The 121896-nt window shown below is 36.0% G+C and overlaps 1 protein-coding gene across 9 annotated transcripts; it reads left to right on the top strand.

Moving 5' to 3' along the window:
* Positions 1 to 324: 324 nt before the first annotated feature.
* RALB (RAS like proto-oncogene B) lies at positions 325 to 103546 on the top strand. Of its 9 annotated transcripts, XM_012544674.3 has the most exons (8): positions 325 to 476; positions 15419 to 15553; positions 32203 to 32345; positions 75632 to 75730; positions 85443 to 85610; positions 89342 to 89550; positions 96224 to 96401; positions 101871 to 103546. In XM_012544674.3, exons 5-8 carry the CDS (start codon positions 85497 to 85499, stop codon positions 101988 to 101990), a joined length of 621 nt encoding a protein of 206 aa, XP_012400128.1. In that variant the 5' UTR covers positions 325 to 476; positions 15419 to 15553; positions 32203 to 32345; positions 75632 to 75730; positions 85443 to 85496; the 3' UTR covers positions 101991 to 103546. The 9 variants fall into 9 exon arrangements, with proteins under 9 accessions (XP_012400128.1, XP_012400129.1, XP_023354932.1 ...); XM_012544675.3 differs by lacking the exon at positions 32203 to 32345 and having other exon boundaries at positions 85446 to 85610; XM_023499164.2 differs by lacking the exon at positions 32203 to 32345.
* The last annotated feature ends 18350 nt before the right edge of the window (positions 103547 to 121896 follow it).

The following is a 121896-nucleotide window of genomic DNA, read 5'->3' as shown; positions in this document are numbered from 1 at the left end:
AGGGCAGGACTTTCGCAAATCCTGTTGGGCACATGGGAGCTTCCTCAAGAAATACTCATCCATTCATTGTGACAGAGGCTCTATCTGAGATTCCTGCGTTTTCCAAAGGGAAAGAGAAAAAGACCCAAACAGGAACTGGGGACTTTGAAACTTGCGCAGGAGGAACAATGCGCTGGAAGAAAACTGCCCGCCCGACAGATAAAACTTTCTGGCCTCAGCGCTTTGGGCAGCGCGTTATCTCTGACTGTTTCCTAGTGTGAGCTCACATCCTGAGCCCTTCCCTTTTCTCCTGGCCCTTGGGAGCCAGAAGAGGGGGGAGGTGGGAGAAGGGAGGAAGGGAGCGTGGGCGGAGTTGCCGGAGAAGGAGGGAGAGTGGCTCTGGAGAGGCGGCCGCTGCCCCCGCCCCTGCCCCCCGGCTTTCTGCTGCTGCTGCTGTCGAAGAAGCGGACTGTGCACGTCCCGGCTCGGTGGATGCTGTAAGTAGCCAAGCTTTTAGGAGACGGCTTCTTGGGTCTGTGGCCCGCTGCGGGGTGGCGCGCCGCGGACCGCCCTGCCAGATGTGGTGACAGCTGGTTTTTCCGGGCTAGCTTTGGGGAAAAGGAGAATGAGTGGCCGCTGCAAAGGGAAATCATGGGACTCTATTTGGAGCGTAGATTTCCAGCGGGGAGGGAGGAATCCTAGAAGTCCTCGAGCCTCAACTGTAGTGGATGAGGGAACTAAATTTGGAGTCTGGAAGACCAGGGTTCGAATCCTGCCCGACACTGGCAGTGCACCTCTGGGCCTTATTTTCCTCATCTATAAAATGATGAGATTAGACTTGATAGAGTTAGGTCTCTTACAGCTCTAAATCTTTAATCCTTCGCATTTTATAGTTGAGGAACGTAAGTCACTTGCCAAGGCCACCCAGGTAGTCGCCAGTAGAGCTAGGATTCAAATCCAAGCCCTCTGACGGCAAATGGAGTTTCCTTTCCTTTTTCCTTTTCCATTTTTTGCTTCTTCACGAGGGTTCTCTAGCCCTGGCAGGGGAGTGGGACCAGAAAGGGAAGAACGAGTCTCAGAAATTGTCCTATTTAGCTTAAAAGGAAGACCTTGCTGGGATGGGAGAAGACTGGTGGGTGTCTCACGAATGGACCGTCGGACTTGGCCTATTGAGAGATTTTACTTTTTCATATTGGGAATTCAGAGAAGCCATTGATAATAGCACACGATGGCGCTTGGGATGATGGTGGAAGTTGGTAAAGTTTGGCTTGGCCAATTTCAAAATTAAAAAAAAAAACACCTCTTTTAAGCATTCTCTTCTCTCTGGTGCCTTTCTGTCTCTTTCTCTGTTTCTATTATATGTGTCTGTCCATCCGTTTCTTTTTTTGTGTATATGTCTGTCAGTCTCTGTATCTCTGTCTTTCTCTCCCCTTTTTCTGAGAGAATTTCCCAGGACCTGAAGGGTCACTTGCCTGAGAGGAAAATAATCTGATGAATCCACTTACACCAAGTAGAAATGGGATAGTATATTACACCAGTTCTGGCCCAGGCTCTGTAATCCCCTTGAGTCATTTTCCCTCTCTGAGCCTCATTTTATCTTTAGTTGTAAGATGAAAGGGTTTGACTAGATCATTCCTAAAGTCCTTTCAAATTCCAACATTCTGTGATCTAAGAGATAACATAAGGGGTTCAGATGGGAAAGGGAAGAGAAATAAGGTTATGGTTTCCCTATTATTAGAAGTCCCAGCTGCTGAACAAGGGCCCACAGCCTTGGCGTGGGCTAGGGGCTGTGATGGTGGAAATGCATAATTGACCTTGGGGGGATTTGATCATGTTTGTTTCCTAGTATTACTTTCTCCACCCCTTCCATCCCCAAATTGGAAGAACTTTCTGGACGACTGTGGTAGGCCCAGACACAGCTGTGAAGTAGATGGAGCTTGTTTTGGGCCCTTACCAGCTTTCCTCGTAATCCTTTGGATTCCCTCAAGTTCCACCCTTGTAGAATTCCATGGCTTTGGCCTTTTCTTCCTTGATTCCCAGACCCTCATTCTCCTCTCCACCCTAGGACAACCTGGGGGTAGCCAATGTCCCTGCTCCAGCCCCTGCCCCTACTTTATAATATTCAATTCTTTTGGGATTTTTTAGAGCCCAAAGGGTATGTATGAGAATACCACAGGCACACCCGGCATGCAGATGTTTCAAACATCAGTGCTTCAGAGATCCCTGATTTCATTCTCCAGTTTAGATGCTCATAGGACTTCGAGCTGGGACTTTATGTCATCTGGTCCAACTTTCTCATTTTCCAGATGAGGAAATAGGCCCAGAATGTTAAATGATTTGCCCAAAGTCACTGAGGAAGCAAGTGGCAGAATAGAGATTTGAGCTCAGGTCTTCTGCTTCCAGATTCATGTCCTTTTCCAAGAGTCTTTTTACTAATACAGATAACAACCTCTACGTACTTTTAGTAGATATTTCTTCATGGGTTTCTATGGCTGGAAAAAATTCAGGTCCTGGGACCAGCTCTCTTATAACGGACTTTTTAGCTAGATTGTTTGTCAGGTGACAGATATGTTTTCTATTGTTGGACCCCAATTGTAGGCTTTTCCTTGAACTTGTACTCTATTTTCCCAGCTTTTTAATTTTTAAAAAATTAAAAATTTTTTTTTGCTGAAGCAATTGGGGTTAAATGACTTGCCTAGGGTCATACAGCTAGGAAGTATTAAGTGTCTGAGGTCAGATTTGAACTCAGGTCCTTCTGACTTGAGGGTATTTTCCTAGCTTTTAATGACCTAGGTCATGGATGGAGGATTTAAGATGAGGGCATGTATGGATCAGTGAAATCATAAACCCCCCTCTCCCTCTATCCCATGTATTCATGTCTCTCAAATTGAGAATTAGCATGCTGTAATAGAAAGAGAGTTGACTTCTATTAGCAAAACCTGCATTCAAAACTCACCTCTGACACAGAAATAGGTTGTGTGACTCTGGATAAGTCATTTACTTTTCTCTGCACTTTAATGAATCCTCTCTAAAATGAGGATATCAAACTCCTAGACTTCTAATGGTTCCTTCCAGCTCTGAATCTAGGGTCTATGTCAACTAGCAAAAATAAGAGCTTGCAACATTTTCCAGATACCAACTGCCCTAACTAATCACTGTCGTGTCAGGTACTTATTTAGCTGTCAGGCCCGATGGGGTCTCTGACATCTTTAGTAGCTACTTTCCCTCAATGGCAGATTTAAAGGTAGAGAGTTTCCATCTGGAGATAAGAGGGTCCCCTTGGGAACTAACTCTAGGTACAGTTCAGCTTATGTCACAAAAAATCTGTCTGTTCCTTCTTGAAATGGAAATCAGTGTCATTTTGCTTGGTTACCTTTTAAATTCTAAAGCTTTCCCTCTGTTGATCACCTCCAGTTTATCTGCTAGATAGCTCCTTTGTACATGTTGTCCCCTGGGAGCTTCTGAGTAGGGACCATCTTTTGCTTCTGTATCCCCAGGATTTAATGCAGTGTCTTGCACATAGTAGGCACTTAATAAATTTTTGTTGGTCAATTAACTGACATGGGTACTGTCAAGAAGAAATCAACTCACTGATTTAGAGATGGAAAAGATCCTTGTGCTCATTGCACTCAGTCCTTCAGTTTTAAAATCACTTACAAAAAATCTGATTTTTTACTGTTATCTTTCGTTTTCATTCCATCTTCATCTCTGAATACGTCACTTCTCATCCCCTTTCAAGCCCAGCGAGCCGTTCTCTGTAAAGAGGACAAAAAATAGTTCAACAAAACTAACCATCACATCAACTAGGTTTTAGAGTGCTGATGTGCAGTGTATCACTGTCCTTGTCTACCCTGCCACTCCTACGAAGAACTATATTTTCTCAACTCTCCCCCAGCATTCATTTTATAGATAAAGAAACTGAAGCCCAAAGAGATGCAGTGTTGGGCTGACCTCATCCCAGTATGTCCCTGTCCTATCTTATCCTCTCAAGGCTCTGCTTTCCATGAAAGTGATCAGCTGATAGTAAATGAATGAATGTAAAGTATTTGTGATGTGCTTACAAGGGCTGTGATAAGCCTTAAAATGTGCTCATAAATTAGTTGGAGAGCTTTCCCTTGCCATAAGTGTGCATTTTAGTCATAATCTTTTGAAAATTGGTTCCTCTTTCCTTGGCAATAGGAGGATGGGATTTTAGGGCAGAAAGGAAGGGAAGGAAACATGGCAGGCTGATGGGACAGGGTAATTCAATATGATGCTTTTATCACACAGGTAGGCTGGGGACTACTTCATCTTCTCAGAGGGCCAGTCTAGGCTTGTGTATGTATGATTCCTGAATGATATTTAACCTTTTTTCAGCAATGCAATGGTTTAATTCCCTTTAATATCTAACATGTTTAATTGATAGGGGTTCATGACCTTTGAGAAGTAGGTTGTTAGAGTGTTGGATGTGGAGTCAGGAAGAGAGGCTGGGATCCTGCTTCTAACCCTGCCAATAAGCTGTGTAATTGGGGGAAAATGATTTAACCTTTCTTAGCTTCAAGTTCCTCATCTGTAAAATGGGGGTAAGAATAATCAAGTATATAACTCACAGAGTTGTTATGATATTCAAATTAGATAACATATATAAAGTAGTTTTCAGATTTTCAATTGATATTTAAATGTCAGCTTGGGAAAAGGAGAGATGGGCTGATATTTCTTTGAGTCTTCTGCTTACTCTTCCCCTCCCCTCAAACACTTTCCCCACCTGACATCTGAAATAATTTTTTTTTAACCAGGAAACATGAGTTTTCATTACATAATCAGAGATAAGATACTTCAAGTAACATTTCTAAATCAGTAGACACTGTGCTTTCCATTCATACTCAATTGTAAATGACTATCATGGTACCTCTTCCTGAGAGCAGGACCAGGGGAGAGAGAACATAAGGACACTGAGAGGATGATGACGGGGGAGACCTCATTGAAGGGGAAGAGGATGGGCAGAGATTGAAAGAATCCCTTAAGAAGGAAGGACCAATTTCAGGAATCATGTAACAGCTGCACTTGTCTAAGCTACACAAAGAGATTATAGACTTGTTAGGTGCCCCCATAATTGCTGGCTGCTAAATTATCAGCAACTTTGCCCGAAGATGTGTCCAGCTGAATATGGGATAAGTCAAGTCACATGATAGTGGAGGGATGACTTCAGAAGTACATTGCAACCAACTCGGATGGGCTTTCTTTCTTTCTTTCTTTCTTTTTTTTTTAATTTAATAGCCTATTATTTACAGGTTATAGTATGGGTAACTTTACAGCATTAACAATTGCCAAACCTCTTGTTCCAATTTTTCACCTCTTACCCCCCCACCCCCTCCCCCAGATGGCAGGATGACCAGTAGATGTTAAATACATTAAAATATAAATTAGATACACAATAAGTATACATGACCAAACCGTTATTTTGCTGAACAAAAAGAATCAGACTCTGAAATATTGTACAATTAGCTTGTGAAGGAAATAAAAAATGCAGGTGGGCATAAATATAGGGATTGGGAATTCAATGTAATGGTTTTTAGTCATCTCCCAGAGTTCTTTCTCTGGGCGTAGCTGGTTCAGTTCATTACTGCTCCATTGGAACTGATTTGGTTCATCTCATTGGTGAAGATGGCCAGGTCCATCAGAATTGATCATCATATAGTATTGTTGTTGAAGTATATAATGATCTCCTGGTCCTGCTCGTTTCGCTCAGCATCAGTTCGTGTAAGTCTCTCCAGGCCTTTCTGAAATCATCGGATGGGCTTTCTACAGCAGATGGTTAAATTTTCAGAATCACATCTACAACATGAAAATCGGACAATTCTACAAATCAGGACTTTCTTGATTTAAGAAAGTAATAGAGAAAATGTTAATGGTACAGATTAAACTTAAAAATATTCCAAGGGTGCTGGATTTTCTGCTTTCTGAAGAGCTGGCTGTTAAACATTTATTAATCCTGCTCTTCTCAGCCTCAGTCCTGCTCCTTTCTTTCTACCTACCTTATACTGGCTGCTGTATCCTAGAGATTTCAGAAGCTCTTAGAATGCTTAAGTCTTACAGATGAAAGGGATGTTAGAGATGAAGTCCAATACTCTGCCCAAATGAAGCAGAAAACAAGGCTAATAGTGGTCTCAGTCTGACCTGGCCTGGAGAGGACTGTAGGGCTCAGGGCAGCCGTACTGCCCAGCTATCGTACTAGAAGCTGTCTTGGTATGGAGGGAACAGCCCTGCAGCCCCAGAGGAAGACGAGAGGATCGATCCTTGGCCCTAGAATGGAAAGTGAAGTGTGTGGGAACGTGAAAGAGATCTTTTAAACTGAGGAAGGAAAAGGTAGAGACTTTCTCTCACTTTCCATGTCTGGTCCCATTTCTTTTTTACATATTTCTGTAGAACCTGTTGTGGAAGTTCCACTTCCATGGTTTCTTTGAAAGACAGCTTCCCTAAAAAGCCCCTTGACCTTTCTGTTGGCAGCTCTGGGCCTATTTGTTCCCTTTGGACAGATGGACTGGTGAGGCTGAAATCTCCCTGTTTCCTGCCCCTTCCCAGGAAGCTTCTTCCATGAGCACTGGGCCAATCCTCTCCCCTTTATTTCACTGAATTCCTGTGAACTTTTTTTTATCAACCCCCTCTGACTCAACTTGTCTGGCCCCCATAAGAGAATGCAGAATCATCAAGGCATCCCAAGGCTACGGGAAATGAGGAATAGTGGAATATAGGAAATGCCCATCAGTGCATATTGCATCCTTGATCTTTATCCCAGTCCAGATTTCCAAAGGTCCTGAGAAGGAGGAGACAGGGAGAAAGGGTAGGAAAACAAGCAGGGCTTTGGAGAGAGCAGGGATGATAGATTCTAGAATTGTGAACATTCCACACTTCTTGGACCTTGCTAACAATCATCAAGGGAGAGTCCAGAACATTTCAGAATCACCGATCGTTGGGGCAAGAATTCTGGAGTGAGAGCTACTGGCAGTGCTCCCCCAACTTACACTGGGGGAGCCCGCACAGCCAGAATCTGTCCCTGCTCCCTCCGGTGAAACTTTCATGCTCTTGAGCTGGGCTGTTTGTGTCTTCCTAGGTGACTACTGTCATCTCCTGTCTGGAGAAAGCTAAAAGATCGATCGTTCTCCAGTCTGTACTTACATGTTTCCAGCATCGTATCTGCTACATAGCAAGCATTTAGTCAATGCTTGGATTTTGTAGTGATATTTTGATCCATTGGGAAGAAAAGCTCAAAGCAAAACCTTTGTAACAAAGATGTGTAGACAAATTCCTGTACCAGCCATGTGAAAAAAAAATCAGTTTATATCCTGAGTCCATTACTTCTATCAGGAAATCGGGAACATGTTTCCTTAAACACATATCTTTTAAAAAATTAATCATAATTTTTTTCTTTAAGAAAAAATAATTAATCTATTTCTAATCCACATTGCTTTATGAATCATGTTGGAAAAGAAAAATCAGAACAAAAGGGAAAAACCATGGGAGAGGAAAAAAACAAACAAAAATAAGACAATTTTTTTCAATTGACAAATATTCTCTCCCTTTTCTCTTCCCACTATTTCCACAGCTGAGTAATAATAATAATAATAAAGGCCAAAACATTTGTAACAAATACATAGTTAAGCAGAACCAAGTTCCACATTGACCATGTCTGAAAATTTATGTCTCCATTCTTCATTCTGAGTCTGTCACCTGTCTGTCAGGATATGGGTAACACACTTCATCATAGATATTCTGAAATTATAGTTGATTATTGAATTGATCAGAGCTCCAAGTCTTGCAAAGTTGGGTTTTTTCCCATCAAGTCTTTTACATGAGCTCATTTTCTGGTGATTTGCTTCTTCCACTTTCCACCAAAAACTATTTAATTAATGGAGACCCCAGGACAGGTCAGCCCAAGGCTTGGGAAATAAGAGATAATTATTGATGCCCTCGGCTTCCCATTCTTGCCTTATTCTGCTATCTTTTGTTCAAGTCATCCAGGTTCCTCATATTCTGTCCTTTGCCATCTCTCAAAGCTGGCTCTCAGGGATGAGTTTAGAACTTGTTCATACTAAGTTGCAAAATAATTGATTAAAGTATTCTCTCTGAGAAAGTTTTGAGAGATCTACATTGTGTAAATCTATCTGGGGAAAGGGACTTTGTATCATAATCTCTGAAATAGGGTACTATGTTGGTGGCTGGCAAATCACTTAATATGTCTGAACCTTAGTTTTCTTCTCCATAAAAGGGGACAATAATGGTCTGTACTACTTACATCAAGGTTTGTGGTGAGGTACAAATGAAAATACACCTGGAAACCCGTTGTAAGAAATGAAGGTGATTTAGTACTTCCCTTAGGCTCTCTTGCTTTAGGTTATTTTGCACAACCAGCTTGTTGGGTCCAAGAGGATGCTGACTGACAATAAAGTGTTATGGACCAGTGATAATAGAATGTCTAAAGCTAACGGAGGTGCCGTATAAAATTGTATGACTGTTATTTGGGCTACAGCTGCAGTAGAACTAAAAACACACTCCCTGAGGTTTCCTCTCCTCCCACCATGGGTTTCTTTCACCTAATGAATTATGGGGAGGGCACTTGTGTACAAAGTTCTAGAACTTCAGGTCCCTTTAAGAATATTAGCATACCAGACACACATTTGGTTTTCCCTGTTAAAAAAAAAATCTGTTTGCTCACTGCTGAGGTGTTAGTGGTCCCCTAAGGAGCTGAGTACACTTGGTAGCATTATAATAAACTTTGTCCCTTAACTTGGAGATGATCTGAGCCTGTGAACTCTTTTGAGACACCTTGTGTCTCATTTTGGTGACTTGTATGGGGAGAGTCTGACAGCTCTCCAGCTCCTTGTGAAGGTAAGCCCCATCTGTCCTACACCTGAGACACCCCCAAGTCCCTAGGTAGGCTTGCTGGGGCTTTGTTCTGTGGCTTCCCACAGCTTTGCACACTTCCTTTTGGACTAGGGATGCCTGTTCTTGGGAACACTTGCATTCTCACTTTCTCCCTCCCTAGGACATCAGAAGTGAGTGACTTTGGGAATAGGAACCTTTCATGGCTTGTTGCAAAAATAGAATAGCCCCCTTCCATCCCCTGGGACTCTTCCTTAGGTTGCTTCATGAATAATAGATACATTTGGCTAATGATCTCAAAAGGAGGGGGTTTGTCTTGTTCTAGAACATCCTGGAGGTTCAGAAGAAATGGCCCTCCGTTGGGTTTCTCAATTATAATACCATTCTTCAGCTTGATCTACTCTGCTACCAGTACCATGGACTGAAGTCCCTTACATCCAGTGCTTCATGGCCTCTGTCTCCAGACCCTAACTTAAGACAACAAAGTAGGATGTTACTGGCTAAATTTAGTGAGGGAAATTGAAGAAGGTGACCTCCTGGATGACCCCCTCCTTTCCACTCCCTCAGGGCCAAATGTCTCCCCTTCCTTTAAGTCCAGAAGTCCAGAACCCCTGCCAGGACTATTCCCCTATCAGGATATGGACTCTACTTCACAACACTCTCCTAACTCCACAGCTCCCCGTTCTAAGCCTGTCTAACACAAGGAGCAGAATCTTCTATTTTCCCCCATTTTGACCCGCCTGAACATGCTGAGACCCTCTCTAAACTCTGTCCCTTGAAGGAGATTGCTGATGGGCAAGGAGGGACTAGTAGAGTCCATGTTCCATTCACTATGACCATCTTATAGGTCAAAGAGGAACTGGGCTACTACTCTGAAAATCCCACCAAGTTTAAGGAGATAGCGCTCCAATTTGATCTCACTTGGGGGGACATTTATATTATCATTTCCTCTTGCTGTACCACTGAGGAGCAAAAAAGAGAATCTGTGATGTCCCTCAAAAATTTGGGGACAATGTAGTGGAGTCTTCCTTAGGGAATAGATACCCTCCTGGGGCAAATGGCATTCTTTCTGCCAATCTCATTGGGACTATCAAGATGACAGAGATAGGGCCAGGAGGAGCCATATGCTCACTTGCCTGATGGAAGGCTTGAAAAAGAGGTCAAAAATCAGGTTAATTATGAGAAAGTCAAGGAAATCACTCAAGACTCTGAAGAGCATCCGGCCCTATATCAGAGCCCATTGAGAGAGGCTTTAAAGAAATACATCAATCTTGACTCCTCTTCCCTGGGGGGTGCAGTGATCCTTCGCATGCCTTCTTTGAGTCAATCTGCTCCTCACATCTGGAGGAAGCTTCAGAAATTAGCCTCGAGTCCCCAGACACCTCAGGCAAACCTTTGGAGGAGCCTTTGTTGAAAACAACAGAAACTGCACTACGGCTGAGGAACAGGACCACAGGATTAGGGAAACAGGTTCAGCATTTGGTCACTGTCGCAACTGGGACCCCAGGGAATCCCTACAGCAAACCTTGCAACCAGAGTACCTGCTTCCAGTGCCACAGAAGGGACCACTGGTCCTGTGAATGTCCTTTAGGGACATCCGGAGGAGGAAGCCTCTGGGACTGAGCCTTAACTACAAGCAGACTGACCATTGGAAGAGAGCTTTCTCCTCTCTATATCCTATACCCTAGAAACCTCAGGAAGTGCAGTGATGGGTCTTGGGATCTGGCCAGGCTTCCTCTTTCTCCGTCATCATATCCTAACTTAGGGTAACCATAAACATTGTTAAACTCTTGAAAGAAGCTGTCCAGACTCTTTTTTTGATCATGGCTTTTAGGTAGTCCAATAATTCTTAAATCATTTCTCCTGGATCTATTTTCCAGGTCACTTATTTTTTACAATGAGGTATTTATATTTTTAAATTTTGTTTGACTGATTCTTGATGTCTCATAGAGTCATTAGGTTCCATTTGCCCAGTTCTAATTTTTAAGGTGTGATTTTCTTCAGTTAGCTTTTGTACCTCCTTTTGACCAACTCTTCTTTTAAAGGAGTTATTTTCTTCAGGAGATTTTTATTTTTGCATTTAACCAATTACATTTTTTTAAAAAAGAATTGGTTTTTTTTCAGTCAGTTTTTATCTTTCCTTTTCCAAGATATTGACTCTTTCTTTTCCTAATTTTTTTTCTATCTTTCTTATTTGACTATAAAAGTCTTTTTATGAGGGGCAGCTAGATGGTGCAGGGGATGAGAATCTGAGTTCAAATTTGGTCTCCGACATTTAACACTCATTACTAGCTGTGTGACCCTGGGCGAGTCACTTAGTCTCAATTGCCTCTCAGAAAAAATCTTTTTTGAACTCTTTTAAGAAGGCCTTAAGGATTTGAGATCAGTTTATATCCCCCTTTGAGGCTTTGCATGTAGATATTTTTCCTCTTCTCAGTTAAAGTTTGATCTTTCACATTACCTTCTATGGTCAAGGTTCTTTTTAGTTTCTTTCTCATTTTTTGGTCTATTTTGTGGTTTTTAAAGTTAGCTCTGCTCCTGGGATAAAGAGGGTGCTGTTCCAAGCTTCTTGTGCTGGAAGCTGCAAGTGGGGTCACTGGCTTTGAGAGCTAGGGGCTCAGGTGTTTGGTGACTTGCTCACTGCACTGAGATCCTGACCTAGTAGTAGAGGACATTGTCTGTGTTCTCCTTTCATCCAAGTGAGACAAATGTTTCTTGAAGCTTTTCCAAGATATCTTAAGCTGGAAAATTGTTTCACTCACCTCTTTATAGGCTCAATCAGTCCAGAATCTGAGGGAGACCTCATACAATTTCCTGGTTTTTCTCCCCCCCTTCTCTCTGTCTCTGTGTCTGTCTGTCTGTCTGTCTCTCTCTCTTTTTCTCTTTGTCTCTGTCTCTCTCACCCCATTCATCCACTTATCATCTATCATTCTGTCCATTCATCTATCCAATCTATTTACCATTCTTTTAAAATTTTCTTTCTCTCTCCCTTTTTCTCCCTTTCATCTTCCTCTTCTAAGACTGGAAGTCATTAAGCAAGTGATGCTCTACATTGGGAGAGGGAATTCTTCAGCAAAAGCTCCCTCCACTGATGGAATCACGTTTCCAGTAATACATACATACATACATACACACATACATACATATTTGTCATAAATTTGACATACATAAAATGAATATTTCCTTATAAAAGAATAGAAAATTGCATATAACATAATCAATTTCTTATAAAATAAAGTGTATATTAAAATATAAATAAATAAAATAAAGTATATATTAAATTTAACAGAGTTCTTTGATCAGTTTCTTGCTAATCCCTTTTGAAACTCCTTCTTTCAACTAGTTGGTACAATGGATAGAGTACCAGGCTCATCTCCCTGAGTTCACATCTGGTCTCAGATACTTACTAGCTGGGCAAGTTCTTAACTCTGTTTGCTTCACTTTTCTCATCTGTAAAAAAAGGAAATGGCAAATTGCTTCAGTACCTTTGCCAAGAAAACTCCAAATAGGATCACAAAGAGTTGGACAGGACTGAAAAACAAGTTAACAACAGCAACATTATTCCTCCTTATATACACAACTCCATTTCCCCCATTTCAAATTAAAATCCTCTCTTATAACAAGTAGATTCAGGCAAATCAAATCCACATTTTAGCTATGTCTGATAAGTAGCATCCTATCCCGCCCCTCTAGTTTGTTCTTTACCAAGAGCTGTGTTGTTAAATGAGGTGATTTCAGGCAATTCTAATAGACTTGTGATGGAGAGAGCCCTCTGCATCCAGAAAGAGGACTATGGGGAGTGAACATGCATCACAGCATAGTATTTTTTACTTTTTTTCTTCTTCTTGTTTGCTTACCTTTTTTTCCTCATTTTTTTTTCCTTTTTGATCTGATTTTTCTTGTGCCACATGATAAATATGGAAAAACATTTAGAAGAATTGCACATATTTAACCTATATTTGATTACGTGCTATGTCTAGGAGAGAAGGTGGAAGGAGGGGGAAAAATTTGGAACAGGATTTTGCAAGAGTGAATGTTGAAAACTATATTTGCATGTATTTTGAAAAATAAAAAGCTATTATTAAAAAAAAAAGAGTGTCTTGTTGTCTAGTCATTTTAGTCATGTCTGTCTCTTTGTGGCCAAGAGTAGGGAGATACAAATCACTGTCAGTTTTCTGGAGTCATGACTAGCTATTGAACAATTATTTAATCTATCATAGTTTTACCATATTGTAGTTCTTATTAATATTCTCTTTCTGTTTACTTAACTGAGTAGTTAATATAAGTCTTCCCAGAGTTCACTGTTAGTAAGTAACTCCATGTGGGAAGGGATGGTCTTACTTTTTTTGGAGGGAGGGGGTAAGATAATGGTTAAGTGACTTTCTCAGGGTCACTCAACTAGGCTAGATTTGAACTCAGGTCCTCCTGTCTCTGGTGCCAGGCTTTATCCACTGCATCATCATGTAGTCCTCTCACTTGCTTTTAATTGTACTCTCAGTCTACAGTATTATTATTCAATATTATTAAATAGTGTCCAACACAGTGTTTAATAAATGTTCTCTCTCTCTCTCTGTCTCTGTCTGTCTGTCATTCTCTCTGTCTCTCTTTCTTCTCCTTTCTCTCTTTTTCTCACACTCTCTTTCTCTCTGTCTCTCTTCTCTCTCTCTCTCTCTCTCTCTCTCTCTCTCTCTCTCTCTCTCTTTCTCTCTCTCTCTCTCCCCTTCCTCTCTCTCTCCTCTCTCTTTCTCCCCTTCTCTCTCTCTCTCTCTGTTTCTGTCTCTGTCTCTCTCTTTTTCTCCTTCTGTCTTCATTTCTCCATCTCTCTCTCTCCCATCAATCACCTATTTATTACATATATATTACCCATATATATCCTTTATATATTATTATCTACCTCCATCTACCTATCACATTATCTATGTGTCTGCCTATCTACCTATCTAGCTATCATCTATCTTCCTCCCATTTTTCTATGAACTTTAATAGTCTTTGTTATTTCTTCCTTTGTATTGCAGTTACTGTTATGTGTCTTACCTGCCCTACTTGATTATAAGCTCCTCAAGACCATGTCTGATAGTACTTTACATTCCCCCTGGTGTCCTATATAAACTCCATGGTTATGCACTTCCTCTAGTCCTATATCATAGTTCTTCTCTAGACTAATAGATGGTCTTCTTGAGTTTCTAAGGCTGAGAATTCATCACATTGCAGCCAGTCTAATGATGAACCCCCTCAGACTTCATGAAGATAATTCTTGGCCAACAGACATACATAGTTTATCACCAGGATTTATAGATAGTAAGGGCTTAATAAATATCTATTGAATTGAATTGACTGACAGACAATAGGTGGAAATAGTATTTCACAATTAAATTCCTGCAGAGATATGACCCTATGTGTTTTGTAGATAGCCACGTAGAAAGAATATAGATGTCAGCATTTTTATGAATTCCCAAAATAGAGTTGGGGAAATTATCATTAACATTCATTTTTTCACTTTGGGTGGGACAAAAAGATGGAGTGTAGGTGAAGTTTTCTCCATTCCTGAAAGAATTAAGAGAAACTCCTATTTTCAAAATGACTTGCTTTTTGACTGGTATGACATCACTTCCTTCTAATACAATGTAGCAAAAAAAAATTCTTCAGTGACTCATGGTGGCCTCTTGATTCATGTTTGCATTTCTTCCTGTGCAGAAAAGGAAATATATCTGGGACAGGGAGAAGGAGGAGGGGAGGAGAGAAAGAGGAGAAAAGGAAGAGGCAGAGAGAAAGGGAAAGGAAGGAGAGAAAAAAAGATGAAATGAAGGAAGAGAGGGAAGGAAAAGTGGGAGGAAAGAAGTAAAGGAAAGGAAGGAGAGTCACAAATGAAAAAGGGAAAAGGGAAGGAAGGAAAGATGAAAGGAAGTATAAAGTGAAGAGAAGGAAGGGAGGAAAAGAGAATGAAGAAAGAAAGGGACAAAAGTATTAAGGGAGAAAAAGGAGAGGAGAAAGAAGTGGAGCTATAAGGAAGGCAGAGAAAAAAGGAAAGAAGATTGATGAAAAGAAAAAGGAAGGGATGAAGGGATCTGATTTAGCATTTTTTCTCCATGGCGAGGAGACATCAGTTTTTTGGTGTAGTAATTCCCAATCAAAACAAAACCAAATACATAATCTATGAGTTTCCCTTGAGACTGTCCTGGAATTTGCCTTAAGAATTATTCTAGAAAAGATAATTTCACTTCAGTTTTTGGAGATTAAGAGATTTCAAAGCACTTTCTTTTGATCCTCATTAGAGTCCTGTAAGATAGCGAGGTTACTTGACAGATAAGGAAAGCAGAACCCAGAGAGTGGGTTTGTGTGCTCCTTACAGAACAGTGCAACTGGTACAACTGATATTTCTGGCTCTGTTGATTGTATTGTCTTGGGAACAATCTGTGAGTGACGGTTCCACCCAAAGTTATGCTGTAGTTGAAAAAGTTTAATTACTGAATATACAAACCTAGCCTCCATGTCAAACCCAAGCCAGGACTGCCTGAGATAAGCAGTTTTAAAAGTTGGGCACAGAGTAATCATTTTCCTTTGGTATTGAATGTCATTGTAGAGCTGGAAAAGGAGCCAAGGCAAGACTGAGTGTGAGCGCCTGACTCACTGACAGCTGATCGGAAAGCTTGGGTCTGCAAAACTCTTTACAAGAATTGGGGAAAAGTCAACTTGGCTGACTGGTCCAAAGCAAGAGGTGAGTGTCCGGTTTATTGATTAGAGAGGTCTGTGGCTGAGCAAACCAATTACTGGTGTGATGTGGTACTGGTGTGTGGGGGGTGGAGAAGAGAGAGAGAGATAGAGAGAGAGAGACAGAGACAAAAAGAGAAATCAGAGAAAGAGAGAGGGGGAGGGATAGAAGGAAGGAAAGTGGGAGGGAGAGAGAGAAGGAAGAAGAAGAGGTGAGACAGAGACAAAAAGGGAAGAAGAAGAAAAAGAGATGAGACAGAGAGACAAAGAGATAGAGACAGAGACAAAGAGAAATCAGAGAGAGAGAGAGGGAGGGGGAAAGGAGAAAAGGAGGGAAAGGGGAGGAGGAAAGGAAGTAAGAAGAGATGAGACAGAAAGAGACAGAGACAGAAAGAAAAAATCAGAAAGAGAGAGGGAGGAGGGAGAGAAGGAGGGAAAGAGGGAGGGAGAGAGGGAAGGAAGAAGAAGAAGAGATGAGATAGGGACACAGAGAGACACACATAGAGACAGACAAAAAAGAAAAATCAGAGAAAGAAAGAGGAAGGAGGGAGAGAAGGAGGAAAAAGGGAGGAAGGGAGAGAAGTAAGGAGAAGAAGAGATGAGACAAAGATAGAGACAAAGACAAAAAGAGAAATGAGAGAGAGGGGGAGGGAGGGAAGAAGAATAGGAAGAAGAACAAGAGATAAGACAGAGAGACAGAGATTAGAACAGAGAGACAGAAATTCAGAAAGAAACAGAGACAGAAGCAAATGTGACATGGTATTAGATTCTTGTGAAATGGCAGGATGAATGCCAAAAGATAATTTGGTTCAAGGTATTCAACTACATGCAGTCAAACCACATGAATTCTAGTGATCAGAAGATTGTCTAAATTATAGAGTGATAAGTTTTATAGCCTTGAGGGGGACCTAAAGATCCTCTCTTCTAACCTCTCACCTGAAGCAGGAATGTCTTCTACAATAGCTCTGTTAGGTACTCATCCAGCCTTTGCCCAAAGGCTTCCAGTGATGGCAAAGCCACTACTTCATAAGCATTCCTTTATTTCCACAGCTTTAATAGTTAGAAATCATGCTGAGTCATTTACTCTTCATTAACTCTTCATTTTATTGCATCATTTAATTCCTCCTTAGAACTTCTCTCCACTGGTTCTAGATTTGTCCTTTGTAGCTATACAAAATAACTCTAATCCTTTTTCTATGTGACAGCCCTTTAAATATTTGAAGACATTTATCATGTCTCCTTGAAGTGCTCTCTTCCCCTGGACAAATGTTTTTAATTTGCTCTTGAAATGACTTTTCTGGATCCCTTGACATCCTGGTGACCCTCCTCTGAATAGGCTTCAGATTTTAAGTGTTTCTCTTCACATGTGGTTTCCAGAATTGAGCACAATGCTCTGGCCTGACTAGGGTAAGGCACCATAGAACCATTGCTCCCTTCATTTTGGACATTCTGCTTCTATACGCAACTAAAGTTGTATTTTTTTTTTTAATTTTAAAAGGTTGTATTGATGTGTTTTGTTTTCAAATTATATATATTTACAGATTACTCCTACTTCATGTGAGGTCTTTTGTAGGAAAATAAAAGTTAAGTAAAAATAAAAATGCAGTGACCTCATCTGAAAGTGCATGCAACATTCCATATTTGTAGTACTCCTCAACTCTCTCTAAAAAAATTAATAAATCTATTTTCTTTCCCACCAATAGCCACTCCATTAAGAAAAGAAAAGAAACATTCCTTGTAACAAATATGTATAGTTAAGCAATACAAATTTCTTCAGTGGGTTTATAAAAAAAGTTTTGTTCTACACCCTAAATTAATCATATCTCTGTAAGACAATATCTCTCATCATCATTACTTTGAAATCATGAATGGATACTGTGTTAATTATAGATTTTATAGGTTTTAAAGTTGTTTTAACAGGGCTGTTGTTGTTGTATAAATTGTTCTCTACATTCCACGAATTTCATTCATCATTAGTCTGTATACGTTCTTAAAACTGTTCATTTTTATGACATTGGTGTGACATTAGAAAAATTTCTTTTGTTTCTGCTTATGTCCCTTTGCATTAATTCATATAAGTCTTTCCATGTCTTTTTGAAATCACCAGTATTTTCTCATTTCTTGTGGCATGATAATTCAGCACATTTCATGTACCAAAACTTAAGCAATTATTGCTCAATTGTTATCTATTGTCTTAGTTTCCAGTTTTTTGGGTATCTCTTTTGGGTTTAGGCCCAATAATGGTATAGCTGGGGTAAAAGGGTACATATACATTATTTCCTGTCATTTTGTGTAATTTCAAATTGTTTTCTAGAATGTTATACCCATCCACAGATTCACCAACAGTACATCAGTGTGCCTGTTTCCCCACAGTCCCTCCAACATGGAGCATTTTCCCATTTCTGTCCTCTTTTCCATTCTGATGGCTATGAAGTAGAATATCAGAATTGCTTTAATTTGCATTTTTCTAATTACTGATTTTGAGAAGTTTTTCATGTGGCCATAGATCTTTTGGGTTTCTTTCCTTAAGAACTGCCTGTTTATAACCTTGGGTCATTTATTAATTAGGGAATAGCATTTTTCTTATAAATTTGAATCAGTTTTTAAAGTTTCAATTAGCTTTTTTGGAGGGGAGGTGACTAACGCTATTAGCCTCTATTTCAGTCCAGTTCTTGTCTATATTTGTTATTACTCTGAATTTAAATTAAACAGTTATTAAATGCAAAAGGACTGTGGAGTCTGAATTTGTGAAACTTAATTTTTTTTTCACAGAGACATTTGATAAAAACTCAATTTTCATTTCCATGTGTTTTTCCTTCAAATTGCTGGTGTTAAATACTGACACGTGCATCATGTTTGTCATAGCTTCTCCCTGAGGAAATTGAACTTTGGCTGAAGGGGGCTGGACTTTATCTCTGGCAGTAGGTGCTATTTACTTATTAGTCCTAGGTCAGGGGCATAATTTAAATCAGGGCTTCTTAAGCTTTTTCTACTTGTGACCTTTTATTGCCTGAGAAATTTTTACATGACCCTGGGTATATAGGTATATAAATTAGGTATACAAATCAAACACTTGCGGATAATAAATAATAATTTTGTGACTCCCACATTCACTTACAAGACTCCATGTAGAGTCATGAGCCAGTTTAAGAAGCTGGGGTTTAGATAAGCATCTCTCTACCCTTTGAAAGGCAAAAAAGACCAAGATTTGGAGGTATTCTCTCTATTGAACTGAAATTGCTGTGTTTGTACAGGACAAACTGTGTTACAACAAATTCCATTGCAACTTGGACAGAACAGAAGAGGAACATTTTAAAACTTTACTCAGTGTGTCTACTTATTTTATGCAATTTATTTATTTGTTTGTCATGCACCACTAATTCCATATGTGACCTTAGAACCTTCATATTTCTGAGTTTTAATTCTCCCATAATCAGAAGTGTCAAAGAAGATAACCTTTAAGACTCTCACTGGGGGATATTTAATATATTCATGGAGTAACCAAAGGCAGCCTTGGAATAGATTTGAAGTCAGGAAGATCTGGGTTCAAATTCCACTTCTGATATTTGCAAACTCTGCAGCTCAGGTGCTTTGAGACCCCGAAAACTCCCTCACATTTTTGGAGTCATCTATGAGTTTTTATTTGTGTTGGTGGTGGTCCTCCTGCCAACAAAATCACAGATCCATCATATATTCTCATACTGAGGGACTACTGTGGCACTCAGTTCTGTGGGGATAAGCAAGATTTATGATCTAGCTCTTGCCCTGAAGGTGCTTACAATCTAGGTGAATCTATGAAAAGTTAAGCAATAATTACAAGGGTTAAGTAAGAGAGGAATAGGCCAAGAGATGGCTCGAGGCAATATGTGATGAATTGCCAAATGAGCACTACATGGACCATAAATTTCAGTAGTCATTTCTGTCTTTACAACATCATTTGCATTTGACCCTTTCCTTTTACTTACCTAGTTACCCCCACAATTCAGACGCTTTATCACCTCTCACCTAAATTACTGCAATAATCTCCTACCTGTTTTCTGTGTCTTAAGTCTCCTACCAAACATTGAGTACATATTGCTGCCAAAGAAATTTTCCTTAAGTACTGATCTGACCGTGCGACTCCCCTCCTTTACCACCTCAAGAGATTCCCTTCTGCTGCTAGGATAAATATAAACTTCTATTTTAGTTTTAAAAGACCTTTATAAGGCAGCTAGGTAATACAATGCATCAAGCACCAGACCTGAAGTTGGGAGGCTCTGAATTCAAATTCCACAATCACTTCTTGCTGTATGACACTTTGGATTGCTTCCCCCAAAAAAGAAGAAAAAAACTTCTTCCAGACTTTCTGTTCTGTACCAGGATAGTGTCTTGGGTTTTATTTTATTTTATTGCTGAGACAATTGGGATTAAGTGACTTGCCCAGGATCACATAGCTAGGAAGTGTTAAGTGTCTGAGGCTAGATTTGAACTCACATCCTCCTGACTCTATCCACTGCTCCATCTAGCTGCCTCCTCCCCCCCCCGCCCCGTTTTATTTTAATTAAATTTCAGTAACTCTATTGTATGTTCATCTCTGTGATGAACTGAATTCTGTGTATGTATATGTGTGTGTGTGTGTGTGTGTGTGTGTGTGTATTTTTGAGGGCCTCTTCATATGAATAGAGCTTATTTTATAAATAATATAAACTTTAACAAAAGAATAAAAAGGATAAGATATATACTTAGAGTCTTCTCCTTGTGTAACTGTCAATCTATATGATGGTATGGCAAAGACCACATGGCATAATAGGGAGAACATTGGGCTGGATCCAAGAGGTCAAATGAATTGTGTAACCTTCCAAAGAAATTTCTCCCCTCTGAGCCTCAGTTTCCCTCTCTGTAAAGTGAGAACTAGACAAGTGTTCTTAATCTGGGGTCTGATGACTTCTTTTAAAAATGTTTGGATAATCCTATTTCAATATATTATTGCTTCTGTAAACCTATTCTATTTTACATATTTAAAGAAAAGGTCCCTACATTTCATCAAAGTGAAAAAGAGGTCCAGGATCCCTGAACTAAGATCATCTCTAAGGTCCTGTTAAACCTCAAAAGTATAGAATGATAACAACAACAATAATAGTAGCTAGCATCTATTTAGTACCTATACGTACCAAGAGCTAGGCTAAGCACTTTACAAATAGTATCTTATTTGATCTTAAAAACAGCCTCTAGAGGTAAGTGCTATTTTACTCCCATTTTATAGTTGAGGAAATGGAGATTAGATTTGAATTCAAGTCTTCCTGATTCCATACTGATCCACCTACTCTATCCACTCTATCTACTTTCATGTTAAATAACTTCTGTCATCTATAACAAGATACATTTTTTTTTGGTGATTCTTACATATTCACTATAAGTTCTTAGCTCATCATTTTTCATTAGGATAAGGATGTTTCTTTGGTATTGACTGGTACATGATCAAATGAAGTGCTGAGTTTAATAAACATGCACATAAATCATGAACGCTGCTGTCAGACACCCTGGTTCCTGGGCCATGCAATGGAGAGGAAAAATCTAATCTCTAAAAACAGGATTTGTTCTCTACAAGTATCAGTTAAAGCTAAACGGGTCCTTTCTCTGGCAATAAATCTTGGAGACTGTTTTAAAACCTTGACCCAGCAATTCCTGTCTTTTAATGGGATTCCTTCTAATGTATCAGCAAGTGGAAAAAATGAAATTTTAGAGTTTCATTTGGTCTCTTTTTCCCTTTACAAGTACATAAAAATTATTTACAGTTATAGAGGCACTTTCTAAATTGGTTAAAATGGCAATAAACTTCTCAGCTTTGTCTAGGGAGGTATTTGGATGGTTGAACAGCTCTTGACAATGAATTAGTATCATGAATCCAATATTACTAGCCTTCCCTGTTGAATTCAGTCAAACAGCTGGTAAGTAACTTGTTTCCAAATGTTTTTTTTTTCCTTTTCTCAATATAAACAGGGATTTATTTTGGCCATTGAGAAGAAAGCAACTTTCATTTATAGATTTAGTTTAAGTAGATGAGAATTATACAAAACATCCTTTCAATTTTAATAAGCTGGGGGGGGGGAGTCCTCTTGGTAATGAGAAGGATTTAAATACATTATTTATTATAGGGGCAATTAGGTATATAGTAGATAGAGCAGCTGGCCCAGGAGGAGGAGGACCTGAATTCAACTTTGACCTCAGACACTTACCAGCCATGTGATCCTGGGCAAGTCACTTAACCCCCACCAAAATTATTTATTATGTATATAGGTTTTTCTGTAGGAAAATCATTTTGTCAGTTAATTGGTACATCTGGGAGCATTGTGTAATGGGGGGAAATAAAGGGAAAACCCATTGAATTTGATTTGAATCTTAGCTCTGCTATAATTGCTTTCCCTCTCTGGGCTTTCATCTCCCCATATGTCAAATGAGGTAGGACCCTGAAGAGTCTTTCTCACTTTAAAATTTAACCACTTCTTCCATCTCACAGGAGGGGTTGTTAACTGTCTGCATCTTTGCCAGAGAGAAGACATTAGCTTGCCCTCCTTAATTTAATTCACTGAATGACTCACTCAATTAATTCTCTGAGCTTCCTTCTATCTCACTCAACAGTCCTTCTTGGCCTTGTTTCACCAATGAAGAAAATTTTCTGCATCATATGGCCTGAAGGGAGAAAGAAAGGATGTCAATACTGGCTCTTTAACTAGATTTTAAACTCTCTGAGGGCAATGGGAATGTGAGACAAATGAAAATAGGGAATATTTCTTCCTCACCAGCAGTGACCAGCATGTTCCTACTGTGGCCACAAAGATACTCAGGAACATAATCTGAAAAACCTCATTTTTATTTGAGTAATAATAGTTTATATTTGTATAGATCTACAATTTTTAAAACTCTGTCTTCCCAATAATTCTGCACAGTAGGGTGTATCTTAGGATTCACATTTTTAAAGAAGAGAAAATTGCTAAAAGCTCCAAAAAGTGAAGGGTCATGACCAGTGTTACTCTTCCCAGGAGGAAGAGCTGGGGTAAGAATCTATGTTTCCCAGCTCCCCCTTGAATGCTCTTTCCACTAAAGCAAGATGTTTCTCCTATCAGATCATTTCTCACAGTCAGGCTTCAATCTCCCCGTGTGTAAAATGAAAGATTTGGGCAGGATGATGTTTTGCTGTTCTTTTCAGCTTTGATGTTCTAGGATTCTCACAGCCTAAGGTGTGTTTGAATGAGTTATTGCAGCTAAATGATACTATATCAGGCCTTGGGGTGTTCCTGTGAATGTGGATATATCTGTATTGTGCTCGTAGAGGAACAAGACAACCAGTCTGACTAGACTCTAAAATCAGTCTTGAACTTCTCTTCCCCCCAGCCCCACCTCTCACCTCTCCTGTACAGATTTTGTATGGCTCTTGGGAGAATTTGCCATCTATTGAAGAAACAGAGAACAAAATTTTATATGTCCAGTCATCACACAATCAGAGAATTCAAAGTTGAATGGGACATTAGCAGCCCCTCTAGTCTAATCCTTTTCCCTAAAGAATTCTCACTATGACATATGTTCATCCAGCTTGTCCCAGGGGTCACCCTCCCCTTCTAGAGGTAGCCCATTCCTTATCTGGACAGGTCTAATTGTAAGGAAGATTTCCTCCAGATCAAGGTAAAGCGGCCTCTTTGTACCTCCCACTTACTGCTCCTGGTTCCCACCTTTGGGGTCAAACAGAACACATCTCATTCCTCCTCCTCCACATGACAGTCCTTACCTGGAGACGGCTATCAGGTCTGTGATAACCTTCCCTTTTCCAGGCTGAAAATCCCAAGTTCCTGCAACATGAACTCAAGGCCCTTCATCATTCTGCTGTATGACTCTGATTTATCCGTACCCTTCCTAAATGATGGCCCCATAACTGGACACGATACTCCAGAGGTGGTCTGAGGAGAGTCAGAGGAACAACTCCTTACTCCTAAAAGCTGGGCCTCTTCTAATGCAGATCATACCCCTGTGTTTTCCAAAGCACTTTGCACGTGTGGCCTGATTGTCTTTTCACTGTAGCCTTGTGCAAGGTCTCATAGGTAGAATGTGACAGAACCTGGACGTGATCAGATCTCTCTGACCCTTGATCTTAATGATTTTGTCCAGTTTATTCCCAATATCAAGTTAAGAGATTTCCCTCCTGCCTTTTCTACCTCCCTTTCATGCCATCTCTAAATTTATATATGACAAAATAGAAAAAATATGGAGATGATCATTTGAGCTTACCATTGATTTTCATTTGTATTAAGTTTAAAAAATTTTTATTCTGTATACATCAACACCATTCATCTCCCTATTAAAACTCCATTTCCTTTGGTCTGAGCTTTTAATCCAATGTTATGCAATTGCTCTTTGTTAGTGAGTCATTTTGTCTAATAGATTCTCATTCACCTAATTATCCCTTACATGTAGCTGCTCCTCATCCTTTTTGTTAAGACAAATTAAATAGGGGTTTGTGCTCTCTTTCTGTCTGTCTCTAGTTTCTCTCTCTGTCTCTCTGTGTTTTGTCTCTTTCTCTTTGTCTCTGTCTCTCCCTCCCTTTCTCTATCTCTCTCTTGTCTCTGTCTCTTTCTCCCTCCCTCCCTGTCTCTCTCTGTCTCATCTGTCTCTGTCTCTCTCTCTCTCGTCTCTGTCTCTATTTCTATCTCTCTTGTCTCTGTCTCTATTTCTATCTCTCTCTTGTCTCTGTTTTTGTTTCTCTCTCTTTCTCCCTCTCTGTCTCTATCTTGTCTTTGTCTCTCTGTCTCTCTCTGTCTCTCTCTACTTCTCTCTCTCACTCTATCTCTGTCTCTGTCTCTGTCTCTCTCTCCTTCCCTCCTTCTCTTTGTCTCTCTCTTGTCTCTGTCTCTCTCTCTGTCTTTCTCTCTCTCAACTCCCCCTCTCCAAGAAAATTCCCCTTGTTTAGAAGACTGTCAAATGCCTTCTACCAGGGTCCTGATGTGTAGCCCTGCCCTACGTGTTGTTGTGGCTAGCAGAGGGAGGCCAGGGACTTTACCCCCTGGTGCTGACATGAAGAGGGGTGCTGCTTCCTCATGGCCTCTGCCAGCCTCTCCTGCCAGTCCGCAGTGCCAGGTGATACCACTGTTCCCACCTTGCCTACAGCACAGATCCTGTCATCATGTCGCTGATGTCTCAGGGCTCACTTCTCCATGGTATGGGAGGACCCAACTGACCACTTCTCTCCTTTGGCTTAGGTCTACCAATGCCTGCCCTTTCTCAGCCACTGAACATATTCCTAGTTGACTTTACATGGTTCCTATTGGGGTGTGTGTGTGTGTGTGTGTGTGTGTGTGTGTGTTAACAATTTCCTTGGAGGAAAAGTACTTAAGAAGACTTTTTTTTTTTTTTTTTTTTTTTTGCTGAGGCAGTTGGGATTAAGGGACCTGCCCAGGGTCACACAGCTAGGAAGTGTTAAGTGTCTGAGATCAAATTTGAACTCGGTCCTCCTGACTTCAGGGCTGGTGCTTTATCCACTGCCCACCTAGCTGCCCCTTAGGAAGACTTTTAAAGCAATAAATTGACATAATGTAAAATTTGTATTGCAAAGACCTAAGTGATGGGATGGGACACAGAATCAGGATTAGATGGGGTTAATCAGGAAAGTTTCTGAAAGTCTAATTTTGAGTATGACTACAATGGAAATCCAGGTAAGTTTTCATTCATGCTACATTCAGGCAATCAACAAGAACCTTTCCCTTAGGCATTGTTCTCACAGCCATTCCCTTCCCCTTGGATTCTACCCTTACTCTGGCTCTTTTCATCTCATTTTAGAACTATTGTATCATCTCTTTGCCTTCAGTGTTTTACCTCTTGAATCAATTTTACTCATCACTGCCAGGTTAATTTTCCTTAAGTATCTCTTGATTACTTCGTTGCAATTAAAAAACTTCCAATCATTCCCTATTTCAGAATCATTTAATCAACAAGATTTTACTAAGCACCGACTATCTGCTAGGCCACTGTTCTCAAGCAGACACAAGTGAAACTGTATTGGGACTTAAATTCTATTGAAGGAAGGCAACGTGTAAATATATAAGCAAAAAAAAAAAATACATATAAGATAAATACTGTGACTTATTTTGGAAGGAAGGTATTGGCAGCTCTGGGGAGGAGGAATCAGGAAAGATTCGTGTATATGAATTTTTGCATATGAATTTTTGTCAAATGCTTTTTCTGCATCTATTGAGGTAATCATATTACTTTGTCCTTGATATGATCAATTATGCAGATAGTTTTCCTGATATCGAACCAGCTATACTTTCCTGGTATAAATACCACTTGGTCATAGTGTATTATCCTGGTGATAAATAGTTGTAATCTCTTTGCTAATATTTTAAGATTTTTGCATCAATATTCACTAGGGAAATTGGTTTTTAATTTTCTTTCTCTGTTTTGGCTCTTCTTGGTTTAGATATCAGCACCATGTCTGTCATAAAAAGAATTTGGTAGAACCCAGAAGGTAGCATTTGAACTGAGCTTTGAAGGAAATTAGAATTCTATGAGGCACAAGTACAAAGGGACTCCTTCTAGGTATGAAGAATAGTCACTATGCAGTGGAATGGAGGTTGGGAAAATAGGGCTGGAAGATAACCAGTCTGACTACAAGTTAATCAATCAATTAACAAGCATTTACTAAGGAGGCAGGGGAGTCATGTATTATATAGCTAGCAAAGTAGATTGGAGCCAGATTGTAAAAAGTGTTAAGATTGGGACTTAGAGCTGATCCTCTTGGAATAAGAAGCCACTGGAGAGTATTGAGCATACAAATGACATGGTCACACCCGTACAGTAAAATCTAAACTCTGCAGTCTGGCACTTATTTACTTTTTTCTGTCTTGCCTTCCTTTACTCTTTTCTTGGTCAATTAAGTCATCTCATTTTCTTTCAAACATACCCTACAATTGCCATTATGTAAGAAGTAGTTAACTGGGGAAATTTTTTGCAGCTAGTTTCTCCAATAAAAGTCTGAGATCAATAAGAAACATTCACCAACAGAAAAATAGTCAATGGTCATGAGCAGACAGTTTAAAAATACAAGGTATCAATAATCATATAAAAGAATACTCCAAATCATCTGTAACAAGACTAATGCCAATTAAAACAACTCGGAAGTTCTAGCTTACACCATCAGATTGGCAAAAATGACATAAGAGAAGAGTAATTCTCGGAGGGGGTGTGGGAAGGCAGGTACAATAATTCATTAATGGTGAAGCTATGAATTAATTCAGTCATTCTGAATATCAAGTTGCAATTATAGCCCCAAAGACACTAAACTGTACACTGTCTCACCTAAATTTAAATTGATTCCCATTTTCCTCTCCACCAATATATATCTTGTTTATCCATCACAGTCCAATTCCAGCTGTACCTCTTCTATGAGTCGTTTGTCACAATTGCAGTTCACATGGACCTCTTCCTCCTCTAACTCCTGTGTTTTTGGGCTTTGCAATTCATTAAGATGTTTAGTTTAGAGCTATTTCCATTAAACCACATATCTCTAGCACAGCCTAGTATAAGATTGCATTAATTTATGTACAATCCCTTGAATTTGTAATTTAAACATAATCTCTTGGAGCCAAATTGAACCTTTTTTTTTCTTTTAGCATAAGAACTGCTCATTTTCCTGATAAGGTTATTTTTTAAAAGTTGTTTTAATTACAAATTTAGTAACACCTACATTATTAGAAAGATATCAATTTACCTCCCCATAGATAGCATCCATTTATCAAATGGCCTTGAGTGTTACCTTAGATGAAAAATGCCTCATTGTGTGGCTAACCTAGTGCAAAGCTTCTCCAAGGTTAGTCAGGATGGTCTTTGCAGTCTGACTTTCTCCACACCTGCCCTTTCCAATTTTGAAGAACTTGCTAGTGCTCATGCTCTGCTGGCACAGCTTTTGAGCACTCAGGGTCACCTCTGAGCTCCTGATGAGACAACTTTTAGGTCTTAACCATTTCAACCAAAACAGACACGGGAACACACTTAATTTAATAACAAACTCCAAGTAAAATCACATGAATAGAGCTTATTTTTATAAAGAACATAAACTTTAACAAAAGAATAAAAAGAATAAGATATATACTTAAATTATCCTCTATCTGTGTGTACTGTATAGTAACTGTCAGTCTATATGAGTTTGCCCCTATATGAGAGGCAGGTTGACAAAATGAAGTAATAGAGAGCTGTGGAGTCAGGAAAACTTGGAATGAAGTCTACCCCTGAATGAGAGCCCTGGGCAAGTGACTTAAACTATCCTGGACAACTTGATAAAGCTAGGATGGTACAACTGAAAATATAGTAGCTTTAGAGTAAATGACCTGAATTCAGATTCTACCACTTGTACAACAGAGACAAATTTCTTAAGCTTTCTAGCCTTTAGTTTCCTCAACTTCAAAATGAAGGACTTGGCTTAGAAAATCTTGAAGGTCTCCTCCAGTTCTAAATCTATGATGCACTGTCAGAATAGATGTACTAGTGGAGGGCAGCTAGTGGATGCAGTAGATAGGATACTGGGCCTGGAATCAGGAGGATCTAAGTTCAAGTCCAGCCTCAGACATTTATTAGCTGTGTGACCCTGGGCAAGTCAGTTAACCCTGTTTGCCTCAGTTTCCTCATCTATAAGAAGGAGATGGCAAACTGTTTCAGTATTCTTGTTAAGAAAACCCCAAATGGGTTGGACACAACTGAAATGACGAAGCAACAATTAGTGGAGAGAATTTTCTAACTGGGAATTCCTTATCAGTGATGTCAAAATCAAATAGGAATCTATGTTGTGTTGTATTTTTATTTATTTTTGTTAAACTTTTCCCAGTTAATATTTATTACCATTTGCACCTGAGCACAGGAGTCATACTCCAGCTATGTATCAATGATAATAGTTCAGCCAAAACAAAACAAAAAAATCAACATAGGAGCATAGATTTTGAGTTGAAAAAACCCTAAGATTACTAAATCTAAATCCCTCATTTTATAGGTTAGAAAAGGAAGGCTAACCAAGGTTATAGAAGTTAGTGACTTATCCAAGATTACATGGGTTATAAATGATTTGAGTCAGGATTTGAATTCAGGAATTCTGACTGATACTAGATTGCTTTTCTCTATGCAATACTTTCTTATTTCACAGGTTTTTTTCATGTTTCTTAGTGTTTCTTATACTTGGAATTTGAATGATATAATAATAATTTATTATATTGTTAGGCTGAAATTTGTTAATTCATTTTATAGTATTCTCAGGCTTGCAAACCACTTTTTCTCACAACCCCATGAGTCTGGAAATGAAAGTGGTTTTATCTTCATTTAATAGATGAAGAAGTAGAGGTTGATTGATTTGCCTAATATTCCACTGCTAGGAAGGTTATAAAATATATGGGAATCCAGTTCTTTTGATTCCATGAGTACTACTTTAACTCTGTCAAACTGGCTTTCATAACACTTGTTTCTATTTTGTTTTATTTTCCTATTACAGTAAATCAGCTTCAGAATTAACCTAAGTACAGAGACTTCTTACCAGGGGCCTAGCCACTGGGTAATTTTTTATTTATTTTTTTTGGCCATGATGACCCATGAAACAAACAAACAAAGTACAAAATGGCCCTCCAGTCTGTGCCATATCCTTCTCCTTCATTAATAATGGTGTTAAGAATATGAAGGAAGGTAGTAAAGGCTACTAAGAATTCAACACTTTTTTAAACTGTCTAGAAACTCTGCTTACCTTTTATGATCAGTGAATGGGAAAACATGGACAAAGACTTCCCAGGATGGGAAGACATGATTTGGTTTCAACCTGCATTGGAAGGATGAGATCACAGATTCACTTGAATAAATATAATAGGTATGTAACTCCTGTGATCAATACAGTGATCCATAACAATTCCAAAGAACTCATGGTGAAAAATGCTTTTCTCCTCCACAGAGAGAATTAATGAATTCTTGAGTGCATATTGAAACCTATTTTTTTCACTTTATTTTTCTTGCTTTTTTCCTCCCCAGAATGGCTAATGTAGCAATATGTTTTGCCTGATGTCATATGTGTCATGGGAATCATATGTCTTTCCTTCTCAGTGGATGAGGGGGAAGGTAGAGGAAAGATGAGAATTTTTTACTGTATATTGCCAAGTTATTTTCAGAAATGTTACAAAATTTTACGATTACATTGTGTAGAGTAGTATGAAAAATATGGGATTTGTCACTTGAATGTCATTGGATTTTGATTGTCTGAAGAAGGCAAACTACATTCTCCCTTTAGTAATATCAAGGCTCATTTCCCCTTTTAAGGTTTCATTTCCTTGAATCTAGGCTTTTAAACCACTGTTGTTCAGGAGTACCTTATTAGTCATTTGTCTGATGGTTTAAAGGTTGCTTAATTACTTCTTGCATGGAGCTCCCCATTCTTTTTACTACTAAAGTGTATTCAACCAGAATGCTTTTACATTTTGCTGATCATAGTTCAGCAATCAGGTTAATGGGGGTGATGAGGATGACTGGTGACAGTCCCTATATCACCAAGAAAAAGGTATTCTCATGATTGTAATTCATGAGATTTGAATTCTCACAAAATAATTCTCTATGAGCAGAAAAACAGAATTCTGTGGCATCCAGAACTAAGTGTTGTGCCTGCTTTGCCAAAATCACACATCAGGCAGTTGTCTCCTGCTGTTCCAGGATTTGAATCATATTGGTCACCAACAACAGGAGAGGCTCTAGATAAGAAGGCAGTTGCTATGATTCTGGAAGCCATAGTGGAAACTATTTGGGGATGCAGATGGAGATGAGGGTGAGATAAAAGAGAGGGAATTGAAAGTAATTCTAAGGTAGCTAGTTTGAGTTGACAGAGTAATGTAACAATGATGGTTAGAAGAGAGACTGGGAAGGCAATATTCTGCCTGGGAGCTTGGGGAAGAGGGAATCCATAGATTCTGTTTTGGGAAAGTTACTTTTCATGAAGCACTACTGACTTTTTCTATGTGTAGTATATAAAGTGTTTTACAAACTTTAAACTTTTATATTATCACTCATCCCGGCTGGATCACCCCTCCCCCAGACAGATTTATTGTGATTTGAGGGAATTCTAGGATAAGATCCCAGATTCTCTGCCTGCTGAAATTCCACCATTGGAAAAATTTGTGTCGAGGCATCCAAGGCCCCAGTTATAATATATGTACATGTTGATAAGCTTTGTTTGCCATTCCCCTCATAGTATGTGTTAATCTATCAGTTTAGCATCAGTGCCCTGAAAGGCTGCATGGGGCCCAATAGGTGAGATTCTGGTGGAATGCTTCATTGTAGGGATCTAGCCTGGGAAGTGGGGTACAGCATGAAAAGGGCACTTAGTTAAGGAAAGGGAGGTGGCTATTGGAAGTGCAAATACTTTGCCTTCTTCTCAAGGGCACCCTGGCTGGGGATCAGTGTTTGAGAGGAGAGGGCTAGGCCTTAAAGGGCAGTCAAACTCTTGGCTGGGAGATAAACAATGTGTTACAGAATGATTCTGAGAGTTTACTTGATAGTTTACTTGCTTCTTCTCTGGAAGCAACTAACTTTTCTTTTAAATGAGCTTTCCAGTTGCTGGGGAATTTTTTTGGGGGGGGAATCCTAGAAGGAAATCACTACTGTGACTCATTATTTTGAGGAGGTTGTTTAAAAGAACCAAAATGAACAGAAAGGGCAGAGTAAAGATTACTATTCACCACTGGCTTATTTCTTATAAGAAAATAACAATAATGGAAAAAATTGGTTATTTTCCTTTTCTCATGATTTCTTGTAAGGAGGGTCTGGGACTTTATGTGGATGTTAGGGGGAAAAGAAGATTTCATTAGAAGAAAGAGAAAAAGAAGGAGGGGAGCTTCCAAATTATAATGACCATTGATCCTCCCCGCTTATAAGAAAACAACAATAATGAAAAAAATCCCTTCCATACTTGCCCTTCCAAATGGAGAATTCCTCCCTTTAATTCCTCTCTTCCTCTCTCTTTCCATTTTTTTCCTTTCCTCTTTCCTCCCCCATTTCTTGCTCACTCTGTCACCTACCTTTCTCTTCCTTCTCTCTTCTTCCCTTCTTCTCCCTTTTGCTTCTCCTTTCTGTCATTCCCCAAACTAATTTTTTTTTCATAAAATGAAAAAGTGGAACTAAAGGATCTCCAGAGCTCTTCTTGGTGTTAGATATCTGATGCTATGATCCCTCTCTCCCAACTCTGTATACTGATGCTTTTCTCTTTTCTCTCAAAAGACGTAGTCCCTACAGATAGGATTGTACAGACTAGTTAGAGAGTAAAGACAAATGGAGTAAAATAGCAGTGACCAAGATATACACAGATTATTAAATACTGACACAGACTAAGGGCTGTGGGAATTCAGAAAGAAGAGACACCTGTAGTGTGGAATATGAGAGAAGGCTTTATGGAATGGGGACATGAGTTAGACCCCTGAAAGATTAGCTGAATCTGCCTAGGACTAATGAGAAAATATGCTTCAGAAGAAGGCAGGAACTGGTGAGATGAGCAGGTTGCTCAGGAAGCCAAGCTCCTTTGATGATGAGGGAAGCCAGTTACAAGTACTCAATTAGAGGGCTCCAGCTGATGTGGAATGCTCCGTAATGTCCAGTCATGCAAACTTGTGCTTTTGCTTATAGAGGGAACTAGCTGAAGGAGGGTCAGTCTGGAGCAGGACAACTCACTGCCTGATTTTGGAGAAATAACCCAAAGCTCATGATTTCCTGATGGCAGGTGGGACTCTTATTAGAAGAGCAACACGATTACCTTCTTATAATGCGCTGTGAGTAAACAGATCTTTGTGATGGCTAAAAATGTTGACAGCTTACATAACGCCTTTCTTTAATATCTCAGTACAAGAGTGTAACTCATTTTCATTCCACCTTACGTGAAGGAATAATGAAAAGAGCTCATATTTCCATAGTTCTTTATGGTTTAACACAGCCCTGTCTATTTGACGCGTTGACATTTTTAAATGGAACCATAATTAAGGCGGGGCTGCAAGGGCTTTGCCTCATGGCACCGACCAGGAGGAAGGTAAGCTTTCTCCCTTGTAGCAAAAACCATCCTTATCCAGTCTCAGCCACAATGATGCGACCATCTCAGCCTTCTGTTTCATTCTTGAACCTCTTTCTAGACTTGCCCTTTTAACCCTACCAGAGGATGGGGCCAAATTATAGGCTACCTTTTCATCTAGTGCAATGTTGTTGGTCAGACTCTCCTCACTGTGACTCATACCCCAAGTAAATTTGCCACAGGTGTAATAGTTCCTACGTAGAGTCTGTTAAAAACCATTCATTTCATTGGCAGAGGGATTTTTATTTTTATTTTTGAGGGATTTCTTTTTAAAGAATTGAGAAGAGGTATAGAGATAAGGTGGCTGATCTCTCTGCCAGCCAATGAATAACAGTGCTCTAATTTCTTTGAGGAGTTCTACCTCTTATTACCTCATTTCCCATAATTGATCTCTTCTGTAATTTTTTTTAAACTGGATTGGAAATCAATTGATTAGAAGTGTCTTGATAACTGTCTATAAAATACATATATACTACAGAAATAATTTCCTGGAAGAGGTATTAGCAGCTGGGAGGATGTGGAAAGACCTCATGTGGGAGGGAGCCTGATATAGGATATGGTCCTAGAGGTTTCCTACCTCGTACCTAGCACAAGCTGGCACATAGAAGGCATTTGATAAATATAAGATAGGAGCTAGGGCAGCTAAGTGTCATAGTGGAGAGAGTGTCAGGCCTGGAGTCAGGAAGGCTCATCTTTCTGAGTTCAAATCCAACCTCAGACACTTATTAGCCGTGTGATTCTGGGTAAGTCCCTGTTTGCCTCAGTTTCCTCATCTGTTAAAAGGTGCTGGAAAAGGAAATGGCTGACCCCTGCAATATCTTTGCCAAGAAAACACCACATGGGGTCATGAAGACCCCATAGCAATGATCTATTAAGAACAAGAAAATAAAAGATAACAGGACTAGTAACAGAGGAACTTGTTACAAAAAATCACAACAAGACAACAAAACAAAAACAAAACAGCCCTGTTGACTACTTAATTACAAAGTTAGATCTGGGGAGGAATTTAGCAGTCATTTAGTTCAACTCCTTTTACTTCACAGATGGGAAAACTGAGGCCCAGAATAGAGAAGGGATACAGAGTGACAACTAGCAGCACTGGAACTCAGGCCAGGCCTTCTGATGCTAAGTTCTGTGCTCTTTCCCCCCCATCACATTTCAGATCGCTGTGAAGGCCCCTTTTTGGGTTTTTGCTTCTCTGGTCCCCCAGAAGGTACTGCTGATTGCCTGAACCTCTGGCACACTTCTGGATTTGAGTTAGGGAGCAGTGCCCCAGGGAGTCAGCCCTCCCCTGCCCCAGCTCCTCAGGCTATTTTGAGGAAGCCATCCACCCCGATCTCAGAACTGCCTGGCTGAATGATTCCCACATCCTTAGCACGGCCTTGAGCTCACCTTTCCCCCTTGCCCATGTGTCCTGCGTAGGCAAGCAGGGACTGCTTCTCCTTCCTGTGGGAATCTTTAGCCTTCAGTCTCCCAGGATCTCCTTAAAGCCATCCCTTGGCCCATTGGGCCCCTCCTTGTGCTCTCTTCTGTTCTACTGACTCCCCCTCACCTAACCCTGCTTATGCTCCAGACTTGTCCACAAGTCCACAGCCTCGTGCTTTGGCTGCGGGTTCCCAAACCAGGGAACGGTGCCAGGCATGTGACCCAGGTTACTCACTACCTGGTAATTATGGGCCCTTGTTTCTGTCTGCTAAGTGTACACCGCGATTAACATGTCCTGTCAGCTCATAAAACCTCAAGTGTAAAAACAAGCCCCAGTGATAGATGGGCTTTCTGCGCTTAATTGCAAGCAGGTCCAATCTGCGGTACCACTGCAGGCACCGGGTTTCTCTGCTGCTCCCTGTTCCCAGAGAGCGAGCCCGTGTCTCACTAGCTTGTGCCAGCTTTTTGTAGGTCACAGCCAGCTTCATGCAAAGGCAGGGTAGACACTGCCCTATGTGGTGGGATGTGAGGTACGCCAACAAATTCCCCAATCGCTTTTCCTATCACGAAATCTCCTCAATAACTGAAATTTCACAATTAGATTTTCATTTCTTTTTTTATAAAGCATTGACTATTTGCCCGTTCCTTTGTATAAAGCTTTGACTATTTGCCCTTCCTTCAAACTTGAACTGGAGTGCTCACTTCTACCCTTTGTCCCTAACCACCAGCCCCACTTTCGTTCAGGGAAGAGAAGATCAGGGGTTTCAAGTTTATGGAGAGTGATTTTATGAAGGCCCTTTCAAGCTCCAAATCTATGATTCTGTGACTAGTTGTATTTTATCCCATTCAATAGCTAGTAATTGAAAGAGTCTTTCTATACTTTTCTTTGTATCCAGTGTCTGCTACAAGATAAGTCTCCCACTGCATCTGGAGCCATCTCCAGTCATCCTGATCTCTATCTGGCCACTGGACCCAGATGGCTCTGGAGGAAAAAATGAGGCTGGTGGCTTTGCACAGCCCTCCCTCACTTCAATCCGATTTACCTGTTTATCATGACATCACCTCTCTCATGTGATGATCCTCTTCCAGAACAACAACAGCAATGACCATAATAGGTCAATTCCCTTTTCTTCCATCCTTCTCTCTCTCCCTTCTGCTTCCCTACCTCCCACCCACTTTCTTTCTTTTACTTCTTCCCAAACATAATAACCCTCTCCTTTCCTCCATTCTTCCTCCTTTTCCCTCCTCCTTCTCTTTTTCTCTTCCTCTCTCATATCTCCTTCTCTCCTGGCATCATTTCCCTAATAATGCCATGGTCCTCTTTGAGAAGGCAGAACAAGCAATAACAACAGTAGGTGCTTGATAAGTGCTCATGTATTAAAGAGATTCTGGATTCAAATTCCATCTCTACTTGTATGAACTTGGATTTACAACTTCCCTGGGTTTCAATTTCCTTATTTAAAAAAAATCAGTCAATCAACATTTATTAAAATCCTATTATATGTCTTTTAAGTCCCTTTCCAACTCTAGATCTATCATTCTATGATTGATATTCCCTAAAGATAGGGGAGGGGATAGAGAAAGTGCATATATTATAGCTTGGGGCTCTTGGGTTAGGCAACAAATTTCTTAGCAATGAATTCATTTTATAGACCAGGAAAATCAATTCTGAATCTGGTACATGGTCACTCAGTTATTATTGTCATTATTTCTATTCAACAGTATTTTATTTTTCCAATTACATATAAATATAACTTTAAACATTCATCTTTGTAAGATTTTGAGTCCCAAATTTTCTTTTCTCCCTTTTCCCTTATCTCCTCTCTCCCCAATTCAGCAAGCAATCTGATACGGGTTATCCATGTACAGTCATTTAAAACATATTCTCATATTAGTCCCATTATGAAAGAAATATTCAGAGTAAAAGGGAAAAACCATAAAAATGAAAAGGCAAACAATTTTTTTAAAGGTGAAAATAGTATGCTTTAATTTACATATAGTGTCGTTTGTTTTCTCGCTGGATACAAATATCATTTTCCATCCCAAGTCTATTGGAATTGTTTTGGATCAACATATTGCTGAGAAGAACCAAGCTATCATAGTTAATCATCACATAATCTTGCTGTTATTGTATACAATGTTTTCCTGGTTCTGCTCATTTCACTCAGCATCAGTTCATGTAAGGCTTTCCAGCCTTTTTGAGATCAGTCTGCTCATCATTTCTAATATAACAATAACATTCCATTATATTCATATATGGTCACCTAGTCATTAAATGACAAAAGCTTTATCTGAACCCATGCCTTCTGAAACTCTCAATGTGCATTAAGTATTGAAGGAATGTGTAGCACACATTTGTTTTAGTTGACTCCTGTGATATTCTAGTTAGGGATAGAGGGAGAAATCCAATTATTCCCGTAGATTTGGGGCAGTTAGGTAGAATTCTGGAAGAAAGATGAGTCTTTCTAAATTTAAATTTGGTCTCAAGCACTTATTAGCTATGTGACCTTAGGCAAGTAACTTAATCCTGTTTGCCTCAGTTTCTTCATCTGTAAAATAAATTGGAGGAGGAAATGACAAACCATTCCATTATTTTTGCCAAGAAAACCCTAAATGGAGTCATGCAGTCAGACACGATTGAACAAAATTCTACCTACTATTGCAGATTTAGAGGAGAGGAACAGAAAGGAGGTCAGCCTGAATGAGTGAAAAGTATGAAATAAAAGCTCTTTTAAAGAAGTAGAACTTTCTTGATCTCAAGCATACAGAAACTCAAATGAACAGGTGTAAAGCAGGGGCTCTCAGGAGGAAAAAGTGCAGGCATCTGAGGCCCTAACTCTGTTCTGTACAAGCTGTGTGATCTTGGACAAGCCACTTAACCTCTGGTAGCCTCTGTTCCCTATTTTAAATTGAAGAGATTGGGATCCTAAGGTCCCTTTATAGGTCTATCTCTGTGATAGTTCTTGAAACCATTTTTTTTCTTTAGGAAGTTAAATATTCTCTCTGTCCCCTCCCACATTTTGTTTCTTTTCCCATAATACAGGTGTGAACTAGTGTCCTTCCTACTGATCACAAATCCTCATTTCTTAGATTTTGAATTGATAATTCCTTATTCTTGTAAGATCATTTAAGTAGCCCAAGTATTAATCCTCAGTTTGACAAATAAGGAAACCAAGGCATAGAAACTTTAAGGGACTTAAGGTCAGAATTGAGTGGAGTTTGTCTCTGGTTTAGTGTGCTTTTCATTATAATACTATGTCATGGAAATTTCTACTTCTGAAAATATCCCTGTCAATTCACCTCGATTCTGATGTCATGTTTCTAGGTTGTTTTACCTTAGTCCCCTTTGGGACAGATTGTGTCCTAACTTGTGATAGGCAGCATGGCTTAGGGGAAAGAGAGCTGGATTAAGTGTCTGATTTTTTTTTCTGCTTCAATTCTGACACTTATTGGTTGTGCAACATTGGGCAGATTGCGTTACCCATTTAATCTTCACTTTTCTCATTTATAAGATGTGAATAAAGATACGTGGATTATCCATCTTAAAGAATTATTGTGAAGTCCTCTATAAATTGTAAAGTGCTGGTAAAACATTACTAAATGTTTAACAAACATAAGATACACAGCAATGCAGTCTTTTAAATTAAATTCACCAGGGAGGACCAGGGGATATGCGTTTCTTAGTTGCTATGGGACCATAAACAAATAAGGCATCTGGATGTATTCATTTATGTGGAAATGCTCAGGATCTAGCTGAAAATTCCCTCCCCCCATTCTTGAAATCCTGAGACTTAACATTTTTACATGCTTTATTATTCTTTCTGGGTCACTCAATATAAAATGTAATTGGTCTTGAGTAAAATGGTAAATCTCTAAAGTTTCTCTTGTGAACTTTCTCCACTCCATTTCCCCCATTCTCTCCCAATTTTTCTTGCTTCTGCTCCTTAGTCTCTAGTGTTCTTGCTGTCAGGTTGTAGTTCAATGTAATTGAATTCAACAGTACATATCAAGGACCTACTGTGTATACACTATACAAAGTACCAGGAACACAAAGACAGGTGAAACAGTTCCTGCTCCCACTGGGGGAATAACATACCCACAAGTTAGTAAAAAGAAAGTAAACATATATGAAAGTAGACATAAAAGTTATTTTAGGAGCAAGAATATGCTAATAGATAGGGACATAATGAAAGGCCTTTGTAGCTTTACTTTGAAGGAAGCTAGAGATTCCATAGATACAGGTGAAGGAGGAATTCAGTTCAGACTCAGAGGACCATGAGTAAAGGCATCCAAAGATGGAGTGCTGTGTATGAAGAACAGTCAGTAGACCAGTTGAATTTGAACAAAGAGGATGTCAAGGGGATTAATCTGAATAGGCTTGGAAAGGGAGTCAGCCACCAGACTGTAGAGGGATTTAAATGACAGTCTAAGGATTTTATATTTTATTTGAGTTAATAGGGAGCCATCGAGGATTTCTGAGTGTAGTGTGTCAGCATCTATGGGTGTCAGAGGAAATATAGATCTATGTTTTAGGAATATCATTTTGGAGGATGGATCAGAAAGAGAGAAAACTAGAATTGGGCAGACTGACTGGAAGGATGTCACAACAATCTAAGTGAAAATAAGGGCTTGAAATAGTGAGAAAGGGAACAGAAGTAAGAGATGTGAAGAGAGACTGATGAGATTTGACAACTGATTCCATGTGGATGGTGAGGGAGAGTGAACTCATGACTTCAATGTGGTGAACCTGGGTGACTTGAAAAATGGTATTAAGCTCAGGAGAAATTGGATATTTATATTAGAAATGTTGAATCTGGAATCACCTGGAGATAGCATTTGGTGAAATGAGACTAGAGTACAGAAATAAGAACTTGACATATAAATTTAGGCACTATAGATTAGAGAAATGCAAACTTAAAAAACTCAGAGGTATCATGTGATACCTTTAAGATTGGTTAATAAGGCAGAAAAGGACAATGATAAATATTGGAGAAGATGTGGGAAAATTGGAACAATAATGCATTGTTGGTAGAATTGTGATCTGACCTAGCCATTCTGGAGAATAATTTGGAATTATGCTAAAAACTGTACATATTCTTTGATCTAGCAATACCACTACTAGGTTTGTATTCCAAAGAGTTCATGGAAAAGAGAAAAGGCCCCATATATACAAAAATATTTATAGCTGCCTTCCTTCTGATGGCAAAGAATTGGAAATGGAAGGAATGTTCATCAACTGGGAAATGGTTGAACAAGTTGTGGTACAAAAATGTAATGAAATACTACTGTGCTATAAAGAAATGATGAGCAGGCTGATTATAGAAAAATTTGGTAAGACTTACATGAACTGCTTCTGAGTAAAGTGAGAAGAATCAGGAGAATTGTACACAGTATTAGCAACATTGTTCAATGATCAAATGATTTAGCTTTTCTCAGCAATACAATGATCCAAGATAATTACAAAAGACTCATGATTAAAAATACTATCCACATTTAGAGAAAGAACTATGGAGTCAGATCCAAGCATACTATTTTCACTTTTGTTTTTTGTTTTTATGATTTTTCCCCTTTGTTCTGATTCCTTTTTCACAAAACGACTAATGTAGAACTATGATTAATATGTTTGTACATGTATAACCCATATCAGATTGTGTTATCTTGGAGAGATGAGAGGGGATAGAGGGAGGGAAAAATGTGAAATTCAGAATCTTATAAAAGTGAATGTTGAAAACTATATTTACATTTAAAAGTGGAAAGAAAATACATATAGATTTAGGAGTCATTTGCAGAGAGATGACAAAGACATGGAAGCTAATAAGGTCATCAGGACAGAATATAGAGAAAAGAGAATGAGGTTTTTAGGGATAACCCATAGTTAGTGCGTAGGATGATGATGATGGTGATTTAGCAAAGGAAACTGAAAAGGAATAGTCAGTGATAGGAAGATAACCAAGAGAGTTATATAAGCTAAGGAAACAGAATATGTACAAGGAAGGGATAGTCAATACTTTTAAAAATTATAGAGACATTATATATAATGAAGTCTGGGAAAAGAGGGCTGGAATTAGTGGTTTAAAAAAAATCACTGGTGACTTTGGAGAAAGCAATTTCAGGCAAACGATAGAAGCCAAATTTCAGGGGCTTGAGAATTAGAAGATGAAGAATCGAAAACAATGATCTTAGATCTATTTTTCCAATGAATCATTTGGAATTTGTTCTTCTCAAGTCTAGCTATTAGATTATTCATGGATTTCCTCTTCTCTATCAGTGATCCTAAAATGGAATGATCACTACCCCACTATGAGTCCCTATCATTTTCACTACAGCAACCCAATATTTCCTGTGGGTGAGAATCAGCTCCAGAATAGAATGTCTATCTTTTAAAAGAGGAAGGTCAAAGAGATTTGGTATAGGTTCCATGGTTTTGAAAAGGAGAAGACGTGAGGTGTTTCCTTGGAGAGGAATGGAAGGCATAATTTTTTTTAATTTATAAATTTATGAATAAATTTCTATTTATATAAATCAATTTTGTAAAAAAAATTATTATGTAAATGTACAAATCACATAAATATAAATTTTATAAATAAATGTATAAGGGCAGTGGTGAAGATAACCATTAAGTGAAAAGTTCTGGAATAACCAAAGCCTGATTTCACTTCATTCAGTCTGTCCACTCCCAATTGCTGAGTACCTACTAGGTACCCTGCTAGCTCTGAGCCAGAGATTGACAGGAATATAAAGACCCTGTAGTTTTCCTTAGTGAGTTTATGTTCTAAGTGAGGTGTTACGATTTAACCCCAGTATAAGAGAACAAACTAAAACATTGAACTAATTACTAAATGGGGTGGTGCTGGTTGTAAGTGCTTAAAGAGAGATCATCAGCTTGGGCTTCATGGAGCGATAGGTACTTGAAATGGGTCAGGAAAGATAGAAAAGGAACATAAAATTGGTTGGGGGTTGTCGGTCTGGGAGCAGGAATTCTGATTGGCAATCCTGCTTGGGAAGTGGAGGCAAGAAATTGCAGGTCAGCCTGCCCTGGGAATATACTGAATACCTAAAGAGTTTTGAGCGATTTATTGTCATAAATGTCCAAATCAGATTTATGTCTCACTGAGGTTGTGTAACTCTGCCTCGTAAACCTTGTAAATTCAATTGCCCAAGTTTATGACTGTGCTTGGAGATAGAGAAGGAAATTCAAAGTTCTCTAGGCACCCGACACCCATAGATCTTTTGCATTATCCTGGCAGATTCCATAAAGAATAATCCAAAACTTGTGGAGGGGCTGGGTTCTTTGGTAGCCCCTCAGAGTTCACATGTCAAAGGAAACCTCTCTCTAGAGAAGGGAAAATGTGAAGGTCTCTAGAACCCTGAGATTTCTAGTGGAGTCAAGAAGAGACTTCAGAAACATCCTTTGCTCTGCTGCTTTCTTCCCATGTGACCTGGCAACTAAATGTTCTGGATGTTAGTATCCACACCTCTAATTCGAGAGGAAGGATGCAAAGAAACATTTACATAACACCTACTACTATGTGCCAGGTATTGAGCTAAACACTATATAAATATTATCTCATTTGATCCTTACAACAAGATCTGGGAGAGAGGGAGAATGCTATTATCCCCATTTTATAGTTGTGGAAACTGAGGCAGACAGAAAGAGATTAAGTGACTTGTACAGGTTCACCTGGCTAATAAGTATCTGAACTGAAATTTGATCTCAGGTCTTCCTAACTCCACATCTAACAATTTTTTGTCATTTGTTCAATTGTGTAGTTGTGTTTGATTCTTTCTACCCCATGGACCATAATGTCCACAGGCAAAAATACAGGAGGAATTTGTCCTTTCCTTCCTTGCCTTGAATAGAAAACCTTTAAGTTTCCTTGACTCCCATAAATCTATGTCTGTCCAGACACTATCCAGAGGACTAGAAATAAATAAATGAAATATGTATTAGTCTGATAGTTTTGTTTTTTCAAAAATTCTGAATCTACACACCCAAATAAAGTGAACATTTCTTATATGCAGTAATAGAACAGAAGAAAAGGATCGTAAGTAAAACTGCAAATCTAGCATAGAGTATATTTTTGAACAAATAAAGGTGATTGGTGGGAGTGGAGAGGAATAGGGACAATTTTTGATTAAAAATGTCAACTTCTTTTCAATGCAGGAGCCTCCCTGTTCTGTTTCTTAGTTGCTGACACAGTGTTATTTAGACATCTTTGAGTCATACTTTTGGCCGTGTTTTATTTCCTCCGAGTCCATGTAAAGACGAGGTTATTCTGTGATTTGGCTCTCAAAGAGATTACTGATATAAATCCCACAGAAGGGACTGCTGACATATTCAAGTGGGAGGGGCAGATGATAATAGAATTGGTAGATGGTTCAGCTCCAGCATATAACTCTGTGGACAGAGCCTCTGAGAACTGACTCAGCTTATTCCCTCACACCCAGGGGAATCTTGTCCCTGCTTTAGGAAATCTCACTGTGTGCTTGTGGGCTTTTTCAGCTGTTTGCAAATGTGTCTGAAACCAACTGGAGTGAAGTGGAGACACAAGGCCTTTTTGTCTCTACCCAGACCACACTCTACCTGATGAGGAATGATGATGTGGACATGATGGAGCAATGTACTTTTTCTCTAAAGTGTCTGGAACCCAATGTGTCTTATGATGGTGTGGGAAGGCTGGAACCATCTTTAAGTTCTTAGTGCCCAGCACAGTCCTTGCACATTTTGTTCTTAAATTGTCTCAGTGATGTCTAACTCTTCATGACCCCATTTTGGGGTTTTCTTGGCAGAGATACTGGAAAAATTTGCCTTTTTTTTCTCCGACTCCTTTTTACAGATGAGGAAATTGAAGCAAACAGGGTTAAGTGACTTGTCCAAGTCCCCACAGCTAGTAAATGTTTGAGGTACGATTTAAATTCTCTGGGGCTAGATTTGAATTCATGAAAATGAGTCTTTCTGATTCCAAGCACAATACTCTATCCACTGTGTCACCTAGCTGCTACTAGCAGAACTTTAATAAATGTTTGTTAAACTGATTAGAATTACTGGTGTGAAAGAGCCATGAATATTGAATTATGGTACCTTTTTAACAAGATGAGGCTTCCTTTCTTATCTCTTCTAATTAGATCTATTTTTGTTTTTGTTTCCCTGCTTTTTTTGCTTAAACTGAAATATAATATATGCTGCTCCAGGCTTTGACCCTTACTCTATCTGTATTTCTCTGTTTCAGATGTGTTTCTTGTAAACAACATATTAAAAGGTTCTGGTTTTTAATCCAATCTACTATCCACTTCCATTTTATGGGAGAGTTTATCAGATTCACAGTCACAGTTAATGATTACCAACTCTGTATTTCCCTTCATCCTATTTTCTCCCCCGTTTATACTTTTTTTCTCTCTTTTTACTCTATCCCTCCCTCAACCTGCCCTTCCTTCTCTTATTCCTTTCACTTTTTGTTTCTGCCCTCCTTTTTCCTTCACCTTTCTTCTCCTAGCGTCCTGAATATTGACTTAGAGGAACTGGGTTTAGATTAGCTACTTACTACCTGAATGATACTGGACAAATCACTTGTACACTCTGGGCCTCAGTTTCTCATTCGTAAAATAAAAGGATTGGAATAGAGACTAAAGTCCCTTCCAGCTCTCGATATAGGAACTATATTATTAAGAAACACTAGGAAGGCCACCTAATAATCCTGATACTTGAACTCTCTTTAATAGGGAACACAATCTGTTAGTCCACATGTGGAATTTATTTGTGGATGATTCATATTTGATTTTAGGCTTCTGTGCAGATATCTCTGGGAGAGAGGTCCCAGGTACTTAAATTCATACTAGGGTTTAAATGACTGATACAGGATCTTTTAGGAAGGACAAGTTTAATTCTTTTTCTGCTCTCTGAAACAAGCTCTCTACTTCCCACTTATCTTTTAGGATCTGGCTTCATTCCTACATCTTCCACCTTCACTACAGTGAATCTTGACCTTGGCCAAATAACTTTCTTGGACCATAGTTTCATCAACTGTAAAATGGGAAGAGGGGTTGAACAAGATGACCTGGAAGGTCTTTTAAAACCCAAAGCCCTATTCTTCTCTCATCTATGAATTAGAAGTTGATACTTGAGGTTGCATAACTCTTTGTAAACTCACTTTCTAGTCATCTGTTTATCCAGTGTCCATCAATAGGAAACTCAATAGTAGCCACAGTGATTTGACTATCATATTACAGGACAGAAAACCTAACATAAGTTTAAAAGGAGATGTACTTAACTTGAATATTCCATTGCTGTCAGACTAACTCTGAATCAAAGTGATTTGGGAATAATAAACAGTAGCTGAGGAAAAAAAAATACACATATTTAAGAGAGAAATTACCCATGGGGGAAAAATGTTGCACCACATTCCATTCTTCATTTATGTAAATCGAATGCAGATCTTTCCAGTTGCCATTTTGCATGGGTTTTAGATAGTTAAGAAAGCAATTCCATTTCTGCAATTTGAGTAATGTCTATGTGAACCCAGAACTAAGGACCAAATCATGTGAGAAATTAGCATTGCAGTGATCTTATTAATCGTTATGTATGTAAGCAACTATTTTATTTTGGGGAGCTAATTTTCCTTAGCTTCTGCCTGTGAGTCAATAATTCCAATTACTTCTAAATATTAGGATGGGTTTTCTTTTGGCAGGGGAGTGCCATGGGTTAAGTTTTGTGTTCTCCAGCTGAATGAAATTCATCGCAAAGCTAATTTTATGGGCTGGCTCAATTGGGCCTCATTTTTTTTTTTTTAATCAACTTTTGGTTAATTTGTGTCAATGTTCCCTTCCCCCTCCCTTTTTTTCCCTCCCCCCCACCTCCCCCCCACCCCACCCCACCCCCGTTCCCCTGAGGGACTTTAATAAATACATAATCTCTTCTGTGATAGATTATTTTGGAAACACCTTTAACAAAGATACTTTGTAAACCATTGATTTTAAAAAAATACCTGGTTATTTTGTTAAATAATTATTAAGTTGGAATACTGAAATGAGTTTGAGAGGGAGGGAAGGCTACAATAAACTTCTACCAGAAAATGGAGAGTTTCATTTTCATGGATTTATAAACATTCTAGGGCATTTGGGAACATTGTACTATTTGGAATTTCAACACAGCATATCCTCTCTCCTAATTTCAGTGCTTCACTAATAAAATATGTTTTCATATGGTACTGAGCTGCTAGGTAAACTTGAGTAAAAACTTGGGTTTATTATTGTGATTTTACACTGGACTATGGCATAATCAGTTAAAGTTGGTGATTTTAAGAGCATTAGAGATGCTTGCCTATTTCTTGGGTAATGTTAGGAAATCATCTCTTTGTTTTAAGGCTCTAAGCTAAAATCCAAATAGCCCTGGATGGAATTATACTTTAAACTGTTCAGCTTCAACTTTGACTAACACATCTTCTGCAGAGATCTGTGACGGGTACCAAAGAAGAAACAAGATTAAATAGAGGGCTTATGGAGTTCACTGTCTAGTAAGAGCATATGAAACATTATCAACTATCATATAAAATAGAACTTAAAATCTGTAAAGCATTTATTTATTTTTATGTACATTAATATTATGTTTTTCTCTCTGCCTCATCTCTCCCCATTATTTAACAATAAGAAAAAGAAAATGTTCATAATCAAATACTGTATGGTTCAACAGCATAGATCCCTATATCCACATATGAATGTCTCATTTTGCATATGAAGTCTCTCATGTCTCTGGCTTTCTGGCAGGAGATAAGTGGCTTGTTTAATCTCCAGTCCTCTTCACTCACAGTTTATCATTGCATTGACTAGAGTTCTAGAGTCTTTCACAGTTGTTTTTCTTTATATTGTCATTATTTTTGTATAAATTGTTCTAATTCTGCTCTTTTTGTTTTCCCTTATTTTATAGAGATCTCAGTTTTCTCTGAAACTATCCATTCATCATTTCTTTCTTTCTTTTTTTTTTCTCTGAAGCAATTGGGGTTAAGTGATTTGCCCAGGGTCACACAACTAGGAAGTGTTAAGTGTCTGAGGCCAGATTTGGATTCAGGTCTTCTTGACTTCAGGGCTGGTGCTCTATCTATTACTGCACCATCTAGCTGCCCTATTTCATCATTTCTTAAAGCACAAAAATATTCCATTACATTCCTATACCATGATTTATTTATTCATTTCTCAATAAGTAGCATCCTCTTAGTTGTCAATTTCTAGCTAGTATGAAAATTAATGGTATAAATTTTTTATATATGGGTCCTTTTTCTCTTTTTTCTTTAAAATCTTTAGGAAGAATGGGTCTGGTAATGGCATAATTGAGTCAAAAATCTTTGTAATTTATTAACCTTAAGGGCATAGTTCCAAATTTGCTTTGCCAATTTATAGTTCCACCAACAGTACAGAATAGAATTTTTTTTAATGTAAGAGAATGGGAAGCCAGGCAGCACGAGTCTGAAATCAGGAAGACCTGAGTTCAATTCCAGTCTCAGACACTTACTAGCTGTGTGACTCTGAGCAAGTTACTTAACTATTTGCCTCAGTTTCCTCATCTGTAAGAAATGAGAAACCATTCTAGTATCTTTGCCAAGAAAATTCCAAATGGGGTCATGAAGAATCAGATGTGATTGAAAAACAATGATGTAAGAGAGGTATAGATTAAATTCTATTCCAGGTCAAGACAGAAGAATCAATATGAACTGGGAAGATCTGAGAATACTTATTATAGGAGATAACATTTCAGCTAGATCTTTTAAAGGAGGTAGTATTTCAATGGGATTTATGGGAATTTTATGGGAAAATCAATCACTGGACTAAATAATTTCCATATTTAGATTGATACATAAACTTCCAGTTTTAACTTAGAAATTATATAGTATCCAGGGACAATATAATATCTATAGTATCTTCTTGTTCTTTAATTGTTATCAGTGGTATAGGGCTGATCTCAAGATTGTAAATCCAAAAGATTAGGGCTATGTCTTATCTAAACTCCAAATCTCCTTCACCCCCTAGCGTGGTAAAGTGCTAGTAGTGGTTAATGTTTGTTGAAGGAACTACTGAATGTGTGAATGTGAAGGTGTTTACAAAACCATTCCTGAGAATGCTTTTTGGTACAGAGGAGAGGGAGTCTAAAAACCCTGGGCCTCACTAACAAAAATGAAAAATAGGAAGATTAATGCTTCCTATTTGCTATTTGCTTCATAGTTCTCATGCTCCCAAAATGATTAGAATAAACAGTATTCTTTGACCATTCAGATAATTTGGGCCCAGCTTCCTCTTTAACCATCCCTTTGGGCTCTGGATAAGTGTCATGAAATGAAGAATAAGAGTGGAGACCTATAGGTAGAGTACAGGAATCGATCAGTCATAGAATCAAAATATTTCAGAGGCCTAGAGGGAGCTTGGTGATAATAAAATTAAGATTTATTGACTGATTAAATATCTGTTAAGTGCCTATTATAGGTAAAAAAAAGCTAAATGCACACTTTGTGAATGATACAAATATAAGATAGAAATTCTGGAGGTTAGAGAGCTAAGAATTGCTCCTAAAACATCTCTTTAATGACAGTGGGTCAATGCAAGTTGGCAGGTGCAAATCATTTAATTTCTCAACTGGTTGTACCACTTTGAACATTCTCCACACCTCCTACTCAAACCCCCAAACCCTCCTTCCACTGAGTATCTCTTTACTCAGTTACTTTTTTGCTTCCTTTTGAGTGTTGTCTTCTTACATTAGATTATAAACACTTACCTTTTTTGATCATTTTTTTGTCTTTTGTTATTTTTTGTATCTCACTTCTGGTTCGTTGTACATAGTGGCATTTATAAATGTTTATTGACTGATTTAACCCAACACCTTCATTTTATAATGGAGAAAATTGAGATTCCAAAGAAATTAAGTGACTTACTCAAGTTGATTCAGTGATAGAGTTGGGCAACAGGTCAATATCCTTTCTACTATAACATGTTATCCTAAGAATTGCTCAAATGCCTTATATTCATTCATTCATCAAACACCTCAGTATCAGTTGTATACTATACAGTGGTAGGTATTAGAGATGCAAAGACAAAAGGAAAAGCAATCCCCATCCTCAGGAAGCCTACATTCTATTCACGGGAAATAACATTTATTTATTTATTTTAAAGATTTTTATTTTCAAAACATATGCATAGATAGTTTTCAACATTCATTCTTTTTTAATTTTTAAAGCTTTTTGTTTTCAAAACATATGCATGGAAAATTTGACAACATTGATTTTTTTCATAGCCTTGTGTTTCAGATTTTCCCCTCTTCCCCCCCACTCCCTTCCCTAGATGGCAAGCAATCCAATATATGTTAAACATGTTGAAATATATGTTAACAAGAGATATAACATTTAAACAGATAAATTCAATATAACTTTAGGAGAAAGAAAACATTAAAAAAACAGGGGATCAGGAAATTATTTATTGAAGGTAAAACCAGGCCACTTCATTATAAGGACTGTTAAATATAAAAACATAGTGAATAATAATAATGAGTGTGAATATATTAATGAATCATAATGAATGTGGATAATAGTCACTATATTTTTGTTTAGAAAAATAAGATGGTGTGACCATCAATTTTATTTAGGACAGATGTATTCTTCTGTTTGTCCACTTTGTAAGTCATTGCATTTTGCATTATATATTGTGTTATCATACAAAGAAGGCTAACACAGTATTTTACCTAAACTAATTGTAATTATTAATGAAAATCTATTATAAGAATATCATCCAGATTATTTTTACACATGATTTAAAAGTATGGAAGCTGTTGACTCCAATGATGAAAGTAGGTACGATAGGATTTTTTTTTTTTAAAGGTAGTATAAAACACCATCTTTTCCCTTAAGGAGTTTGTCATCTAAATAGAGAAGGCAAATCTCACATCTTTAAAATAATTAGAGAATAGCAAAGTGCCAAATAGTGGTTCTAGGTGGTGAGCTAGGAGACTAACAAGGAGCAGGCAGAGTGTGACTCTGCTATATTTTCTTAGTCATCTGAAAAAAAAAAACCCAACCCCAAAAACAATCATTTTAAATATTACCAAGAGATAACAAATCACTTAAGAGTACCATTGTTATTGGAAGAAATGGAAAATCTGAATGCCTTTGAATTTGTTCATTTGCTGTCTGATTTTCTCATTTAGGTTTGATAATAATCTAAATTTCTAAAATTGTTTTGGTTAAACTATTTCACAAAGAGAAATTCTTCCTATGCTGGCTTTTGATTTTTGATTTTTAAAGTAAATTATGGAGTTACAAACTAAAAAAAAAATGATAGTGTTACAAAAAAGGCAACATGGCTTGTGGAAGGAACCATAAGCAGAAAACTTGGGTTTGAATTTCCTTGGAGCAATTCATTAACTTTTTTGGGCTTCACTTTTCTCACTTATAAAATTACCTGGAGTGGGGACTAGAAAGATATGATTCAACTCTAAACTACTCCTATTGTAAATAGAAAAGCTCTACAATAGGGATTCTTAATCTTTTTTGTTTGTTTGTTTGGATCATATACCCCTTTGGTAATCTTCCTTTTACTCTCAGAATAATTTAAAACTATTTTTGATAATTAAATAATGTGCTAAATCTCAAAGATTGGTAAAAAGTAAAAATGTAACATTTTCTTTATCTAACTTCATGGATCTCCTTAAACTTCCCAGGGAATTCTTTGGACTCCAAGTAAAGGGGGAGGGAAACTGTTCCCTTTACTGAAACTGTGTTACCTCTAAGATTATCATTCTGAAACTGTGTTTCCTTTTGATCGGAGATCCCTTTTGAGGACTCTTCCCAAATAAGTTATATTTTGGGGATGCCAGACCCTTTGATTCAATTAGAAATCTTGGTGAAAAAGCACCCTTTTTGAAGTGTTGTTAATTCCAATAGGAGATCTGGGCCGGATACCAATAAGTATCTAGGAACTTTGGCTTTCTTTCAACCTGAAATCTGAGCCTCAAAGATTCCTTTTAAGGGGCAGTTTCTGAACCCACGCTTTGCAGAAGGTCCAGAGCAGCTTGCTAGGACCCCTGCCCGCTGAGAAGGCATTCTCTTCTCAGTGCCAGCCTCCATTTCCCTAATAGGACTTTGCTACTAAAGAAGTCAGTCTCTTAGTAAAACTAGCTTCCTATCCAACAATAAACTTTCATTTTTGCCAATTAATATTTCGGGTTTCATGAATTCTTTCATGAAGAACCTGCACTGACCATAAGGGGATTTTAACAACTCTCTTATTGCCACTAACCTCATTGCCACTAACTTCATCACAAGTTCAGAATCCCTACTTTGAGGAGGAAATGTTTCTCCAACTTTAAGGGTCTATTCTGGGCACTGGTAAAAGATATTTAATCAGGTATGGAATCATAGAGTTTTGGATGTGGAAAGAACATTGGATAGGGAATCACGACCTTGGACATTTTCCTTTCTGTAATTGCTTTATCTGTAATTGAACTAGGAGCTAAGGTGTTTTTTTTTCTTTTTTCAGTTCTAAAATTCTTTGTGATTCTAGGAGTTTGAAGAGGGAATGTTACTTCTCATATATAAAAATGAAATTGAACTTGGAACCAGGATACCTGGGTTTAGATCCTGCTTTAGACACAAATACCAGTGATCATGGGTTAACTTAAGCTTTCAAAGCCTTATCTGCAAAAAAGGGATAATACTATTTGTACTAGCTGTTTCATAGGATTGTTGAGGGAAGTGCTGAATAAATCTTAATATATTATATAAGAGTGAGTTTTTGCTGTTATAATCGATGCACTAACACATGTATATAGCTATCTAGTTACTTATGGATTCTTAACATTTGTGAATGGGAATAGAGCTTCAAATCCTCCAAAATCTGTGAAATACAAAAATAATCCATATTTTGTCTTTTGGAATTAGTTTTGAATACAGACATAAATATGCTGAAACATGCACTTAATACAGAGATTGCAAACTAAGAAGTAGGCTTGTGACTACATATGAAGGATTTTTGCTTTGGGTGTGGAAGATGAAAGATGAAGATAGAAGACAGTGGGTGAACATGAGACGTAAGTGAAAAAGGAGAGAATCAAAACAAGGCAAATGATCAGAGAGAACAAGGAGTGGAGGAAAAAAATGAATTAAGAATATTAACATTGGGATTAAAAACTGTTGGCTTTACCTTTCTTTTTTCACTTCTCTGTCTCTTTCTTCCTAAGCATTATAGATATTTTTTATTTTTGTTGGTCTTTCTATTTAATGTACTTAGCACATTTACATGCAAACATATGTATGTATATATGTGTGAAAAAGGCCATTCTCTGTCATTTTATTTAGCCTTAATCACTGACTAAGTAATTAGTAATTAAGTAATCAGTAAAACTGAGACCTTTAGCTTAAAAAGGTCTTTCACTGCATCCTAAAGTCATCTCCAGTCATCCTGATCTGTCTTGTGGCTGGACTCTCCTCTCTGGAGGAAAAAATGAAGCTGGTGACTTTGCACAGCCCTTCCTCCCTTCAGTCCAAGTCACCTGTCTGTCATAACATCGCTTCTTTCATGTCACCATTCCCTTCCAGAAGGAAACACACACAACAGCAATGACTATAATAGATCTATCCTTTTTTCTTCCTTCCCTCCCTTCTTTCTTCCATCCTTCTTTCTCTCCCTTCTGCTTCCTTCCCTCCCATCCACATTTTTTTTTATACTTCTCCCTCCTTTCCTTCCCAACTGTAACAGGTCCCTTCTTCCCGCCTTTCTCTTTCTCCCATATCCTTCTTTCCCTCCCTCACACTCAAATACAAAGCAGATACAAGGTAAATATAGAGCAATTTAGGAATAGGGGACTGGTAGCTGAGAGAGTCAGAGGAGATTTCATGTTGAAGGTAGCATTTTTTGGGAGCTAAGGATTAAAAAAAAAGCACATATCAGAGGAGTGCATTCCAGATATGGGGTTCAGTAGGTCCAAAGTCAAGGAGATAAGAAATAGATTATCCTGTGGAGTAAGTTTGGCTGGAATGTAGAGTATGTAAAGGCAGATAATGTATTAACTTGGTAAGGGTAATCTGGGACCAGATTATGAAGGCCTTTAAATGGTCAACAGAAGAGTTCACATTTTATTTTAGAATGTTTCTTGAGCAGAGATGTTTCAAGGTGAGATCCATATTTTAGGGAAATCACTTTGACACCTTTGTGGAAGAAGGGATTGGAGAAGGTAGAGATTAGTCTGTAAGGTTTTTGCAAAAGTCAGGCAAAGGTTGGTGAAGGCTGAATAAGGATGGTGGCTATGAATTAGGATAGGTGGAAATTAGGTGGCAGAGTGGTTTAAACCTCAGGTCTAAAGTCAGGAAGACCTAAATTCAAATCTAGCATTAGATACCACTGTGTGACCTTAGACATTTAACCTGTTTCCTTCAGTTACTTCAACTATAAAATGGAGAAATGGAGCACCTCCTCCCAAGTTTGTTGAAGATCAAATGAGAGTATTTGTAAAGCACAGTGCCTGACACATAGTAGGTCCTTTATAAAATTCTAACAATTATTTTTAGTTGAGAAAGGGACAATTGACTTTGAAGACCTGGCAACTGATTGTGTATAGGGTGTGGAGAGTGAAAAGATGAGGATGACAAGAGGATTTGAATCTGTATAACTGACAGACTAGTGATACCCACAACAGAGCTAGGCAAGTGGGAAACAGGGGTGTTTTTTTTGGGAAAGACTGCAAAACCCCAGTCTGTTTTGGACAGTTGAGTTTGAGACCTACAAGACATCCCATCCAAAAGGTATTTATGATGTGGGATTGATTGGAACTCAAGGAGGGTAGACTTAGATTTTAGAGTTATCCCTGTACACATAATTGAACTCATAGGAGCTAATGAAGTTATTAAGAAAGGAAATATATACATATATTGAGAAGAGGGCCCAGGGGCAGAGATGGAGTTTTAGGTTTAGTAGTAGAAACCCTGACTAATAGACTTAGCTCAGTCACTTACCCTAAGGAATTTATGTTAAGTCACTTAACCCTGAGAACCTCACAGCAAGGATTAGGTTTGTTTTGTTTGCCTCTAGAGGATAGAAGGATAGGGGAATTTCAGAAAAGTAAATTTAGGCTTGAAGCAAGGATACTTGGTAGTAGTGGGGTTAACCCAATGCCTGCTAATTTGTAGAGGAACAATACCTTTTACAGGTACCACCTTTGAGATACTGTACTGAGTTACAACTTTTAAATTCCATGACTAGATGATCTAAATATTTTGGATAGACAGATTTCAGGGAGCCCTTGAACTTGAAATAGCAAAAAAAGAGAGAAATTACATTAATTTTCACTATCCTCTAACTGCAAGTTAGCATTTCTTCAAATTATTTCTAAATCAATTATTTATTTAATTAATATATTCAATTATTATATTATATAATTAATACATAATATTTTATTATAATATAATATATTATAATTAATATAATTATTATATAATATTTAATTAATTATAAATTAAATAAATAAATTCTGAGAAGGCAGTTCGAGCAGCCTGACAAAGGGACGTGGTGGATGTCTACCTAAAGAGAAGATACACCAACAGGGATTTCCCTACTCTAGCAAAATCAGTTTTTTTTAAAAAAAAATCCTCTTGCTTGGGAGGCCCTTAATTCTTGACTGATGCAAAGCCTGAGAAATCCTGCTTTATTGAGGGACCTCGCTTTACTGATTGCCTTAAAACCTGGGGCACCCGAATGCCCCTACCTGGTCTTTTCCCTCGGACGCTGTAAGTAAGCCGGGAGAGGACTCGGCAAGGATTGGGTCCCAGGCTGCATTTTGCAGAGGAGTACAAATAACAGGAGAAATGACCAGCAGGAATCTCGGGGCGCTCGGGTCGGGGTCCCCCGGGGCTGCGCTCCGGGCGTCCCTCTCCCACCCTGCCCCTGCCCCGGGCACGCTTTCCCGGCGGGTTTGAAAGCGTCTTTCACGCCCGGGTTCCGACGACTGATCCTGACTCTGCAGATGCTTCTTTAAGGGCCGCCCTCCCAGCCCCTCGCCCCCAGCTCCCTCCGCAGCCCAGAGCCCTGGGGAGAGAAGGAGGAGGGGAGCACAGCTGGGGAGCGCGCCCGCTCTACTGGGGCCGGCTTCCCCGGAGTCCCGCCTCCTCATCCCTCGTGACCCGTGGGCCTCGCCCCGCCCCTCGCCGTCTATTGGCTGCGGGGCCCGAGAGGGCGGTAACGGAACCCCGCTCGGAAACGGGTAGGAGGTGAGCGCGCGCTCCCGGGCCCCGCCGGGTTTCCTCGGCGACGGCGGGGGCGCGCCTCCGGGAGCGTGCCTGGGCGGCTCAATGACAATACTGAGGAGGCGGCGGCGGCGGTGGCGGCGGAGGGTGGCCCGGCTGCCGGCGGGGGAGGAGGAAGGAGAAATTTAAAAGCGTCCGAGAATAAGAGGAGGTGGGTCGGGCCGGGCCGGGCCGGACCGAAGAAGTAGAAGAAGAAAGAGAAGTACGAAAGGAGGAGAGGGCCGGACGCTCGCAGGTCCAGGTAACGGCCGCGGCAGGGGGGCTGAGGGAGGGGTCGGTAAGGGGCGGGCCTGTGGAGCATCGGGCGTGGCCCCGGCCCTCCCCTTCCCTTTCCTCTTCTCTCCCCCTCCCCATGGGGGGAGGGGCGCCTCAGAGAGGAGAAAATGGGGCAAGTGGGGGGGGCATCTCCTCCCTATTGCTTCCCTCACCCCTCATCCTATGAGGGCCCGAGCCTGTTAGAGATTCTCTTCCGTCTCCCTGAGTAAAACTTCCAGAACAGGTTGAGATTTCATCGGACCGAATCTCCGTGTCCTTTACCTGCCTCCCCCATTCCCTCCTTCCCCTCCCCCCCAGCCTTCAGGCTGGGCGTCTCCCCCCCAGCCCGGCTCCTTAGTCACCTCCACCTGGGTAGCTGCAGGTTGGCTCCGTCTGTCGAAACGTGCAAAAAAGGGAGTGTGTCGTTCCGCCCGTGGACGAAGGCAGAAGGCCCTCGGTCCCCTTGCTTTCCCCGTAGAAAGCACCCGCTCTTAACGGATGAGAGACATCCCTTACTGACCCTTCTCCCACTCCTCCAAGCCTCCTCCCCGCCCCCACCGCTGGGCTCTGCTCCTCGGCTCTCTCCCCAGAAGTGTAGAGCTTCCACTTCCTACCTCTCTGAAAGGCAGGCCTCCGCTGAATGCGCTCCCTCCCTCGTTCCCGCAGCCGGTGTCATGTTCGGGATTCTCAGGCTCGCCGAGTTAGGCAAAGTTGCCCGCGTCGGGCTGGGCGGGCGAAGCCGCCCAGCGAAGCCTCTCCTCCCGATCCGCGCCCTCTCCCGTTGGGATCCCCGTTACCCAGGCTCCCAGCACCCCGCGTGCGGCATTTTGCACTTTCATTCATTAATCACATCTTCCCCAGCCATACACCAAAATAGTTTCTTTTTGGCAAGCTTCACGCTCTGTGTTTGTGATGCAGGCAGTAAGCTGCGCTATTGCCAGTCCTCCAAATGTTTCTAGGTGCAATGCCATATGCTTAAAGTGATGTCGGATAAAAATATTATACCGATTGGTATTGAGATCATTGAGATCTGACACTCCAGGTCAGTCTTTGGAACTTATTGGAAACAAAGTGAAAATCAAAAAATTGTCAAAAATTTTGGGGAGAATTTAGCAAGCTTGTAAAAACTTTTTTTGGCTGCTTATTTAATGTTTAAACTGATTGATGCTACTTAGTGGGCTATTTATCTGTTTGGTTCGATATCTTTTAGTTGGACCTCTACAGTTTTACTGAAAAGAACTTTCAACTTAACTCTTTAAAGTCATTTATTTTATTTTGGGCCAGATGACTGTTCAGAGGGGATGGGTAGCAGGCATCTTGGCCATATAAATCATATCTGAGGCTCTGGGACATGCTGTCAAGATTTTTATGTTAAGAAACCTGATAAAAGAAATAATGTGTCAGCAGAAAGTAAAGATCCAAAGTGGAAAAACTGTGGAGGAGAAGCATGGGGCAACAACAGTGGAATAAACTTTGGCTTTAGAAGAACTGAGTTTGAATTTGGGCAAGTCATGTAACCTTTTGGGAACTCCAGCTCCTTCTCTCTGATATGGGAATGATAGTTGTACTCACCACTTCAAATGTGTTATATAAGAAATTACGTTAATTTAGAAGTCTGTATAGGAGTTTGTGATGTGCAGTTAAATTCTTTACTTGACATTTAAAGTTCTTTGCACACTGGCTCCATCCTACCTTTCCAACCTTATATCATGTCATGTTACATTACATTGTAACTGGCTAATCTTGCATTCCTTCTCTTGTTTCAGTGACTTTGCATAGACAGTTCTTCCTACTAGGAAAGCAGGCCTTTCTTTTAAGGATTCTTTTGACTCCTTAACTTCTTAGGAGGCTCAAATACCACTTACAGAAATCTTTTTGTTGTTAGCTTTTGCTGATAATTTTTAGTGCTCTTTTCTTCCTCAAATTATCTTGTATTTATGTACCTGAGCACATGTATCTTCACCTCCTGTCTTCCACCCAAGTAAGTTCTTTGAAGGTAACAACTGGGTTTTGTTTGCTTCTGCTTTAATTGTCCCTTGTTCATAGTAAAACTGAATTATCATCCAGGAGCATTCTGTTGGCTCTACCACCAAAATTATGAATTTTCTTGTGGCTTTAGTTCTTGGAATATTACACAACTGTAAAAGTATGTTCATGAAACTTTGTGCCATAGTTAATGGTTATGAATCTGAAATTGGAACAATCCTTTGCATTCTGTGACTAACTTTATATAATAATGATAAGGAATTAATTTAATTGAAAAGCAGCTGTAGTCTCTTTGGATTGATGGATTTTAAGTTTATTTAATTTTTCTGACAGGGACCCCTTTCAAACTCTGTTTTCCAACTCCTTAATATTGTATGTATACAGTAATATGAATGATTGAATGTATATTTCTGGGGAGAATCCAAAAATGCAGGGCTTGTTTGAGATGGGTGAGAAATAGAGGATTATCTATTACTTATAATAAATAACTGATTTATGTTTGGTGTTACAAAGTATTTCATCTTCATCTGTTTTCTGACTGGAAAATACAGACTCCAAGATGGAGGGGAAAAATTGGACCAAACTATTGACGATAGGACCCTTTATTCAAGGAACATGAAGTAATCTTTGTGACTCAGTTTGTGAACCATTTGATAATGGTGGTCTCTCAGCCTGATTTCAAATTACTATTTAGCCCAGAGCTACTTGGCAAATAAATGTGATCTCTGATCATAAATTTTGCAGACATGAAGATGCCATTTATGATCTTCACAAATGTGATATCTAGAACACATATATATTTATGTCTCCATTGAAATACACATCATAAGAATTGACAGCTTAGATGTATAGTGGGTAGATTAGGGAGTGGATATGTAATTGTATTACCAGGTAGATGACAGCTCAGACTGGATGTCAGAAAATGAATGCCTAAGGAGGATGATTGATTGTTAGTATGAACACAGAATGAGAGTTGTTCTTTAACTTTAAACTAATCATAACAATGGCATAATATCTGTAAACCGTTTTCTTGAGTGATCCTCATGATTTGAAGCTTTAGGCACCTTTTTAGGTTTTCCTTTAAAAAAATAAACAATAAACTAACAATGCAAAGGTACTAGTCACAGTTGCTATTATTTTTTTTTGAAACCTGAACAGAATTATAATTTGAGATTGCTATAAATTCCTAGCCTAATAAATGAAAAAATTGCTATTGATTTAAAAAATATATCAAATAAAATTATTGCAGTTGAAATATTGTAAATTTTTTATCATAAATATCAAATCATCAAAGAAAAAATTGAAAATTGATGCTATTAAAAAAAATCATACATAAACCCTATAAATGTTTTTATGGTTCATTTATGTCTTTGTGATTCCATATGGAGTTGTTTTTTTTTTTTTTTTTTGGCAAAGATACTGGAGTGGTTTGCCATTTCCTTCTCCTGTGGATGTAGGCAAACAGTTAAGTGACTTGTCCGGGGTATATGCATATTTTGTATACATGCATGCATATACACATATATGGAAAAACGTATATAAATATATATATATATATACACACACACATAATATGTGTATATGTATGTATACATACACACACATACACACATATACATATTTAACTTAGACTAGGACCAATCAACTAATAAGCATTCATTAAACCCTCACTATGCATCAGGCACTGTATTAACACTGGAGATAATAAAGAAAAAACAAAAAATAGTGCCTACTCTCAAGGAACTTAAATTCAAATGAAGGTGATAACATGTATATATATACATACACATATATATATATATATGTAGACTTACAAAATGGATAAAGATTACTTTGGAGAGAAAGGCACTAGTAGGGTGACTGCAGAGCAGGGAAGTTAATCTCTTTCTTGAAGGGAGCCAAAGATATAAGTGACCAGGAGATGGGAAAAGGGCAATTGAGCATTTTAGGCATGAGGAACAACCAATGCGAAGGTTTGAAGGGAAGAGATGGAATGTGAGGAACAGAAAGAAGAGTCCTAGGAAATGTGTAACAGTGGAAAGATAGGAAAAGACCAATTTATGAAAAGTTTTAAATGCCAGATTGCTTGTAGAGTTAGCCAGAAGCCAGTAGGGCAGTGATATAGTCTCTGAAAATGAGTTTGGCAGCTGTGTGAAGAAGGGATTGGAGCAGAGAGAGATGAGGCAAGACAGAAAAGAAGATGAAGAGGGTATGAACCAGGGGTGGTATCTGTGTTACTGGGGAGAAGAGAACATGGAGGAACTCTTCTTTTAGACTGATTAGTACATTATATATGATTTTAAAAATTAATTGTTTTTGTAAAATTCAGTAAAAAAAAGGACAGAAATGGAAGGAAATTTAGAAATCATTTGACCTAACTCATCTCTCGTCTTAATAGGGTCATAGATGGAATTGGAAAGGAGTCTGTGGGCTATCTAGAACAACCCTCTTATTTTGTACATGCCTTAGGAAGTTGTTACTTGCCCAAGTTCACATGAGTAAGCATCATCTTTGAGACTTTCTGAGTCCAGGGCCTCTGACTCATAGGTGCTTTTTCAACTTTTCATAATCTTTCCACTGTGCTCAGTTTTACATGGGGAGAAACTATAACCCAGAGGCAGTAACTTGCACAGGGTTACACAGGCATAAGGAACACTGTTGAGATTTACCTTTATGTCCTCTGATTCTAAATTTTTTTCCCCCTATTGTATGTTGTATTCTTTACCACATTTCCCCTTGTAAGCTGAAGAAAGTATTTGGCTGTTATTTCTTTACATTCTCAAAAGAGTATTTTGTTCTCAAAAGAGTCATGATTTCAGCTATCTCAAACTCTTTGTGACCCCTTTGGGATTTTCTTTCAAAGTAACTGGAATAGTTTCTCATTTCCTTCTGATCATTTTACAGATGAGAAAACAGACAAAAGAGGGATAAGTGATTTGCTAGTAAGTATCTGAAGCTGAATTTGAACTCAGATCCTCCTGATTTCAGGTCCAGTGCTCTGTATTTATAGGGCTGTCTAGCTTCCCTCAACAGAGAATAGTGTATGTCTAAAGAAAGATCCTTGAATGTCTCCAACATTGCAAAATTGAAAGAAAATTTAAGACTTTATGGTAATTGGCCTCTTGCCTTACACATTATAGGTCTTTGATAAGTATCAATTATTATTTTTTGTGTGACCAGACATTTTTGTACCTCTTTCCTTTTTCTTTTTAGCCCGATCTAACGTGTGTTTTCATTAATTATAAGATTATAGTAAGGAATTAAAGCAGAGCTGGAGTTTTGACCGTATTGGTGTTTTTTTTTTAATATGTATACTTTGCAGCTTAGCATTTATTTATGGATTTTAGCATCAGATGCTAAAATGATTCTGTTAAATAGCCAAACATGTAGTAGTTTTGGAGGTTTAAAAATTGAGCTTAATTTAAATACTTATGGGATCATTAGACTTAGATGTTTAGGGTTTCCAACCCTTTAAATAAGTTGGTAAAAAGAGCAATACTGAAAGGATTTACTTGAAGGGTTTTTAAATTGAGTATTAATCTTCAGTATTATCTGAAAAGCAGTAGTTGTCATAGAGGCATACTGCACTCTTGGGGAACAAAAACTTCCTTTTGACCTTTTATCTTGAAACAGTAAATTTTAACTCACCAGCCTTTTCTCCTCCCCTCCTCCCCCGGGCTTAAAAACTGTTAGAAACTACAATAATGCCTCAATTAACAAATCCTTTGGGAATGAAGATTCAATTCAACCATAAATTATGTGTGTTTATGACCATCGATGAGAAGACTTCAGATTATTGCTTCTTTTTCTTCCTCCTCCATTGAAAGTAAACCCAGGCCCATTTTTAGCCAAATTGGAAATGCATTAAAATTTGTTTAATCTTCCTTTGTTGGGCCTTTCTGCCCATTTGGTATTGACTAATTCCTGCTTTTTTTAGAAGTTGAGGATCCCTTTATTTTCTCCTTATCACTTTTTCCCTAAATTAGTTGCATTCATCCCTAAGTGTTTATGTTAAATTTAGGTGGGTTTATGGAAGGATGGAGATAAGGGAGTTCAATTTTTAAAATTTATCTGTATTGGCTCTGTCATGGAAGTTGTTAGAACATTTATCCTATGTACCTCTGTACTATGCTGGACTTGTGTCTCAGGCTACAAATTTAAAATTTTGATGGTGGACCGAACAGTATGATCCTAAATATTTATGTAATAATAAACAACTCACATTTATACATATTTACCATTTTTAAAGTGATTTTAGTCATAATCCTGGATGGTAGTTAGTATAAGTATTAAATACTGTTAGTGAAGATTAAGATTTTCATTGTGTTACCTTGACCAACATTTGTATTTTACATTTACATTCCACAAATCTAATTGTGGAATGCCATTAGAATTTTATGCATCAACATGCTGGTGGTGAATTTGGGGGATGGGATAAGGAGAATTACTGTTAATTTTGGTCTGGAAGATAAACTTTTCTTAGTCCTTTTAAGTTCTCCTTCCTGTCCCTGTTGCTCTTTGTTTCTGGTAGTATATGTTGGCTATAGTATTGTTGCTTTTAAAGGGGAGAAACTAATGTCTTTTAGGCACTGACGTCTTTTATGTAAGTGTATGGATTCTTTTAAAGTTCCTAAATCAACTTTAATCTGTTGTTCTTTGCATATGTGCAAAACCTTTCCATATTCTCTGGGAGAAATAACCTGTCTTTCCAAAATCATTTTGTTAAATATGAAGGTAAAAGCGAACTTATCTTATCCTGAAAGTGTGGAAATATTTTTGCAAAGAAGCAAACTGGGGAGGGATAATTAACATCTTGAAAGGCATTAATAATTAGTGATTTTCTGGATTGAAGAGCACCTAGGTAGTTGATTAGTGCAGTAAATATATCTCTGGGCCTGAAATCAGAAAGACCAGAATTCAAATGTAACCTTTGACATTTATTAGTTGTACATATATAGGACTGCTTGCCATCTAGGGGAGGGGGTGGAGGGTGGGAGGGAAAAATCAGAACAGAAGTGAGTGCAAGGGATAATGTTGTAAAAAAAAAATTACCCTGGCATGGATTCTGTCAATAAAAAGTTATTATAATAATAATAAAAAAGACATTTATTAGTTGTATAACCCAGGCAAGTCATCTAATTTCTTTTTGCCTCATTTTCTGCAATTGTAAAGGCTAATAATGATCAAATGAGATATTTTTAAAGCACTTAAGCATAGTGCCTGGCACACAGTTGCTACACAACTATTAATTCTGTTTCCCTTTCCTTATCTAAAATTAAGTTGTAGTTAACTGGAACAATTTATCTCAGAATACTATATTCACATAAGAAGCTCACGATAAAGTATTTTGAGAAAGGTAGTTTCAAGGGGAAATGGAAATATATTATTTTCAGGCATTTGCTTGAAATGGTAAAAATGATAAATGATAAAATGATGAATGAAAAATGATAAAAAATGGTAAAAAGAAATGTTAGTTGTTTGCTTGTCTAATTTCAGAAGAAAACAAATTTTAGGCTCAGAGTTTTAAAGGATCTATAACTATTGGCCAGTATTCTTGACTTTATTGCTGGCAAAATCCTTGAACATATAATTTAAGGGATGGTTAATGAGCATCTAGAATAGAAAACAATGATTGCAAAAAGTCCATCTGACTTCATCAAGAATAGATCATAGATATGGAGCTTTGAAAGGGTCTCTGAGGCCTTTTAATCCGACCTCCTTACATGCCTGGTGAAACTGAGAACTCCCAGGAGTGAAGTGACTCACCATAAATTGAACAGGAAGAAAGTAGCAAAACTAGAATTTTTATCCAAGCTTTTGATTCGTCCCAGTGCTGCTTTCACTGGATGGTCATACCAGACTAATCTTATTTCCCTTTGCAAACCTTAAAGTATTATTATAAATTCTAGCTATTGCTAGTTTTTATTAATATAGTTTATCTAGATTTTAGCAGAACATTGGACAGATTTGCATAGTCTTTCTGTGATAAAGATTGTTAAGGAACACTGGTTCTAGATTCATAGGCTATGTATCCAAACTATAGCTTTATCACTTAATTTTCCTTAGCTTCTCTAAAGTAGGACTAGATGGCCTTTTGAGGCCTTTCTAGCTTTAAAGATAAGATAATGTGATTCTTTTTTTTTTTTTTTTATTTAATAGCCTTTTATTTACAGGATATATACATGGGTAACTTTACAGCATTAACAATTGCCAAACCTCTTGTTCCAATTTTTCACCTCTTACCCCCCCCCCCCACCCTCTTCCCTAAATGGCAGGATGACCAGTAGATGTTAAATATATTAAAATATAACTTAGATACACAATAAGTATATATGACCAAAACATTATTTTGCTGTACAAAAAGAATCAGACTCTGAATTATTGTACAATTAGCTTGTGAAGGAAATCAAAAATGCAGGTGTGCATAAATATAGGGATTGGGAATTCAATGTAATGGTTTTTAGTCATCTCCCAGAGTTCTTTTTCTGGGTATAGCTAGTTCAGTTCATTACTGCTCCATTAGAAATGATTTGGTTGATCTTGTTGCTGAGGATGGCCTGATCCATCAGAACTGGTCATCATCTAGTATTGTTGTTGAAGTATATAATGATCTCCTGGTCCTGCTCATTTCACTCAGCATCAGTTCGTGTAAGTCTCTCCAGGCCTTTCTGAAATCATCCTGTTGGTAGATAATGTGATTCTTAAAGGACTAGAAAATAGTCTAGTTAGCTGGCTTCTGAACTGGTAGAATGACTGGAGACAAAGAGTACTCAGTAGTTCAGTGTCAGTTTGGAATGAGTCTTATAGAATGCCCCAGGATCGTTGTTTAACCTATCTGCTGTTTGTTATTGTTTTGTTTTATCAATGACTTGGAAAAATTTTAGATGGCACATTTATCACATTTCTAGAGATCATAAAACAAAGATTCTCAACTCCTTGTATGACAGAATGTTTCTGAAAGCTATAATGTACTTGTATTGAGTCTAATAAAATGAAATTTCATAGGAATGAATATAAAATCTTATGTTTCTATTAAATCAATTTCTCAAACACACAGTAAGGAAACAGATAGATGTCTGGTGTCAACCAAGAAAGCTAGTTCTTTCTTGGGCTAATGGTTAGTGGTCTAGAATAAAGAGGTGATTTAGTCACCTCTTACTTGATGTCTTGTCTAGTAAAATTAAATTCTTTGAGATCAGGGACTTTTTCATTTTTGTCTATGTATCCAGAGTTCCTGCCACAGAACAAATGTTTAATAAATATTTATTTGATTGATGTAACCCTATTGTTCTTTGTTCTATTTAGTTCACATCTGGAATACTATAATCAATTTTGAGTGTTACCTTTTAGGAAGAATATTAATAAGGTGTAGAATGTCCGGAGGAGAGTAGCCATGATAGTCAAGAAAACGAAACTATATGAGAATTGGTGGAAAGAATTGGGGACATTTAGATTGTTAAAGAGATGATTTAACAGGAAAGTGATAGTCACTTTTAAGGATTTAAAAGACTATATTGTAATGAAAGGATTGTTCTTGTTCTGCTTGGTGTTAGGGGGCATAACTACAAGTTTTGGTTAGATGATGCAGTGGAAAAAAGTGCTTCAAGAAGTTATTGTTCTCCATTATTAAAGGTTTTTAAGTAAATGTCATTGGCCATTTGCTGGTTTCTTGTTTAGATACAAGTTGAACTAGATGCTCTCTGACAACACAACCTAGCATATTTTGAAAGATTCTGTGATCATAAAGTACTGAAAGGACTTTATTGATCACTTAAAATTATAGGAATTAGAGATGATTCTTTTTACCTTCATTTTATAGGTGAAGAAACCGATGAATAAAAAATTAATTGTAATATCCCAGGAATTTTAATGAAGGTTATTGGGGAAACTGAGTTAATTTAAATTTTCTATTTGCCAGAAAATGGTAGCTTACTTGAAGGATATGCAGAGACATAAGTTTAAAAAAAAGGAAAAGGACCTAGATGTACAAAAATATGTGTAGCAACTTTCTTCTCAGGGCAAAGAATTGGAAATTGAGGGGATGCCCCACTAATTGGAGAATGACTGAATGAACTGTGGTCTGTTATTATGATGGAATATTATTGTTCTTTGGGAAATTATGAGCAGGATGCTCTTAGAAAAACCTGGAAAGTCCTCCATGAAGTCAAGCAAAGTGAAATGTATTGCGTACAAAGTAATAGCAATGTCATAGCATGATCAACTGTGAATGATTTTGCTATTCTTAGCAATATAATAATCCAAGACTACTATAAAGAATTTATGATGAAAAATGTTCTCCAGACTCAGAGAAATAACTGATTGTGTCTGAATATAGATTGAAGCATATTCTTAAAAAAAACAAACAAAAAAACAAACCAAGCTTTATTTTTCTTGAGAATTTTTTTTTGGGGGGCAAATCTATACTTTTACAACATGACTTATGGAAATGTTTTACTTAACATCACATCTGCCTTTAATTGGATTTGGGAGTGGGGAGGAAGAGGGAAAATCTGGAACTCAGTTTTAAAAACAAATGTAAAAAAATATTCTATATATAACTGGAGAAAATAAAAATTTAAAATATTTTAAAAAGTGATTATTTTAATTTGGAGAGGCAACATTAAAACTCAGATGTCACTTGATTCCCAATATGATGTATCCTAGTACAATTTTAATATATTTATGAATGTACTTGCAAAATCTCTTTGACTTAAGTGCCAATTTAGGTAAGTCCTAAGAACAACATTTATTTGCTTTATTAAAAAGCTCTTCCAATCTCCTCCAAAAACTTAGGCTGATGAGGCATTGACTATAGACAGGTTTTATTTAATGTGATTGTTTAAGTTCCAAAATGTAGAATAGATCATACTTGAATTCCTAAACAGTCAAGAAAATTCTCCTTTCCTTTCCAAAGGGACTGATTTAATCCTTTTTGGTTTTGGGTCATCAGAAGAACCCACCTTCTCCTTTATCTCCTTACATACCCACATTTAAATAGCCCACATGATTCACCGACTAATAATGGGCATAGATTTGGGTTGTTCCTCAGTGAATATGATTCTTTCAGAAATTACAGCTGACGCAGTGATCTTTTGAGTACCAGAAAGAATAAAGTCCTAATCTATTCTGTCTCTCTTCATCATTGTATCTGGTGTTGACTTCTCAGTCAGAGCAGATAAGAGACCACATGAAGTTGCCATACTATCTTTTACATGCAATCAAAATAGCGCAAAAAACACTGAATTTAGAGTCAGAGAATCTTAGTTTGAATCCGGTTTGTTTTACTGTGAGTTTGGGATAGTTTACCTTTTTGGGCCACAATTTCCTTCTCTTTGAGAAGAAAGATTCTAAATTGATTCTATTGAGAAGATTCTAAATAGATAAACTCTTAAATTACTTTTCATTTCTAAATTCTATAGTCTATTAGTTATATGGTCATAGGTGAATCACTTAACCTTTTTGAAGCTCAAATTGACCTATACAATGGGAATAATACTTCACAGAGGAAGTGATTTGCAAAATTTAAAACAATAAACTAGAGTGAGTTATTTTTATTCAAAAGGTAGGTTTCTCGAATTTAGACATTAGTGAATTTAGACTGATTGGATGAAGTATTTCTCAGTATTGAGTCACATGATCCCTGTTCCCAGAGCTGTGGGGGAGAGGGGGAGGATTGTGTCACATGATCTCAGAGGGATGAACTTTGAATTTGAACCCTGGGATGAAGGAAGTTAGTAAAGTGGAAGGAAGTGACGGGATCTGTGGGAGACAGCCAATATTAGTGACCATTGGTCAAAGATGGTTATGTCCTTTTAGTCTATCCAATGAGTAGGTTCTGGTCTTTTGCCTTTAAGTTCTGGACATGGCAGAAACTGGCCAGGTTCCAGGAGCACATGGCTCCCAGGTGTGTTTGGGCCTCTCCCTGCAGTGATTAAATAAATGCTTTCTTTTTGTATCTGAAGATGTCTCTGACTAGTTAATTTGGGAAAAGGGGTTTTGTACCCATCCTACACAGTAATTTTTTAGAAATATTAGCAAATAGCAGGGTTCTTCATCTTATTAATATTACAGGAGGTGCATAAATGTTCTATTGGTGTGGAACAATTGGCACTTTTATTTATATTTATTTTACCTTTTACTTAAAAAGTAAGAAATTTAGTTTGACTAAATTAGTATTTAATCTGTAGATTAAAACTTGGGCTTCCAGAGTGAGTCAAGTAGCTTGGTGTCACATATGGTTTTCAGGATGTCCTGAGGAAAGACTGAGATTTCCTTAGTGTGGAAGGGCTGAGTCATTTACCTGTTTTCAGGGTATTGTGCATATTACAGTTTATATGTCTTAGGTGGTTTTTTGGATTATATGATCTAATAATTTTTTAAAAAGTATACAATAACTAAAAATAATTTCTGCCAAAGAAACTGAATGGAGGATGATAGTAATACTTGAAGAAAAGTGAACAAATGGCAGAGTTGACACTTTGCTAGCTAATAAGTTGTTAGCCATAAGTAAAAACAGTGACTATCTAATGAGACCCAACAAGTTGAAATTATTAAGATTATTTGAAATGAATACTCACTATTATTAATGATGCATCTCATCTTAAATATATACTTGTTGTACCTTGAGATATTAGTGATAGAATGAGACCACCAGGATTAGTAAGGCTTTTAAGTCTTTGTTGCCAAAAACATATATCATCTGTGAAAACTTTCATATCTTCATACTTGGAAACAAAAATTTTTTAACCTGTTTAAAATTAACCTTCCAAAAGAAGAGTTTCAGTGGGTTGAATCTTTTAAAATATGAAAACATAATGCTGGTTAGCTTCCAAAAACAACTCATTGATAAATGGCAAAATGAAAATTGAGTAAACAGATTTCAACAAAAACTTCTGCGTAATTGGTGGATGAGATTGAACAATGATTATCATGATTTAATAAGTATACTGATGTACTTCTTCCATTTAAATCTACATATTTTTGTGTCATATGTTTTTCAACTGTTAGAGATAGATAAAGCATTTATGGTTTATCTGTTTATTATGGGCCAGATACTGTAAGTACATGGGTACAAATTAACAGTGTCCTTTCTTCAAGATGCTTATATTCCAATGGGAGAAGAAAACACATAGAGAGTTGCTGGGGTTGAGGAGTAGAGGGTGAGAATGACCTCCTGGGATCATGGTAAAGGACATGCTGGGAGCATAGTGAAGGAAGTGGCATGGAGATATAGAGGTCAGGGAAGAAGGCAAACGCTGATTTCCTACTTCATCTCATTTAATTGGAACTTCCTTTCCCAAGATTATCAATGAGCTCTTACTGTCAAATCCGAAAGCCTTTTCTTACTCCTTATCCTTTTTGACTTAACTGTATCATTTGACATTATTGAATGCTCCTTCTTCAAAGACACTGACCCCTCCCTGGGTATCTATGACATAAGTCCTTATTTTCTTTTCACGTGTCACTGTCCATCTTCTTCTCTTCTCACCATCATCTCAATACAAATGAATTCAAATAAAGAGATCCAGCTTTCATATTTCTCTTGAATTCTAGTTTATCACCAATTGCTAATTGGATGTTTCCACCTGGATGTCTTTTCTGTATGTCAGCTTATTCAAAGTAGAATGTCAGAATAGATTATTTCTCTCTGCCTCCCCCCTCCCCCCCATCGTTTCTTTCTTTCTCTTGAAATCTATCATCCTTTCAATTATCCTGTTTTGTAACCTATTATCTTTATTTTTTTTTAAAGTCCAAAATTCATTTATTGTTTTTTCCTGTATACACCCACACACCCACACACCCACCCACACACCCACACACACACAGCTAAAACTTGCTGTTTAGGAAGTTAGGAAGTCAGACACTTAGTAACAATATGATCCTGAATAAGTCATTTAATTTTTTTGCCTCAGTTTCTTCAACTGTAAAAAGGAGATAACACCTACTTCTTAGGAGTATTGTGAGGACTGAATGATATTTGTTAAGTACTATGCTAGCTATAATTATTAATAACCAAAACATTTACCTACTCTTTCATAGACAGAACCAAATAAAAAATTCATCCTCCAGTAACAGGCATTGAAAAGTGGATTACAACCAAAGAAGAACCAGAGGTCACCATTGATCACAAAATAGAAAATTCTGACCACATCAAACCGAAAAGTTTTTGTACAAAAAAAACCAATGCAGACAAGGTCAGAAGGAAAGCATTCCTACAGTCAAAGGCTCTGACAAAAGCCTCATCCCCAAATAATTTATTATCTTTAATTCTTCCTTCCTGGGATGGGTAGTACAAGAAGAGAAATGAGGTCAGATACAAGAGGTGTTGTGGAGGTAGAACTGCTAAGGCATTAATGTTAAGGGAGAAGGAAGACTTACCACTTTACAACATTATTTCTCTGAATTGTCTGTTCCTCATATCTAGATTGTATTTCTTTCTTATTTCTGCTGTGTAAAATCATTCTCAGAGTTCTTCAATGCTCAACTTTTAAATGTTATCACCTATAAGTCTTTTCTAATTTGTCTCCTTCCTGTGAGTTATTAATGTTCTCTTTTTTCTTTAAAATAATTTCATGTTTTAGATTTATTTTGTATAAATTTCATATTTATTTCTGTGCATAAGTTGTGTGTGCCCCTTCTCTCCCTCTCCCTTCCACACGAGAATGTAAATTTCTTGCGGATAGATGACAGAGGCTTTTACTTTACTCTATGGCCTAACACAGTACTTGGCTCAAAGTATAGATGCCATATAAGTGCTTATTGAATGTGAGAAATAAAAATTGTATTTTTTCCTATTAAATAAAATCTTTTTCTATAATTAGGAAACAGTGGGATCTTATGTTTCCTGTATCTTTGAGTCAGTTATATCATTATAAATATGAAGTTTACTGTATCATTGTAAAAACCTACATGTTCCCTTTCAAAACCCTATGAAAGATAAAAATACAAATATTTGTAAAGGTTTTGTGAAAAGAGGCTAAGTTGGTACTTCATGAAATGCAGTTAACAGGGGTCAGCATAGGCCTGTGTACCAGTTTTATGTTTTTGTTTTATGGGTTGTCATGAGCACTAATTAGCTAGCTTTTCAGGATTCACATTCTTGGTGAATGTTCTTAGAAAATAGATTGTATTAGAGGGACTGTATACACTTGAAGCCTTTAAAGTACAGTAGATTATTCAATTCTTGCACTTGTTCATATTCCATAGTAAAGCTTTAGAGTAGGACTTTGTGGAGATTATATTTTGAATTGAGTCCATTTTAAGAATCTGAACCATTTTAAGAGATCTTAAATGTAAAAAATATAAAATATTGAATGGGTTGCCAGGTGATGAATATTTTAGACCATAGCAACTCATGAAACATCCATTTCTGCCAAGAACATTTCTATCTTTCTGGTCACCCAGGTTCACAACTTCAGAGTGATCCTTAACTCCCCCTTCTCCCATACCCAACTCCCAGACTCCTAATCTCATTGTTGTCCTCTTTATAATTTCTGACATCTGATATCCATCCCATCATCTTTACTCTCATGGCCATCATCTTGGTTCACGTCCTCATTACTTTTCACCCAGACCATGGTGATAGATTCCTAATTGACCTTTCTGCTTCAAACCCATCCCTTCTTCAATTCATTTTCTTCTGGGCAACTAAGGTGATATATTTCTAAAGTGCATGTCTGAACATGCCAGTTTCCTGCTTAATAAATTCCAGTGGTTCTCCTTTGGTTTTTAGGATCAAATATAGAGTTCTATGTTTGGCATATTACACATTATACTTTTTCACAAATGCTCCACACAGTCCAGCTAAAATGACTTTTTCTTATTCATGAGATACTCCTTTCATCTCAGTGCCTTTCCACAGATTGTCACTGATGTCTGGAAGGTACCCTTGCCATCCTTCTATCTCCAAGAATCCCTGCTTTTCTTCCAAGCTCAAATCAAACCATTTTTACATGTGGTCTTTTCTGTTTATTCCTCCTCTTCCCTTCCTTTGCCTTTTTAAATCTTTTAAATATACTTATGTGTGTACTTCTTTTCTGATAGAATGTAAACCCCTTGGGGGTAGGGGCTTAATATCCCTAGGGTGAAACACAATGCAAATAGTAGGCACTTAATAAGGGCTTATTAAATAGAACTGTTTCCTGAGGCTTGGGATGTGGTTTTTATCAATACAAGGACTACAGGTAATATGATGAAATCACATCAGTTAAAAAAGAATATTATTTAAAGAGAAATATTTGTGATGAGCAGTTTTACCACTTTGTTTAGAAATTTCTTTTAGGCAAACAATAAGAACAATATAGTGGACTTTAAAAATGGAGCCTTAACAGAAAAGTTTAAAGCATTTGTGGATGTTGATTCCAAAATTTGAATTAATGATGGTCAGTTACCCAAGCTTTTGTTAACTTGGTAACAAAGATATGAGAGTATAAAGTTAAACTTTTCTGTTCCTGACTTATAATTGGGTTGAATGTTTAATTCTTGAATTTTATACTGAAAACTAGGTTACATAATTTGCTTGAGTAAGAAATATTCTAGTTTTGAGTCAAATCCTTTTTGCATAGTTTGCATTTCGATATTTCCATGATCTTAATCTTATAGCTAAGGGTAATATGAAAATCCTTTAAAATATTTTAGTTGGAAAGTTATCTTTGGAAAAATTCACCAGACTGATCTTTATATTCACCTAGCAAAGAATTGTTAGCTTTGATAGGTAAACTGACTTCTATAGTTGTCCCAATCTTGATTATTTTAAAAGAAATTTGAAGTGCTGATGAAACTAGGTAAGAGGAGGAAGAAATTTGAGTATATCTTGTGAATCAGAGCCAAGTAAACCTTTTCATGACTATTTTTAGTTCTCTTCATCATTTAAAAAAATTTCTTTGTTTTTATGAATTTGATAATAATCACCAAGCATGAATATTTTTTCATATATACAAAGAATAAAAAGGATTATAAATTAAACCATAAACTCCTACTAAGTATTTTTAAAGTACATATTAAATTTAACATAACATTGATAAGATTGTCCTGTTGGTCTCTTCTTTCATGTTTTGTTCTGTTTTTAAGATGATGATTTTTTCTTTTTTTTTGAATCTTCATCCCTATTAACTCACACCTGTCTATTTTTTTATTATAGTTTTTTATTTACAAAAAATATGCACAGGTAATTTTTCAACATTGACCCTTGCAAAACCTTCTGTTCCAACTTACCCCCTCCCTACTCCCCTCCCCCCCAGATGGCAGATAGGCCAATACATGTCAGATATGTTAAATATATGTTAAATCCAATATATGCATACATATTTATACAGTTATCTTGTTGCATAAGGAAAATCAGATCTAGAAAGAAAGAAAGAAAAAAAAAACCTGAGAAGGAAAACAAAAATGCAAGCAAACAACAACAGAAAGAGTGGAAATGCTATGTTGTGGTCCACCTTCAATTTCCCATAGTTCTCTCTCTGGGTTTAGCTGACTCTCTTCATTACTGAACAGTTGGAACTGGTTTGAATCATCTCATTGTTGAAGAGAGCCACGTCCATCAGAATTGATCATCTTGTTGCTGTATATAATCTCCTGGTTCTACTTATGCCACTTAGCATCAATTCATGTAAGTCTCTCCAGGGCTCCCTAGAATCATCCTGTTGGTCGTTTCTTACAGAACAATAATATTCCATAATTGGAATGGAATTGAAATGGAATAATATTCCATGACATTCATATTCAGCCATTCTCCAATTGATGGGTATCCACTCAGTTTCCAATTTTTAGCCACTACAAAAAGGACTGCCAGAAACATTTTTGTGCATGTGGGACCCTTTCCCTTCTTTAAGATCTCTTTGGATATAAGCGCAGTAGTAACACTGCTGAGTCAAAGGGTATGCACAGTTTGATAACTTTTTGAGCATAGTTCCAAATTGCTCTCCTTAATGGTTGGATTTGTTCATAATTCCACCAACAATGTATCAGTGTCACAGTTTTCCCACATTCATTATTATCTTTTCTTGTCATCTTAGCAATTCTGAGAGGCCACACCTGTCTTCTAATAGAAATCTTCCCTTGTAATAAATAAGTATTGTCAAACAAAAGAAATTCATACTTTGGGTATGTCTGAAAATGTATATCTCATTCTGGACCTCTAGTCCATCATCTGATCTCTGTGACTAGAGATGGAAGGCATGAAATCATTGATTTTTGCTTTCTTAGAGTTCTTAAGATTTTCAGACTTTTTTCTTTTATATTATTTTGGTCATTGGAAATGGTTTTTTTTGGCTCAACTCATTTGCTGTGTTAGTTCACATAAGTCTTCCTAAGTGTGGTAGGAACATGTCTGCTATGTAGGCTAGGCTAGTTTGTCATTTAAAGGTTTGCAGAGTTATACTTAAGACTTCATAGGCTCAATGGACTATAGCCTTTGGCCATAAATGACTTTTTTGATTTAAAAAAGCTTCCTTGTAGCTAAATATAAAAACCAAACCAGAATGATAAAAGTTGTTCTTTCCTCAGACTACCAGTTGACCTCCATGGGCAATACATATTTTTACAATTATTAGTGATTTGGAACATTTTTTCATAAGGTTATTAACTTAGTATGTATGGTTCTTTACTTGAGAACCAACTGTTCATATCCTTTGATTACTTATCCATTGAGTAATGATGATATTTCAAATAAAAAATTTTAAAATACAAAAAACATGGGGTTCTTAATATTTAACACTTAAGTAAAAACAAATTCTTAATAGTATATGTGCTCTTAAGCACTAGGTCAGTACTCTTAGTTGTAGAAGCAGAATTGGGATGAATAGAGAGCCAGCTTCTTTGGGGAGGGCAAGTCACTAAACTCAGCCTTCCTTTACTGCTCTTTTTTCCTTAAGTCTAGTTCCCTCCATTGCCTCCCTCTTCTACTTTTCCCAGAATAGTGGATATAGCACTTGCTTTGGGATCAGGTCCTGAGTTCAAATCCTGATTTTTATCATCCTAGACAAATCTGGGCCAGAGAGCATATATAAAAATTAGTGGGAAGGATGGCTTGAATCTGTTAAGTCAGATAGTTTAAGTAGGAACTAGCAGCCTATTTTTATTGGTAGAGGGAATTCCCTTATAGGTATTCCTTTCAGTATTGGAAGCATAGGTCTGAACCAAACATGCTTTTCTCTTCTCTTCCCAAATCAAAATCGCTAACTAAGGTACTTCCAATTTCAACTGTCAGCTCTCGATTTTCTGAGATTTATGTTGTTACAACTAGAATGTGTATTATAAATAACAACTCCATAACGACTTTTTTGATTTAAAAAAATATCTGGATAAGGGGAAGGAGAAATAAGCATTTCTTTAGTACCTACTATGTGCTATTCGATATTCTAAGCACTTTATAAATATTAAATCACCTGATTCTCAGACCAGCACTGAGAAAGTAGGTGTAGGTGCTATTATCTCCATATTACAATTGAGAAAACTGAGGCAAACCCATAGGTTAAGTAACTTGATTAAGATCACACTTAATAAATATCTTCCTGACCATTACTTTATCTAATGTGTCACCTACTTAATAGCAAGCAGACAAGTTTAATTTTTAAGAGATGTGAAGTTCAGAGTAAGACCCTGTTGTAATTTTCGTAATAGTTGGGGGCAGAGAAAAGGCTGTTTAAATTTTATCTTTAAAATAATAATTTAAGCCTGACTTTTGTATTTTTCTTTCATAGACCTATCTTTTTCATCTTAATATTTAGTTTCTAGCCCTTGGTCTTTTCTGTCACAATTTCTTTTCTCCTTATACATTTTTACTTTTTTGTCTTACTCAAGCAACGGCATTTGCTCTAGGGATCATAGTAGAGTAGGGCTTCTTAACTTTTTCTATATCCTGAATCCCTTTGGCTGTCTGGTGAAGCCTATGGACCTCTCCCCAGTGTAATATTTTAAGCACATAAAGTAAAGCTCATAAGATTACAAAGAAATCAAGTATATTGAATTACTTTTGTCAAAATTAAAAAACAAAACAAAACTCAGGGTGATAGATCCCCTTGCAAGAGAGTGTTAGAAGTCCTGAAACCTACTTTAATTTAGTAAGTGCAGCATTTGTACTTTAATCTGTTAGAATTTGTTTGCTTACTTAGATCTTTTCCTCTCCTTTTACAAAGTCAATTGGTTTTAGACCTGAAATGAATTTTTTCGAAGCTGTAGAACATTAAATAAGACATTGGAGATCTTTAAATTCACATGATGAATTTTTGTATATGGATAATACTTTTTTTTTTTTTTTTACCAATTTATTTAAACACTAAAAATCTACCATTCCCATGTATAACTATGCATAAAACATCTAAATAGTTTTCTAACCTATTTTACTCAGTATATCATTGAAAATCATGGATTTAGAAAAGCTTGTATGATGGCTTAGGAATAAAGAAAATTATACTTATTTACAAATATTTAGCTTGTTCGCTTCTCTTAAATACATATGATTTAGTATTAAACATGCTTCTCAGTGTCAGAGCAAAACTTTGTTAATATATTTGGTAGTCAATAGAAATAATTGTTGACAATTTCCTAACAAGAAAGCAATTATACAGTAGTCTTACTTCCCAAGTATTTTGAGTGATGTGAACACTTTGCAATTCACCTTCCCCTCCCTTGGAACCTACCATTTAGTCTAAAGAAATTTTAATGTGATAATCACTCCATTGTTTCTTAGCTAATAGAAGAATTAGCCAAGGTTAACAACTAGAATCACAATTTTTATATCTTAGAACAAAACCTAGTAAGTTGGTGGACACTTTTTAGTAGAAACTTTTAAAGCCACTTAAAACCTAGAGAGAGAAAATTTAATTTTCCATATGATATTTAAAATTTAAAAGCCATACTCTAAAATTGCAGAAAATGTGAAGCTTTTTTAGGATCATATTTTTCAGCTAGAGTTGGGTTGTGAAGAACCTGGTAGAGCTTTATTTTTTTGGAATAGTGATTGAATTATTGTAATTTGAAGATATTGGAGTTTTTAGAGTCAGCTAAAGAAATAACCACCAAATATTATATTAAACATTTTCCTTAATTAAATTTTCAGGTCTCATTGATAGAAGAAGATACAATTTGTACTGTTTTCTCAAGGTAAAGAATGAGGACTAATCTATATTGAAGAAACTGAAGTAACATTTCAACTATTGTAAGTTTTTAAGTAAGGGTTGTTTCTTTTTTTGTTTTTGTTTTTTTTTGGCATCAGAGCTTTAATATGTTATTTATTTTAGCTCCTCTTCCTTATCCTCATGGGACAAATTGACCTAGATTTAATGAATTCATGGCAAATATATTAGGAAAAAAAATAATACTCTCTTCATAATATCATTAAATACATTTAGCCTTCTGGCTAAAGTATAAACAATCAAGAGTGACCTTTTATTTTCCCATTACCTTTGCTATGAGTTTTAACTTTATTTTCTATGTAAAATAGGAATAATTGAATCTTTAACCCTCTCTTGAGGTATAGGAAAAATTCAGTTAATCTTAAGTGCTTTTAATGATAAAAATAAAATTTGGTTTAAAAAAATGAAATGAATTTATTTTTATGTATGTTTATTTTTCTGAACCTTAATTTTGCCATATTTTTTCATTTAGAAAATAATTGACTAAAGTGAGGCCTTAGTTTCAGACTCAACTTCTTAGTTTGTATCTTTATATTTGTTCATTTTAGGGTAATTTTAGTAGGAATAATCTGAGTTCAATCAGATTTGGTTTGCTACTAAAGAGTATGGGTAACTGTCCATTTTGATGTGGTTTTTCTCTGTCTTATAAGAAAATAAGAAAATAAAATGACAATTTTTTTCAAGTAAGATATTTTAGATAATTTTAATGGATTTAGCATGTGACTAGAGGATAAAGATAGAGATGATTATATTGAGTGAAGTTTCCATTTCATAAAACCATAAGCCATCGCTTCCTTTTCATCAGATACCTTTTTTCTGCATTTCAACTATTATGGAATAGAAAACATTATTTAATGGAAAAAATAGTGCCTTTTGAGGTTTAACAATTCTAGAAATTCTTGTAGTTCTGATAAAAATAACATTTCTTCAAATTTTCAGTACTCTCATGTTTTATTTAAAGATGATTTTCACCTACCTTTTTATCCCCAGAAAAAAGAAAAGCAAAAACTGGTCCCAGAAGAAGAAATACAGCAACCTTTCCATAAAACAGCTTATTCCACCCAACAGGGAAGAATCTTGAAATATAACTTCCATGTACAAACTTTAATTGAGACATTATATTAACCAGACTTGCATAAAGATGGCAGACCTCAATTAATTGGTCATTTTCATCACTATAGTAGAAGAAAGCATATTCTTCAAATGTGATGATTTAAGACAATAAATACTAAAATTGGTTCACCAATAGTAGATATCTTCCTCTGCTCTCCTTTCCTCTTCCTTCCTCCCCCTCTCCCCTGTTTTTTTTTTTTTTTTACTTTCATCTTTAGAAGGGAAATAATGAAATGTTGTAGTTTAAATTTATAACATTTTATTATTTCTCTTCCTAAGAGATAGAAGTCATGATTCTTAGAGAGAGAAGCTGGATTTCCTCAGGCTGATGATTTGTTTTATTCTGAGAAGGAAACTTTATATCTCATACTATATATGCTCATACACACATCTTCATTCTGGATTAGGAGGAGGAAATTCTTTAGTTACAGTGCATTAAACAATTATTAAGCATCTACTATGTGTCAGGTAGTATACAAAGTACAAAAAGTGGCAAAGAGTATCCTCAAAGAGCTTATAATCTAATAGAGAATAGATCGTGCAAACAATTACAGAGCAAGCTATATGTAGGATTAATAGGAAATAATTGAAAGAGAAGAGACACTAGAATTAAGAGAAGTTAGGAAAGGTTTCCTATAAAAGATGGGATTTTAGTTGCTTTTTAAAGGAAGCCCAGGAGTTTAATAAGTGGAGTTGAGGAGAGAGAGCATTCTAGCCAGAATAAATATCTAGAGCCAAGAGCTGTAATGCTTTGTGGAAGAGCCAGGTAGCTGGTGTCACTTGACAGAAGAATATGTGATAGGGAGGAAGATGTAAGGAAAGTAGAAAGGTAGGCAGGAACTTGGTTATGAAAGATTTACATAGAACATTTTGTGTTTGATTCTGGTGTTAATAGGGAGACACTGGAGTGTGTGTGTGTGTGTGTGTGTGTGTGTCTGTCTGTCTGTCTGTCTGTGTGTCTATGTAAGTGTGTTCATTTGCGTGCACATGTGAGACATGGTCAAACCTGTCCTTTAAGAAAATCACTTTAGTGGAGGGAGGATGCATTGAAATGGGAAGAAAGTTGAGAGAAGCAGATTTGAGTCCACATAGGAGATGCTGTGAGCCTGAACCAGCTTGGTGGCCATGTTAGAGGAGAGAAGAGAGTGTTGAGAGGTGTTGCAGAGGTGAGGTTGATAGACCTTGGCAACAGTTTGGAAATGGGCAGTGAGATAGAGTGAAGAGTGGAGAATGACTTCTAGGGTTGCTAGCCTGAGGTGCTAAGAGGATAATATTGTCCTCAGTAATAATAGGAAAAGAATGTTTTAGGGGGAAAGAAAATAAGTTCTATTTTGTGACAACTATAGAACCAGAGATAACCACTAGGGGGAATGTATTAAAAAATGGTATCACAGAAATAGACTCAAAGGAATCCAAATATGAAGGATTCTTTATGCATCTGTTGTAGAGTAGGCCTTGATGTATTGCTGGAATTAAGTGGTATTTGGTCTTTTATTGTGGCATCTAGTATTTTAGTGCATGCTTTTCCCAAACTGTAGAAGTGGTCTTTGTTCTCATGTACATTAACAATTTAGTATCCTAATTACTTTTAAAAAAAAAAAAAAAGAAAGAAAATGTGCATTGGTTCAGACCTGGTGGGGGCTATTTTAGCATATTAATGCTCTCAATATCTGCATACTATTTGAAAGTATAAAATAGAAAGCAGGATCAAGAAACAATTTAGTCAACAAGCATTATTAAGTCTATATAATGTACCACACACTGTTGCTGGGGATAGGGTTGGAAAACTCTTAAAAAGAGTCCATGCTGTCAAGGAGCACAGCATTTTTAAAAAAAATTATGTTTTGTTTATTCCAATCAGAAAAAATTTACCTTGTAAGCCTTTTACCTAATTTTCCTTATCCTCATTGAGAATAAAAGAAGAACAAAACCCATTTCAGACACTTATTGTTAATTTTTAAAAAATCTCCACATTGACATGTCAAAAAATTTTTGTCTTATTTTGCTTTCTGAGTCCTTCATATCTCTATCAGGGGATAACTGTTACATAATAGTCCTCTGGAATCATAGTTGGTCATTGTGCTCTTTCAAAGCCATATTGTTGTCACTATATAAATTGTTTTACTGGTTCCATTCATTTTACTCTGTGTTAGTTCGTACAAATGTTCTCAAGTCTTTTTGAAACCCTCTCCATCATTTTTTTATAGCATGATGGTATTCCATCATGTATATGCTATAACTTGCTCAGTCATCTCTCACTTGGTGGGCATCCCCTCAAATTCATATTCTTTGCCACCTCAAAAAGAGCTGTTAATATTTTTGTACATCCTTAGAGTATATTTTGCTTAGAACTAATCTCTCCCTTAATTTATCTTCCTCATTCTCCTTTCCCTCTTTCTTTCCTTTCCTACCTATTTCCCTGTTATGTGAAATGTTATTTCTGTACCCATTACAGAGGGGTATGTATTTGAGAGTGGTTGTGTTTTCCTTCCTTTAATTGGTTCAGATGACAATGAGGTTGAAGTATCAGTTGCTCCTTCTCTTCCTTGTTTGTATAGATGTCAGTTTTCACATCTTGATTATGGGAGATAATTTTTTCTACCTTTCTCTTCTGCTTCCCACCCATCCTATTCCCTCACTCCCTATTCCTTTTCATCCTTATTTTCCTTCTCAAGATCATTAAGACATAAGAGAACCACAACAAGGCATTGTCTACTTTGACTCATTCTATAACCCCTGATCATGATAAGTTTCAATGGGGGGACACATATCATTTCTCTATATTAGAATGTAAGAAATTATTCTTATTAAGTCTATTATCATTGTTCAATTATTTTTACCTTTTTGTGTTTCTCTTCACTCCTGTGTTTGAATTTCAGAGTTTCTTTGCTGTCTAGTCTTTGTCAGGAATGCTTAGAAATCCTTTTTTTTTTTTTTTTTTTTTTTTTTTTTTAAGGCCCCTTATCCTTTTCTCCCCCATTAATGGTAATTTTGCTGGATAAGTTATTCTTATCTGTAAGCCTACATTCTTTGTTTTCTGGAATATTGTGTTTCAAGTTCTGCCCTCCTTTATATTGGTTGCTGCTAAATTATGTGTAATTCTGTGGCTCCTTGGTACTTGAATTCTTTCATTCTGGCCACTCGCGATACTTTTTCTAGTTCCTCGCTATGACAAAAAGTGCTTCTATAAATGTTTTGGTGGATATAGTGACTTTCTTCTAATTAGTCATTTCTTTGGGTATAAACCTAATAATGGAATTTCTGTATCAAAAAGTATAGATATTTTAATCACTTTATTTGCATAATTCCAAATTGCTAAACAAAATGAAACCCTCAGCTCAGGTTCCTTGCTTCACAAATAATGCATTAGCTATCACAATCTTTGTATTTTCTTTTTCAGCTTTTCCAATTTGCTGGGTGTGAAGTGAAACTGTAGTATTATTTTGATTTGCATTTCTCTTATTATTGGTAATTTGGGGCACTCTTTCATATAGTTATTAGTAGTTTGAAATTTTTCTTTAGAGAACTCTTTGTTCATATCTTGATCCTATTGTTTTTATGTGTGTATCAAACTTTTATTTGAGAAACTTGATACAAATATTTTTCCCCATAAAATGATTTCTAAGTTAGATGTGTTACTTTTGTTTATACAAAAACTTCTCATGTGATCAAAATTATGATATCCCATTTAGCTGAGAATAATCAGATCATTTATCATGAATTCTCAAATCTCCTATATATCTTTCCCCCAAAAGTAGCTTAAAATTTTTTTTCATATTTATATAATGATTTAAAGTTTTGTGAACTGCTTTGCATGTGTTATTTTGTACTCTTAACATTTATTTAAAAATTTTTTTGAGCTCCATATTATCTCCCTCGCTCAAGTTCTTCCCCTATCCATTAAGAAGGCAAACACTGTAATACCTGTTATGCATATAAAGTCATACAAAGCATATTTGCATATTAGCCATGTTGCAAAAGAAAAATAAATGGAAAAAATATGCTTCAGTTTGTATTTAGAGTTCATCAGTGTTTTCTGGAAGTGGATAGTATTTTTTAATATGAATCCTTTAGAATTGTCTTGGATCACTGTATTAATAAGAGTAGCAAGTCACAATTGATGATTGTTATAATTTTGCTTTTATTATATACAGTGTTCTTTTAGTTATACTCACTTTATATTCATTTTACTTTGCATCAGTTCATGTAAGTCTTCTTAGGTTTATTTGAAACTAAGCTGCTGATCATTTTTTATAGTCCAATATTTAATCATAATCATACACAACAACTTGTTCAGCCATTCTTCAGTTGGTGGGCATCACCTCAACATCCACTTCTTTGCCACCACAAAAAAAGCTGCTATAAATATTTTTGTACATATAAGTCCTTTTCCTTTGATCTAAACTTAGGGGTATAGGCCTAGTGGTACTGCTTGGTTAGATTATATACACAGATTTATAGTCCTTTGGGTATACAAAGATTTATAGCCCTTTGGGCATAGTTGAAGTTGTTTTCCAGAATGATTCACAGCTTCAGCAACAGTGCATTAGTATTCCTATTTTTCTACATCCTCTCCAGCATTTATCATTTTCCTTTTCTGTCTTGGTAGCCAATGTGATAGGTGAGATAATGCTTCAAAGTTATTTTAATCTGCATTTCTTTAATCATTGTCTAGAGCATTGGTTTTTTTTTTTTTTATATGAATCTTTATAAGCTTTGATTTCTTCCTTTGAAAGCTGTCTATTTGATGCTTTGACCATTTATCAGTTAGGAAATGAATTGCTCTTATTTTACAAATTTGGCTCAGTTCCTTATATATTTGAAAATGAAGCCTTTATTAGAGAAACTTGCTACAGACCTTCACTCCCTCCTCTTCCCTCAGTTTCCCGCTTTTATTCTAATTTTGTCTGGAAGTGCAAAGCCTTTAATTTCATGTAATTGAAATGATTGATTTTACCTCATGTGAGCCTCTGCCTCTTATTTGGTCATAAACTATAGATCTGTAAAATTTTCCATACTTTCCTAATTTTTTTATGATATCCTTTATGTCTAAATCATGCATCCATTTTGACTTGGTTTGTGATATGTTGGTTTATGCCTAATTTCTGTCAGATTGTTTTCCAATTTTCCCATCTTGCTTTAGAGGTAGGCTTTTTGGAAATCCCTCATATATTTTCACTCAATTTCTCTGTTCAGGAGTCAGTGTTTATCCCTTTATTTTATCATTGAACCCAACCCTTTGTGTGTCTTCCAGGAACTTACTCCATAAATTAATTCTTTCTTCTCATTTTTCTTTTCCTAATGGTTTTTTGCCTGCTGCTTGCAAATGTATCCATCTCTCCTCTTTTCTTAGAACAACCTTCATTTGCTCCTGTGAGTTCCTTCAAGCCATTGTCCTTTTTCACAATTTCCTTTTCATTATTAAACTTCTAGAGTTATTTTCCTTACACTCCAGATGATCAGCTTTTGCTACTCTTTTATCTCTTACCCTTTAATCATATAGGTTCATTTAAAAGTTGGTTCTGGGACCCCTATGTGTCCATCCCTCTTATTTCTGATGAGATCCTACATCTTCAACTTCCTGTAGACTACTTCTTAAACTTAACAGATACAAAACTAAACTCCTTTTCTCTTAAGCCCTCCCTTCTTAAATTTCATTATTGTAGAGAGCACTACTATCCTAATCACCAAAGCTCAAAAATCTAGGTGCCATTTTCAATTTTTCATTCTCTGCCCCCCCCCCCCCGCCATATTCAATAAGTTCTTAAGTCCTGTTATTTCAAACCTAGTAATTAACATCTTTCAAATGTGCTCCCTTTTCTTCTCTGACACTGCCACCAACCAGATATAGGCCCTTATTACCTCATACTTGGAATACTACAGTAGTCTGCTAGTTGGTCATCCTGCCATAAATCTTTCCCCACTCTAATCTAACCTCCAGAGGTTTTTAAAATTGGCCTTCTTAAAAGATAAGTTTGACTGGGCCATACCTCTGTCTAATAAACTCTAGTGACTCTTCAGTGCCTTCAGGATCAAATATAAAAATCTCTGGCATCCAGAAGCTTTCATAACTTGCCTTTTTCCTACTTTATCCTTTTTCCTATCGTTTTATACTTTTTGCCTCTACCTGACCCACATCTCTTCATGTATTCTTTGATCCAGTGACACTGACCTTGCTGTTCCTCATAACAAGACCCATGGTCTCCGGGACTCAGTATTTTCACTACCTGTCCCCTGTGCTTAAAATTCTCTCCCTCTTCATCCCTGACTTTTGGTTTCCTTCAGGTCTTGGCTAAAATCATACCTTCAGAAATAAACCTTGCCTGATTTCTCTTTCTTTCTCTCTCTCTCTCTCTCTCTCTCTCTCTCTCTCTCTCTCTCTCTCTCTCTCTCTCTCTCTCTCTCTCTCCTTTTATTTTATTTTATTTTATTTTTATTTTTTTATTTAATAGCCTTTTATTTACAGGATATATGCATGGGTAACTTTACAGCATTAACAATTGCCAAACCTCTTGTTCCAATTTTTCACCTCTTACCCCCCCACCCCCTCCCCCAGATGACAGGATGACCAGTAGATGTTAAATACATTAAAATATAAATTAGATACACAATAAGTATACATGACCAAAACGTTATTTGCTGTACAAAAAGAATTAGACTCTGAAATATTGTACAGTTAGCTTGTGAAGGAAATCAAAAATGCATGTGTGCATAAATATAGGGATTGGGAATTCAATGTAATGGTTTTTAGTCATCTCCCAGAGTTCTTTTTCTGGGCATAGCTGGTTCAGTTCATTACTGCTCCATTGGAAATGATTTGGTTGATCTTGTTTCAAGTCTTTTATTTTCACAACATATGCACGGACAATTTGATAACATTGACCTTTGCATACCCTTGTGCTGCAGATTTTCTCCTTCTCCCCACCCCTCCCCTAGGTGGCAGGCAATCCAATATATGTTAACCATGTTAAAATATATGTTAAATACAATATATGTACAATTCTCTTGCTACACAAGAAAAATCCGATCAAAAAAAAGAAAGTAAACAAGTAAGAAAACAAAATGCAAGCAAACAATATCAAAAGGAGTGTGAAAATGCTATGTTGTGATCCATACTCAGTTCCCACAGACTCTCTCTGGATACAGATGGCTCTCTTCATCATAAGATCATTGGAATTAGCATAAACTGATTTCTCAATGCTATCCCTTTGAGATTCCCTTGGTGAGCACAAAGAACAGGTTAAAGAAGGGGGAGAAATGCAGTGATAGAGATAGGTGAGCTGAGAAGAATTTTGTGGATCTGGATCATTAAGATGGAAGAGTGATAGGGTGGTAGGAGCTAGGGAGAACCAGGTTGTTTAAAAGAAGGGAAAACTGACTTAAGTCAGTAATAAAGAAGATCAAAGTTCCTATGTCAGTAGTGAAATCAGGCACATAAGTAGCCTTTGCACCTAGTGGAAATGGAGAGACCTGATCTTTGAAACAATATGGAGGGACAGCTAGGTGGTCCTAGCATAGGCCTTAGAGTCAGGAAGCTCTGAGTTCAAATTCAGTTTTAGGCACTTGTCACTACTAGGTGTATGACCCTGGGCAAGTCACTTAATCTGTATTGTTTTATGAAGGAAAGAAGGAAGGAAGGAAGGAAAGGAAGAAAGAAGGGAGGAAGGAAAGAAAAGAGGAAAAAAATGAGTTTCATTTATTTGGAAGAATCCGTTTCTTATTGTATGTTTACATGTGATATTTAATCCAGGAATTGCTAGTCTCATTACTTTTTTTTTCCTTCTAATATAACTAAGTTTTCATTATCATTAATACTTAGTATATTAATTTTTTTTAAAATTCTAACTTTAATACTAAGATGAAAATAAAGATTTTGCTGAGGCAATTGGGGCTAAGTGACTTGCCTAGGGTCATACAGCTAGGAAGTGTTAAGTATCTGAGGTCGGATTTGAACTCAGGTCCTCCTGACTTCAGGGCTGGTTCTCTATCCACTGCCCCACCTACCTGCCCCAAAATTGTTTTATAAATTCACAGTAAAATCATTTCAGAGAATTACAAGAAAAATGAGAATTCATATTTTAAATTTATTTTTTCATCCTTTAATTTTGCAGTGTTTGGTATAGATAAAAATATACTCAATTCTCTCTATTTATAGCTTATACTCATTTCAGATGGAAGATTTTATGGGGGTAGAAGATGAGAGAATAGAGAATGGAAAATGAGATTGTATAAATGCTGAGCCTCAATCGGAGATTCTGTTCAGTGGCAATGATGAGGAGGTGATGGGGATAGTATCTAGAATTCAGGGCTGTTTGGTCATTTTGACTGAGGAAATGTGGCAGTTTGCAAAATGTTAATTTTCCTTGTTCAAGTTCTTTCCGCCTTTCTTAAACTGCTCAATGAAACAGACAGGACTATATATACTATTGCTTCTTACCTGGCTTGATTTCTGTAATTATTGACTTTATAAATTGTAGGAAGCTTTTTATTGCTTTCCAAGTTTAAAAGTTTAGCTCCTATTTGGGAATGTGTGAGTTAGGCTTCAATAGAAGGCATGGGTTTTATTTGATTGCAATTGGATAGAGAATAAAATGCCCCTAAGTCTTTGTCCTTTTTTATCAGCAGTTCTTCAACAGCTCCTTGGACAGTGCTCAGCAATCCTAAATAACAAAAACAATGGCTGCAAACAAGAATAAAAACCAGAGTTCATTAGTTCTTCACAAAGTGATCATGGTTGGCAGTGGAGGGGTGGGAAAATCTGCACTTACCCTTCAGTTCATGTATGATGAGGTAAGATTATTAAGTCACAAGTTGTCTTGCTTATTTATCTGTTGGTCCAAAGTATTTTCTCCTCCCTACTCATTTTTAAAAAAGGTTTTTTCTTCGTATTTATTTCCTTATATGCCCTTTAGGGTTATATAACAAATCAACCCCGTAAAAGGTTCCAGAAGAGTGAAAGATCTGCAGCCTCCTGTGAATATCAGCAAGAATAAAATTTATAAATTGTTGAAATCAGGTAGGTGATTTAAACTTTGGCAGGGCGGGGAGGGGCCTGGAGGGAAAGTTTCCATTTTCTTGCCTTTATTTCTTTTGTTACACTTTCATTCTGTTGTTTGTGGAGAAAAGGGAAGAGAAGAGGACAGAAAAATCTGTAATCTTCTTCAATTGCTAATGGGCTGATCAGTTTATAGCCTTGTGAAAAGTTAACTGTGAAATAGAGAACTGAACTGAATTTTTACAAGGTCTAGAATCTGATCTTTTTTGCCATAATTAATAGATGTAAAGTTTCCCTTACTTTTCTTCCACACAGCAAGAGTGAAGTCTGGCTTTCTGTCTCTTCCTCAGCCTTGCCAAAGTTTAAATCACTTACTCGATGTGGGTGTCATAGTCGAAACTGTGCTGCATCTGGTGTGATAATAGATATTATCTTGCATACATTTTGGCGAAGGACTCTGCTCTATGCCCCAGATGGAGTGTTCTTTGCTGGCCTTATTTAGAAGAGGTAACTGAACTGCTCCTATGGTATTCTACTTGATGATTAAAATACATTCTTTGGTGTCCACTTATATTTACTTTGTACCACAAACTAAAATGGGATGGCAAACATCTGCTTGATTGAATGAAAATATGAAAATACTATTTGCAAAAGGAGAGACAGATTTGGATCCTAGATCAGAGAGATTGTTTTTTCCCTTCAGTGACTTGTGTGCTGCTTTAACTTTTTCATCTATAATCCTAATGAGGAATCATGGAATGAAGAAACAGTATTAGAGACAGAGACTTCATCAATTAAGGGAAGGTTCACACAAAATATGGCTAGTCCTTCACAGATGAGCAAACCCAGAATTCAGGGGCAGGGCAGAATCTCTGGTAATGTGGTATAGAGCACTAGATTTGGAGAAGAGAATTGACTATAATTCCTAAGTCTTTTATTTCTTCCAGTAGGTAGGTCTTAGGTGGTTCACTTTTTTCCTCTGAGACTTATTTCCTGATCTGTAAGATGAAAGGATTGGATTAGACCATTGATTCTCAAAATATGGGACTCCTGGTGTCCTTGAGACCCTGTAAGGGGTGTTTTTGAGGTCAGAACTATCTATATTAAAATATAAAGATTATTTGTCTGTTAAAATGCTCCTCCCTCTTCCAACTACATATCTGTGTGAGGCCGGATTTTCTTCATATATTTCAACCAAAACAACATATCACAACAGATTGAATGCAGAAGCAGATCTGAGAATCCAGCTGTCTTCTTTTAAGCCAGACATTAAAGAGATTGAAAAAATATGTTAAAAAAAAAAAACCTGCCCAAATCTTAAAATTTTTTTTTGTTTTGGAAAATTTGTTGTTTTTCATTAAAATGTTATTTATTTCAACTTGTAATAAATTGATTGTTATTTTAAGTGAGATAATAAATTAAAAAATTTACTGAATCTGATTTCTAATGTGGCAAATATCAAAACTCAATGTACCAAGATAAGTAAAAACTCTTTGGGAACTTAATTTTTAAGAGTAATAAAAGTTTGAGAATTCCTGAACTAGACACTATCTACATTTCTTCTAGCTCTTAATCCAAGATGACTAAGGCTTTGAGGATGAGTTTTGTCCTTGGCTACCAAGCCTTAACTAGTATGACTGCTTGAGCCACAGAGAAATTATTATTATTATTATTATTATTTTGAAGGGGAGAATGACTAGAGGAAAAGGAACAAGCATGGATTCAAATGGAGTAATTTTCTAATATTACTACTCTCTGAAATTGGGATTGACAAGAGAATTTAGGTGGTATATTAGGTATAGTATTGGGCCTGGAGTAGGAAGACTTAAGTTCAGATCCGACCTCATAATTCTTAGCTCTGTGATCCTGAGCAAGTCATGGAAATCTCTGCTTGCCTCAGTTTCCTCACCTATAAAATGGGAATAATAATAGCACTGATCTCCCAGGGTTATTATGAAGATCAAATGAGATAATAATTGTAAAGTACTTAGTACAGTGGCACTATATAAATGCCCTTTACTTTTCATAAGTGGTATAGTGGTTAGAATGTTAGATTTGCAGTTAGGATAACCCAAGTTTAAATCCTTTCTCAGACACTTATTAGCTACATGTTACTAGGCAAGTCATTTAACCTCTCTGGGTCTTAGTTTCCTCATCTATAAAAATTGCACTGCCTCACAGGATCATTTTGAGAGTAAGATGAAGGAATATATGTCAAGTGTTTGTAAAGTGCTATGTAAATGTTAACAAATGTTTTTAGATATTATTCTCTGGTATGTGTTCAGGTTTGGGAAGAGGACAGTTAGTGGGGTAATATGGTAAAGGGAAAAAAAAAACTTTTGGAAGGGAAAGAGCGAAAAAAATGGATGAGAGGAGACTTGTGCTTTTGTTGTCCCTATTTGATTTTCTGTTATATAGTTAGTTTTACATTTGAAGATCATATCATAGGTAGAATGATGATGACTCTCTGGATGCAAGCAGTTAGCAAGTGACTGCCTCTCTATGTGATTTAAGTAAAGTATCAATTTCTAGGATTTTCTAGTTATGTGTCCCTTCACTGATATCCAGAAACCTGACGGTAATCATGTTATAGCTTTGGTAGTAATGGTGTCTGTAGAGAATTGGCAAAGGGGTTTTAGTGTGAAGAATAAGTGAGAAAAAAAATAAACAAAAAAAAGATACTTTAAGATTTTATGACTTGTGGCAACGGAATGCTTAAAGATTGTCAAATAACAACTTTTGAGGAAATATGAATTTTTTTCCCCCAATAGAATCAGTCTAGGTCATATTCACTAATGTTCTAAAGAAGCTTGTTACCTATTTTTCTATCTGAAAAAATGTAAACATCAGAGTTGTAATCTAGATGTCTAAAAATAGTATACATTATTCATTTAGTAAGGAGGTGTATAGTAGGATCAGGACATTCTGACTCACAAGTCTTAGAGGAATAAATAGAACTAAAAAAAAAAACCCACAAGCAAACCTCTCATCAATTCAAAAATACTTCAGTGAAAGTGAATTGAGTTATGATATTTAAAGGACGTTTTTTAGCAATTACTTTTTAAAAATAAAAAAGTGATGCCACATTTTATACCTGGTTCATTGGAAACAAGTTTGTCAACAAAAATGAAGATATCTTAGATGTTTGGGAAGGGATAAAGTATAGTTATTGTGAGGAAGATGCTTCTATAAATCTCAAGATATTGTATCAATGTGTGTTTCTTATTTTTGTAACTATTACAACCTATCCTATCTGTTCTTCACTTTTTCCCCATATATAAAATCAGGATAATACTTTTCTTTGCAGAAGTATTCAAAGACAAATGAAAGGATAGATCATATGTTGCTTTGGAGGAACTAAACCATCATATAAATGCAGAACATTAATAATAATTAAACAGTGAAGACATACAGTGGGCACTCAGTAAATATTTTTAGTTTATAAGCAAACTATATGTGTGTAATATTAAAATTCTGTTTTTGAAGTAGTTATTTGATTACATTACTTGTGTATTGTGTTCTTTAGTTTGTAGAAGACTATGAACCTACAAAAGCTGACAGTTATAGAAAGAAAGTGGTCCTTGATGGAGAAGAAGTGCAGATAGACATTCTGGATACAGCTGGACAAGAAGATTATGCAGCTATTCGAGACAACTACTTCCGTAGTGGGGAGGGGTTTCTCTTAGTTTTCTCCATAACAGAACATGAATCCTTTACAGCCACAGCGGAATTCAGGTATGTTTTCAAATAAAAGATATATGAAGCTTCTCGAGGATTTTTTGTTTTTCTTCCTTCTTATATCCTAGTTTGAGAAGTAATGTATGCCAATAATATCACTCCCAGTGAAACTCCTTGTTTAACGACGGTGTTGGGACTTCTAAATAGAAGTTTAGCTATTTGTTTTTCTGATACTTATGGATCAAATCAGCAGTCTGCACTAGATTCCATCTGTGGACCTTTTGGCTTGTTATTATGGTTACAAATACTGGAATATTATTTTCTCCAAAAGAGGACCTATTGATTAATGAGTATATTTATATATGGGTGTGTGTTTCATATATTTGTATATTACATGCACATATACACAATAATTGGTGACTGTATTTGTATAACACTGAAGAGATAGTGAGTAACTAATGTAACATGTTTTAAAATTTCAGTGGAAATTTGTTATTGATTGTATTTTAAGGTTTGTTTTTGTAAGACACTGACAGAGGAAAAGATTTGACTTGAAACGATAAAGCTTGCTAAATAAGAATTTTAAATATATCACTTTAATTGTACACTTTAAAGGTTTTTTTTTTTTGGCAAAATTTAAAAGACTTCCAGCTGCTAATCTTCTAGTTAAGAGATAGGATCTTTAGGGTACAATCACTGTTTACTTTGATACTTCCCCCATTCAGAATTCCCTGTATTTCTTGAGGAATTATAGATTTTTATCTGTGTTTCTCATAAGCAATTACTTAGTTATTTTAAGTTAACTTAAAGTGTCTTAACCTCAAAGAGACTTTGACAACTGGACAAAACTCCCAGTATTTTCTTTTCCTTTCTTAGCAAGTTCTGGTCACAGAGTCAGGTGACCATCAATGGGTGAAAATGAGGAAGCTAATTTTTTTAATCCAAGATTGGGAAGGAAGCATCATTGAGCCAGAAAGGCCTCAAAGGTTGAATGAAGGTAAATAAGAAAATATGAGTGGAAGACAACAAAAAGCAGTATCTCAGTTCTTCCATTAAATAGTTTTGAGTCATTTAAGTATATTATATTTTAATATAGTGTATAATACCATTCAATTGCTCACATTAAAATAGTATTATTTTAGTATTAAAATAGTAAAGGATCCTTTTTCCTCCTAAAGAAGGAGGCTAACATAAGATTGTGGTATAATTATGTTCCTAGAAGTCCTTTTTCAGGCATTTTCTTTGCTACTTCTGTTTCTTATGGACCTTGGTTTCCAAGTGTAGCAAATGTACTTTCAATTATTTTCCCTTTTTGGAGGAATTCAGACTTTCCTGTTTTATATTTTTCCTTTTTCAGAAGATAAAAAGGATATGTACAACATATTAGTCTATTTTCTAGTCTTTTGTTTTCTCTTGTTTCATGATTTACTTAGAAGGAAAGAAGTACTGTTATCCTAGGAGAAAGATTATGTCATCCTTTTTTTCCAACAAGGCTAGCATTAAAAGGACATTTATGTTTTTAATGGTTCTACATAATTTGTTTTATCTTGAGAATTGTGTGATAATGTAAAAAAAAGTCTTAAAAGAAAGGATACCTGTGAAAGGCAAGGTAGAAAGAATGTTTTATACCTATGCTATATTTTTAGTTCTAGGACTCATATTATGTCCAAGGGCAAATCACTTAACCTTTTTGAGTGACAGTTTCTTTATTTGTAAAATGGATATAATACTTGCTCTACTTATCACACTGTGTTGTGAATAAAGCTCTATGTAAACTTTGGCTACAAGTCCCAGAACCAGCTCATTTTTTTTTTTTTTTTTTTTTGTGATTGAATACAGATAGGTGGAGATTGATTGTTGAATTCAGAGATTCTTGTGCTAGTCTTTATTTATTAAAAAATAAACTGGACATGGTGCTATATTTCTGTAAAGGTTTGTTTCTTTGTTTTCGCATAGGGTGGGGAGACGTGGGCATGGTTATAGGCAATAGAAAAGGAGCCAGTATAGACAGGAAGAGATTGAAGATAACTGATACAATAGAAATGACAAAGGGGGCTCTCTGTTGGAGGAGAATGGGATGGATCACTAATTCAGTGGATATATCTCTCTACCCTTTGAAACTAATTAGAAATTGTCATCTTGTGCCTTTTCATAGGAGATCATCTTCTGAGCCTATAATGAAATCTTTTTTATTATGTACTTAAAAATAACCTCATTTCAATCAATTTCTAAACATTTATTAAGAACTTACTATATATTGAGTACTATGCTAATCATTTTGGTATAAAGAAAGGCATTCTCCATCCCACAGGGGGAAAAAACACCCAACAACCCAGTTTTTGTCCTCAAAGAAGGGGATTCTATTTCTTATTTTAATAGGGGAAACATGTAAAAAAACTAAATAAATACAAGATGTATACAAAGTAGGTAGAAGGTAAATTGAAAAAGAAAGTTTTAGCAAGAAGGACCAAGAAAGGCTTCTTGTATAATATGGAATTTGAATTGTCTTAAAAAGGAAACCAGGGAAAATAAGAGATGGGGGTGAGGAAGCAGTATCCTAGGCATGGAGATAGTCATTGAAAAAGTCTGGAGGTGGGAGATGGAGGGTCATCTTGAAGGAATAGCAAGACCACAAGTTTAGGTAGATCACAGACTGAACATAGAAGAATAAAGTATAAGACTGAAAATGACAAGAGAAGAACATACTAGGTTATGAAGAGCTTTAAATTAATAGGAAATTAATTAGGTTCCATTGAGTTGGGGGATGATGACATGGTCAGATTTGCACTTCAGAAGATGACCTTGGCAATTGAATAGTGGATTGGTGGAGGGAAATATTTAAGGCAGGGAAACCAGTTAGAAGGCTATTAGGCATTAGCCCAAATAAGAGGTGATAAGGCTCTGAACTAGGGTTGCAGTTAATAAGTGGAGAACGAATATAAGTGAAAGATGTTGTATAGGAGAACCAATAACATCTGGCAACTGATTAATTATGTGGGGTAAGTGAGAATGGGGAGTTGAGGAACAGCTGTTTACGGAGACAAATTGCAAACATCTATTCTTCCTTTTCTAATCTCTGAAGATTTGATTTCATGTGTTTTAATAGACTAGAAAAAAACATGCTTTTTATCTGCTTATTATACGTTCCACACAACATAAGGTATCACATAAATGGAAAACCCACAAGGTTTACATTTATGGGGGGGTTATTTTCCAAAAATTTTGCCCAGAAATAGAGGTGGGAATCCCTTTGGGACTTCCCCCTGCCCAGTATCTAGTTACAATATTTTGGTTATTACCCTTTGTTTTTTTTTTTTTAATGTCTAAAGTGATTTTGTTTTGGTGTATACCTGACACTTCATTGCTGTAGAGTGTCCCAGTGAGGAAACTTCCTTCCCCAATATACATTGTTTGGCAACTAGTCTATAACACATAGTCTTAAGAAAGTTGTCTGGGGCAGTTGAGAAGTTAAATATCTGAGGTAGAACTTGAAAACTGCTCATTCTGATCTTTGAGGTTAACCCTTATCCATTGTGCTATGATTCTTGTCTCATTAACACCTTAAGTTTTTACAATAGATGTTTAGTTTCTGAGAGATAAAACATGGTAGCTTATAGTTATATTATTTCAAAAAATGTATTGACGTCTATTCTTTTTACAACAAAACTATTTTCCAGTATATTGAGTCTCTGCTATTGGACTTTCTAACAAAGAAAAAGTTAAGCAGACATTAGAATAGTTACTGCTCCTGACAATATGTGCATCATTTTGTATCCTAGAATCTTCTCTTTCACCCCACACCTCTTTCCCAAAATAGGGATGTTTTATAATTTTTTTGTTTAGGCCAAGGTGAATCATTATAATTCATCTGATTTGGTTCCCTTTTAGTAGTATTTTTATTAATATTATTGTAATTATTATGCTGCATCTTCAAATTCTACTCTCTGACCTATGAACTTAAGATGAAATTTTCTTCAAATAATCCATTTATAAGATTTAGAGCATAAAGAAGACAAAATTTGTTTTGCTTAAAATCTAGGAGCTATTCTCCAAGTCTAGAAAACAAATACAAAAATTTACTAGTTAGAATTGATTTTCATCTTTAAATCTTCTAATTGTTTTTCTATAATTCATTTTCATGATATTCATTGAGAAAAATTAATATTACAACAGTTTCAGGTCTAATAACGCTTCAGATTCTTTCTCTTTCCCCTAATGTCCAATGGATATTTTCCTCTATCTATTCCTGTTAGAGGTCCCATTCTATACATCTCCTAGACCTATTCCAGTCTTCTCACACCTGCTTTCATGTAATATGCCCTTTACTCAGATTTTCTTCATCATGTCCACTTCTTGATCCTAAGGATACCTTCATTTCTAGGATGGCAGAAACAGAACTTGGAGCTTCATGTGCCTAGAGAGAGGTGGCTATAATTATCCAACCCTTGGAATTATTACCCATCCCTAAAACTGCTACTGAGAAACTTCCCTTCTTTTTGTATACACCTGGTTGTAGAGGGTAGAACTTTGGAGAAGTATACTTGAAACAAGGTGTTAACTCTGTGGAATTGATGAGATAATGGTTCTCTAGTTCATATATATCTAGTATGACATAATGATATAATCACTTTAGATTTGCTTATACTCAGTATACTGTAATGATGTAATTGTAATAGGGTATTTAAACTGGGAACAAATTCAGACTTAGAGGGAGACTGGTTGAGACTGTCAGGCTGCAGGAAGAGACTGGATCAGGCTCTGACAAGACACCGACTGTGTGAGAGTTTACATTTTGTTGCCAAAATGTAATGTTCTGGCTAGCTTTCTGGAGGTCCTTTGGAAGGGCCTTGGTCTCAGCAGGATAGACATCACAAGAATGGAAAAGAATAGAGTCCAAAGTCTTTATTGTCTCTTACACAGTCTGTGTCTGTCATAGTCTGACCCAGTCTCCTCCAGCAGTCTGACAGTTTGCCAGTATCAACCAATTTCCCTCAGTGAATTGGGTTTGCAACTAAAAAAGCTAAAAAAAGAACAATTCCCAATTAAATACCAAATTTGAAATTCTGAAAATTGTAATGTTCGGGCTAACTTTCTTGAGGACCTCGGGATCAGTCCAAGTCCTTGGTCTTAGTGGACCAGAGGCTGGTCAAAGATGGAATGTCCATTTCCAATCCTTCTTCGCCCTTATATACCTTATTGTAATTACATCATTATAGTATACTGAATATGTGTGAACTAGAGAACCATCACATCACCATGCTAAGTACTAAATATATATGTAAACTAGAGAACCATCATCTCATCAGTTCCACTGAGTAAACACTTTGTTCCAAGTATACTTCTCCAGAGTTCTGACCCTTTACACCTGGCCACCAAGATTGGTTGATCTTTGGCTTAAGAGTATTCTAAGCCAGGAGTTGGTTGAAGAGTAGATGATGAGAGAAAATTCTAAGCTTGGGGCATAGTCAATGCAGAGAGTTATGATCTTGAGAGCTGGAATATAATGAATGATGAACAAAAAGTCCATCAAATATAACTAGAGTGTATAGAGCACATGCATGGGAGTAAGATATAAGAAGACTAGAAAGACAGGAAGGGGCCAAATTGTGAAGGGAATTAAATTTCAAACAGAGACGTTTATATTTTATCCTAAAAGTTAATAGACTGGAATTTGAATAATAGGGTTGCTGTGGTCTAATCTATACTTTAGGAAGGTCAGTTTGCTAGCAGTGTAGAGGATAGGTTGGAAAGGGGAAAGAATTGAGGTAGGAAAATTCAAGTACTTATATATGAGGTTGATGAACATTTGAGAATTAAAATTTTGGCTATGTGAGTGGAAAGAAGGGGACACAGAAGTGGGGAAAGAACTAACTGTTTATAATATGGGATGAGTAAAAGTGAGAAGTTAATGAGGACACGGAGATTACAAATGCTGGTGACTGTAAAGATGGTTAAATTGTTAGCTTAGTTTACCTTTTTCATTTTGTTTTTAGGCTAAAGAAATGCTTTGAATTAAGAAATTGATATGAAATTCTAGGGCTTCATCTTTATTGCCATGCTTAGTATTTTTAAAAAATTTAATAAATAATGTTGATAGGGCTTCTGGGAATAACTTAACCTGTACATACTTAAGATAGTGAATGGTTAGGCCCTTCTATCTTAAAAATCCTTCATCATTCTAATGTTAGTAGTGTTGGAATATACATGCAAAAACACAAACACATAAAATTATTCTTTGCATTTGTGTCTAATTGTTAAGAGATTGACCTTTGTAATGCTGCCATTTCATATTTAGGGTACATTGTGTACCTAAACTTAAAAAAGTGAACTATTTATTAATAAAAGAATATGAAAATTACTGTATAGCAAAAGTTAACTTTTGGGGGAAGGGAGAAACTTGACTAAGTACATATATGCCTCCTCTTTTGGTCCTAGCAGATGCCTCTGAGTGTTATGCTTCCTCAGTCTGTCTCAGCATGTAGTGCAGGACTGCCATTGAGCTCCACCTTGAGGAGGAAGTACTGAGCTTCCTAACCATTCCTGTATTTATTTATTTCTGGGGATGTTATTTTTAAAATACAGTGTTTGAAATGTGGCTCTTGCAGAAAGTACTTGTCAGGTATTTGTGAAGTTTTCATTATTTCTACAGCTCTTAAATGTTGTTGCTTTTATCACTATTGATATGACTTACAATCTTGTCAGCTATTTTATTTTTGATGTAATACATCAGGGAACAGATTCTGCGTGTTAAGGCTGAAGAAGATAAAATCCCTTTGCTTGTGGTGGGAAACAAATCTGACTTGGAAGAGCGGAGACAGGTACCCATTGAAGAAGCCAGAAGTAAAGCAGAGGAATGGGGTGTCCAGTATGTAGAGACATCTGCCAAAACTAGAGCCAATGTAGACAAGGTATGGAATTTCTTTTCTTTTAAGGTGATATAAGAAATAATAAAAATATTATTCTTAACTTTTTTAGTTATAAAAAAACTTATAGAAGTTTGAACACAATAACTAGAATTTTTACAAATATTTAAGTTACTAATCAATCTTCTAAGAAATGATTTTCCCCCCCCCCATTAAAACATCAGAAAAGAGCTAACTCAAAAGTTTTGATTCATATCAGACAACTTTGGTTCAAAATATATTGAATTTTTTACAAAGTTATTTGAAGTAAAGATTTAAGTAATCGATATATTTTGGGGGAAGCTGGTTGAAGGGGAGGGATGATCATTAAGTGCTTCATGTTTTGTTCTCTTAATGCTAATAAAGAGCAGGTTTAATTCACTCAGTTCACTTCACAGAGGAACTAACTAAAACTTTAGCCAATTTACCTGGTTTGGTTTTCATTGAATTTGGATATTTCAGTTTTCTCATCCTTCAGGATGAGAAAGCACTAAAGCTACCTCCTAATTTGGTCTCTAAACAGTATTCATTCTTAAGGCCTAAATTTTTTAACTCTCCTTTTTTTTCTTTTGGATATTTGAAATTTTTGTGAGGACATTCAGGATGATATTGACATGAATTAAACTTAAAGAGAGGGAGGGGAAAAGAGAGGAGAAATTTAGGTACTAAATATTCCTCTTAAAGAGTACTTAAAAAACAGTAGATATGATTTTATAAAGTCAGTGTATTTATCCAGGAAAAAAACCCAGAAAAATGGGGCTTTCCTCCACCGCTATCATTTTGCATGCTTGTGTTTTTCAGATTTGGCCTATCACTTACCAATCACAGAGTTATTAATCTCTCTTTATATTAGTTTTATTGGTATCTAGACCGGAATTGAGATTTTCCATATGTTTTTATGATTTTTTTGTTCATTTGGAGAAAAGAGTCATCTTCATTATGAAAAAAGAATTTATACACATTATGACCTAGTTGTTTTGAACTGGATGTAGGAAGAATTCTGAGGAATAATATCTCAGGATATTATCAAAGGTGATAGACTCTTTATGAGAGATAAGCGTTTTGGGAAATTTCTGTTAGGAAATTATAGTCCTGCCTTCTTTAGTGAAGAATGTCTCATTGTGAAACATATCTAAGTAGCATATAACATTGTTTAAAAGTCTGTTTCATTTCAGTCTTTATATGAATTATTACGTAGTTTCATACCTCTGCTTCCTTGGAAATTAAATGATCCTTAATCTTAGAAATAATAATAAATGTCAGATAATGACTCTCTTTTGCAAATAAGGAAGCCTTTCTCAGTATGAAATCACTGATGAATATGTTTCTATCCCCATATGAAATTTGTTTCTCCCTCTTGGACCAGCTTTACCTGTCAAACCAGAACAGGCAGGATTTTGGAATGGTACTATTGTTTTCACTTATAAACAATTTATATGAAAGAGAACTGTTTTTCAAGATAGCTGACAACTGTTTGTGTCATCTTTTTAAATTGAGTCATTCTTTCTCCTCTATTGCTAGAACAAAAATAACCTGAAATGTGTGTTTTATTATTATTCATAGCTGATGATAAACTTGTTAATTACTGGGTGGTGGTCTTTTAGGTAACATTTATAGTAAAGAGTAGCTCTAGTCATAAAACTTCTTTAGGTTCAGAGTTTTCCTAATCTGTTGGGGAGAATCTCATTCTTGTTTGATACTACTAATACAACTGTACTTAGAATCTTGTGCAGTAGAGAAATATATTTTTAGGGGTAATAAAAAGAAGGAAAACTGTGTAATGAAAAAAGCACCAAACTTAGAATCATATGACTTGGTTCAAATCTCCTACTTATTTTTTTTCCCCTGAGGCAGTTTGGGTTAAGTGACTTGCCCAGGGTCATACAGCTAGGAGGTATAGAAACATCTAAATAATTGGAGAAATCTTTTTTTTTTAATTGTTTAAAGTTAGGCAATGTCATATAATAAAAATGACATTACTACTTAATTGGTTTTGGCACTGAATAAATAAATGAATTTAAGTTATTAAAGGATTCTAGAGCTAGAAGTAATCAGTTATGGAGCTAGAAGAAATCATATTTTGTCTGTTACAGAGTCAAGAATCTAAAGGAAAACAAAAGTGGGAAGGAAAGAAGCTTTAATAGTATCAAAATCTCAAATTATACTATAAAACAGCAGTCATTAAAACTGTTTGCTACTGATTAAAAAGCAAAAAAAATTGATCAGTGAAACAGATCAATAACACAAAATATAGAAGCAAATGAACATAATGACATAATCTTAAATAACCTAAAGATCTCAGCTAGTGGGACAAGGGCTAACTTATTCAATAGAAATTGCTAGGAAACCTGAAAAACACTATGCCAAAAAATAATCATAGATTAGTTTTCATACTGCATACCAAGATAAATTCCTAAGTTTAATGTAAATGTCACATTGCACCTAAATTACAGGAATAGGGAAAGGAAAACCATGATAGCATTTTTGTATAGGAGAATTCCTAAACAAGCAAAGGAATCACAGAAAATAAAATAGATAATTTTGATCACATAAAATTGAAAATTTTTTACATAAAACAGATGAATTAGGAGGGCAACAGTTAACTGGTTAAAAAAAAAAAACAACTTTGCAACAAGTTTCTCGGACAAAGTCTGATATCCAAGTTATATGAGGAACAAATTAAAATATTATGAGAATAATAGCTATTTCCCATTAGATAAATAGTCAAAGAATATGAGCAGGCAATTTTCAAAGGGAAAAAAACTATCAACTATAAAAAAGTGCTCTAAATCTTGAAAAAACTGTCTAGGTGGGAGAAAAGGAAATCATAGTTATTGGAGGGGTTTTGGATATTGATACAATTTTGATGGATCTTTAAATAAATTCAGCCATTCTGGAAAGCAATTTGAAACTATACTCCAAAAATCTCATATCCTTTGGCCCATCATACCACGAATAGGTTCATACTCCAAAGAGATTAAAGAAAAAAAGAAAATAATCAATATGTACAAAAATATAGCATTTTGTTTTATACAATAACTAATCAGGGATAATCATCAGTTGGGAAATAGCTTTATGGTATTTGAATGTATTTTATTATACAGTAAGAAATGATGAAAGAAATGGTTTCTGGAACACCTGGGAAGTCTTGTGTGGACTAACTCAGAGTGAAGTGAACAGAACCATGTATATCAAACTATATATATATAGCATTGTAAGGAAAAACAACTCTAAAAGACTTAAAAAATTTGATCAATGTAATGTCCAAGAAGACTGATAATAAAATAAATCTCCCTTCTTTCTCACAGAGAAGTGATGAACTGAAAATGCAGAATTAGACATAGATTTTTGGACAAGACAAATATGTAAATTTATTTTTCTTAACTCTGCATGTATGTTATAAGGTTTTTTTTTTTCTCCCTAGGGAGACTTAAGAAATTATATAAAAAAAAAAAAGAAAGGAAAGAGGACCATTGAAAAAATGGATAGAAGCAAACCAAAGTTCAAAGGTTCACAGATGAGCAGGAAAGCTTCAAAAGTAACATATTGGGAATTTATAATATGTATTTTCAAAAGCAAAATTTTCATAATGGTGACTTTTTGGTTTCACATAGAGTCTTTCTCCACTCTACATTGGATAACATATACTCATTTTACTTAGTGGTGTTGAGAATAAAAAAAATTATTTAAATGTCTACTGGTGCTTCTTTAACATTTCCTCCTTATCTTCATCTATAAAGAGGCTTAGATTAGCTGATTTTCAGGCTTTCTTACAACTCTTAATCCTATGTGTAAGACAGTGAAAAAATTTTTGTCCTTTTTTAACTTGTGTAAGGGTGAGCATATTTATCCAAATTGTGATTTTTAGGATTCTTTGGAGTCAAAAGAAATACTCTTGGTTTGTCTGTCAGTTTCTGATAGAATTGGATTTGAGGTTAAATGGAATAATGGATAAACTGGGTTTGTGGATAAATGACTTGTTCAAGGTATCACAGCTTGAAAGTGTATAAGGTTATATTTGAACTCAGTCCTGACTTCAGTCCTGATGCCCTATCCATTGTATCACTTACCTACCCAAGTATTTGTTTCTTTTTCTTTTCTTTATTTCTTTATTTCTTTTTTTTTGAGAACATCTGAAAATGTTTTAGCAGCCTTATCTCTTTGTGTGGGGGTGGGATTTATATGAATTTTCTGGAACATTAGAGCAAGGATATGTATCTGTGAATTGAACATATACATTTTTGAAACTGTTGGATCAAAAAGTTTAAATATACATTAGCAAAACACTAAAAATAAAAAAAGTATTGAAAAGAATATGCAATATTGGTCGATTTATAGTTTTTGGGGAACCTGTAATCACTGGCATAAGAATTATTATATTCCTGAGCATTTCAAAACAAGGTATAACATAGTCATCATGGAATTACAAAAAGTTATCCTAACAACTTTTTAGTTCACAACACTGAAATTATACATTTTAGTACAAAATCGTCAAGAGCATTATGAAATTGAGGGGGGAGGAGAGGAAAGGAAGATAAGTAGTGGTAGAGAGAGCCAATCCTTCAAAAACTTATTATATATCCTTAGTTCATTTGGGCCTTGCCTTTATTCTAGTATTCCAGAAAGTTCATATTTATTGCTTTCCCCCCAAAAAAAGAGAGTCTGGGAGAGTTGCTGGAGGCTGAAAGAAAAAAGTGACTTGTTCAGGGTTCCAAAGCTAATGTGTTCATTCATTCACAGCATCTGGATTCATCATTGGTCAGAATTTAATCAGAATTCTTTTAGTGTCTTTCAGTTCTTGTCTTCATTTATATTATTGTAGTTGTGTATTTTCTGTTTTCTTTGTTTTGCATCAGTTCATATATGTTGTCCCATATATCTCTGAATTTCTCATATTTGTCATTCTTTATGGTGATTCATTAATCACAATTTATATACCACAATTTGTCCAACCATTGCCCAGTTGAAGAGCATCTAATATTTTCAGGTTTTTGTTTCAACAAAAAAAAATGCTGCTATGAATATTTTAGTTAAAATTTCTGGGTCCTTTCTTTCCATCATATACCCAATAGACACCCAGTATTCCTGGGTCAAAGGAAATGGACTGTTTGGTTACTTTTCTTAAATAATTTTATGATTGGTCTTAACTTTTTTTTGGCACTGCATTTTATTTTTATTCTTCACAAAACAATAACAAGAAACTTTTTAAAACAGGTTGCTATGAGTAGTAACATTGAGAAAGCCCCTTTCCATTTTTATTTTAGATCATTTATATGATATAAACATCTAAACATCATTAATCTATTCATTTGACAACTATATTTAAATAATTTTTCTTCTTTGCTCTAGGTCATCCTATGTTCTTATATAGTTTATTTTACTTTTTTCAAAATTAATTTTGATTTGTGCTTTAGCATATATTTGTATACTTTTTGTGAAGTAATTTTCTTTTCCCTCTTCTTTATTCTCCTTCAGGTATTCTTTGATTTAATGAGAGAAATAAGAGCAAAGAAGATGTCAGAAAACAAAGATAAGAATGGTAAAAAAAGCAGCAAGAACAAGAAAAGCTTTAAAGAAAGATGCTGTTTACTGTGATTACTGAGGTGGATCAAATCTGTCAGTTGTCACTGAGGACATAGAGCTGGATTCATGAAAGGAAGACTATTTCTTTAGTTGTACTTTCGTTTCTTTTAACCTGATTCATGCATTATTTCTTTAAATGGGGAAAAAAAAAAGGATTTGTAAATCAGTCAACAGCTGGCAGAAAAAAAATGACCCGTTTTTCCTGGAATGGAACAACTCTCTGTCAATTTTTTTAAAAACTAAAAGCTTAAAAAAAAAAAACAAACTTAGTATCACAGCCAGAAAGTAATCCAATGTTAATTTTAAAAATACTCTATTGTAGCTTATGATATTTTTCCAGTTTTTTAACCTTAAACCATTTTAGTCAGAAATCAAAATTTTTTTGTTTTCTTTAGGTTTGGGGAAGGAAAACCAGACTTCCACACACAGTAATTTAACACGTAACCATTTTATTAAGGGCAGTCAGAAATAAATTACAAAGCAAATTATAAAGCAAATGGTTTGATTATGTTTAATGACTTAGTAAAATTGAGTGACTTTTATAGACAAATTTTTCTTAGTATTTCCCAGTAGCTAAAATTTAAATATGAGTTTTCTCAACTAGGTCATTATAAAGTTCATAACCCTCATTCATACACACTTAAGGTATGAAATGTAATCTGTTCTGGCTTTATTTTTTTTATAATATTTAAATATTGGCTAGTTTTACCCTTATTGTCTGGTTCTTCCCTAAGGGTTCTAAGATTGTGTGAAAACTTTAAAACAAAAGTGCACTTTCTCATACTTTACCTTTTGCAGCTTTTTAATTAAAAAATAAACAACTGTTCCACAACACACTTTAAAACCTCATATTTATGCTAACTTCATACACTAATTGGCATTAACAATTTAACAAGCATCATTTTATCCCCAGATTAATTGTCATTATTTAAAAATTATACTTTTTTTTCAGAGCACTGATAAAACTCCTATGCATGTAGTAAATGTTGCTGGTGCTCTACTTTTTGTTTCTTTACTTTTTGTAGTTTAATACAAATTCCTTGAAAGAATGATGAGCTACAGTTGTAATTTAAAATCATGAAGCCTAGAGCCAGTGCCAGACATTTTGCTACCTCTCACAGAATTACTCAGTAATTCTAAATTTAAATCAGAAAAACAGTGAGGAGAGTGAAGGTAGGTCACTGCCATGTTCTCTGGTTGCAGTTTTTCATATAGTTTTCCTCTGACAGATATATTAACATTTAGAAAGAGATTTTTATTGGTGGAAGAAATATGGTTTTGTGTAGCTGTCCTACTTGCTGCTGCCATATTCCTAAGTTAAGCAATCATGCAAATTTTACCAGAAGGAAGAATAATATGGTTAAAAAAAAGTCAAAAGTTAGCAGCCTTTTCTTTTCAGTAAAAATGAGACTTCAAGTGTAGGTGCCAAAAAGAAAAAAAGAATAACACTTTCTATTTTATTGTTACAGAATTGTAAAGATTATGATTTTGATTTAGAAAACCATCTTGTATAACTTCCCAATGAATCATGAACTTTTTTTTGGAATAAAAAAAAGAAAAAAAACTTCTGAATTTGAGTCTTTTTTATTTTACATCTTCTTACCATCTATTCAAATCTTATCTAATGTTATCTACAATATACAAATAGCTGGTAAGATAAAAAGGAGGAAAAGATTTTCCTTTTTAAAATTTTCTCATGCTTGAAGCTCTACCAGACAAACATCATTATTTGGGTTAGCTTTCTGAAGTTGAAGGGAAACAAGGTTACATTTTAATCTTAAATGAATCTTCATTGGACTATTCCTCAAGGTGATGAGCTTTATTCATTTTATGCATCATCTTTTAAAAATATTTATTGAGATTTCTCAAACAAATCTAACTATGATAAGGATGTATATAAATTAAAGAGCACTTCTTTAAATCTCAGCTCTAACACTTTCCTGTGTGACCTTGGACAAGTCATACATAACTTCTGTGAACTTCCATTTCCTCAGCTGTGAAACAAGGGAGTTGGACTAGATGGCCTTTTAAGCCTGTTCCAACTCTAAAATGATGATTCTATGAGATAATATCCTAGATTTTCTGATTCAGTGTTTTTCCTACTTTTTGTTGATATTACATGTATGATCTCAAGACTGGTTTGGAAAACAAAAAGCAGTTTAGGATATATTTGCATTATGAATACTAGATATTGTAACTTGTTGGATTGTGGGATTTCTTTTTAGTGTGTGCTATTCATAACTGAATAGCAATAACCACTGGATGATATTAGTGTTTTTAGGCTTATCCTTCACACTTATTTTTGTCTTACTATACTCTTGTGAACTGCATCAATGGAGGGAGTATGGAATGATGAGATCGTATATTCTTGAAATAGATTGCATATACACACAGACACACAAACTTACTGAGAGTGTTATTGGAAGAAAAAAGGAACAATTAGGCATATTATTATAATTACAGGACTTAAAAAGTATCAAATCATGAAACAAATGAGTTTTGTGTTTAGTTGTAAATTAAAATGATAAAGTAAGCCATATTAACTTAAAACTGAATACTTATGTTGTCATATCCTAAGATCTTAGCAGATTCCATTTTTATGTTTTCAGATATTTAAATTTTTTTTCATTGCAAACCAGTGTTGAGTTTGGAAAATGTTTATTTTGCTTACTTGGCCATTTTAAGATAATACAAAATACAATTAAGGACAAATTCATAGGACTTTATAATTATTTTCATTCTGTAGGAATACTGAAATTGCTGCAGCTAAACAGACAGTCTAGTATTTATTCTGTTGCCAACAGAGATCATCTAGTTCATGGGAGAAATATGGTTGTTTCCCCAGCAGGTAATCTTAGTTTTTGAGATAGGTTAGATTTTCTAGTCAAATTTCCTTATTTTACAGAAGAGAAAACTGAGGCCTGAAATATTGATGTGACTTAATTGTTAAAAGACAGGTATTCATTTGTTCAAGCTACTTGAATTCATTTGTATAATGCATTGGTTCCTCCTTATCCCTCCTGCCTCCAAATTTGTAAAGTAATATTTGTTTTATTTATCACTTCACTTTTTTAAGTTTATAAGGAGTGTGCTCTCTTGACTCAGATTTCAGGATTTAATCTAATAAATACTTATTTTCTTGATGTTAATGATTTTACATCCATTGATCATGTTTGACATGAGATTTTTGACTGCCTTCTGTTTTAAAATCTGAAGTTATGTTTTGCATAAATTGCATATTCAATGGTCTTTATCTTCTCAAGCAATATTTACTTTTATTAAGTTTTAGAGTTTCTTCATTCTAGTTTTCTATAGGACATTTGGAGAAGCTATTTGTTGAAAATTTCAAAATCATGATGGTTTGAGCAATTTACAGTTTTATATACTTATAACCAGGTGACTGATTTCTATTATTTAAGTAGAAATAAATGAACAGAAAGAAGTTTCCCATAGGTTTTTTTAGTTCAAGTGCTGTTCATTTCTATTTTTACTTTTGGCCACTAGTTTGTTATACTATATTGACATATTGCCAGAATGATTCATTGCCACACAAGTAACACATTAATTCAAAATTGGCACACCTGGTTATGTAACAGTAGCAGAAAAACACTAGAGAGGTAGGGACCGAGGCTTATATTCAGATTGGCAGGGAATGCTTGTTAATGCGTTGTGCCTATCCCTTTTAGTGTTAGTATTTTCTCCAGCTATCTTGGGAAAGGAAGGGATTGATAACAGTAGGTGTTGTAATTTCAGCCTCTTTTTTTAAAAACACATTTCTTTATGAATCATATTGAGAGAGAAAAATCAGAAGGGAAAAACCACTTGAGAAAAAAAAAGAAAAAGGAAAAAAATAAACATAGCATATGTTGATTTTACATTCAGTCTTCATAGTTCTCTCTCTAGATGCAGATGGCATTTTTTTAACCAAAATTTACTGGGATTGCCTTGGATGATTGAACCAAGTCTTTCATAGTTGATCATCACACAATTTCGCTGTTATTATATATAATGTATTTCTAGTTCTGCTTATTTTGCTTATCAGTTTGTGTAAATCTTGACAGGTCTTTCTAAAATCAGCTTGTTCATTTTTTTTTAATAGAACAACAATATTCTATCACTTTGATATACCATATATTCAGCTATTCCCCAATTGATGGGCATCTACTCATTTTCCAATTCTTTGCCACAAAAGAGTTGCTACAAAGATTTTTGCACATGTGGGTTCTTTTCCTTGGGATACAGACCCAATAGACCCAATAGTTCAACCTTTTTTTAAACTGTAATATTAGGTGGTCTACCAGCATTTGAGAAAGAAGTGAAGAAGAAAGGAGAATTGAGTCCTACAACTAGGACTAGTCCTATTAGTCCTACTCCAAGTCAATCCAACAGGGAAATTGGAATGTTACTCCTTTGCTTTTCCTCACCCTACCATATACAACTCAAATTCACTTTTTTCCCTCTCTGGGTGAGAGGGAAGGAGAGGTAAATTGGGGGAGAGGGGATTTTTGTACTTGGTAGTTCACCAAATACAAGTAACTTAAAATGGTCTGAATGATGCACATTTGATAGAAAAGGATGGACTAATTGATCTCTTCAGGTCTCTTGTACTTCTGGACTTACAATTCTTGATTAATACTCTTCTGTAGTTGTAAATGGAAAAGTGTTTTTTCTTATTAAACAGTTGGTATCACCAATAGAAAATCTCTGTAGTATATTATTTAAAACATTTTTAAGTTTGATATAAAAATGTACCATGTTTGACCTATGAATACTATCAATATATCATGAGTTACTATTGAACCTTCTGTATGTGCCTAATAAAGACTACAAAAACTATTAATTCAATAGAAATTTAAAACTAAAACTGACTTGTATTTGTTAGTGAGAGTTAAACAGATGTTAGTATTTCATGTAGTTTTTTTAGATGAGAAAATTTAAATGGAAACTTACTGAAGTATAATCCTGAATTTAAAATAATATTTTTAGTGTTACATTAAATATGCTACTTTTAAATAATGAGAAATTGTGAAGGGACTTAGTTTTTATAACTGTGGGCTCAAGTATCTTAAATGTAGTTGAAATTACGCTGATGAGATAAAAAAACATTTTAGTGAATATATATAAAGTGATGATTTTGGCAGATAGGGACTGGACTATGATTTTATTCATGTAGAACTTTGCCTTCTTTTCTCAAGAATATCTGTGGCACATGTGAAATATCCAAATTATCTCTTACTAATCCCAAATCCAACTCTTCACACATATACACACACATATAATGTTTATGTGTACATATACACACATATGTATACATATATACATACATATATGTATACATATATACACACATGTACAAACAACCAATTTTAAGGGTCTATTCCAGAATCTCTGTCTTATTTTTTAGAATTTTGGTTATTATAGGAAGCTTTTTCTGAATGTTATTTTTAATGCCAAATTTAAATTTATGACTCTGGGTCTTGGTTACTTTTGCCTTGAATAGACCATAACAGCTTTTAGCCTTTTTCCCCCCACCTTAAGCAGCTCATACCATCTAGTGGAAATTAGCCCCAATCTAGGGATCACTCTATACTTTATTTTCAAACAAAGGTTAGACAATATGAACATAATATAATATGTTTATAACAATATGAACTGCTAAAATTTCAATTCCTATAATCTTGTAATATCCATTTTATAACTCTTGTTCAGTCTACTGCTGGCCTCTGCTAAAATCCAGTCATTTGGATTTAGAAATAGTATGCAGGAATGAGATTTTTGCATGAATAACAGAGAGGGAAGAAGTGAAAATTTTTTGTTCTGCTTAATTTATATATCGTTCAAATGTCAGTGGAAGCTCTTTTCCAGAAAAATTGTTTGGTCACCTATAAAGCTTAACTTGCCTTGTTTATATTGATGTTTTCAGGACTGTTTTAATCACCTGCATTTTTATCCTTTGAATTCTACTAATTTTTTGAATTTTTCTAATCTGCCAACTCCTATGATTGAGTAGAGTGTGTTTTGAACTCATTCTATCTTTTGTTTTATTTTTCTACCTTATTCTAAAGCACTTCTCATGTCTTACTTTCTTTTCAAACTAAATATATCCTGCAGTTTAATATTCTAATTATGAATGCTTATATGTGATAATTTATTTTAAATTGAATTATACTAATTAGTGTAGAATGTGAAGGTGAATATAGTCAGAAATACAAATGTATCTTTTAGGAAAATCTTATCAAAACAAACTTAGGAAGTAACTGTTTAATATATTACAAAGAAGTCCTTAATTTTTCTATTTGTGCAGTAAACATAATATCATCCATCCCTGTTACTTCCCCTGGTTGTTTGGATCAAATTAAGTAGATAATATATTTGCACACTACAAATAATAATGCAAAATTCCTGATTGTATATAAAATGATTGATTTACAAAAATTGTTTTTACAGATGATTTGGCAGAAACTTGTATAACGTGAGGTATATTTTTGAACTGTATTAAAAGATTTACTCCTTTCTCTTAAAGTAGCCATGGTTTGGGGCATAATAACTGTTTTGGGAATTCATAGACTCTTAACCACACAAACTAAATCAGTAATCTAAAGTGTAGAAGAAATCAAGATTATACAATCCAATTGGTTGTCTACATACTCCATGGATGGTCTTTAAGGATGGTCCTTAAAATCATTGGACTTCATAGACTTTACTATTTCTTTAAGTAACTCTAATGGATTAATGGTCTGGTCTTATTATTCCTATGTCTAACTATAGTTCTTGATGCTATATTATGTATTTCTAAGCGGAGACTAAGTTAAGTACATAGACCATTTTGTAATTTTTATTCAAATTGAATTCAGAAACTAATGTATTATTTTTAATTCAGCATATTTTTTACTGTAAAAATTTTCACTTAATTTTAAACATGAAAATTTAATCAGGAAATACTTCTTATCCCTAGACTCTTTCCTCACACAGTCTATCCTAGATGTCCTTCTGGTGATTTTTTTCATAGGCCCATATCCATTTGGTAAAAACAAAACAAAAACTAAAAGAATACTTTATGCATTATAACAAATTTATAGAGTACTTTCATATATATTAATTTGTGGATGACAGGATGTGTGATGATAGGAAAGAGAGCTAAAATACTGAATGACAGAATAGTGTTTAAAAACAATCTAGGTTAAGATTGATGGAATAAATCTAATAAGATACATTTAATAGGGATAAATGCAAAGCTTTTAAATTTGGATTTAAAAAAATCAGCTGAACAAGTAAAGTATGTTGAAGATATAGCCAGCTAGGCAACTGTTCATCAGGATTGCCAAGACTTTGTCCTAATTTCAATATAATTCCATAGTGTTAAATGGCAGACAAAAAATATTGTAAACTTTGGTTGCATTAGCAGAAGCTGGGCGCCAAGAATGAAAACCAGAAAAACTTCTTAATAATTTGAACTGCCCCAAAATAAAGTATACTACTATGAGTGAGTGAATACCTCATCAGGAGAAATCTTCAGGTGGAAACCAGATGATCAGTTGTTGGGTTTTAGCATAAGGGGGTTTCTATTCAGGTTGGGATTGGACCATACATGACTTTATTGGCTCTGGTGTGGGCTATTACTTTAGCCTCTAATTGGTTCCGGCTTCAAGGCTCTCCCTTCTCTAGTTTAACCTCAATACAGCTGCCTAAAGTGCAAGTCTGATCATGCCATTCTTACTACTCAATAAATTCCAGTGGCTCCCTATTACTTCTAGTGTCAAACTCTTGTGCTTAGCTTTTAAAGCCCTTGCAACCGGTTTGCAACCTACCTTTCTTTACTTTTCTTCCCTTCAATGTCCTTTAGTCAGATTGTCATCTTTTCTATTCTTCATATGTGATATTCCATTGCCCAACTTCTGTGCTTTTATTGCCCTCCCTCCTCATGACCTCGTAAAATCCCTGATTTCTTTTACTCAGCCAAGCCATTGCCTATATGGGCCTTTTTCAGACTCTACCTACATTTGTGGTGTCCCACCTCCAATATTATATTTATGTATTTATTTTGCATATTTTTCCTGATTGAATGAAAACTCCTTGAGAATAAGCAGTTTCTTTTTTTGGTTACTATGCTTTTTTTTTTTTTTTTTTTTTTTACCTCCACTTCCTGGCACATAAAAGGTGGTAAATATATGCTGATTGATTAATCATGATTCTTGAGTTCCCTTTCATCTCTGAAGTTCTGTTTCATTAATTTCAACAAAATAGTAATATAGAAATATTTTTTTGGACGGCTGAGGAAACCGAGGCACAAAGAACTTAATTGACTGCCTGAGATTCTGCAGTTCAATAGTAGCAAAACTGGAATTAGAACTTGGTTTCCTGAATTGTATCCAAGTATAAATTTCAGTTGTATTGTGCTTCATTGATTCATATCAGCATGCACATGGCCATTTTTACTCCCTAAGAGTACTATATTTAAAATCAAAAGAACTGGATTCAAATTCTGGGTCTGTCACATGATACCTGTGTGACATTGGATGATGCCTCTTCATCTGAGTAATGAGGAGGGTTGGATTAGATAACTTCAAGTTTCTCTCCTACTCTAAAATCCTATAATCCCAAATCCTGCATACAGTTCTAAATGAAAGGAAGTGATTGTTTCCATTTTGACTATATCCAGAAATTTTTTTGTGTGTGCAGAATTTCATGTTCATTTAAACTCTTCCGTTATTTTCTTTTTGTCTGTAGTTGTATAAGCTAGATGGTATAGCCTAGGGAGTTGGAAATTGTAGCTGTTATTTTTAAGGATTAAAAGAATTTCTTTAGCTCCACCTTGTGGCCATAAGAAGTTGAACTTTTTCAGAAAGCAAAAAAAAAAAAAAAAAAAAAAAAATGTTTTCTGGCTTGTCTTCCCAACCTTCTTATAACATCTGATAAGATAATTGTAAACTGATTGTGTTGAGAACTCATGACTGAATCATTCCCTTGAAAATGGTCCAAATTAAGTTGTTTAGTTTAATGACCTGCCTTATTATATGCTTTAAGAAGTCTGTGTGTGTGCCAACATAAAGGGTGAACAATACACAAGCTCCAAAGTTAAATCTTCCTTGGAAAACAGCAGACAACATAGGACCCACTGTTTCCAAGGGCCAGTGGTTTCAGCAACATTTTTATGGCATTAATCAATTTGTATTGTAATTTATAAGGACATTGTTCCCACACTGAGTCTTGTTTACTGTAGAATGACTTGAAGTCTTAAAGGGAAATCATAGCCCTTCACCAAATCTCAACATTTTTATAACATACAGACCTAGGCAACCCAGATGCAAAGGAGTTCTTTCTTTTGAATAATGTTTATATGTGTTGTTATATACCTAAAGAATGCCCAGGCCTTGATTCTGAGAAACACATCTGCTGTGATTGTCAACAGTGGTATGATTTTAGTTGCTGCTGCTTGGCATTTTGACTGTATTTGAATATGATGGCTTCTGCTTCAAAGACTGTTCCCTAACAAGTTAACTTTAAAGGTTCTAAGCTCACCATGCATCTGAAGGATATGCTTTCAGCATGAAAAAGAATCATCTTAAAAATTAGGCTTGACCTGAATCTAATTTTAGGAAATTCTATTTTTTTTGGTTAAGTTTTCATTTCATTAAGAAATTCTGCCTGAGAACAGGGAAAGGATGTTCTTTGTGACTTGCCATGAGAAAATGAATTGTAGAGTCCATCCCTCTCTCCCCCCAAAAAAGCCCAAAGATTGGGATGGATGTAATCTAAGGTTGAAGGAGAACTTGCAACTTGTGGTGCTTGGTCTCAATCCTCTTCTAGATCCATATTACTGAGAATTGAGAGCCTAGCTGTTTGATTGAATGTGACCTTAGGCTGCTATAATCTACAAATCTACACAAATCATTCACTTGTAGAAAATGGAGTTGTGTGTATATGTTGCTTTACATTTCAATGCAGGCTTTTAACAGATGTTTCTATGGCATTGCCTTGCTAAAAGTAGCTGCATATTTCTTGAATTACATTTTCACACCTCTCTTCCCTCTTTACACTAAGTGGCAGATCTTTGCAGTCTCTGGGCATTGGAAAACATCTTTTGGCTTATCTTATGCTTGAAAGTGGGTGCTTTTGTTATAACCAAATTGTTTTTTCCACATTTTCTGATTCTTACCTCCACCTGATTTCTGTCTTCACGCATCTTGTTTCTACCTCCCTTCCCACCTGTATGCAGTGGTTCCCTGGACTGCCTCCAAAAGCACTTTCTTTCATCCCTTGATTGGAGTTTTTATTTTTAAGAAGAAAGCCAAGCACATTTTTAACAGTCACAACCAGATGGAGCGAGCTCTTCTGAGGCAATGCAAAGGTAATAAAACAGGGCAAGCTGATGTGGCTAGCCTGATGAAAGATTTTAAGGCTTTATGCCAGCTCTTTACTAACCTTGGATAATATCGTCTGTGTAGGAGGTGGTATAGCCTTAGGCAGTGGTTTCCTAACTTTTTCTTCCCTTAAACATCTGACCAAAATTCACATCTCCCTTTTTGTATCTCAGGACATTATACTGTTTCTTATACTGTCATGTCCTCTAATCACTGTCCAGACTATACCACTTATTAGTTTATGATCTTGGGCAAAATTCAATCTTCTTGAAGCCATGAAGAAGCTATGTGACTCTGGGTAGGTCCCTTAACCTCTCAGTGCTCTAGGTAATTGTTAAACATTCTTAAGTTTTAGGGAAAGTGCTAACCTATACTGGTAGGAAATTTTCTCACCAGGGAGTTCCCTGTATTAGTGAAATCACAGGTCTAGTCTCTAACCTTACCCCATCTCCTCCTCAGCTCCCTACTTTCTCTCCATACTGTAAATCCTCTCTATTAATAGTTTTCTCCCTTCTCTTTACTCTTTTTTTAGGAGTATCTCATAACTTCAATGCTGAACCAATCTTAATACTAGCATCACCATGTCTTGGGCTTTACAACTCAACCTCCATTATCTTTGGATTCCTCTTCCCTTTGCTTTGGGCCTAAATATTTGTTCACCAAGTTGTGTTGCTTTTTAACTTGTTGTTACTGACTCACACTTGAGTTACTATAATAATTTCCTGAATGACAGCTATCCTGTCCTAGAGCTCTGAAAGCTTAAAGGGTCATTCAGATTGTACATGCAGAACTTGAACCCAGGACTTCATGATTCTAGTTATTAGGCGTGGATGAAGTACTCTGAATGCTAAAAAGTTTCTCTCAAAGGCTTTCTAGAGATGGAAAAGTTAGCATTAATAGATCATTAGTTGTTGATATTTTAAAAATCATATTCCCCCCTAACTTTGCCTAAATATTTGACTTATTTTTTTCAAATATGTTAAGAATTGATTCTTTAGCCTCTCATTTGCATCTTCTCCAGTTCAAGTCTCTTCTGTGTAGATTTCCAGTCTGTCTGCTCTCTCCATCTTATAAGTCCCATCAATATTTCCTGTTCTAGCACACTTGAGAACTTTGATGTTGAAATTCAAATGTAATGGTTTTCCTCTCAATTGTTGGAAAAAATAATTTGTTAGAAAAGCAGCAGCAGACTCTCCTGCTCCTCCATTTTTGTCCTCTAACTTTACTCTTCATCTTTGGGATGTTCTGGCAAATATGCAAACTATCTCTCACCATGTCTTCTGTTAACTTGTTTTTTCCTTTTCTACTTTTCATTGTTTTAGGAGGAGGTGATACTTTTCATGTTCCTCCACCATCCTTCTTCATAAGATTTTATGAACGAGTTTATAGTTAAGGTAATGTTTCCTTTGGCTGTTATATTCGTTGGCCAGGAAGGTAGAGCCAGCATTTAGTAGTTAAGGTGGTTTATAGGCTTTTGGGGTATCTTTTTTTGTGGTATCTGTTAGTTAAATTACTTTAGGAAATGGTTATATTTTGTGTTAATGTCTGTTTTTTTATCCATTTACCATTTTTCATGTCAGCAGCTTGTTTAAATATAGGTTTGGATCTTTTTTAATTGCATGGTATATCTTCTCATTTTAATTCTTTCTTCTAATTTAGAATTGGATCATAGGATCATAAATGTATACCTGTAGGGGATTTTGGAGACATTCAGTCTAATATCCAAACTTTAACTGAGACACTGAGAAGTTAAATGACTTGCCTAGAATTTCATATACAAGGCAGTGTCTTAAAGGCATTCTTTGAACCCTGATTTCAAATCCAGTACCCTATCCCCTATTTATTTATTCTAACTATTTGATGCTTTTGACTGTACTTATAGCCAATTTGGACAGAGTTCTATATTAATAACCTTGTGGTTACATTAATATTATATTAAATATATAAATAATATATTATATGGTACAGCATATAATATATATAATATTATATTAATAACCCAGTGATATAGTGTGGGTATAATCAACTTTATCACACTAGTCAGTAACCTTCAGTGGATTCTAGAATCAAGTATAAACTCCTCTGTTTAGTTTTTAAGTCCTTCATTTACTCCAGTCTCTCTCTCTCTAGCTTCATTGTACATTACTTCTGCCCAGCACTCAATAATCCAGCCAAACAGGCCTTCTCTATGTTCCTCTTTCCATTTCCTGCTGCAGGCTGTCTTCCATGTCTGAAATGTACTCTTTCCTGGGTCCCAACCCCACCTTAGTCTCAGGAAATCCCACTCTTTTTTAGGACACAATGCAAGTAAGATCTTTTGCATGAAGTTGAACAACATCATTTCTTGTGTCATCTCTGCCTATCAAAATATTTTGTATTTAACTACATATTTATTTGTATTTATCCTTTTTGTACTTATTTTGTGTACTTATGAATATACTTTGTTATCTCCTCAGTTAATGAAAGTACATTCAGTGCCTGGCACATAGTAAGTGCTTAATAAATGACTGATGATGGTAGTTAGTGGATACTATATTCACTGTCTCTAGCCTTAAATTATTTTATGGAATCATTAGACCAATTCACAACTTGTGCTAACAGTATGTCTATTTAGTTGATTTGCCATACCTTCTACAACATAAGACTTTCCCCATTTTTTCTGTTTTTTATTGCCTTTGCTTACTTGATGGCTAAGAAGTAAAACCTGAGTTCTTTAAATTTGCATTTTATTTTTAGTGATTAGGAGTGTGATGTGGTGGTTGATAATAATAGTTTTTATTTATTGTTTTTATTTCCCATATCTATTGGGGAATGATTATTAATTTTAGATGGAAACTGGCACAAATATAAAAACTTATTTTCTGCCAAGCTAGCAATTTATAGCAATTCTTATCAAATAAAGACTCCACCCTCAGGAATTGTGTGCAGTGGGTTTTTTTTTTTTTTTTGAGTACTGAACTATTTACTGTGTTCATTCATTTCCAGTCCATCTAGTTTGTTCTACTAATCTGTTCTTCTGTTTTTGAACCTATACCAAATTGTTTTGATGACTATTACTTTGTAGTATAATGTGATATCTGGTAATGCTAAGCCTTGATTTTTGAGCTTTCTCATTATTTCCCATGAATTTCTCAACTCTTTGTTGTTTTTTTTTTTTTTTTTCTGAATTTCCTCTCTCCAGTCTCTTTGTGGTGTGGTGTGTGGTAAAAACTTTGGTGCTAGAGGCAGAGGACATTGGTTCAAATCTTGCCTCTAATTTTTATGACTCACAAGACCTTGGAAGATCTATCTAACTTCCATATATCTCTCATTTTTCTCATCTGTAAAATGAGCTGATTAGGCTAGTGGCTGAGGGCCTTTCCAATTCTAGATCTGTGATCCTATGTAACTTAATTATTACATCATATTAAATCATTAACCATGAACATTGAGTAGATCTCCAATTATTTGTCTTCCTTTATTTCTCTTATTTGCAAATTGTGTTTTGCATAATTTTTTATATAAATTCTGAGAATGAGTAGTCAAATTTCAATATTTTATAAATTTTGTAGTTTAAAAAATATAATTTCTCTATTTTTTCCTCTTGGGTTTTGCTATATAGAAAGGCCGATGAGGAAGATGTTATATTCTGATACTTTTAATAACATCATTGATTACCTCCCTTAATTTTTTTTTCATTGAATTTCTGGATATTTGGTTAATCTTCACATCACATATCATATAAGCAACTAGAGAGAATTTTGTCATCTCTTTGCCCTCCCCCAGTTTCTTTGTGAAAAAAGAAATATTTATCATTTCTAAAATTAAAACAAATACTAGTGGAAATAATGGATACCCCTGCTTTATACTCTGATATTAGTGCCAAAGCTTTTATTGTTTCTCTACTGAAATAGTATAAGTTTTTTTATATCTCTGCCCACTAACTGGTTTTCTCTTGTGACCAAAAAAAGCATATTCAAGCAAAAGAAATTCACACAACGACTCTATCTAAAAATGTATTTCTTGCTCCAAATCTCTATTTTTTACATAAATGTTAAGAAGTGAAAAAACATTTCATTATAAACTTTTTGTAGATATGACTGGTCTTTGTATTGATCAGAGTTCTCAGATCTTTCAAGTTACTTTCAACCAAATGTCAACAAGTATTAAGTGCTTATTACGTGCCAGTCATAGTGCTGAGTATAACAAGAAAGGCAAAAACAGTCTATGCCTTTAAAAATCATACGGTCTAATGGGAGAGACAACATTTAAATAACAATATGCAAGGTAATTGCTGAATAGATAAAAGATAATCTGAGAGGAGGATGGCACCTGAAGTCACAGAAAATGGACTTTATATAAAAGTGGAACTTGAACTGGGAAGGAAACCAAGAAAACTCAGGGACAGAGATGAAGCAGAAAAGTCAGACCATTTTGGTCATGGAAGATAGAAAATACAAGGGCACGGACAGGGGAGATAAAGCTGATATTCATAGTAAGCCAGTGAAGTCGAATCATAGAATATATAAAGAAGAATTAGGTATAAGAATAAGTGTAGGTTATGAAGAAGTTCATGTGCACAGCAGATCCTGGAGGTAATGAGCATTAGAGCTATTTGAGAAAGGGGAAGGCACTTTAGGAAGAAGAAAAACCAACCAAAAACATCTGAGAGCTGAGGAAAAAATAGATTGTAATGAAGAAAGACTTGAAATAGGGAAAAGAATTAGAAAGCGATTGCAGTAGTCCAAGTGAGAGATAATGAGAATCTGAATTAGGCCTGTGGCTTTATGAGCAGAGAGAAAAGGACACATATGAGATGTGAATATATGGAAGACAAAATTTGTCAACTGATTGGATATGTGGGCCGAGTAGGAATTGTGAATGACACCAAGGTTGTGAGCCTCGGTAACTGAGAGGGTGATGGTATCTTTGACAGAAATAGAAATATTTGGAAGAGAGTGGGGTCTGGAGGGAAAGGCATTAAGTTTTGTTTTGGACACACTAAAATTGAGATTCTCTCTAGATATCCAGCTTGATATATACAAAAGTTAATTGGTGATGGTGAGACTTTAGGGCTACTTGTATCGATCTAGTAATTATCAGCACCATGGAGTATATCCTTGATTAATGGGCATGACATAGATGAAGAATAGGGAAAGTTCTGGCTGCACTTGAGAGGGTGCAATCAGAAAGATAGGTAGTGAGCCAGGAAAAATTATGTCATATAACTTAGAAGAAAATACAAGGAGAAGGTATCTATCATCTATCTATGTATCTATCCATCCATCCATCTATCTATCTATCTATCCATCCATCTATCCATTTATCTACCTACTTACCTACCTATCTATATTTGTATATGTAATTTTTATGTTTCTTCTCATTTCATTTTATTGTTACTTTATACAAGTCTTCACAGGTTTCTCTGAATAAGTATCTTTTGTCATGTGTTGCAATTAGTTTTATGTTAAGGGGCAGCTAGGTGACAAGGTAGAATGCTGGCCAAGGAGTTAGGAAGATCTAAATTGAAATTTGACTTCAGGCATTTTCTAGCTCTGTGATCCTCAAAGTCACTAAGGGCAAGCCACTTAACTCTATTTACCTCAGTTCCCTCATCTATACAATGAGTAGGAGAAGAAAATGACAAATCTCTCCAGTATCTCTGCTAAGAAAATCCCAAATGGGATCATGAAATATTGGACTCAAGTAAAAAAATGAGTTAATATGCCATTGTTTGTTTATCCAGAATGGCTGGACTAGTTTTTAATTCCACCAATAATACATGGATATTCAACAATCTATTCATTTTGCCATAGGTCATCTAGAATATCTAATTTCCCATTTTTTGGTAGAATTTTTTTTTATCAAACTAAAATAATAAGCAAATAATACTAAAAATAATAGTGATACAAGCTAATTGTACAATAATTCAGAGTCTGATTCTTTTTGTACAGCAAAATAATGTTTTGGTCATGTATACTTATTGTGTATCTAAGTTATATTTTAATATATTTAACATCTACTGGTCATCCTGCCATCTAGGGGAGGGGGTGGGGGGGGTAAGAGATGAAAAATTGGAACAAGAGGTTTGGCAATTGTTAATGCTGTAAAGTTACCCATGTATAAATCCTGTAAATAAAAGGCTATTAAATAAAAAAAATAAAAATAAAAATAAAAATAATAGTGATAGAAGGTTAAATAAATAGTGGGCCAGACTGGAAGGCTAGTGAGGAGGGCAGGGTTGAGGAGATATAGAGATAACAGAAGATAAAATTATGAATGGGAGGGGGAGAGACAAGAACCTGGGATATGGTTGGGTTTGTAGGGGAGAAGATAGCAACTGGATTATCATTTATTTGCTCCTTTCATGTAGGTGCAATTAGAATCTAGCAGTGTGATAGAGATAAAGAGTTCTGGGATTTGCATGACCCAAGTTCAAATCCCATTTTTGCCAATTGCTGCCTGACTTTGTCATTTCAGATTCATCTTTAAAATAATGCTATGATTGTTTTATCTTTCTAGTTTCATTCATTGTAAATATAAAAATTTATTATTTAGTTCCTCCAGTAGTATGTCCACTTATCAATTATTAGGCAATGACCTCATATTTAAAACTAATAAGCTTATTTTTATGGTCTAAAAATTGATAGTTTGCACTTAGTTCTCTCCTTTTGGTCATTCAGTCTTATTGCAAGAATTTGGTCATTGCAATCTTATTGCTACTGAGAGTTACTTTCTACTTTTTTTTAAATGGTTTGTAGGGAACAAAGAATCTACTACCTATGGTCAGACTAGTGGAGTACAGATTAATTTTAATAAATCTTTATTATCTAAGCTTCATTCCTCTAGTCTCCTTTCTCTTTTCCATCTTCCAATTTTCAGAATCTCTTATGATTTATTTTTGAAACCACCTAGGCTTGTCAGTCTGATAATTGGAGGTCTCTATCAAATGTCACCAACTTATCTCACTGTTTCCTGACAGATCTCTGTTCTAATTCAGTAATAGCCAGTCTCTTTACTGTGCTCCACATACTCCATGCTTATTTCTCTCTTATGCTCTTTTTCTGTCTTGGAATGTTCTTAACTTCTCTTTGCCAATTTAAATCGTATACTTCATTTAAGACTAAATTCAAGCCCTCTCTATTGTATGAAGCATTTTTTAACCAATCCCAACAAAAATTATTGCATTTATTAAGTATTAATACATACCAGGGACTGCACTAAATGTAATGTAAATATAAATGAAAAAGCCTTTACTTTCAAGGAGCTCACATTTTGTCAGAGGAGATGTGTTCAGATATAGAATAAATACAAAGTAAATTAAAATGGTTATAATGTAACTTCAGAGGGAGAACAGTAACAGCTGGATGGGGGGATCAGGAAAGAGTTTTAGTAGAAGGCATATTGAGCTGTGTCTTGATGTGAGATTCTTTAAGGTGGAAGTAAGAAAGTAGTGTATTCTAGGCATGGGATGTATGGGTGGTGGTGGCCAGGGTGTCTTGGGCTTAGGCACTGAGATCAGGAGAAGTAAGGAGATGAGGGCTGTAGTGCTATTTGAGGACCACAGAGAAGGCCAATGTGCTATTCCATAGAATCTGAAGAATAATATATAAGTAAACAGGAAGGATAGGTAGATGCTAGTTTATGTGTTCTTTCAAAGCCAAACATAGGAGTTTTATCTTCCAGGTAATAGGGAGTTTAAAACTGGAGTTTAAACTGGGGAGTAGTAGTATGATCTTTGCTTAACATTTGTCTTCTATTTTTTTCTGATGCGGTACTTATGTTTCTTTTCTTTTTTTTTTTAAACTTTATTTTCAAAACATATGCACAGATAATTTTCAACATTCAACAAAACTTTGTGTTCCAATTTTTTTTCTCCCTCCCTTCCCCCATCTCTTCCCCTAGATAATGAGCAATTCAATATATGTTAAACATGTACAGTTCTTCTATACATGTTTCCATAATTATGCTACGCAAGAAAAGTCAGATCAAAAAAGAAAAAATGAGAAAGAAAACAAAATGCAAACAAACGACAATTAAAAAGTGAAAAGTGGTCCACACTTAATCCCCACAGTCCTCTCTCTGGGTGCAGATCATTCTCTCCATCACAAGTCCATTGGAACAGGCCTGAATCACTGCCCTCTTGAAAAGAGCCACATTTATCAGAATTAATCATCACATAATTTTGTTGTTTGGTAACATGGATACTTCTCAACTAAATTTTACACCTACGGGGGTCAGGATCAATTATATTATTTTCATAATTTTTGAAAGCCAAATCTCTCATGGTTCAGTCTAGCAAGGAGTAATGGTTATGTCTGCTTTCTTTGTTGACTATTTCTCTATTTCTATCCTTCACTTCTTTGATAAAACTCATTCTTAAGGTGTGTAATTTAATTAGCTGGTACCCAGTTTCAAAACGGATTGACAAATTGAGCTAAAGAGAAGCAAATTCCTGTTATTTGAAACTCTACAGATTACATGTTGGTGGAATTATACCCATTGTTGCAGGCTGCCAACCATCTCTGATTACAGTTTAGAATTTCATTATTACTCAGGCACTAAGCAAAAACATAGGTGCCAATGTAATATAAACATACTCTTCATGTGTACTGTCTTGTTATTTCCAGTGTGGCATTTTGGTTAATATTGGAAAATAAGCTTAGATAGGAGTTCTCTGAATCTGCCACATCTGAAAATCTGAATACACTTATCAAGGGCTGGAAATTTTTTCTGGCTATCTCCCATACCCACAATGTTTTCCCTCCTCTTTTCTGACTCCTGGATTACCTGGAATTCTTCATGTTCCAGCTAAAGTCTCAATTATAAGAAGCCTTTCCACTTAATGTTAGTACCTTTTCTCTATTGATTATTTCCAATTTATCAGGATAAATGCCATTTTCTAACTAATAAATGATTAACAGATATGAATAGGAAGTTTTGGAGGAAGACATCCAAATTATCAATAGCCATGTGAAAATTAATGCTCTAAATCAATAATAAGGGAAATAAACATTAAAACAATACTGAGATGCCACTTCCCACAATTCTGATTGACAAAGTTAACACACATACCAAAAAGCAAATGCTGAAGGGGCTGTGGAAAATAGGTACATTAATACATTATTGGTAGAACTGTGAAGTGGTCCAGTTATTCTTATTTCTACGTAGTTGTTTGCATGTTATTGTTTCCTCCATTAGACAGTGAGTTCCTTAAGAACTGTCTTTGGCTTTTCTTAGTATCACCACTGCTTAGTTTTTGGCATATTGTGGGTACTTAATAAATGCTTATGGACTGACTGATATGTAGAAGATTTCTCCAACCATCTGGTATTGAACCCAAAATACAGGTTCTGAAGGGCAATGCAGAGTCAATTAGGCCCACCTCTGACTTATTTTGTAATGTGATCCTGGGCAAGTCTTAACCTCTAAGCACTCTAAAGAAACTCTGTTTAAATTTATAAATTTCAGAAGAGGTACCAAGCTTTATTGGTAAAGGGAATTACCTCAGTTGAAAGTTCCTGATATAAATGAAATGATAAGTGCAGCTACTGTTATGCTCCCTATGTCTAATACTA

The sequence above is a fragment of the Sarcophilus harrisii genome, chromosome 3, assembly GCF_902635505.1.
Source record: "Sarcophilus harrisii chromosome 3, mSarHar1.11, whole genome shotgun sequence".
Taxonomy (NCBI): domain Eukaryota; kingdom Metazoa; phylum Chordata; class Mammalia; order Dasyuromorphia; family Dasyuridae; genus Sarcophilus; species Sarcophilus harrisii.
Note: the sequence above shows the minus strand (reverse complement) of the source record. Positions and strands in the feature narration are given on the sequence as shown.

Excerpts from the sequence above, each read along its gene's own strand:
- RALB (XM_023499165.2), top strand. The coding sequence starts at position 85,497 with ATGGCTGCAAACAAGAATAAAAACCAGAGTTCATTAGTTCTTCACAAA. Across the intron at positions 89,551-96,223 it reads ACAGCCACAGCGGAATTCAG|GGAACAGATTCTGCGTGTTA; the intron begins GTATGTTTTCAA and ends GTAATACATCAG. Across the intron at positions 96,402-101,870 it reads CTAGAGCCAATGTAGACAAG|GTATTCTTTGATTTAATGAG; the intron begins GTATGGAATTTC and ends ATTCTCCTTCAG.